Source organism: Pinus tabuliformis, chromosome 8 (assembly GCF_031772625.1).
Source record: "Pinus tabuliformis cultivar Carrire ecotype Pingquan chromosome 8, CPIR1, whole genome shotgun sequence".
Lineage (NCBI taxonomy): Eukaryota > Viridiplantae > Streptophyta > Pinopsida > Pinales > Pinaceae > Pinus > Pinus tabuliformis.
This window is the reverse complement of record NC_142294.1, coordinates 84,574,486-84,718,664: the sequence shown is the minus strand read 5'-3', so window position 1 is coordinate 84,718,664 and position 144,179 is coordinate 84,574,486. Positions and strand designations below refer to the sequence as shown.

The following is a 144,179-nucleotide window of genomic DNA, read 5'->3' as shown; positions in this document are numbered from 1 at the left end:
AATAATACCGAGGAGGCATATCAGAGCACAATAAAGGCTGAGGAGAAAATTAATAGAAGGCAGAATGCCCGGAGAGGACGAGGGGCCAGCAGAGGAAAAGGCCAGTCCTATGGCAGGGGCCGAACTACTAACAGCAACGAGGAAGCTAGCAGTTCGAAAACTTCTGGAACAACAGATAGAGGAGACAGTGCGAGAGGCGGTAGATCGTCCCAACGCGGCAGAGGAAATGGCTGAGGCAGGGGGGCTGGTTATCAGTGCTATAGGTGTCATAAGTGGGGGCACTGCTCGTTTTATGTCCAGAAGCAGAACCAACTGGATAGCGGGGTGCGTATGTGGCACAACCAAAAGAAGCAGCAGCACTCCCTCAGGAGGCGAAGAATGCTCTAGAGATGGGAGAAGCTTTGGTGCTGCATAAGGTGCTACTGAAACCAGTCAAGGAGAATACCGAACATACACAGCGTAAAGCTCTGTTCAGGACGATCTGTAAGTCACGAGGTAAGTGTTGTAAACTAATAATTGACAGCGGAAGTACTGAAAATTTAGTGTCCACAGAAATGGTGGAAAAGTTGGAGTTGAAACGCTCAAAGCATCCCAATCCATATAGAGTTTCATGGCTGCAAAAGGGCCATCAATTGCTGGTGGATGAACAGAGCGAGGTCGAGTTTCAGATAGGCAAATACAAGGACAAAGTTGTCTATGACATCATGCCAATGGATGTCTATCACATATTGTTGGGCAGACCTTGGCAATTCGATAGGAAAGTGACCCATGATGGAGTGACGAACTGTTACAAATTCATGAAGGATGGAATCAAGCATACACTTGTACCTATCAAAGAAGAAGAAGGAGCACCTGAGACAAGTGAAACCAGAGCATTGCTGGTGAGTGGGAAACAGTTTTTAAAACAGGTGGAGGACAGTAAGGTAGGTTATGTGGTGGTAAGGAAAGCCAGGACAATCCTGCTACATACAGAAATATTAGACTTGCCCACAGAGATTCAACAAATGTTGGAGGAGTTTGCAGACATAGTTGTAGACGACTTGCCAGACAAGTTACCCCCCAAGCGAAGCATTAGTCATCACATTGACTTCATAACTGGAGCCAGCTTGCCGAATAAAGTGGCATATCGAATGAGCCCCAAGGATAATGAAGAAATCAAGAAGCAGGTGCAGGAGCTGATGGACAAGGGTTTGATAAGGGAGAGCTTAAGCCCTTGTGCTGTTCCAATGGTTCTCGCTCCCAAGAAGGGAGGAGAGTGGCGGATGTGCACCGATTCAAGGGCCATCAATAAAATCACCATCCGGTACAGATTCCCACTGCCATGGATGGATGATATGATGGATTGTTTAAGTGGGGCAGCTTACTTCTCGAAGATAGATTTAAAAAGCGGGTACCATCAGATTCGGAAATGAGAGGGTGACGAATGGAAGACAACCTTTAAGACGAATGAGGGGCTGTACAAATGGCTGGTCATGCCATTTGGGCTAAGTAATGCGCCCAGTACATTCATGAGGTTAATGAATGAGATGCTGAAGGAGTATATTGGGAAGTTCGTAATCGTTTACTTGGATGACATCCTTATTTTTAGCAGGACAAGAGAAGAACACCTACAGCATGTGCGTAAGGTACTGGAAAAATTACAGCAGAACAAACTGCTGATAAACTTGAAGAAATGTACTTTTCTGCAAAAGGAATTAATCTATTTGGGGTTTGTGGTAGCAGAAAATGAACTGAAGATGGATCCGGAGAAGGTGGCAGCGATAGTAAATTGGCCATCTCCGAAAAATCTGTTTGAGGTACGTAGCTTTCACGGATTGGCAAGTTTTTATAGGAAGTTTATCAAAAATTTCAGCGAAATTTGTGCACCCATGCTAGATACCATCAAAAAGGCCAGCTAGCCTTTTCGGTGGACAGAAGCAGTAGAGCGAAGTTTCCAGTTGTTGAAGAGGAAGATTACTGAGAGGCCAATCCTGCGGCTACCAGATTTCCAGAAGTTGTTTCAAGTTCGCTGTGACGCCAGTGGGACAGCAATCAGGGCTGTGCTTAGTCAAGAGGATAAGCCTATGGCATTCTTCAGCGAGAAGCTGAATGAGAGTAGGCAGAAATACTCTTCGTATGATAAAGAGTTTTATGTTGTTGTACAGGCATTAAAACACTGGAGGCATTATTTATTGGGAAATGAATTCGTGTTGTTCTCGGATAATTCTGCACTACAGTATGTAATGCAGCAGCACAAACTCAACCACAAACATGCCAAATGGGTAGAGTATTTATAGAGTTTCAATTTCATACTGAAGCACATTAGCGGGCAAGCAAATAAGGTCGCAGACGCGTTGAGTAGAAAAGCTCTACTTCTGCAGGAAAGCACTGTACAAGTGCTGGGTTTTGAGCACTTACAGGATCTATACCAGACAGATACAGATTTTAAGGAGGCCTATGAGGCGTGCCAGAACCCTTTAGTGAGAGACAATAGTCCTTGGTTGGACTACAATCTGCAGGAAAAATTGTTGTTTAAGGGAGGACAGCTATGCATACCTCACTGCTCGATGAGAGAGATTATTATTCACGAGAAGCATAGCGGAGGTTTGGCCGGACACTTCGGCATGAATAAGACCCTCGAGCAGCTTAGTCACTTTTATTTTTGGCCAAAGATGCGGCGAGATGTACAACGTTTTGTGGCCAAATGCAAAGTGTGCCAATTAGCAAAGGGGCAGAGCCAAAACACAGGATTGTATGCACCATTACCTGTTCCAAGTAGACCATGGGATTCAGTTAGTTTGGATTTCATTTTAGGTCTGCCAAAGACACAGTGAGGATATGATTCAGTAATGGTAGTGGTGGATAGGTTTTCAAAAATGGCACATTTTATACCTTGTCGAAAAACCAGTGATGCCACCCATGTGGCCCACTTGTTTTTCAATAAAATTGTCATGGCGTACCTTATGGAAGAAAATGGACACACAACTAAACTACAGTTCTGCATATCACCTGCAAACCGACGGGCAGACAGAAGTTGTGAACAGGAGTTTGGGAAACCTGTTACGCAATTTAGTCGGGGAGAATTCACGGATGTGGGACTGGGTGCTAGCACAGGCAGAGTTCGCCTAGAACGACTCGCCTAACCGTAGCACAGGTTTCAGTCCCTTTCAGATCCTGTATGGCATGCATCCACACGGAGTACACGAACTGCGGGACCTTGGATTACAGGAAAGGCAAAGTGCAAACATGGAAGATTTCGCTAACGCGATGAGGGATTTGCATGAACAGGTAAAGATGAAGTTACAGGACAGCAGCATAAAGTACAAATAGCATGCAGACTTAAAGAGAAGGGAAGCACAATTTGACGTGGGGGACGAAGTCCTTGCGCATTTACGCAAAGAGTGTTTCCCCAAAGGTACGTACAATAAATTAAAATATAAAAAGATAGGTCCCTGTAAAATTCTTCGAAAATTTTCAGCGAATGCCTACGAGATACAGCTACTGCCCGGAATAGGCATTTCACCTATCTTCAACGTAGCAGACATGTTCCCGTACACGGCTGACCCAGAGGGAAAGGAAGAAGATGGAACCATGCAACCTACATGGCGTACCCAGGAAGATGAGGAAGATTGGAAGAGATAGATGCCTTACGTTCAAACTCCCGAGATCGAAAGCATTCTCGACACTCAGGTGGTTAAACGAACTTGATGGAAAGAGTATATGCAGTACCTGGTCAAGTGGAAGAACCATCCTATCGAGGACAGTTCGTGGCTTGACGCCAGGTAGATTGAACAGATAGGAACTTCCGTTGAGAAGCTCATGGACCGGAGCCATGATTTCTTTTTGCCCCGGGAGCCTGATGTAGGAGCATCTAGCTCACCATGACCGGGTGAAGTATCGCCAAGTTGGAAGATTGAAAAGTATCTGGAATGTTTTCTTTTATTTTCTAGTTTAAGAAGTCATAAGACAGATAGTCCGTTTATTTTATTTTAATTGCTAAAAGCCAAAGTTAAGTGTCGGTTAGGGTCATTATAAGTTTAATAGAAATAAGTGTCAGTTAGGAATTGATCTGTTAAATTAGGAAAGAAAAAAAAAACAAAATTGTCCACAAGCAGAACTTGTAAATAATAACTAAACAGTTACTTAACAAACTATTTCTGTTCAACTGACAAACAGGGACAGTTCGAATTAACTGTAATCCCAACATATAAAAGAAGAGATGTAATACCAAAGCAGGGTTCTGCAATTTCATGATATCAAATAAGAGAAACAGATCTATTTTTAAAAGTCGTTTATCTGTATACATATATTGTCTGTCTACTGAATGATGAATTTTCTTTTCTGCATAACGAATCAAAACTAACAGTATTGACAACCAGAGGGAAGCCACGGTGAGGTTACAGTGTTTTCTTTTTGTATTCTCGACAAATGAACAGGCTACAAAGAAATTAACTGACTGTAAAATTGCAAGCAGAAGACGACGTGAAGAAACTCAGCTTAACAGTAGTGTCACCACCAAAGGCTCAGGAACGAATAGAACCGCACACCAAATCAGAGAAGCAACCTACAGGAAAAGGTAATGCTCTCAAAACCAATGACTCCTCGTAATTCCTGTGTAATGAAGCAATAGCACAACCAGTTCTCATTTAAATCGACCCACATTTAATTACAATGTATAACTGTTGACAAACCCACAAGTGCCGCGTCCAAGAATTGGACAAACCTTGGCCTAGGGTTTGAGAATAGAAACCCCAACATCCAATCAAAAAACAACTGACAGAACAGGTGACCGAGACCAAGAATATATAGGGAAACAACGCCAGTGCACGGAAATAATAAATGACCAGACAAAAACTACAGAAAGTTCAGGAAACTAGCCGCGTGTTGACAAGCATTAGAGAACTAGAGCCTACCGGAGTTTATGCCATCCTTTTAAGAACTAGAACTCGGAGAACCCACGAGCCCAGGTTGAACTGTGACCTGCAAGAGCAACAGTGCAATATCACTATCTGTGCATTACCAATAAACCATCGAAACAGTTACAAAACGAGAGGGTTTTGGTGCTAGTTACCTGCGCAAGTGGACTGAGTAGCCGAGAAGCAGAGCCAAGTCGAACAACTGAGACAGAGACTAGAGGAGCAACTCTGGTTAATACAAATTTCAACAGGGAAACTTAAATTGAAACAAGGAGGAAGAGAATACCTGTTGGAAGCCGCCGAAACCTGATGATTTGTCACCCGATAGCCGAGAGCGACGAAAAACAAATCAACCGAGCACAGAACAGTTATTACAGGCACCCATTAACCACAGCAGAGTGACCAAACCAAAACAGAAGTAACAGCACGACAACGGTGACAACACAACAAGAGTTGAAGACAGAACCAGGCAGGAACTCAAACTTCTTGACAATATCATAGTAAAGAACAATAGAACGAAACCCGGAGACTTACCATGGGCGTTAACCAGCGAGCGTGCTAGCAGAAACGAGGAGGTATCAATCCTTTGAAGTTTGGCAAACCCACAACCAGGTGCAGAGAACTTACAGTCATAGAACAGGCAAAGAACACACTCAAACCCTCACAGCAGTCGAACAACAGAACCGAACCCTCTCAAACGATCAAAGAATCGAGATATTTTGCCAAAGAACACGCGGAGGAGCCAGGCCCGAGGCACATAGGGTGGAGTTAAATGCGGCAGTAATTGCCCGCAACTACAAACCAATACACATCACCAACTTTGCACGTGATCACCGGGAAATGATCGCCGTGTTGTGAGTCCGGCAATCGTCGATTAAACCCAAGTTACATAGAGTTGTGGGACCATGAGGTTGGGTTACATAAAAAAATATCCCAAAAAATAATAAAACAAAACATTTGGTATATTAAATAGATTACGCTAATTAATTCAGGCATCACATGCTCTCCTTTACTTCTCACGGAGTTTCGCAAGATAGCCTTCCACCCCACTGCCTCCATTATAATATATAATGTCTCCAAAATGAAAGGAACGAAATGGTAGAGGGAAAAAAAGTGTTGAGAGTTAAGCAAATAGATAAAATACATACATGAAACGTTAAAAAGAAAATACTAGGAAAACCTATTGGAGAGTAAATATTTGACTAATAGATGAAGAAAAGAAATCAATGTGAGGTGGGATCAATCATCTCGATATATCATAAGTAGAGGGATTTGTAAAAGGAGGGAAATGCCCTTAAAAGTTTCCATTTTCTCTGTGGCGTTCACCTTCAAAACAAACAATTGGCTATAGAGACAAGTTGTGGCTTCGTGAGCAGCTTCTTGGAAAAACCCACTTATCTAAGAACCTCCTCCCTGTTATCCTGCGGTTCAAAAGAAGCATCAAATTATACAATGAATAACACTGAGATGACATTGTATTCTATTGAAAAAATGCATGCAGAATCAGAGAACGTAGAACTCAGAAATGAACACAAAACATAGAACACTTAATCATTTGATTGCCAGAAAGAGTTTTTATATATAGAGAAGAAGGTTCTGGAGTCGGTAGCTTCTTCAGGAAGCTATCTAGCTCTCGAAACTTCCGCCGACTTCTCCAGAAGAAGCTAGACCCTGCATTCATTGTTGGTGGTTGGAATTATTTATGTTTTCCAACACTCCCCCTTAATTCCAACCATATGACAAATATCCTATAGCATAATGTATAAGACACTGTAAACATACTCTTAATTGACATGCCTACTAGTCTAAGTCTCAACTAGGCTTACAATATAATTTTGATTTTCTACAACACATAACTTACTTCTACAAAACTCAAATTTTGCCTTCCCAAGAGGCTTAGTGAATATGTCAGCTACATTCTCATTTGTATTACAGTATATAAGAGAAATTTCTTTTGATTGGACCTTTTCTCTTACAAAATGATATTGTGTGTCTATATGTTTTGACCTTGCATGACATATAGGATTGTTCCCCAGTTCGATGGTGCTTTTATTATCACATCTGATCACTATAGGTTCTTGTTGTCCTTCACCAACATCTTCAAGTATTCTTCTGAGCCATATAGCTTCACAGGTGCCACTACATAATGCTTTATATTCTGCTTCAGTTGATGACAAGGAAACTGTTGCATGTTTCTTACTGCTCCATGATATAGCTCCCGATCCTATATTGAAGACGTATCCAGTGGTGGATTTCCTGTCATCTAGATTTCCAGCCTAGTCAGAATCAGAATGACCTGTCAATTCAACATTACAAGCATTAGTATATTCAATACCAAAATTGATAGTTCCTTTTAAATATCGAAGGACCCTTTTTGCAGCTATCCAATGGCTTTCACGAGGCTTAGCCATGAATTGACTAAGTATGCTTACTGCATAAGAAATGTCTGGTCTAATGGTAGTGAGATAATTCAGACTTCCCACTAATTGTCGATACAATGTTCCATTCACCTCTTTTGTTCCATCATCACTTTTTAATTTGATATTTTGTTCCAATGGAGTACTCATTGCTTTACATCCATTCATATGAAATCTCTTTAGTACTTCATTTGTATATTTGCTTTGTGTGATTAAGGTTCTTCCATCATCTCTCCATACTTCAAGACCTAGACAATAGTGCATCTCACCAAGATCCTTCATCTCAAATTCCTGTGATAACTTTATTTTTATATCTATAATTAATTTATTAGCACTCCCTGTTATTATTAGATCATCAACATATATAGAGAGTAATACTATATCCCCATTTCTATCTGTCTTGACATACAAATTAGGATCATTTTTACTTTTTTTAAATCTTTGCTGAAAGAAGAATTTGTCGATTTTCTCATACCAATATCTGGGGGCCTGTTTTAGTCCATATAAGGCCTTTTTTAACTTGCATACAAGATGTTCTTGACCCTTCTTTACAAATCCTTCTGGTTGAACAAGATAAATTTCTTCTTTTAAGTCACCATTTAGAAAAGCTGACTTTACATCTAATTGATGTAGCTTCCAATCATATTTAGTTGCCAATGCTATCATTATTCTGATTGTATTCATTTTTGCAACCGGAGCAAATGTATCTTCATAATTTATACCTTCTTTTTGTGAATAACCTTTTGCTACAAATCTTGCCTTATGCTTGTCTATGCTACCATCTACATTAAATTTTTTCTTGTACAACCATTTTGATCCTATAGGGACTTTATTTTCAGGTAATTCTGTTAATTCCCAAGTTTCATTTTTCATTATAGAGTCATATTCTTCTTTCATAGCTTCCATCCATTCTTTATGATTTTTGGCTTGTTCATAATTTAAGGGCTCAAAAACAGTCATTACTTGAGACATTAAAGCATAATCTTTATACCTGATGGGGGCTTGAATCTGTCGTGTTGACCTTCTTAGAGGTTCATTACTTTGTGGAGTACCTTCTCCTTTTCTTCTCTATGGAGTGCCTTCATCACTTCTTTGTGGACTTTGATTCCTTGATGTGTCTTTTGGAATGTCCATGTGTTCTTGTTCTTGAGTTGATTCCACAACTTCTTCTTCTTCCTTAAAGCTTTCATAAGGAGACTGCCATATATTATGTTCATCTTCTTTTATTTGTTTATCTACATGCTCATGAAATATTACATCTCTACTTGCAAAGACCTTGTGAGTACTTGGATCATACATTTTATATGCTTTTTTATCAATGCAATATCCAATAAAAATACATTTGATGGCTTTGGCATCTAACTTTCTCCTATCCTCTTTAGGAATATGAGCAAAGGCCTTGCATCCAAATACCCTTAAATGACTAACTTTAGGTTTAAAACCATAAAATGCTTCAAATAGTGTTTTGTGCTTAAGATACTTAGTAGGGCTTCTATTTTTAAGATATATAGCTGTGTTAATGGCTTCAGCCCAAAAACTATTAGAAAGTCCTTTACTTTTTAACATACTACAAGCACATTCAACTAATTTTCTATTCTTTCTCTCAGCTACTCCATTTTGTTGAGGTGTATGTGGTACTGTAAATTGTTGCATAATTCCATTTTGTTTGCAATATTTGATAAAAGCTCTTGAAGTGTACTCACCACCTTTATCTGATCGAAGAATTTTAATGCTCTTTCCTGTTTTCTTTTCAACCATACTCTTGAATTCTTTAAAGTATTCAAACATGTCACTTTTGTTTCTTATAAAGTACACCCAAGTGTATCTAGTGCTATCATCAATAAATATAAGAAAGTAATATGCTCCACCAAGTGACTTAGTTTGCATTGGACCACATACATCAGTATGCACTAGTTCAAGTATTTCACGTTTTCTTCTATTTTCATGCACAAGAAATTCTTCCCTATGTTGTTTTCCTAGTGCACAACCTTCACATTCAAAGTGTTCACCCTTAATAATTGGAAGACCTTCTACCATCAGTTTCTTTTGTAGTAACATTAGGTCATTATGATTTAAGTGTCCATACCTTTGATGCCAAAGCTCTATAGTTGACATGCCTGTTGATGCCAAAGCTTGATGCCCATTCTTCATTACATCCAACTTGTATAAGCCTCCAACTCTCATTCCTTTTGCAACAACCTTGTAGTTGTCCTGCACATCCTTTACCAAACAATGTGATTTCACAAATTCAACTTTTAAATGTTGATCTGTGATAGTAGAGATTGAAATTAAGTTCTTCTTTAATCCTAGAACATACACCACATTTTGAATTTGTTTTTCTTGTCCATTAGGCATCATAACACTTATATCACCATATCCTTTAATTTCATGTGATCTATTATCTCCTAAATAGATGTGTCCACCATTATTAATCTCATGATAAGTATCAAACCAATCTCTTTTGCATGACATATGGATTGATGCACTAGAATCTATAAACCAAGCATTATCATCATTAGTTTCTGCTGATAAAGCAGCATTGGACACAAACAATTTAAGATTGCTAAAGTCATGACTAATTGCTTCATCTCTATCAACATAATTTCCTGAATGCCTTCTTTGTTTAAATTGATCAGACCTTCTTTTCATGCAATTCTTAGCAAAATGACCAGGTTTTCCACAGTAATAACACACATCATCTCTACTTGATTTGGCATTTTTCCTTGGTAATGATGTACCTTGAAATGATTTTACCTGTGGCTTTTTGCCTTTATTTTTCTCCCACTGTTTGCCTTTGAAGGATTGCTTCCCTTTGGCCATCAATGCCAAATCTGAATTGGGAGATTTCTGTTTAAGGCTTCTTCTCCGCTCTTCTTCCTGCATAAGTATACCTGCCAACTCATCAAAAGTAGGAGCCTTCTCTCTAGCTGAAAGACCAGTGATAAACATTTGATATTCATCAAGCATTCCATTTAATGTCACAGTAACCAAGTCTGTACTAGATATTGATTCACCAATGTCACCTAATTTATCCTTTAGATCTTTAATTCTAGAAATAAAATCACTAACACTTTCATTTTCTTCCATCTTAATTGAAAGAAGCTTACTCTTTAAATACAATATTCGATTTGTAGTCTTCGTCTCATACAAATTTTTGAGAGTGTCCCATGTCTCCTTGGATGTTTTGCACTCTCTAATGTGTGGAATAATGTTGTCCTTAACCGTCATCCACAAAAGCACCTTTGCTTTGTTTTCCTGTCGCTCCCAATCTTGAATTGCCTAACCAAAGCAAAGTTTTATAAGTAAAATAATGGAACTCTGTAGTTATTATTAAATATGAGTGTAATGAATTTCTCTTATTAGACTATTTTGTTAGTCCCTGCGATCTGGCAAGCAATCGCATGTTTAGGCATATGATATTACTTGGTATTCCCTTTTCTTACCTTTTCAGTTTTTAGGCATTTGATATTATTTGGTCTTCTTTTTTCTTCCCTTTTCGAAGTTTTTTGATTTCATATTCGTCATTTACCTTGTCATTCAACTTCATGGTCTTATTTGGCCTCTGGCCTCTCCCCCCTTCATCTTCATGGTCTTATTGGGCCTCTTCCCCTTCATGATATTTTTCTTCCCTTTTCAAAGTTAAAAGTTTTTTGATTTCATATCGTCATTTACCTTGTCATTCAACTTCATGGTCTTGTTTGGCCTCTTCCCGAAGCGGAAGAGGCTGAACTATATGTTATTTTGGGTTTATGTTGTTCATTTTCTTTTAATATTTTGGACTACAGAACTAATGTTAACATTAGTTTGAGTTAGTTTGAGTGGCTTATGTGCTATGTTAACATTAGTTTGAGTTACTTGCTATGGTTGCAGGTAGCTGCATTTTATTTGCCTTTATTTGGCTTATTGGTTGTAGTTAATTACAAGAGTATATAGTTACAAGTGTATACAGATATTACAGAGATTACAAGTGTATACAGAGATTACAGAGATTACAGGTGTATACATAGATTACAAGTGATTACAGAGATTACAAGTGTATGTCTGCATGCAGATTTAGGTGGATGGAAGATCTACACCTCTTCCTGAAACTATCTGAGCACTTATTAGAACTATCTGAGCACTTCTTGGATGCTCTGGTCTTCCTCTCTTCCTCAGGTCTTCATAGCAGTCTAGTTTGACAATATTCCTGTGCCGGATCGTTCCCAATGTCTCAATTTTTGCCTTCAATTCTCGGTTTATCAGGCCTTGTCTGCCATGGTAGCCATTTTTGCAGGTCCAGAGCTTTTTCACAACAACAGACTCACCATTACTTAGCTAAATTCGGTACACTCTATCGGAGCCACCATGACCAATAACGTGCTCCTCATCCATGGATTCTAGCCATTTTTGCAGGTCCAAAGCTTTTTCACAACAACAAACTCACCATTACTCAGTTAAATTCGGTACACTCTATTGGAGACACCATGACCAATAATGTGCTCCTCGTCCATGGATTCCAAAACTTCATGCTCATCAAAGTTGAGCTTGTGGAAGGATTTCATCTCCCTAAAATTTCGATTAGACCTTATTTGGAACAACCTGCATCCTCTGATGAGCATGTCGAGGATCAAGAATGTAAATACAGTCCCACTAACAATCCACCCAGTTATCCATCTCTCGTGATAAACATCCCTTGTATGTAAATCACAGGACTGCAAAGATTCCAGGCCTTGACCACAGAGGCCAGGGTTTCCAGAAAAGCTTCTGTTGTTGGTCTGGCTGATGAGCTCAATTGGCACTGGTCCTGTTAAAGAATTCCTAGAGAAATCTACAGAACTGAGCTTCAGAGCAGCCAAGGTGTTGGGTATTTCTCCAGAAAGCATATTGTTGGAAAGATTCAGAGAATTAAGGACTTCATTATATGCAAGATTAATGGAAGACATAAACTTACAGTGTCCAATCTGAGCTGGTATGGGTTCTGAAATATTATTTTCCTGCAAAGACATACTAATCAACAAGCTTAATTTCCCAATCTCAAAAGGTACAAATCAACTGTGAAACTTGCCCAATTTCTACTGGAAAGTTTCCAGAGAACCCATTTCTCTGCAGATATAGCTCAGACAAACTCCTTGCATTCCCAATCGCTGGAGCAATCTCCCCTTCAAAAGAGTTGAAGCTCAGATCTAGGATCGAAAAGCATACTCTTACAGTTCCCATGCGATTCAGGGATTTGGCCTGTAAATTCGTTATCAAGAACAAGAATATATTGAAGCTTGCCTCCACTGCGCAAATCTGAGGGAAGCGAGCCACTGAGCATGTTCCAATATTATATGCAAGCAATTGGTAAAGAACTTCACTAGAATCTGTTCAATCTTCGCCGACTCTGCACTTTGAACCTTGAGGACTATGGGCCCAGACTATGCACTACTCTCTGCAAAATTTCATGTTTTCTGCCTTCACACTGATTTGGTTGTCACATTATTGGCCTTCATCGAACCTGATAGAGAAGCCTCCCAATCTGGAAATTTGGTATGCATGCACCCCAGATCCGGAATAAGGCATTTAATATGCATGCAGGTTCGCGTTCATGGCATGAGAGATACTTGGCTGTGTCAAGGTTTTCTTATAAAACATGTGTTTTAGTGACCGTTTCATGCCGTTGTTTTACTGGACTAGTGATATTTCTTATCAAGCAGAACTCTAATACGACCATACTTCTATTAATTCATGAAAGCTCTCGTGGGTAATAATTCAAGGTGTATTACGCAGTCGCCTCATATTTTCCCTTGATATAATTTTGGTTAGATATAACATGGCTCAGACTATGTGTAATCCGATACTCTGTAGTTTATTAGAGTGTATAATGAGCCTTAGTACTAACCATATCGAAATCACCTAAGCGGCTTAATTTACATGAATTACCATACTTTTAGTTCATTCTTGAGCTGGACAACACGTGCACAGTGTAAGTCAATGGCAGCTTAAAGAGAAATGCTAGGAATCAACGTCGTGCTTTCTTGGTGTACATGACTAAGCCAAACTAAGTACTCTTGATCATACTTAATGGTTACCAGAAAAATACATGTGATCTCTAGCATGATTAGCAGTTTGCTAACTATTTCGAGCATGTCATACTCAAATACGTAGGTCAATTTATACATATATCTTTCAATCTTGTTTGATAATTTGATATGTAAATGAAACTCTAGATATATTTCTCTTGTAATAAGATTTTGCAACGGGCCATTTGCATGTTCTAATTTTTAGGGACATTTTAAGCAATCTGTGAAATTGCGCTGAATCACAAAATGACATAAATTTTATGATTGTGTGAGAATTTCATGAATGAACTATGGCAAGTCGAGCACCAACAACCTGCAAAAAAAAGTTGTAAAGTTGTGAACGTGCTACTAATCACTTGAATTTATTGCAAAATTTGAAGAGTTTTGGATGGGAACAAAAATTCCATGAAAACACCAGAATTTTGAAACCTCAATAGGCCTGATCTCAGGTTTCTCTACCAACTGATGTGGACCAATGGTGGAGCAACGTGAGAAGAGTTGAACACAATATTCGATGGGAGCTGAATACATCAAAACCTGCTCTTGGGAATAAATTCCAAGACCAACTGAATGAGCTTACATCAAAATTGCAGACTTCTTGTTTATGTCTTGTTCGAATACAATGACTTCAGGAAAAGAGAAAACTCACAACAACACCGGTTTTCTTACAGACTTGAAAGAGGCAGTCGAGGTGTCAAACTATATAGCCAGTCTCAACATCTAGGCTTGAAAGAGGCGGTCGAGGTGTCAGACTGTATAGCCAGTCTCAACATCCAGGCTAAAGAAGGGATTTCTGCTCTCACTTAGTGGAAGAACGATTGTACTGTTCCAAAAGAGGCTGAACGACATTCCATCACAAACCTCAAACTTGATCGTCTACACACCACCTCAAACTTGATGGTCTACAAACCACATCGGGACTTAAAAAGACGCGATGTTCTTGAGCCTTCTCTACAACCAGTAGAGGTTGTTCTAGACTATATTAATCTTGGCCTGCGTACAAACTACGAACTGTTGTAGACAAGCTTGTAGACAGTACGTAAAAATGTCAAATACTCAATCCTGAAGCTGTTAGATAAATATAGTAACGAGCAATCTTATAAAATCAAGCGAGTACGACTCGAATGTACTCATTATAGTTGAAATCTGTAAACCTCTGAATAAGTAGCTAAGTACTAGACAAGTATGACCTTAAGCCATGTACCTTTTTTTCATTAACTAGTCCATATTTGACTCGTTAACTCCATGCAAGACTCATAATCACTAACAGATTGCTGATAGCCTCAATAGAAACTGTCTGATATATGCACAAAATCACTTGCAGCATTAACCAGACCATGCTTCTAGGGTGGGTCTACTGATTCATGCAGTGATTTCCAATGAAAACTTGGCATCCGTATGGAGTGCCTTCTTTAGTGCATCATCCTTAGTGCAATCGGTCGCACCTTGGGGAGTACCTTTGTCAACAACCTCCCCAATTGCTGGTGCAAGCTTCCTCCTTCCCCTAACATCTTGTTTTTGGACACCCAAATTGCGCTGTTGCATTAGACTTCAATCAGAGATTCCTACAACTCAAGAATAAAATTCCAGATGACTGCCAACGTGCAGAGGCAGTATTAGTGGACTTTGCTCTCCCCGAGTTAGTACAAATGTTTGGTGATCTCCATTTCTAGTTAAACATCATATGGAATTCAATGGTACAGTAGGCTATGCAAACTTGCCCAAACCTGCTGTAAAGGCTCACATTGTCTTCCATGACTATTCTTTAGCATCTATCATGCGTAAACATTTGTATGTTTGAAGAATCTAAGTCAGTTTATCCCATATTAAGAAAGTTGGTTGTTGTCGGAGCCTAGTTGGTTTTTTCTACAAAACTTCAAGCCAACATCAAATCACTTGCAACGCTGACCTCTTTCTTGCTACAATCTTGTTATAGGGCAGGGACTAGCTGCCGTGCAACCCCTCTTGTTAATATACTTATTGGAAGTTTTATTTGTAATTAATTTTGAAATTTTTAAATAGATTTTAGAAAATTTATTAAAGTTATAAAAATATATATTAAACTAAATATTTTGAAAATCAAAAATATATTTTAAATTTTTTTAAATTTGAATTTCTATTTTTTGATTAGTTGATTAACATGAAATGAATAATTTTATAGTGTTTAAAATTATATATATATATATATATATATATATATATATATATATATATATATATATATATTCTTGCAACCAAGTGTCAGAACATTTAATAAATAGTACATTTGTCAAATCTAAATATTTATGAAAATAGATTGTCATTGTATGAAGTGTTGGAGTCATCACTTTAATTAGTGTCCAGCAATCTCCCCCTAGTGCGAGCTTGGTGTGATTCGAACTGTAGACATTTGGCTCTAATACCACTTGTTAGAGTCACAATTGCCATTGCAACAAAACTCGCAAGTGTTAGTAAATGGATGCATCACCAAAGTTAACAGATCCATGAGAGGTCGTTAACCACATGTCATGAAACACACTAGGAGTGGTGGTTTATCTCTCCAATATGAAGTACCAAACCAAGTGTCATAACATTTAATAACGAGTATACTTATCAAATCTATTTGAACATTTATTTTTACTATATAATTTTACTAATAAAAATATACCGGATAATGAATAAAGTCATTCATATATTATATTATATTATTTTTAATTTGATAGGTTTAAATATTTTAATTAATAATTGGATAAGTAATTTAATATAAAATAAATAACAACATAATATTTATTTTAATTGATTTGTTTGAATACACCATTTAGATTTATTTATAAATATAATTTATTTGTTTAGATAGTTTTTAATTTATTTAATTTTTATGTTTTTTTATATGAAAAATATTAATGTTAAATTTTAAAATTTATATATTTTTAATTTTTAATACAATTTTTTACAAATAATAATAATAACAATAATTTAATTTTAATAGATATAAATATGATATTATATGTAAGACTATCTTAAATTGGGGTTTATAATTATTATGTAGCATATTTTGTATATACATGGTTTTGGAGGTTTTTAACTCTATAAAAATTTAAATTAATATTAAGTAGTTATTAATTAGTTTTTACATAAAAAGAAGGTATTAAGTAACAACTATGCATATTACACTCGTTTATGTATAGGAAATTAAGATTACATACCAATTATGTTACTCTAACTTTAACTTTATTCATTATTAAATATGAGTGTAATGAATGTCTTTTATTTGGTATTATCCTTTATTATCAATGTATATGTATAGGAAATTGAGGGTATAACACAACCAAATCCAAAACAACTAGAGAACACCCACATGACAAAGGAGGATAATTTTGGTGACATATAAGAGTTAGATATAATGACCATAGAATATGCATGTCGACGCAATGAATTGGACATGATCCCCCCAAGAAGATTAATATCCTAGTTATAGCGATACAAAAAGAAAAAGCCTCACAACAATTAGGTGTTCAGATTGTTATCACAAATAAAGGGAAAAAAAAGTGGCAAAGATCTCAAGATCTACACTACCCTAATAAATATCTCCTCATGAAGGTAATTTCTTCGAACAAAGTGGTTCTGAAAAACCCCTCTAAACAATGTGTTCTTTGTCGAAATATCTAGCAGGATCTTCCAACAATTGTTCTTATTCAAGAAACCAAATGCTCTAGCTTAGTTTTTGAATATATCATGTATCTATTATGGAAAAAAGTTACAACCACAATGGTTTATGTTGAAGGAGTGTCAGGAGGCCTAGGTATTTCCTAAGATCGAGGTCATATCAACATTGAAAGCTTGTCTTAGGAATTATGTTCTTACTGTATCTTTTCACTTGTTGGGCACATATTTGCGTCGTTATCTCTCTAGTGAGTATAGGTCTCAGACCTATGGAAGGAAATAAGAAATCCTCAGGAATCTCCACTCCCTCCAATTATAGGTGTATTATTGGAAATGGATAATTAGGGGAGGCTTTAGTATGATGACTTCTTTGAATGAAAAGAAAGGAGGAAGACATCACTTAGAGCCTAAATCAAAGGATCCATTGAATTTTATTGAGGAGGCAAATATGGTGGACATGAGAACCACCAATAGGCTCTTCACTTGGAACAACATACAAGGTGGGTCAGCGTAGATCTCCTCTAAGATATATCATTTCCTAGTGTCAGATATGTTTCTCACATGTGGCAATGAATTATCAGTAGAGATCCTTCCCTTAGCGAGCCCTAACCACTAGCATATCTACCTCTCATAGATAATATTTGTCAAACCCCTCAAATTTTTGTTTATATTTGAGTAGTTATATCTCACAAATCCAAATCTCATCAGCAAAATTTAGAATTGGTGGCAAAGAAGGAGCCACATAAAAAGATAAAAATCCTCCTGAAACACTAGAACAAGGAGGAATTTTATAATGTCTTCCAAGAGAAACAATTTCTGGAAAAGGAAATGAGCTCTCTCTAACAAGAAATCATAATTAATGGTTGAAAGAAGGCAATCACGTATAGAAAAACTTCTTTCACTGGAAACTGGAGGAGCATTGGAAGCAAGAGGAGATACATTGGAAACAAAAATCAAGAATTAACTGGCTCAAGGAGGGGGAGGGAAACAAAACATTTTTCCACCGCGACACTATACTCCACCACTCTCACAATTGAATAACATCTCTTTAAACTGATAATGGGAAAATACAAGAGAAACATGATGATTTAGAAGCTACCCTAGTTAGATACTTGTTATAGACAATTTTGTGCCTTGCAGCATCAGGCATGAATTTTCAATAATCCAAGGGATCCAAAGTCCCTAAACATGATGTTCCTACCCCTAGAGGAACAAGGTCAGCAAACCAACAGCTCTCAGATCAGTTCTCCACCTGAAAACACTCAAAAACAAGCAATCCTGAAATCAAAGCAGGTGCTCCACTAGGCTTCTGCGCTGAAACTCAACTCCTCCATGGTGTACCTGCGTTGCAAAGCAGGTAGAACAAAGGCCACCTGCGCTGAGCGAGATGGGACAAGTGGCACACTGAGTCATTGCTCTGGAATCTTCCAAAAATGACACTTGGATCAGGGATTTCGCCTTGTGATGAGTCAGAGGCTCTGTTTCTCCAAGTGGAAGCAAAGTTCTCCAAGTGGACTCAAGAACTGAAGATCAACTGAAGAGAGAGAGGACACAAGGCAGCTACACATCAGTTGCAAGCTGACTCATCCTTTCTCAATTCATCTATATATTGAGCTCTCTCCTATGAGCTCAGGAGGCTGGAATTTTGTGTAAAGTAACGATATGCTGTTGGTTTCACTAGAGAACTATTGGGTGATTGCTTGAAGGAGGTGAAGAGGAGAAATTCTTTCTGCTGGGAGGTGTTGCTGGATTGGGGCCTTCAATGGTTGTAACACTCTCAGAACTTTACTTCTTCTATTAATAAAAGCTATTGAGGTTCTTCTATATACATTTGTTTCAATGATGTGTTGTGATAATTGTATATTTGATTTATGCTAATCCTTGAATTAGTTATGATTGCATGCTTCTTGTAGTTTCCTTCTTTGTTATTTTGCAGGATCTCATTGTAGCTGGGCCAGTAAAAGAGCAAGGAGCTGGGAGCAAGCAAGCAAAGAGAAGAGTTTGGATTCGACATTAAGCGCAAGGCAACGGTTAGTGCATTTCTTCATTCTCTCTTGCTTTCATAAAGAAGTAAACCTTAAGTAGTTTTCTTTACAGTTGTTGCTGAGGTACTATCACCCTTAGAGTGAGATAGGGTCATCCGAGTCGGATACTTTTCCCTACAACAAACTGGCGACTCCGCTGGGGATCGTATCTGTTTGATTGTTTGTAGTATTTTGCTATTCATTTCCTGAACAAAAGAGTACCAAATCGAAAATCTTTTGACTATATCAAAAGCGAAGTAGAGGGCAGCTACTCTAGCTCATTTCTGAGCATGTTCATGATTTGAAGAGCTGATCTACAAGGATCCTTGTAAGCTCTTAGTGATAGCTTTTCATCTTCCTTGTCATCCCTTAGTGTGTACTTGACTGATAGCTTCTGATTTGAGCAAAAACTGTGAATTTTTGAGAAAATTGTGACCCGGAAACTGTGAAAACGCAACTTTCGTTTTCCAAAGCAGGTAGTACACAGGCTACCTGCTTTGCAACGCAGGTCCCGAAGGGGCTACCTGCGCTGAGAGCCAGACTGGCTGTGCAGCACCTGCGTTGGCCCAATTTTGCCTTGTGCATTTGGGGTTTCCTCCCTTTTTCTTGCCTGTTTTCACTATAGATTTTGCAGCCAGTTACCAGTCTTGTACCTATTCTGAAACCAACCTTACTTGCCATCATTCCGCCTCTGTTATATAACGAAATTGTACTTGTTCTTTTGTATTTCTTACATCATTTACAATTTCCCATAACGAAAGTGAACTAGTCTTGCTTTGGCCTCTTAGATCTGAACCTGTGTTAGGCATTTTGCTGGTCTAAAGAGTTAGCTTGTTTGCTGTCCATAGCTGATTAGTCTTTTTACTTTCGTCATTATGGTTTGATTTCATGTATTTCCAGTGATTAAACAAGTAAATCTTAAGGTGTCTTTTGATTTTGGACAAGCTTGTCTGTTTTCGCTTTAAATCGAAATCAAAGTTATATAACAACTTTCTTTTTGTAATACATCAACATTAAGAAAGGGAAAAGAAAATACATGCATTGTGCGTTTTGCATTTGACTGTTTGCATGCTGATTTAGGAAATTTTGCATTAGTGTGTGCTCTATGATCTGTGTGAAAAGATTTGCCTTTCTTCTCCTCAGTAGTTAAGATTTTCAAAGTTGAAAGATTGAAAAGTTTGCTTCTCATCTTAGACTGCATTCAGGAATTTGTTACATACATCTCGTGGTGATCCTTAAAGGCAAACTGCTAAGCAAGATCAACATTAAAATAAATTCAATTTACATAACAACGCTTTGAAACATAACGCAAACACATAGAGGTCTAGGTAGAGACGTGTTCCGGCGTCGTTAAACGTAGTGACTGTCGATCTCTACGAAGGTGGGTGATTCCTCCTGAGAGTCGGTGGCACTAATACGGACTTGTGCTCCCACGTACCGTCGCGTATATATTGGGAGACCCCTATAGGAACAAAGCCTTTATCCATAGGAAGCCGTGTCGGCCGCCCTACTGATCGCGATGCAGTGAACACAGCATTCACGAAGATCGACCACCCGTACCGTAAAACGTATTCTGTGGTTTCGCGAAAAGTTTGGCACACCCTCTGCCTAGAACTCCAGAGCAGTTTCTTTTGGCCTTTTTCAAACTCTATAACTGAAAAAGTCCATCCGAGCATTTGTCACTTCGGGCTCGTTAATACATCGAAGGAGACTAGAGTCATCTTTAGCTTTTTCTCGACTCTTAAAACATGAAAAAGCAAAGTTGTGTCTAAAGCGTCGTTAATAAAATTTATTTTAAACGGAACATAATCACCTCTTATTCCCGTGTTGATCTTTCAGTTGAAAAGTATGGAGCCCACCAACCAAGGAAGTCACCTTGGTGGAAGTCCCAGTCCCTTCTCCTCTTGGGGAGATGTTGGTGCGCCCCATGTGGCCACATTGTCACTTCCAGGATTGACAATTGGCCTACCTGTATGGCTCTTTTCAACTAATGTAGTTCAGACCACCACAAATCCTGAGCAGTCGAATCAACAGTCAGACCAGTCTAGAGCTGCCCACCAGCCTTCCACTTCTTACAATTCTTCCTCCGATCCTTCATCTTCACAAGGTAGAGCCGGCAAAAGTCAGCCTCCCATGGAGAAGAAAGAAAAGAAGAAGAGAGAAAAGAAGCAGAAGGGGCCTATGGCGAAGGCGACTGGGGGCAAGCAAAAGACATCTGACAAAAATCCACACACTGCACCGACCGGGCCTAAATCGCCATGTGTCATTTGCAAAGGGACCCACTTCCACCGTGATTGTCCTTGTATTCCCCGGATACTAAGGGACTGGTCCCCCAGGTTGCACAATCCGGTAGCATCAACCTCTGGTAGCCATGTTGATTGCAGTCCGTCAACTAGCGAGAGTGAAGGACGAAAAGGGAGACCAAGATCACCCTGCATGCTGTGTGAAGGCGATCACGCCATCCACCGTTGTCCATTCTTAGATGAGGCAAAGAGAGTTTTGGAAGATCGTCCGGTTTCACCGTTACGACTTCCTCCTGGATACCAAAAACTCGCGCCAAGTCCCTCGATAGTTGAAAATCCAGCTGGCCCGCTCAAGTGGTCAGCTGAAGTGTCGGTCATTGAGAATGAACCTGCTGAATCCAGACCAGACGAAAGTCTAAAGGTCGAAACGGCAGTTGACCCGGTTCTTCCTTCAGAGGTTTCCTCCTCAAATGACACCGTCGTTGAAGATTCATCTTCAAATGACACCCTCACTGAAGAGAATAAGGATGACACCATCCAGATTCTTTTCATCAACACAGACTCTGATGAGCATCAGGGCAATGCACCCATTCCTTTATCGCAGGAAGGAACATCGTCAGGGTCGTATCCGGCCATGTATTCGGTCCCACCACCAAGCAACCTAGTTGTATCCTTTGATTGGAATCAACTAGGCAGACCCCGGTTACCAGCCAGTATACCATTCAGAATCATTGTCCAAATCTATAGAATGGTAATGGCTGGAACCATCATTGATGAAGGGGCATCTGTGAGTATCCTTTCCTCTATTGCTTGGAAAGCACTGGGTTCCCCGGCGCTTTTACCTGAGATGAGAAATCTATCAGGTTTTGATAAAGGAACCAGTCGCCCTTTAGGGATCCTCCCCAATGTTCCGATTACATTGAGGAAGAAGACAGTTCATATGAACGTCATGGTCGTCCAAGGACCCTTGGATTATAACCTACTCCTTGGACGGGACTATATATATTGCATGGGAGCTATAGTCTCCTCACTCTTTAGAGTAATGTGTTTTCCACACGAAGGAAAGATGGTCAAGCTCGTGGACCAACTTTCATTTCCGGGATCTCGCATCGCAAATAGTCAAATACCAACCCTAAACGGCTTATTCACTCAAGAGATGCCTCCACCCTCGGTTCTACTTCCCGATGAATGCGAGTGATTCGGAAAGATATAACTGGGACCCAGGGGGCATGCACCCTGGCCTGCCTTGGGCAGAGGAAACCTTGGGTATAAAGTTAATTTCCGTAGAAGAATGGGACTAGTCCGTACCCCGTCCGAAAGAAGGAAGAGAGGGTTGTTCTAGGAAAGTTCTTTTGTCAAAGTTATGTGAGTGAGATAATCAGCTTCTCGCTCCCCTTGTCTAGGTAAGTAGGATACCGAGGAAGGGGACCATTTGCGGCAGCAAGTAGCCACCATCTTTGAAGGCAAGCCTCACCCATTAAAACATATGTTTTGAAGGATAAGTAGGGGCAGCCTCCAAAGAAAGAGATGAAATTGCTGCAACAAGTGGTCACCATCTTTAGTAACCTAGTAATAGACATCGCCGGAAAAAGAGAGTTTAGTTTGCGGCAGCGAACAAAACCATTTTTCGGATAATAAGTAAGAGGCAAACCTCCCTCCGTAATGCCAATGTTTTATCTGTTGCGATCTTGCAAAAATAAAAAAGTGAACTGATGGGAAGACAAGTACCGTCGGCACCGAAAAATAACGAGAAGACAAGTATCGTTAAAAATATAGCAAGACGACAAGTAGGAAAACGGAGGTGGGACAGAGGAGGGGTAGCCTTGAAATTATATTTTATACCTGGGGGCATGCAAACCTTTTGGAGTGCAAGCAAAGAGCGGTTATTTATCTGTTTTTTGGATTAGTCGTTTCCGAACTTGCATGAAGAAAGGATGTGGGGCAAAAGTCAAAACTTGCCAAATAGGAGCATAGCTTCGTGAGATAAAGCTCCTTAAAAAATAGCTATCTCACCAGAGGCGTTTCTTGTATTATGAATGGTATAATCGAGCAGTTTTAGCACACAGTTCATGCTCGTTAAAAAATAAACGCAAGATCTGAGCAGTTTTAGCACATAGTTCATGCTCGTTAAAAAATAAACATAAGTTGTGAGCAATCTTCCCCTAGAGTTCAAGCTCACCCAGAAAAAATGAACCGGTAAATAACCTTGGTAAATGTAACCTTTGACAGCCATATTAAAGCCCTTGGTCGTGTTCTTGCAGTCTCACCTCCATCCGTTCATTTGGCCAATCGTTCGTCTCCATATGTTTGTTTACCCATTTTGAGGAACAGCTGCGAAGAGTGATTTCACTTAGCCATCCTTGTGACACTGCCGTGATTGGAAAATTCCAACCTGCACCTGGAATCTGTTGCTGCCCTGTTCATCACTCGTTCCTCAAAAGACGAGTCTTCTTTGAGCTCTTTTCACTGACTCGTAAAATATGAAAAGTTTGCCGAGTTTTGGCCTTCCAGCTCATTAAAGCGACCGGAAAGCTATCCCTCCTCTAGATTTTAATCTTTTTTGGACCTGAGGGATTATTGCACAAAAAGATCGAGCGCTTGTTTTGTTCGGCTTGTTAAAGCAATCAAAAATTCATCCCTTCTGTATTGTTTTATACTTTTTCGGACTTAAGGGATTAGATGACGAAAAAGGAATTTTGGAGTTGACTTTACGTACCTTTTCAGACTCTCTAAAAATGAAAAGGACCGAGTTATCCTTGTCGTTAGACTCGTTAAATTCATTAAATAGCGACAAACTTGTCTTTAGACGAGAACGAGTTTCCCTATCGCTAGGCTCGTTAAAACATAGTGATGGGCTTGCCCGAAGGGCAGGTTATAGAACAAGCATATGTTATCCTCCTCAAGCTTGACAAAAATAAAGAGGTACTGGTCAGCAATGACTGGGGAAAAATTGGGAGAACCTCACAGCTTTAATGGTAGCAAGTCGCTCTTGAACATGACACTTTGTCCTCCGTATCACATCGGGTTGGGTTTTTTCATTCACCGGTCTCATCACCATGGTCCTCGCCACACCATCCACATTTGGGGTAATGCTACCGATCCATCACATCAGTGTCGTTATATGTTCAAGAGATGTTGTTCTGCAAAGAGTCAACCGTGTCCCATCCACTGCCATACATTGTCCTTCATCCATTTCATGACCGCCACCCTGAATCATACATCACAGTTTGTTTTCACCTCATCACAATCACTAGCTCCGTTCCGTGTCAATGATGTGGGATTCATTAAGGCCCTCCTTTGACGGATCGCTCCTTGTCAACGTCAGCTCATTATCCAAGGAGTTGATCTAGGAACAACCCCTTCAGTACTTTGAAGCTTGCATGCCTCAATGACAAGTTTCTCACTTCCGGCGACAGGTATACATCAATGACCTTCGACCAGAAGATTTTGCATGGTGGTCGACACCAAGTCCTTTATTCCCACCATGTGAATTGTACTGATGTACCTTGAGGGTCATCATCCTTATCGGTGATTCCTCTCGCGCTTGTTAACGGTTTACATCATTGACCGGTAATCAAGCGATGTCTTTCCATGTTTGACTTCAAGAAATTCTCACATGGATTGACTTGTACATCGAGTGAAGATCGGAAGAGATTGAAGACCCCGGATCTAGTTTCATCCATCCGGGCTGCGATATATATTCAGGATATAAAGACATTTGATGTGTACATCATTGCAGCAGATGATCATCCTTCTCAAAGGATGATAATTTCAGCAGAGAATTATCAGTCTACCATCAGACGATCGTCTGTTCTATGTACCAAAATGAATTTATAAAGCTGAGCATGGGAATGCCCGCCTCAGCTAGATCATGAAAAAGTATGAAAAATAATGTATTGTATTGTATCTTATTACAGGACACTTCTCAGCAGGTTGAATGAACTTCGGATCCTCCTAATAAAGCATTTCACCCAATAAACGACCTCATACTTTAGGGGGCATCTGTTATAGACAATTTTGTGCCTTGCAGCATCAGGCATGAATTGTCAATAATCCAAGGGATCCAAAGTCCCTAAACATGATGTTCCTACCCCTAGAGGAACAAGGTCAGCAAACCAATAGCTCTCAGATCAGTTCTCCACCTGAAAACACTCAAAAACAAGCAATCCTGAAATCAAAGCAGGTGCTCCACTAGGCTTCTGCGCTGAAACTCAACTCCTCCATGGTGTACCTGCGTTGCAAAGCAGGTAGAACAAAGGCCACCTGCGCTGAGCGAGATGGGACAAGTGGCACACTGAGTCATTGCTCTGGAATCTTCCAAAAATGACACTTGGATCAGGGATTTCGCCTTGTGATGAGTCAGAGGCTCTGTTTCTCCAAGTGGAAGCAAAGTTCTCCAAGTGGACTCAAGAACTGAAGATCAACTGAAGAGAGAGAGGACACAAGGCAGCTACACATCAGTTGCAAGCTGACTCATCCTTTCTCAATTCATCTATATATTGAGCTCTCTCCTATGAGCTCAGGAGGCTGGAATTTTGTGTAAAGTAACGATATGCTGTTGGTTTCACTAGAGAACTATTGGGTGATTGCTTGAAGGAGGTGAAGAGGAGAAATTCTTTCTGCTGGGAGGTGTTGCTGGATTGGGGCCTTCAATGGTTGTAACACTCTCAGAACTTTACTTCTTCTATTAATAAAAGCTATTGAGGTTCTTCTATATACATTTGTTTCAATGATGTGTTGTGATAATTGTATATTTGATTTATGCTAATCCTTGAATCAGTTATGATTGCATGCTTCTTGTAGTTTCCTTCTTTGTTATTTTGCAGGATCTCATTGTAGCTGGGCCAGTAAAAGAGCAAGGAGCTGGGAGCAAGCAAGCAAAGAGAAGAGTTGGGATTCGACATTAAGCGCAAGGCAACGGTTAGTGCATTTCTTCATTCTCTCTTGCTTTCATAAAGAAGTAAACCTTAAGTAGTTTTCTTTACAGTTGTTGCTGAGGTACTATCACCCTTAGAGTGGGATAGGGTCATCCGAGTCGGATACTTTTCCCTACAACAATACTAATTGGATTTACTCTTCTCCCTTAGCCTCACCATTGGGAATCCATCAATAAGATCACAATTCACATTCTCAAGCTGGTCATTGAAAGTCACAACTTGACTCTTATCAGTCCCATCATTGTTAATGAGGCCAATGAATCAATTCATCAAATGGATGATGGAAAATCCCCTAGAGCTAATGGCTTCACAATCTCCTTCGTCAAGCATTGTTGGCACTTTCTCCACACTAAAATCCTTGAAATAATGGAAGACTCAAGAGCACATAGATGCATCCTCCCAACTTTCAATTCCACTTTTATTGATCCATTCCCAAAGGAGGAAAATGTGGCTTCCCTGGTAAGTTCTGGCTTATTGCACTTTGCATGTTCACTTATAAACATATTTCCAAAGTGATTTCCAATCAAATTAAAGGCATCCTCTCCTATGCTCTTCTCCTTTAATAAAACTAGTTATGTGGATGGAAGGAAAATACTTGATGGTATCATCCTAGCTAATGAATACATTCACTCCCTCAAAACCCTAAAGAGGCTTAGCATGCAAATCAAGTTGGACCTCTCCAAAGCATTTAACAAAATAAATTGGGACTAAATGGAAATCATTCTCTTAGAATTTGGCTTTAATGCCAACTAGACTCAATGGGTAATGTCTCTTATATCTAAAACATTATTATCTATTATTCTCAATGGATCCCCTTCTGCCAATTTCAAATCCTCTTAAGGAATTAGGCAAGGTGATCCCCTATTTCCTTTTCCTTTCTTCATCGTGGCAGAAAGATTGGGAAAATCCATTGAGGAATCTCTTCAGTAGGGTACTTTATAACTCCTCACTCTCCATGATGATATCAGACTCTCGCACCAACAATTTTTATATGACAACCTTCTCTTGAACCATCCATTAGTAAAAGAAGCCAAAAAAGTCAAGGAAATCCTAGACATTTTCTTGGAAGCTTTTACAACCTCCATCAACTTGGGAAATTCTAGAATATTCCTCTTCAAAACCCCTCTTAGCACCCAAAGAAACATTATCATAATGCTTGGCTACTCCCCTACCCACCTTCCATCCAGATATTTGGGATCCCCCCTAACTGACTCTACCATCAAGAATTCATAATGGAGAGATATCATGCATAAAATATAAATAAAACATGGCAATTCGACCTTATACTCATTGAACATAGTCATTCACCTTATTCTCCTAAAGTGTTTCCTCCAATCAATTCCCACCTATCTCTTCTATGTTTTAGCTACCCCTAACTGGTTCCTAAAAAATATAAGGAATCTCCAAATAACTTTTCTATGGTAGGAGCTTATCTCAAGAAAAAATGGCCTCTCGTCAAATAGGACATTGTTATGAAACCAGTGCACAAAAAGATAGAAAAGATAAATGAACACCTTAGAAATAAGCCTCTTCGAGGGGGCAACCTCCTTGACATTACACAAATGAACAATTCTTAGATGATTCAAAAGACAAAACCTCTTTTCTATATATATGAGTCTAAGGGGTCACAAAATAACCAAGCCGACCTAACAATAATAATATAAAGGCACAAAAATAACAATAGAGGTATTCTATGGGTCACAATAATAACAATATGGGGACAATAGGGGCACAACAATAATAATAAGGGATACAACGACAATAGTAATGGGGGAATCACTAATATTATAAGGACCTAATATGCCCCTCTCCTTCAAAAAAGTGTTGTCCTCAACGCTTAAGTAGTTTTGGATGCTTTTGTATAAAATTTTCATCCTCCCATGTGGAATCTTCGACGGATAAGTTCTTCCACTTAATGAGATATTCCGAAATTGATCGATTTCGTAGCTGTTGAGTTCTTGTTTCTGTGACTGCTTCTGGTTCCAATATAAGTTTTCCTTCCTCATCAAGTTCTGGTAATATTGTTTAAACTGGGAGCTTGTCGCCTATAACCTTCTTTAAACATGAAACATGGAAAACTAGGTGCACTCGAGAAGCTGCAGGAAGCTCCAATTTGTATGCCATAGTACCAATATTTTGCAACACCTTGTACGGACCATAATACTTTGGTGATAATTTATTATCCTTCTTAGCTTGCTTGAGGGACATTTTTTTATATGGTTGTAGCCATAGGAATACCTAGTCACCTACATCAAAACTTCTTTCACTGCAATGTTGATTTGCCTGTTGTTTCATTCTATTCTGCGCCAACGTGAGGTTATCCTTTAAGAGTTGGAGAACTTGTTGTTGATGCTTGATGTGATGTTCCACTGCTTGAACCTTAGAATTTTCTCTTAAATATGATGTGATGGATGGTGGATGATATCCATAAAGTGCCATAAATGGGGTCATTTTTGTTGCAGTATGGAAGGAAGTGTTATACCACCATTCAGCTAGAGGCAACCATTTGACCCATTCTATCCGTTTATCAAATAAAAAGCAGCAAAGATATCCTTCCAAACATTTGTTTACTATCTCAGTTTGCCCATCAGATTAAGGATGACAAGATGAGCTACTCTTTCTGTAGCTTCTTACGAAATTTCAATTTGATGCTCAAAACAAAAATTATGGCGATTTTCCCCAGGTCACCTATTCAGAATGTAATTCGGGAGTCTGCAAAAAACCTAACTTCCTTAGATCATATCTCTGCAAATATAGCAAGACAAGCTCTGAAATTCAGACCCGAAGTTTCGAAAGATTTCGACTCAAACAGGTTTTTTTTGTAGCTTCTGAAACGTCGCAGAAAAAAAGTTATAGCGAAAATGCCATGATGACCTGTTTGGAGCAGTGAAACCCTAGAATCCAAAGCTCTGATACCAAATGTTATGAAACTAGCTCACAAAAAGATAGAGAAGATAGATCAACGCCCTAGAAATAAGCCTCTTCGAGGGCGAAACCTCCTTTGCATTACACTATAATTCTTAGATGATTCAAATTACAAAACCTCCTTTCTATATATAGGAGTCTAAGGGCTCACAATATAACAAATCCGACCTAACAATAATAATATAAAGGCACAAAAATAACAATAGAGATATTCTATGGGGCACAATAATAACAATATCAAGACAATATGGGCACAACAATAATAATAAGGGATACAACGACAATAGTAATGGGGGAATCACTAATATTATAAGGACCTAACAGACATTCTTTATCTCTCAAGAGAAACTGGAGGATTAGGTCCACATGATTTAGAAAAGGATAACAAGTTGTTGGAAGCAAAAATCTGGTCGATACGGATCAAACATAAAATAGAGCCATGGGCGCGACTTTGGCATAAAATATATTCCAAGGAAACCAACAAGAAGGACATAATATGCTTATCATTGCAGGCTCAAGGCTCCCGCATCTGGAACCTAAAAAGCCTCAAGAAATCCCTGGTTTTGATGCATAACTTATGGGAAGTCATGGATAGTGTTGTCTCTTTTTCTAACACCTGTAGCATAAGTGCTTCAGGAGATATAGAAATATTCCTAGTGACAACCTCTGGGTTGATTGTAGACCAGTGCGTAGGACATACTAAGAGAGGAGTTCTTTGGATATTATGAGTAAGGCTTTCTACTGCACTCCAATTGTCACGTAATTGGAAAAGAGAATAAAGGGGCCTTGATTCAATAGTCTTTCATTATAGTAGACACAAACACATACAGGGATCTAAATGCACAGGGGGTAGATTTAGTTCATCTAAAAGAGAAATGAATAATTATGGTGGTCGACTCACAACAACAAGCAGCCTTAATATTGGTGTTGTAGTAACATGGAGAGGAAGAAAGAAAGGAGGGAATTCGATGTATAGGGCTATAAACAAAACATAATCCGAAGCAAAAATTTTCTGGCAAAAGTATAGAAGATTGAAGAGGTGGAATGGCAAAAAAAGTGGAGCGCTAATCATGGATAGTTTTATCACCAAATAATATTAAGTAAATATGTGCACATTATAGGTACATAAGTAAATATGTAGCTAACATAGGTATTGTTACTACTTAGCAACAAATATACAACCCTGAACAAGGGTGAAACCTACAGCTTCATTACACTATTTTAGAGGGAGACAAACATACATGAAGTGATAAACAAACGAGAAAACATACTACACATTGCTTTGAAAGGAATCAACATATAGTTTCATTAGTCCTCAAGTCCAAAGCACCAGTCCATTACATTTAGAAAGATGTCGCTCAAATCCCTCATGAACAAGCAAGTAGAACCAAAAGTAGAATCACATAATTTGAACCTCTCTGGTGCCGAATTCCAAAGCCTCTATTAAGTGTTTACTACCCCTATTTATAAGGAGAGGGGGAACTTTGAATCATTTGAAAAATATCTTAGCCAAGGGCCAGTTGTCCGATAGACTAGTTTTCTTAGCGTGTAATATCCTTTTGCCCAAAATGAGTATAAAGGTTTTGATTCCTTTCTTGAAAATACACAGAAATTATAGAATAATAGGAAAAGGAAAATTGAATTATGATTGAGAAAAATATCTCCCTTCCCTTCCTATGATCGCACTTGATCAAGCCACATCTCTGCCATGATGTGCCTATCCTACTGCTCAGCCAGTTCACCTGTTGCTTTCGCCTTAACTTCCTGACTTCACCACTCTCTAGAGTTGGTAGTGATCAACTGTGGTTGCTTGTCATGGAGCAAAAGAGGAGATCGACCTGGAATTATTTCATTGTATGACTGAGTGGAGATCCATGTTGAGCCATTAAGTCTTTCTGAGTCCCATATCTCCATTTACTCTTCGAAGTCATGCAAGTGAAGAAGTCAAATTCATTCCTATGCCTATCGTTGTCTTGGGTTTCTTGTTACAGAGGCTTCTAAAGGATTAGCCCATATCGATTTCCCACCGCTCCATGCCTTCATTCAATGCCTTAGCTACCAACCCATTTGCCTTGAAATATTCGTACCATACTATCGAAACATCACTGCATCGAGACTTTTAGTCTTAAAAAATTACAAAACAGTGAGCTCCGATGTCCCTTGGCCCCCTTTGGTTTAGCACCTTATTGCAGTTCTCATCATATGACTGGGGGCCATGACCAAGAGCTTAGCCTTAAGGTGCTAAGGCCTTTAGACTCCTGCCAGGGCTATCGTTCCTTTGTAAACTATTCTCCACCCCTGGTTCGTGAAGTCCTTCTTGACCATGCACTAGCCCACATATTAGAGCTCCTTAGTCGGCGTTTTCAAATCAAGGATTTAACTTGGAGTGATGCGATATCAGGTTTCGCTGATCGTCGATCACCTTTCGTGCTTAGCCCTTAGCTCTTTGGTTCTTTATGTGACCGTGGGCCAGCGCCTGTATCATAGCCCCTCGGTGGATCTCAATTGGAGGTTTTACTATGGAGTTGCGATAATACTCATCCTCTGATCGTTGATCGCCAATGTGATGTCATCCTCAACCACGTATCACCTTGTGAGTGGTGACACATGTCACCCTATTTTGTCCCCTTATGACCCTCAAAATGTTGAATCTGCATGCCATGTGTCCATTGTACTGCCACATCATGCTAACGTCAGCTGCCCCATGTCCCTTATCGAAACCAATCATGTGCCGGCATGTGTCATGTATCAGAGCCAATCTTACGTTGCCATGCATCCCGTTGGAGGAGAGAGAAAAGGCTCGATCCTGCTCTGGTTTTGTGAGGAAATCCTTTGTTAATTTGCATTAGACACTCCTCAGCGATTTAACACTAAAGGCACAAACCTCAGCAATTTTAATCGCAATTGAAACTTTATGCAATATCACAACTTTAAAAGGTTGTCACTTGTTCGATTGTCGATTGAAATGCGCTGATCTATTGATGTTTTGATGCCTTGGACCTTGAATATGCGGGATCGTCGATATGTCAGGACTTCCAATATGCTGGGATCAACGATTTGTGGGATTGTCAATATGTTGGGACTTGAGGTTTTAACCTTAGGCATTTTCTCCTAGTCTTCTGGTTTTTCAAGGGTAAATTCAATCTGTTCTAACATTTGATTCTGAAGTCCATTTGAAGAGTTCCATATACTGTTGGAAAGCTAATTCTAAGCACTATCCATTGGAGGGGGTATGATTTAGCTTCACGTTCTTCTGTAATTTGGAATATGGCTGCAAAATCTTCTGTTATTTTGTACTTTGGTTAGGTGAAAACAAATTTTGCAGTAAGTGACAAAAGATGGGAAATTAGTAGGACTATATGATGACTCCTGGTAAAAATTTGTGCTAGCATGACCAACACCTTTCAATTTCCTCAAATTCAAGAGCTTCCTTAGAGATCACTGCAAATTCGTGGATACATTCGCTAAAGCATGAAAACCCATACATCCATAAATGGAAGCCACCAATGCTTGGTTTGGAAGAAGAATCTGACGTAAACATGCTAGCCTTGTAGAAGGAACTCAATAAATGTATTATAAGGAAGAAAAATGACCCTCAAATCCTTCATTATAGCTACAAAAATGTTGGAACCTTCACAATAAAAGAAGTGTACTATCTATCAACTCTAGTCCCATCAACAACCCCAAATTCATTTTAGAAATGGCTCTGAACTTATAATCTCTGGACAAAAGTATCCATGTGTACATGGCTTCTTACTAAATGTCATTTCCTCACATGGGAAAACCTACACAAAAGGGGCTTCTATAGACCCTCTTGGTGTTGCATCTATAAAAATCAACAAAACCATAGATCACCTGCTAGATTCTTGCAATGAAGTAAATAGTATCTAGAACAGTTCGCTCAAGGCTTCTAATGCATAGACAGGGTAAAAGGAAATGTTTTTCAAACAATCAAGAACTGGGAAAAATATCCCTTCCAAATTTTGATCCTCGATCAACTCTGTACTATGGCCCCAAGTTTCCTATCGCGAGAAATTTGGAAGGAATGAAATAAAAGGCTATTCAATAATAACTAAAAAACCCAAGATGGCATTTGGTTTCTCCTTCACAAACATCTAAAGGATAGCCTGTTCCTCTCTAGCTGGGAGGATAAATACTTTTAGGGCCCCCTAATGAGATGTCGACCCTAGCTTGGTGGAAACTTAATTTCGACCACCCCCAAGGGAACATCACTCATCCTCAAGCCAAATCACTAAGTCTAGACACTTGGACTCCTTTGTCAGCGACTAAATCTCAATGGAGCCTACAAAGAAATCCAAGAGATGCTAGAATTGGGGGAGTCGTTAGAAATCACAGAGGGAAAATCATCAGAATTTAAAGGGGATATATCATATAGAAAAGAAACAATGTAGCTGAGCTTAAATCCATAATTCAAGGTCTCCTGATTATTAAAAAGAATGCACTCCACTCAATCATAGTTATGGGTGATTCCTAGCTCATAATCTAAGCTACTCAAAAAATTCACAATGGATCACCACCATCTAAATTCTCCACAAGTTGAAGATGAGATCGAAGCATACAACACTTAGCTCACATTCTCAAGCAACAATAAGCAATTATTCTCTCCCATGTCTGAAGTAAGGGTAATTCTCGAGTGGATTTCCTGGACAAAAATGGAGTGAAAGAGAGAGCTCAATGTGAGGAGATGACCTTTTCAACTCCAAAAATTAAGGCTTGGCCTTCCCACTACCAAGACATTCCAATGCAAGACCTCGACTCCTCAGATTTGGGTGATCACATTACAATTGAGGTGAGGCAGTTGTCCTATGCCAACACTACATTAGGACTTAATGGGAATTGATGGTTGGTGGTCATTACATGAACTTACCACAAGCCACATTCATTACATCCAGATGGCAGAGGTTCAAGCGACGATACAAAATTTATGCATCGAGAAAGACATGAATTCAATAATTACTCTATAGATAGGCATTCATTCCCTCAACTTCTCTAGTCTGCGAGTGGATGGTCACTATGGGTCTGGAGAGGCAATGAGACTTAGGTGGTTTTAGGTCAGAGGTAAAGATTATACAGGTCTATTCATCATGGTTAGGGAAAGGGGTCAAGCTAGAAGACGTGACAGAGGTCATGGTAACTAACCTCTCCATCCTTGGAATGGTCAAGGAGAAGAATAATCCAATGACGACATGCTAATACATATCCACTGCCTCATCGCTACCATGGAGTCACAAGGGAGAAGGAACATAGGAAATGGCTAGTAGGACATCTGAAATTTGCTTGCCATACAACTCTGGGAGTAGGAAGAATCTAGTGAAGGAGTTGAAGCTAGAATAACTGAAATAAACACCTACCTGGTTCACACACACATGACTCCTTCCTCTACTTGGAGCAACAAGAACAAGATAGGAAGGAGAAGGCTCAACAAGGCAAGGTTCCAAGGGTCAAACACATCTCACCTAGACCAAGACCAAAGGGGACAAGGATCAACCCAAACATACATGCTAAATTCCCTAGATATACCTTCTTAGAGTCTAATTTTTCCATGTTACTTTGTTTCTCTTGTCTACCTAGTTTCAATTATGTTTACTTTGTTTTGGTGCCATATTGTCAACATTATCATTCAGAACTCTTTGGGAGACCATCTGGTTTCCCTCTCATGGTCAAATGGTCTCTCCAATTCTCTCCTCAAGGCACACAAATTTTTCTTTATGCTAATAACTTCTTAATACAAACTACTCCATACCTCCATGACTGTAGTTTTTGTAATTTTTTTAAAATATAAAGATTTTTGCTCGCTTACCCAAAAAAAATATTAACATATTATACAATGTGGTTCATAAATTAAATATTTCACTACCAAATTAAAAAATAATTCTTATGATTAAAACATTTCAAATTATTTCACTATTTTAGATTTTAACCCCTTTTCATGTATATTTTTTTGGCCAATTTTATTGAAAATCTAACAACGATTTATTGGAATTGCAAATTTAAGTTGTGTAGATTATACAATTCAAAGAAATTTTCAAAATATTAAATCTATTTATACATTTGAAAACACAACTTAAACAATGATAAACATATATATGAACAAGTTTTATATCATAATAATGATTTTCACCTCAAAAATTTAATCTCTTTTAATACTTATTAAATTTATATATAACAAAAATGGATCTCTATTTACCCATAAAACTCACATATTGATCATGTTTAAGATAGATCACAGCCCCACTTTTGCGGCTTGAAAATTGCTAAATTATCAATTTGACATTGTCTACTAAGTAGGCTTTTGTTTACCTCATGATTTGTTGTAGGTGTGGTGGTCCTAAATTATCAATTTGACATTGTCTACTAAGTAAGCTTTTGTTTACCTCATGATTTGTTGTAGGTGTGGTCCTAAATTACCTCATGATTTGAAGAATATAGACCTATTCGAAGTTGCGTGTTGTAGGTGTTGTGGTCCTAAATTATCAATCTGACATTGTTTACCTCATGATTTGTTGTAGGTGTGGTCCTAAATTACCTCATGATTTGATGTAGGTGTGGTCCTAAATTATCCATGTGACATTGTTTATTTTAATGAATTAATTAGTGCTTAATTTCTGAGTGAAAACATTATTCGAATAATAAATTCGTTCTTGATGGGGCAGATTTTAAATGTGCGGTGTTTGTTAAATGAAATTATAATTTTAAGATATAAATATTTGTGCTTTATTTTCCCTTTAAATTTATTACTTTTGAATCATCTTTTGTTAGTATAAGTTGAGGATTATATACAAAAGGTTGTACTTCAAAAGGTAACCACTTGTTATTAGAGTATTACGAAGGTAATCACTTAAAGTTATTAGAGTATTTGAAATTACGAAGAAAGAATGTATAGTATTTCAAAACATAAGAAATGTGAAATATGTATTAGAAAAAAAAATGAGTTTGAAATTTGGTAAAGTAAAAGTATATAAAATTAGGTTAGGAATGTTTTTATATTTAATGTTAAAATAATTAATCGAGTTGTAATTTAAAAATGATAATGTTGGTTAGTGTACATTATATTAGTTCATCGAGATTTGACAAGGACTTACATTATGGTTATTATTTAACTTTATTTTATATATTATTTGGAATACATTTGTATGGTTAACTTAAATCTGATCCTAAGTTATTTATGAATATAAGCCCATGTCTTTGTATAGTTTCTTCCTTCTGTGATCTTGCAGGTACTTGGTGAAGCTGGGCAAGCAAGGGAGCAGGTAGCTGGAAGCTGTCAAAGAGGAGAGAGATTGGATCAAAGGACTAGCGCAAGACACAGGTTGGTTCATCCTATTCCTCTTTGTTTATAGTTCATAAAGAAGAATACAAAAGTAGTTTTCTCTGTTTGTTTCTAAGGTTGCTGTCACACCTTAGTGGGATAGAGCAGATCTAGATAGACACTTTTCCCGATAACATTGAGGGACATTTTTTTATATGGTTGTAGCCATAGGAATACCTAGTCACCTACATCAAAACTTCTTTCGCTGCAATGTTGATCTGCCTTTTGTTTCATTCTATTCTGTGCCAACGTGAGGTTATCCTTTAAGAGTTGGAGAACTTGTTGTTGATGCTTGATGTGATGTTCCACTGTTTGAACCTTAGAATTTTCTCTTAAATATGATGTGATGGATGGTGGATGATATCCATAAAGTGCCATAAATGGGGTCATTTTTGTTGCAGTATGGAAGGAAGTGTTATACCACCATTCAGCTAGAGGCAACCATTTGACCCATTCTGTCTGTTTATCAGATACAAAGCAGCAAAGATATCCTTCCAAACATTTTTTTACTATCTCAGTTTGTCCATCAGATTAATGATGACAAGCTGAGCTACTCTTTCTGTAGCTTCTTACGAAATTTCAATCTGATGCTCAAAACAAAAATTATGGCGATTTTCCCCAGGTCACCTATTCAGAATGTAATTCGGGAGTCTGCAAAAACTCTAACTTCCTCAGATCATATCTCCGCAAATATAGCAAGACAAGCTCTGAAATTCAGACCCGAAGTTTCGAAAGATTTCGACTCAAACGGGTTTTTTTTGTAGCTTCTGAAACGTCGCAGAAAAAAAGTTATAGCGAAAATGCCATGATGACCTATTTGGAGCAGTGAAACCCTGGAATCTAAAGCTCTGATACCAAATGTTATGAAACTAGCTCACAAAAAGACAGAGAAGATAGATCAACGCCCTAGAAATAAGCCTCTTCGAGGGAGAAACCTCCTTTGCATTACACTATAATTCTTAGATGATTCAAATTACAAAACCTCCTTTCTATATATAGGAGTCTAAGGGCTCACAATATAACAAATCCGACCTAACAATAATAATATAAAGGCACAAAAATAACAATAGAGGTATTCTATGGGGCACAATAATAACAATATGGGGACAATAGGGGCACAACAATAATAATAAGGGATACAACGACAATAGTAATGGGGGAATCACTAATATTATAAGGACCTAACAGACATTCTTTATCTCTTAAGAGAAACTAGAGGATTAGGTCCACATGATTTAGAAAAGGATAACAACTTGTTGGAAGCAAAAATCTGGTCGATACAGATCAAACATAAAATAGAGCCATGGGCGCGACTTTGGCATAAAATATATTCCAAGGAAACCAACAAGAAGGACATAATATGCTTATCATTGTAGGCTCAAGGCACCCGCATATGGAACCTAAAAAGCCTTAAGAAATCCCTGGTTCTGATGCATAACTTATGGGAATTCATGGATAGTGTTGTCGCTTTTTCTAACATCTGTAGCATAAGTGCTTCAGGAGATATAGAAATATTCCTAGAGACAACCTCTGGGTTGATTGTAGACCAGTGCGTAGGACATACTAAGAGAGGAGTGCTTTGGATATTATGAGTAAGGCTTTCTACTGCACTCCAATTGTCACGTAGTTGGAAAAGAGAATAAAGGGGCCTTGTTTCAATAGTCTTTCATTACAGTAGACACAAACACATACAGGGATCTAAATGCACAGGGGGTAGATTTAGTTCATCTGAAAGAGAAATGAATAATTATGGTGGTCGACTCACAACAACAAGCAGCCTTAATATTGGTGTTGTAGTAACATGGAGAGGACTAAAGAAAGGAGGGAATTCGATGTATAAGGCTATAAACAAAACATAATCCGAAGCAAAAATTTTCTGGTAGAAGTATAGAAGATTGAAGAGGTGGAATGGCAAAAAAAGTGGAGCGCTAATCATGGATAGTTTTATCACCAAATAATATTAAGTAAATATGTGCACATTACAGGTACATAAGTAAATGTGTAGCTATCATAGGTATTGTTACTACTTAGCAACAAATAGCATATAGCCTATAGAGATATAGGGATATAGGGGGTCGGCGCGAGCCCTCCTCGTCCTGCCCCATGAACAAGGGTGAAACCTACAGCTTCATTACACTATTTTAGAGGGAGACAAACATACATGAAGTGATAAACAAACGAGAAAACATACTACACATTGCTTTGAAAGGAATCAACATATAGTTTCATTAATCCTCAAGTCCAAATCACCAGTCCATTACATTTAGAAAGATGTCGTTCAAATCCCTCATGAACAAGCAAGTAGAACCAAAAGTAGAATCACATAATTTGAACCTCTCTGGTGCCAAATTCCAAAGCCTCTATTAAGTGTTTACTACCCCTATTTATAAGGAGAGGGGGAGCTTTGAATCATTTGAAAAATATCTTAGCCAAGGGCCAGTTGTCCGATAGACTAGTTGTCTTAGCGTGCAATATCCTTTTGCCAAAAATGAGTACAAAGGATTTGATTCCTTTCTTGAAAATACACAGAAATTATAGAATAATAGGAAAAGGAAAATTGAATGATGACTGAGAAAAATATCTCCCTTCCCTTCCTATGATCGCACTTGATCAAGCCACATCTCTGCCATGATGTGCCTATCCTACTGCTCAGCCAGTTCACCTGTTGCTTTCACCTTAACTTCCTAACTTCACCACTCTCTAGAGTTGGTAGTGATCAAATGTGGTTGCTTGTCATGGAGCAAAAGAGGAGATTGACCTGGAATTATTTCATTGTATGACTGAGTGGAGATCCATGCTGAGCCATTAAGTCTTTCTGAGTCCCATATCTCCATTTACTCTTCGAAGTCATGCAAGTGAAGAAGTCAAATTCATTCCTGTGCCTATCGTTGTCTTGGGTTTCTTGTTACAGAGGCTTCTAAAGGATTAGCCCATACCGATTTCCCACCACTCCATGCCTTCATTCAATGCCTTAGCTACCAACCCATATGCCTTGAAATATTCGTACCATACTATCGGAACATCACTGCATCGAGACTTTTAGTCTTAAAAAATTACAAAACAGTGAGCTCTGATGTCCCTTGGCCCGCTTTGCTTTAGCACCTTATTGCAGTTCTCATCATATGACTGGGGGACATTGTTGGATAGGTAAATCCCCTCTGCGGACAGAGGCGATCCCACTAGCTTAAAACAGAACTAGCCACAATCGATTCACGCTGCTACGCAAGTTCCTAATTGTACGCTAAAAGTGAATTAAGAAGACCAACCTGGAATCCAACGCTATAGTCGAAGCAAAGTTGGTATTCCCGCTCCCTCGCTCTGGCAGGTCACAATCCTTGCGATCCTTGCAAACGGACACCTGCACATGCAAAGGAAGAAACAAATACAAGCATAAAATCCACCAAGGCACAACTATATTTCAGTCAGAAAGGAAATAAATCAAACATCACTATAATAGACAATGAGATTGGAACTATAATAACAGTCGTTCATTAATGAATAATAGACAGGAAAAGTTACAACCAAGGTTCTGACGTTGAACCTCTCCTCTGGCTGGGTGAGCAACTATATGTGTCTTGCAATGTACCTCCTCTCTGGCAGCATAACCTTTCTATGCTTCACTATCACTCACGATAATCACAACTAGCATTCCTCCCCAAAAACTCCCCCCTTGTCTAATGCATGAGGACAGATATTTATAGATGGAGAAGGGAGAAAGATTCGATGAACCAGGACACCCATTGTGGATTGGCATTATCTCTGAAAAGCCACTGTGGATAGATGTCAAGGATAGATGATGACTCTCGACCTCTATCAGATGGATTTTTCCCTCAAAAAACTTCGTGATCTGAAGGGAAAAAACAGATGGGCGTGCGTTTGTCAAAAATCATTACCAAACTGGGCTGGCGCGGGTGTTGTTCTGTGACAGAGCGCCAATGGTCGCGCCCTCTTTTGAGGATCTCATTAATTGGCGCGGGTAAGATACTGTGGACCTGCGCCAATGGAAAAAGAGTACTTTTCAGGGATAATTTGCAGAAGGTGTCTTCAGGGAACATGAAGTACATACTCAGGGGAACATAATGCAAGTGTTTTTGGGTTATGTCACTGCTCATAGGTCCCGGAATGCGTCCTCCAATGTATGGAAACGGGGCGATAGGGACGGTGACCAACGGTGACAAATTACTGTGTAACAGATGCCCCCTAAAGCATGAAGTCCGAGAGGGGGAGAGAGGGGTGAAATGCTTTACAAGAATACACAAGAACACACATAGCTGCCGCCGAGGATCTGAATTGAGAGACACGACTGATAGTTCAATTACATGATGTTCGTGGTAAGGTCGCAGCCATCCATAAGAGAGTACATAAATAATCTAGATCCATAGTATGGACGCAGCCATCTGGTTAGGATCAATGAGTAGACTCAGGTATGGTCGCAGCCATCCAGTGAATGAGTCATATATCAAGAATCACGCCTGGATTACAACAGACATAATCCAGGGTCTTGCGCTCCATCTCGACCCGAACAGAAGTACAAGTTCAAGCATGTGAACATGTAAGCTGAAGTCGAACATGCATGAACATCGTCTGATTACCAGTCAATATTGTAAACTGTTAACAGACGCGAGAGGTACCATCAATAATGACAATGGCCCTCAAGGTACTATAGGTACAATCTACGGTGTGTGAATTAGTGATTTGAAGTCGAACACCCGTAGAATCATTCGATCGGAGGCCAATGATGAAAACCTCACGTCGAACACGAAGAACCTACCATTAAGGCATGCAGGCTCCAAGGCACCGGAAGGGAGTCTCTAGATCAACTTCCTGGATAATGAGCTGAAGTCGACAGGAAGTGACCTTGATCGAAGGTGGGCCATAATGTTTCCCACATCATCGACACGAGACAGAGAGATAATGTTGTGAATCAAGATCATGTGAACTATCAGATGGAGGTTGTTTCTTTTCAGAGGTCAACTTCTCTTGAACATATCGGCGGCACATTAATGGAATTGGCAGTAGTTGACATCAATGTATCAAAGGTCATGATGACGAGGCAATGAGTAGATGAGAGGTCAAATAGGGTACCCAAGTCCATGGAAGCAAGTGAAAAATATGAGATGAGATATCCCCACCCTGGACACGAAAGCAGAAAAATGCCATGTTCAAGAGCGACATACTGCCGACACGATAATAATTATGGTTCCAAAATTTTCTTTTCCCCCACCATTTTTGGCGAGTACCCCAGTTATTTTTAACAAGCTTGATGGGGATAGCATACGCTTGTGGTGTGTCATTTCGACAAAATCCGATGTCATCAGGTTTTAACGAGTCTGACAAAGGAAGAACTCGGCGTCTTTTCATGTTTAGAGAGTTTGAAAAGACAGCAGAAAAGGAAAATCCAGGGGTGTCCTTTTTCGTAAAGTTGTGTCTCTCGGGCCCGAAAAAGTATAAAATAATGCCCGAAAGAACCGCCCGACCATTACGATCGAGGAGTACTTTTCATAAATAGTGATTTCGACCTGAAAAAGTAAAAAAGCGATCAAAATCACGTCGTTTTGTAACCATTAACGAGTTTGAAACGACAAAAACCCGGTAATCTTTTTATGTTTTAACGGTCGACAAAAAGAACTTAAAACGACTGCCCCTTATTAACGTTTAACGAGTCAAGAGGAGCGACTCGGAAATCTTTTCCTATTTTACGAGTCAGAAAAAAGCTTAAAGGAGACTCGTCCTAGAGGAACGAGTGGTATAAAGGGTAGCAACTGGTTCCGGTAATGGTGGAACTGCTCAAAACATGTAATGGTCAAGAGGTTGGCTAATAAAACCACTCATCGCTGCGGTTCCTCAGGAAAGGAAAAACAACCAAGTGAAAGCGTATGATCGGCCAAAGAGATGGTGGCGATGGAATGAAACAACCAAGGCTCATCTAGCAAAATTTAGCAGATAAAAGGCAATCACGGGATGTAAATCAGGTATGGGTTCATTTTTACATAAGCTTGAACCATGGAGAACTTTGCTTGGATTCGGTTTCATGTTTACACAAGCTTGAAACGAAAAACTATGCTTGCTATAAATTTGCATGCCCCCAGCATGATAATGCAAATCGAGGTATATGCTTGCTATAAATTTGCATGCCCCCAGCATGATAATGCAAATCGAGGTACATGCCCCCCAAGCTTCATGGCATTCACGGAGTGGATGGAATGAAGGTTCACTTGGAAAGACTCGATTTTGAAAAGGAGGATGCATGCCCCCCGGCTTCAGTCACGCGCCCGGGTCAGCTGCCGTCATCAGAATGACGGGCTGGATGTTGAGGCATTTCCTGTGGAAATAAGACCATTTAGGAATGGTAGATGACTATATGTGAAGTGTGAACCGGGGAACGAAAGTTGGTCTTGAGGGGTTTGTCTTGGAGATTGCGCAGATGAAACTTGACCACCATGAAAAGTGGTGGAGGTCCAATCAATTGACAATGGGACTGATACCTCAACAACCGTTTGAGACGACAAATGCGATCCCACAAGCTTAAAACAGAAGGATAAAGGCAAAACCAGTCAAACAGAGGTTCAACACACTTCCAGAGGCTGTAAAAAAGATAAAAATCTGAGTTGAAAGAGCTTCCAACCAACACACAGGCAAAATTCACAGGGCTGGCGCGATTGTCAGCCTGCAACTTGCGCTACCAAAAGATTGGCGCGGGTTGCTGTTGGGCAACATGCGCCAACTAGCGCGACTGTCAGAATAAAAACCGCGCCAATAAAGGTTGCCGGCTTAAAAAATAAATAACACGACCCCAGGTCGGGCTGACAGTGTTCAGATGGATCAAACAGGAAAGAATAATCTCAAAACTGACCCAGAAAGCTCATTCACTCAAGCAAGCAAGAGAAAATTAACATGCAAGACAAACTCCAAATAGCTTCTCCCCAGTGGAGTCGCCAAATTGTTGGATAGGTAAATCCCCTCTGCGGACAGAGGCGATCCCACTAGCTTAAAACAGAACTAGCCACAATCGATTCACGCTGCTACGCAAGTTCCTAATTGTACGCTAAAAGTGAATTAAGAAGACCAACCTGGAATCCAACGCTATAGTCGAAGCAGAGTTGGTATTCCCGCTCCCTCGCTCTGGCAGGTCACAATCCTTGCGATCCTTGCAAACGGACACCTGCACATGCAAAGGAAGAAACAAATACAAGCATAAAATCCACCAAGGCACAACTATATTTCAGTCAGAAAGGAAATAAATCAAACATCACTATAATAGACAATGAGATTGGAACTATAATAGCAGTCGTTCATTAATGAATAATAGACAGGAAAAGTTACAACCAAGGTTCTGACGTTGAACCTCTCCTCTGGCTGGGTGAGCAACTATATGTGTCTTGCAATTTACCTCCTCTCCGGCAGCATAACCTTTCTATGCTTCACTATCACTCACGATAATCACAACTAGCATTCCTCCCCAAAAACTCCCCCCTTGTCTAATGCATGAGGACAGATATTTATAGATGGAGAAGGGAGAAAGATTCGATGAACCAGGACACCCATTGTGGATTGGCATTATCTCTGAAAAGCCACTGTGGATAGATGTCAAGGATAGATGATGACTCTCGACCTCTATCAGATGGATTTTTCCCTCAAAAAACTTCGTGATCTGAAGGGAAAAAATAGATGGGCGTGCGTTTGTCAAAAATCATTACCAAACTAGGCTGGCACGGGTGTTGTTCTGTGACAGAGCGCCAATGGTCGCGCCCTCTTTTGAGGATCTCATTAATTGGCGCGGGTAAGATACTGTGGACCTGCGCCAATGGAAAAAGAGCACTTTTCAGGGATAATTTGCAGAAGGTGTCTTCAGGGAACATGAAGTACATACTCAGGGGAACATAATGCAAGTGTTTTTGGGTTATGTCACTGCTCACAGGTCCCAGAATGCGTCCTCCAATGTATGGAAATGGGGCGATAGGGACAGTGACCAACGGTGACAAATTACTGTGTAACAGACATGACCAAGAGTTTAGCCTTAAGGTGCTAAGGGCTTTAGACTCCCGCCAGGGTTATCGTTCCTTTGTAAACTATTATCCACCCCTGGTTCATGAAGTCCTTCTTGACCATGCACTAGCCCACATATTAGAGATCCTTAGTCGGCCTTTTCAAATCAAGGATTTAACTTGGAGTGATACGATATCAGGTTTCGCTGATCATCGATCACCTTTCGTGCTTAGCCCTTAGTTCTTTGGCTCTTTATGTGATCGGGGCCAGCGCCTGTATCGTAGCCCCTTTATCGGTGGATCTCAATTGGAGGTTTTACTATGGAGTTGCGACAATACTCATCCTCCGATCGTTGATCGCCAATGTGATGTCATCCTCAACCACGTATCACCTTGTGAGTGGTGACGCATGTCACCCTGTTTTGTCCCCTTATGACCCTCAAAATGTTGAATCTGCATGCCATGTGTCCATTGTACTGCCACATCATGCTAACATCAGCTGCCCCAAGTCCCTTATCAAAACCAATCATGTGCCGGTATGTGTCATGTATCAGAGCCAATCTTACGTTGCCATGCGTCCCGTTGGAGGAGAGAGAAAGGCCCTATCTCGCTTTGGTTTTGTGAGGAAATCCTTTGTTAATTTGTGTTAGACACTCCTCAGCGATTTAACACTAAAGGCACAAACCTCGACAATTTTAATCGTAATTGAAACTTTATGCAATATCACAACTTTAAAAGGTTGTCACTTGTTCGATCGTCGATTGAAATGCACTGATCTATTGATGTTTTGATGCCTTGGACCTTGAATATGCGGGATCGTCGATATGTCAGGACTTCCAATATGCTGGGATCACCGATTTGTGGGATTGTCGATATGTTGGGACTTGAGATTTTAACCTTAGGCATTTTCTCCTAGTCTTCTGGTTTTTCAAGGGTAACTTCAATCTGTTCTAACGTTTGATTCCGGAGTCCATTTGAAGAGTTCCACATACTGTTGGAAAGCTAATTCTAAGCACTATCCATTGGAGGGGGTATGATTTAGCTTCGCGTGCTTCTGTAATTTGGAATATGGCTGCAAAATCTTATGTTATTTTGTACTTTGGTTAGGTGAAAACAAATTTTGCAGTAAGTGACAAAAGATGGGAAATTAGTAGGACTATTTGATGACTCCTGGTAAAAATTTATGCTAGCATGAACAACACCTTTCAATTTCCTCAAATTCAAGAGCTTCCTCGGAGATCACTGCAAATTCGTGGATACATTCGCTAAAGCATGAAAACCCATACATCCTTAAATGGAAGCCACCAATGCTTGGTTTGGAAGAAGAATTTGACGTAAACATGCTAGCCTTGTAGAAGGAACTCAATAAATGTATTATAAGGAAGAAAAATGACCCTCAAATCCTTCACTATAGCTACAAAAATGTTGGAACCTTCACAATAAAAGAAGTGTACTATCTATCAACTCTAGTCCCATCAACAACCCCAAATTCATTTTAGAAATAGCTCTGAACTTATAATCTTTGGACAAAAGTATCCATGTGTACATGGCTTCTTACTAAATGTCATTTCCTCACATGGGAAAACCTACACAAAAGGGGCTTCTATAGACCCTCTTGGTGTTGCATCTATAAAAATCAACAAAACCATAGATCACCTGCTAGATTCTTGCAATGAAGTAAATAGTATCTAGAACAGTTGGCTCAAGGCTTCTAATGCATAGACAGGGTAAAAGGAAATGTTTTTCAAACAATCAAGAGCTGGGAAAAATATCCCTTCCAAATTTTGATCCTAAATCAACTCTGTACTATGGCCCCAAGTTTCCTATCGCGAGAAATTTGGAAGGAATGAAATAAAAGGCTATTCAATAATAACTAAAAAACCCAAGATGGCATTTGGTTTCTCCTTCACAAACATCTAAAGGATAGCCTGTTCCTCTCTAGCTAGGAGGATAAATACTTTTAGGGCCCCCTAATGAGATGTCGACCCTAGCTTGGTGGAAACTTAATTTCGACCACCCCCAAGGGAACATCACTCATCCTCAAGCCAAATCACTAAGTCCAGACACTTGGACTCCTTTTTCGACGACTAAATCTCAATGGAGCCTACAAAGAAATCCGAGAGATGCTAGAATTGGGGGAGTCGTTAGAAATCACAGAGGGAAAATCATTAGAATTTAAAGGGGATATATCATATAGAAAAGAAACAATGTAGCTGAGCTTAAATCCATAATTCAAGGTCTCCTGATTATTAAAAAGAATGCACTCCACTCAATCATAGTTATGGGTGATTCCTAGCTCATAATATAAGCTACTCAAAAAATTCACAATGGATCACCACCATCTAAATTCTCCACAAGTTGGAGATGAGATCGAAGCATACAACACTTAGCTCACATTCTCAAGCAACAATAAGCAATTATTCTCTCCCATGTCTGAAGTAAGGGTAATTCTCGAGTGGATTTCCTAGCCAAAAATGGAGTGGAAGAGAGAGCTCAATGTGAGGAGATGACCTTTTCAACTCCAAAAATTGAGGCTTGGCCTTTCCACTACCAAGACATTCCAATGCAAGACCTCAACTCTTCAGATTTGGGTGATCACATTACAATTGAGGTGAGGCAGTTGTCTTATGCCAACACTACATGAGGACTTAATGGGAATTGATGGTTGGTGGTCATTACATGAACTTACCACAAGCCACATTCATTACATCCAGATGGTAGAGGTTCAAGCGACGATAAAAAATTTATGCATCGAGAAAGACATGAATTCAATAATTACTCTATAGATCGGCATTCATTCCCTCAACTTCTCTACTCTGCGAGTGGATGGTCACTATGGGTCTGGAGAGGCAATGAGACTTAGGTGGTTTTAGGTCAGAGGTAAAGATTATACAGGTCTATTCATCGTGGTGAGGGAAAGGGGTTGAGCTAGAAGAGGTGACAGAGGTCGTGTTAACTAACCTCTCCATCCTTGTAATGGTCAAGGAGAAGAATAATTCAATGACGACATGCTAATACATATCCACTGCCTCATCGCTACCATGCAGTCACAAGGGAGAAGGAACATAGGAAATGGCTAGTATGACATCTAAAATTTGCTTGCCATACAACTCTAGGAGTAGGAAGAATCTAGGGAAAGAGTTGAAGCTAGAATAACTAAAATAAACACCTACCTGGTTCACACACACATGACTCCTTCCTCTACTTGAAGCAACAAGAACAAGATGGGAAGTAGAAGGCTCAACAAGGCAAGGTTCCAAGGGTCAAACACATCTCACCTAGACCAAGACCAACGGGGACAAGGATCAACCCAAACATACTTGCTAAATTCCCTAGATATACCTTCTTAGAGTCTACTTTTTCCATGTTACTTTGTTTCTCTTGTCTACCTAGTTTCAATTATGTCTACTTTGTTTTGGTGCCATATTGTCAACATTATCATTCAGAACTCTTTGGGAGACCATCTAGTTTCCCTCTCATGGTCAAATGGTCTCTCCAATTCTCTCCTCAAGGCACACAAATTTTTATTTATGCTAATAACTTCTTAGTACAAACTAATCCATACCTCCATGACTGTAGTTTTTGTAATTTTTTTAAAATATAAAGATTTTCGCTCGCTTACCCAAAAAAAATATTAACATATTATACAATGTGGTTCATAAATTAAATATTTCACTACCAAATTAAAAAATAATTCTTATGATTAAAACATTTCAAATTATTTCACTATTTTAGATTTTAACCCATTTTCATGTATATTTTTTTGGCCAATTTTATTGAAAATCTAACAACGATTTATTGGAATTGCAAGTTTAAGTTTTGTAGATTATACAATCCAAAGAAATTTTCAAAGCATTAAATCTATTAATACATTTGAAAACACAACTTAAACAATGATAAACATATATGAACAAGTTTTATATCATAATAATGATTTTCACCTCAAAAATTTAATCCCTTTTAATACTTATTAAATTTATATATAACAAAAATGGATCTATATTTACCCATAAAACTCACATATTGATCATGTTTAAGATAGATCACAGCCCCACTTTTGCGGCTTGAAAATTGCTATCTACACTTTCATAATTTTATATATTGATCATGTTTAAGATAGATCACAGCCCCACTTTTGCGGCTTGAAAATTGCTATCTACACTTTCATAATTTTATAAATACTACAACAATGAAGAATATCGACCTATTCGAAGTTGCATGTTGTAGGTGTGGTGGTCCTAGATTATCAATTTGACATTGTCTACTAAGTAGGCTTTTGTTTAGCTCATGATTTGTTGTAGGTGTGGTCCTAAATTACCTCATGATTTGAAGAATATCGACCTATTCGAAGTTGCGTGTTGTAGGTGTTGTGGTCCTAAATTATCAATTTGACATTGTTTACCTCATGATTTGTTGTAGGTGTGGTCCTAAATTACCTCATGATTTGATGTAGGTGTGGTCCTAAATTATCCATGTGACACTGTTTATTTTAATGAATTAATTAGTGCTTAATTTCTGAGTGAAAACATTATTCGAATAATAAATTCGTTCTTGATGGGGCAGATTTTAAATGTGCGGTGTTTGGTTGTTAAATGAAATTATAATTTTATTATTAGAGTATTACGAAGGTAATCACTTAAAGTTATTAGAGTATTTGAAATTACGAAGAAAGAAAGTATAGTATTTCAAAACATAAGAAATGTGAAATATGTATTAGAAAAAAAAATGAGTTTGAAATTTGGTAAAGTAAAAGTATATAAAATTAGGTTAGGAATGTTTTTATATTTAATGTTAAAATAATTAATCGAGTTGTAATTTTAAAATGATAATGTTGGTTAGTGTACATTATATTAGTTCATCGAGATTTGACAAGGACTTACATTATGGTTATTATTTAACTTTATTTTATATATTATTTGGAATACATATGATTATTTTTCTTTTACTATTATACACTATATATTATTTGGAATACATATGATTATTTTTCTTTTACTATTATACACTTTATACTAGTTGGAATCATCTTATATTTTTGATATTTTTTTGTTTTAATAAAATACTATTTTAGCATGGGGTGCCATTTATGATGGCAAGTGGTACTAACTAGACTTTGATGGCAAGTGGTACTAACAAGAATTTGACTTGATGACAATATGGTCGTTTACATTCCACTAATTCATAACTCTACCTCATGCATAAACTTTCCTAGAATGAGTATGCATTTCCTTTCTTAAATTTAGTAGCTACTAGCTAACTCCATTCACCTACCACCTATTAGTTGGCTTTTATTTTTATTTTTGGTGTTTTACTGGGTACTTTTTACAAGTGAGAGTTATTACATTTGTTCTAAATAATTTCTAACCCAATTTGCAAATTTATGGTTACCTGGTCTATTTTTTACTCACTAGCTAAGTAGGGAAAGCGCTTTTCTAGTTAACTAAGTGAACACATTAGGAATGTTAACCTAATTTGAATTGGTTCCTCTTCCTAGAGAGTCTATATATTGTATTCATGTTTAGCAAATAATTATACATTAGCTTTTCATATCATGTCTATTATGTAATTCAAATTGCTTCTTTGGTAACTTAGTCAATTTTCTTAGCAATTTTTCTCTTTCTTCTCTCTTGTTTTGCATTAACTATTCTAGTATTTTTTTACACATTAACCTTGAGCTTTTGATTAAAATCATATATAGTATAAGGGATAATGTGTGTTTTTTAAGAATACATATATTTTATTGTATATTTGACAAGTTAGAATAGCCTATAGAGAGAATGGACTAAAATTTTGTATTTCTCACTCCTTTCAACTACGTTGACTAGAATCCTAATATTATGGGATTCTTACAAAGCAAGGGACTCTAAAGGATGACACTAGAGGCAAAAATTCAGCCTACATTAATAATTGAAAAATCAAAATATTTCAATAGAGTGGATGAAGCTTATGGGATTCTATATTTATCAATTTCCACTAATTAGTTGTTTCATATAGATGAGTGTAAAATTCCTAATGAAGTTTGGACTAGATTGGAGGAACTATTTGGAAAGCAAGATGGCTTAAGGGGTCATTAGTGTGAGAATTATTTGATCGAAATGGATCCATCCAACCCCAAGGCCCCATAGGAATACTTCTAAAGATTCAAGACATTGATGACTCGACTAAAAGCTTGTGGCATAGAGAGGAAAGATAACAACTCATTCTTTTGGTACTTTCTAAATTGGGACCAGAGTACTCTATTATGTTTCTTCCTTCCATAGATAAAAGCTTTCTATTGGTAAGAATTGAAATATTCCATATTTGGATGATTTTATTAAGTCCTTAATACAAGAGAAGGTCAAACTCATACTTATGGGGACTTAATTTTTCAAAAACCCATCCACCTACTACACATGAATCAATCTAGAATACTAAGTAGAAGAACAAGAATGAGAAGGAACCATATAACAAGAAGGAAGAAAAACAAAATCCTACTTGGGAGAGTTGAAATTCCAAGGGATGAAAGGCCAAGAAGGAGAAGAAAAAGTGCACATATTGCAATAGGGGGTTCCATCATGAAAGATCTTGCGTGAAGAAAACCATTGATAATCTAGAATAGATACTCTATAATCATAACTTAGATGATTACATATTATATAATAACAATAATAAGATTCAACAGATACTAACCACCACGTGAAAAAGGTAAGGATGATGCATTACTAGCTATTGCTTCATCTCATACTACTTGTGTGCTTGATTCATAAGCCACATGCCACATGGCTTCTTTAGCATAATGTTTTTCTCACTTGAAGGCTTACACGACCACCCATGTTTTTGGGAGATGACTCACTTGTGGAGGTTTGTGGAGAAGGGAGATTTAACATGGAGCATGACATCTTTAACAAGGTAATTCATGTTGCTCAACTTCTAGTTAACCTCCTTTCCATTTATTAGATCACACATACAGGGCCAGGAAAGAAAATATAATTCACTCTAGATACGTTGGTGATTTCCAACACGTCAAATGGTTATATATTTATTATTCAATATGTGAATCATTATTCCATGCTATACAACTTCTCTCTGTTTACTCCTAAACCTATTTTTTCTCTTCTAACATGTCCTAATGTGGAGAGAAGTTTATGGCATGAGATATTTGGTCAAATTAACTATAAGTATTTGGATCAATTATCCAAACTAATAATGGTTGAATATCTACCACATATCCAATACACAAATGGAGTTTGTTAGGGATGCATACTTCGCCATCATCCTAAAGAGAAGTTTGAGACAATAAAAGCTAGGAGTTCCTTCTTGCCACTTGATCTATTGCACATGATATTATTGGATCTTTTCCTCACCCATCAATAAGTAATGAAAGGTACATGTTAAAACTCATTAATCATTTTTCAAGGAATATATAGGTTTATTTTCTTAATTTGAAATCAAAATTCTCTATCAATCTCAAAAATTTCAAGTAGCTTTTAGAAAATCAAATAGGGTAGAGGAATAAATGCCTTAGAACTAAAAATGGGGGGAATATGTAATTACAAATGTTCAATATATTATTTTAGTGTCAAGAATAGAGCTAAAAAATATAATTCCTTACACATGAGAACAAAATGGAGTTGTTGAAAGGGTAAATATATCATTAGAAGAGATGGAAAATTGTACACTTCATGTTAGATATTTACTTCTTAGGTTATGGGTTGAAGCTATTAACTATTTATCTTAAATTCATTATATAATTCCACATAAATTAGTAAAGGAAAACACTTATTTTGATCCCTTAACAATGAAGAAACTTGAAGGTGCTCACATCATAGATTTTTCTTCTTGGGCACATTGGGTTATGATTCCCTTTATAGGAGAAAGGCTATGGAGCCTCAACGTTGGGAGTGCATTTATTTGGGATATAAAATGTATTTAAGTGAGATAGGTTATTATACGCTTCATCAAATGAATTGTCATATTTGAGGAAGCTCCCTTTTATCCACTTATGAAGCACCCTACTTCATCTTCTCCACCTCTACTTCTGCTAGATCCCAGTGATACTTATTTAGATTACAATTTTAATAAAAAATTAGATTATAATATTTTAGAGCAACATGAAGAAATTTTAATTCCAGAGTAGATGTAATGATGGGTACAATAAACACTTCAAATAGCTAGTGATCTAGTGGGTCATCCTACCATTTGAAGGAGAACCAGGTTGTGAATTGTGGAGTGTCCACAAACTCTAATTGTCATGGAGACTTCATATAATATCAATTTTTATTTTATGATTGGATTAGACACTAAAACATATGTCTAGGTTGAAAAGAACCCATCTTAGGAAGAAACTATGAGAGAGGAGTACAATTACCTGATGGAGAATGACACTTGGGAATTGGTACCTCTTCCATCCAATAGGTTTTCCATTATTGATATGGGATTTTTGCTATACTTTATTGGTCTTTAAATAAACTAGGATGGTAATGGAACCAAATTCCCTTGGTCCAAATATGCTAGTGACATTTTTAACACATTTGATATGACCAATTTCAAGGTAGTTCGTAATCCTTTTCTTTAAGAGCTAAGCTATAGGATGGTGGTGCCACAAAAATGGAGGATTCTACTAGATATTTATAGTTTATTGGGGGTGTTTTATACCTTACACATTCTATACATAACATATCCTATGTAGTTGGAGTAGTTTCTATGTACATGTGGGAGCCATATGAGCTACTTTGGAAAGTGACTAAGAGGATTATTAGATATGTTAGGGAACTACAAGCTATTGATTTCACTATGTAACATGATCTTCTTTGGTTAATGTTACTTATAAAGACTCAAATTAGGATGGTGATAGCATATATCTCAAGTCTACACCAGGAATTTTCTCTACCTTAATCCTAGTCCCATATGTTGGTTGAGAAAGAAGTAGAAAAGTATGGCTCGTTCATTAGTAGAGGTAGAATATAGGGATGTAATGAAATTTATTACTTGGGCCAATTAGTTGAAGCACTTTTTAGCAAATCTAAGTGTACATATTCAACTTCATAAACTGATATGATGTGATAACGAGAGTACACTCATTTTTTATAGATGCCCAATTCAAAGGCAATGGACCAAGCACATTGAGGTTCACATGCACTACATCATAGAGAAAATTCGTCAAAGATTCACTAATATGCAATATTTTTCATTTTTTATTTTCAATGGCCAAGTGCCAGCAAGTTGGTTTTCACCTGTTAATTGTTCCAATTGCAGTCGTAGGAGTTTTCATGGTTGGAATTTATTATTATTATTAATATTATTTTTATTAGAAAATAATGGAAATGAAGATTATAGTGGGGATGTAAGTGTGGATATGGGGGATGTGGGAGACTAGTTTGGTGGGGGTGGGAATGTAGAAGTGTGGGAGTACTTTCCTTTGTGGAAAATTTCTAGCTAAATACTAGCAGCAACTTGTTTAAGGAATGAATCTCTTTGGGTTGGGTGATGGTATACATGGATTTGATGTTCAGTAAAAACTAAAGGGGTATGTTTTGCATCAGTAGGTGCTAGCTTTACTTTCCTATTGTCAAAGGTTGTATCTATTTCATATGTGCCCAACCATCTAGTACATAATTTCTCCTTAAAATATTTGAATTGGGAATCATATAAAAGTGCCCAAATCCTGGGTTGGAACAACTTCTTTTTAATTAGTTGATCATGCCATTTAGATCTTTGTTGTTGAAAAAGGTTTGTATGGTTTAATGCAGCTAAATGGATTTCGTACAATTAATGAAGTTATTCCAATTGATGCTATTGTGTTGTTGATAAATCCAATCCAAGTTCCACTATAGTCCTATGTGTGCAAATTTAAAACTCGATAAAAAATATGGGACACTTCCCATACACCAACTGAAATGGGGAGAACCACACATTGTGTTTATCCATGTTGTTCTATAAGGCCATAGGGATCTAGGCAGTCAATCAGCCCAATAATGAAGATGACTAGCTAGTGTCTTAGTGGGAATATTTTCCATAATTTTTTTGGTACTCTCGATCTTACTCTTTTCTTGTGGGTGATAGGGATAGGTGACACAATTCAAAACCTTCTACTTCTCAATAATTGTATTTATCCTATTACTTATAAAATGAGCTCCACCAGTTGCGACTATTTCGCTTGGTATTCCATATCGGATGAAAATCTCCTCATATAAAAAATCAATGATGCCTTGCTCTATGGCACATGACAAAGCTATTGCTTCGACCCATTTGGTCATATAGTTAGTACAAACCAGGATGTAATATTTATGATGTGATGGAGGATTTATTGCGCCCATGAGATCAAGGGCCCATCTCTTAAATGGCTTGATCACTAATTATGTTTGCAATGACATATCATTAGACTGGATGGGTTGGCCCATCATCTGGAATCTATTTTATCCTCTAACATATTTCTTAGTATCTTGGAATATAGTGGGCCAATAGTATCCCATACGCAAAACCTTATGGTCATTCTTCCTATCTACAAAATGACCACCATAGGGACCATCATTATAGGCTTTAAGAATGTCCTAAATTTCATATTCCTCGATGCATCTTCACATTATTTTATTAACTCTAGTGTGGAAAAGGTATCCATCTATCCATGAAAACATGGTGCTCTGTTGAATGATCTTCCTTCTTTCTCTCGGAGACACATGGCTTGGAAATCTTCCCATACCAAGATAGTTTGCGATATCCACATACCAAGTGTATGAATGGACACTGCAAACAATTTTCATTGGGAAAATTGTCTTCTACAAGAGTATTTTTAGTATTTATATTGAGCATAGATAAAATATCTACAACTACATTATCTTTTCCAAGTTTATCAATAATTGTAATATCAAATTGTTTCATAAGTAACAACCACCTGATAAATAATGCACTAGTAACATATTTATTAGTTATGTACCTAATGGATAAATTAACCATGTACACAAAAGAGGGGTAATCAGTTATATAATGCATAAATTTGTTAATTGAAAATATGATAAGGAGAAATTATTTTTCCATTACCGTGTAATTCAGTTTCATTGGTGACAGGTTTTTGCTACCATAATAGATCGTGTATGGCTTCTTATTTTCTTGTTTTCCAAGTAAAACTCCCACAACATTGTTAGAAGTGTCTGAGGCCATATGGAATGGAAATTTCCAATTAGGTCCACACCACAGGACCTATAAACATAAGTCTCTTTAATTTTTCAAAAGCAACTTAATAGTCATTGGTCCACACAAATGATATGTCTTTCATCAACAGTGCATACAAAGGGGACTCAATTTTAGAGTAATTTTCAATGAAATGACGATAGTACCTAATTTAACCCAAAAATATGTGTACCTATTTTTGTGTATTTGGAGGTAGTAGGCTCAATACTACCTGAATTTTAGTTGGATCAACCTGAATGTGGAAAATTGAAAGAAGGTCTATTAACACTACACCTTTCATCATCTTCATATGACATCTTTCTATACTTAATGAAAGATCAGCCATTATGCCTCATTGGAGTTTTTTTTTATAAATTAAATAGTGCTTGACCAAAACATATGGTGTGAAATAATCCATGTATATGTCAAGGATATCATTAATCAAATCATAAAATATGCCTAATATGGATCATTGAAAGGTGGTGGGTACTTTGCAAATACCAAAGGGAAGAAAACGATATGCAAAGGTGCCCCATGGGTAGGTGAAAGTAATATTGTCCTAGTCTTTTGCAAAGATCTAAATCTAATTTTAGCAGCTAAAACCATTGAGGAAAGAGAAAAAATCCTTCCTTGATAGTGTATCTTGAACCTGATCAATAAATGGTAGAGTAAAATGATATTTTTGTGTTTCTTTATTCAAGTCATGATTTTTATGTGGAAAATTCTCTTCTGTGGACAAAAATGAACTCCCAAGATCTAGTGGCTTGATCTAGAAGGAATAGGGGAAATAAGATATATGTTTTCCTTAGAGAGATTAGAATACAGAATAAAGACCTACCTGGAATCTGTAGTAAGCGCTCCTCTTCTCCTTGCTTGTAAGCTCCAACTCTAGCTCCAAGTGCTATAAATGGAACCTGCAAAATGAGCAAACAAGAAAGAGAACTAAAATATCCACATAACATAAAATAAGGTATCTAATCAATGATTCAAAATGCATTGAAATACATGAGAATCAACATGACACAAGTATAGGAAAACAATGTGCTTTTTGTATCAATAAATGAAGGAGAGAGTTACAACCATTTATAGATTCTTGACTTTGTTTACGTCTCCCCAATTGTCTTTTCCTTCCTTGACACAAATAAAACCTTCAACTTCAACCCTAATTCATTAATGGATGATGATTCCTTAAGCTCAAAGTAGTAGCATCAGGGCACTAGTAATCTCCAAAACCCAACCCCGACTCCATGGGAGGTAGTGAATTTATAGGGTAAAAGTGGTAGTTTAGGATTTACCAATCTACACTTGAGATCCACATAAGAAGGATAAAATATAAGGCCTTTAGAGTAGGAATTCAAGATCTCTATCAATGGTAAATGGTTAAAACCACATTAGAAACTTCTGGAGGGAGAAGTTTCGTAAATATTCCTTTTATTTTTCCCAAAATTCTAGAACTATCTCACTTGTAAAGGAGAGAAACCTACGTTGGTAAGTGCAGGTGATCAACTATACAACTTGAAAACATTTCAGATGGAATGAAGTGGAGGGTGCTTTGGGTCCAAAAACATAGATTTTGAGCTAATATACCTAGAAACTCAGACTTTTTGGAGAGGTTATGCTTAGGCCTTTGCAAAGGGATAATGACAAAGTGTTAAGGATGTTGATTGAACCAGTTTTTCAAGCCAATCCACAGAGATTCAATACCATTATTATTTGGGATAATCACAAGAGTGGAAACCCACTCAATGTTAGATATTGAATAGATAAAATTAATGCCAAATAACTTTTTGAGTTTTTATTTAATGAATCCCTCAAAGAGAGATTCATTATTCTTTGTGGTCACTAAATGGGAGTAAAATCCTTATTAATATAAATATGATGTCTACAAAGATCAGGGTGTATGACCTTCATATCTCTACAGTCCCAAGTGAAAACTTCCTTCTACCTTTTCAGAACTTGTAACAACTTCTGATCCTACATAGGGGTCAAATTTGGATGCATATTCATTGTTTTCCCTGGCTTAAGTTCAACGGGGACACTATTATGGATGATTTTAGTTGGTATCTCCTCTTCTAACTTTTCTAAATCAAAATCATATGTAGTATTATCTTCCATTGTCGTTTGTATTAGATGATGAATAGGTCGTGAAATAGAGGAAGGAATATTGATGAAACTATTGATAATATCGTCCTCTATTTTAGTTTTTAATATTAAGGATTTCTCAATAGTCATTTCCAGCCGAGCAATTTTAGTTTCAACTTTTAGATCGATCCACATAGGATATTCATAGCTTGGAGTAGGATATTCTAGGGGATAAAGAGTTAGGTTGTTCATAAAATCCTCATGGGATACTACCATATTCCCTATTCTACACCCAATATAGACGTCAGTTGTAGTGAACCACCAAAGGATCAAAGGGTGACCACTAATTATAGATTTCATTTGGACAACAATGAAATATGTTGGGGAGGCCCAAGAATCTATAGAGATGACCACATCTTATAGAGCCCCTACATCTTAATGAAATATGTGGTCCTCAAAGATGTAGCTCCTAGAATTTCCCAAGATTCATTCTTCATAATGTTAATGGTTACACCTAAGTCCACTAATGCATTTGGAAAAATTATCTTTCGAATTTGAACCATAACAACTGGATTTCTATGATCATCATATTAAACAGGCGTATTCCCTCCCAAAATCAAACTAGAAAATTTCCCCAAAACATGAACAAGGGTGGAGCCTTAGGTTTTCTCCCAAATTTATTTAGGCATAAGTCTCCAACAATCTTAGTGTAAATCGTCACGTCTCTTAATGCTTGAAGCAATGGAATCTTAATGTACAAATTGTGTAGTTCTCCCAATAGATCAAACTCAGGTTGCAGGTTTATGTTGACTATTATCACTCTTGTATGATATGGAAGAGTAACAAATACAATATTAGTTCGATTAGAAACACCACTTGTGTTGTTGTATATGTTGTTACTCTCGGGTCTTCAGTTTATTGGGATTTTTCCATTTTGTCATGGCCATTTCTTGCTCCCTTATGTGAAATTTCATCCTCCACTCATTCTATAATAAGTGGATTTTTTAGTGAAGCATCTTCCTAGACCTAAATTTTATTTCATTACATGCAAAAGGGCTAGTACTATAGGCTGGGAAGTTGGTTTTTTCAACTTGTTGCACCATTTTATTATTTGGATTTGGTGCAGCTTGAATAAGTAATTGAGCTCGAACAATAGAGTTGTTTGTTGAATCACTGAATGAGGGATTCATAAGAAACTATAATTGAGGTTGTCGGGGTAGAAATGAGGGTATCTGTGGTTGGGATGCTTATACATGTTGTCCAGGAAAAGGATAATTTCACCAAATCAACAACCAAAATTGATTTTGTGCTAGTTGGACTAGTCATTGCATCGAGGGTGAGGGGTATTGGAATTTTAAAGGATTCTGCCATCGGGAAGCCAACATTTGTGTCTAGGCAATATTATATTTATTATCCCAAAAATTGAGAAATGTAGGAGGATCAAGATTCATACATGTGGGTCATAGTTGCCATGGATTGCTTTAACCCAAGAGGTAGGAGGGTTTGACTTCCTTGTTATCACCTTCATAAACTACTTTAAATCCTAGTAGGTACAAACATGATTTTGTAGAGTTCTCTTCATCACATATCCCACATATTTCAAAACAATTCACTAGGCATTCTCTAGAATGAGGTTTCTTTCTGCACTTTGGAAAAAAAATAACAAGTTCCTTCTCAACTTCCAATTGCTATTTTTTTCATTGGAACACATCTCACTAAGATGTTAAAGTCCCGAGGATATCAATTTTAGTTTCTTCCAATAAATATATGATATCTACATGATTTACTCCACCACTGGCTAATTTTTGCAACCTTAGGAAGGTCTCTAATCCCTACTCTTCCCCTATTTGATCCTAATGAATAATGTCTGCATAAATTATGGATATTGTCATACATTTCTTTGTAAATGTCTCCCTTTAACATTAAGTTCAGTAGATCCAGCCATTCATCCTATATTCCTTTAATCAAGATTGTCTTCAAAATATCTCCTCCCAATGAAGCATATGGGGACCTTTGCACATTGTACTAAAACTGATCCTCAAATCCTCCAAATTTTCTTCTTCCTTTTGTGTTATTTTAAAGAAATCCTCCTTAAGTTCTGGATTTCAGAAATATCCCTGATACTTCTCAAGGGATTCATTCTTCATCTCATCCCATGTATTTATAGTATTTCCAACTCGACACATATACTAGCTTAAGGATGCTCCCTTTAAGGTTGTTGGGAACAATTTCAACTTTTGCAAATCATCAGTACAGTCATAGCTTCGACACAACACATCAAAATCGATCAAGAGGGCATTTGGGTCTTCAATGTTAACTCCATGAAAATTGGGAATAACTACCAAAGAAATTGGTTTCATAGGTGCATTCCCATAAGTATTAGCAATAGGGAACATGATTGTGGAAGTAGTGTTGGCCATATCTTCCCAAATCCTCCAATATCCTTCTGTGATTACAAAATCAAGAGGAGCTCACTGAAACGAAATGGGGTATCATTAGGGGACTTTTGAGGTCTAAAATGGGCTCCCTAGCGAAAATGTACAAACCAATAGGATTCCATATGATTATGTCAACCATGGGGGATGATTCACCATGTTTGGAGTAAAAAAGTAAAAACAATAAAATAATAAAACTATTATTCCAACTCATATTTTCAGCTTACCTCCCTAAGGTTTTACTCAAATTTTGAGCGTGAGTACTTATTCGATGCAAAATTTAATTCCTCATCCAAAGAGTGCCCATGTTGCATACTTTCGATGGACCCTGCTACATGAAAAATGAGAAATACATGAAACAACGTGATTGCAATCGCATTTTTCATGTATTTCTCTTTTTTCGTATAGTAGGGTCCATCAAAAGTATGAAACATGGGTACTCCTTGGATGGGGAATCAAATTTTTCATCTGATGAGTGTTGCCACTCAAAATTTGAGTAATCCCATAGGGAGATAAGTTGAAAATACAAGTTGAAAAATTAGTTTTTCCTTTTTTCCCTCTAAAATTTGATGATGTAATTTAATCATATTTTATTATTTCCACTATTATTTTATAATTTCCTTAGGAGGCCCATTTTAGACCTCAAAATTCCCCTAATGTTACCTCTAGTTCCATAGTCTTAACAACACTGTCTTGTTTCAGATGAAGGGTCTCAGGGGATGTTCCTCGGACCAAAATACAATATTTTGACACAAAATTCCTTGCTTCTCCCTTTCCTTCAACTAGGTGTTGATGCTCAAGTCCAGATATATATTCCCTAACTTCCTCCCATCTTTCAACAGGTTGTTAAGATTCTTCCACCTTAGAAAATGTTTTCTAATATCTTAATTTCATTTTATGTTTGGCATCGACTATTTAAATAGAATGACCACATAATATGGTCATATGATTGGTTCTTGCAGTGTAATGAGACCCAAATTCCACATCCACACATGTAATCTAATTATTATAGTACTAACAGGATGAGAGGATACCACGTTTTGTCCTCACAGGGAGATAGATGGTCAATTTTGTAGGTTTATTCCCCTCCTATCTTTAAAACTGAAGGCCTAGTTATACCAAAAATTATGCTACTATAGAATACGAAATCACTTCTTTACACCCTTGTAACCTCCTTGACAATGGTGCCAAAAATGTTGATTGCTACAATTGTTTGTCTAAGACAACTATAACATCTTGCATTTACTTGTCAAACCAGGGATTGTTTTTGCTATTTCAGGGTTGTGTACAAAATATATGCAGGTGTGGGAAGTATTTCTAGTGTTAGTTGTCCAATGGTCCTGTAATTGAGAAATTAACGCTTATAGATCCATTCACACTTCAACAAACAAATATAGTAACTTTAAATGATTCAATACAAATCAATCACAAGTGTGTTCTTATAAAGGAATCAAAAAAATCTTCACACTATAATTAGAGCCCTATCTTATTGAATTAATCTCCTGGGAGTAACAAATCAATTGTAAACAATCACCAAATCATTCTATAAGCACCAAGAGTGAACAATCAACACTAACTTAATTGCATTACTGAGAGAGATCATCAATGTATCATAAACTAGATCGTGCTACAAGCAATGAGAACAAATGTTATGATAAATAGGAAATGAATGAAAAAGTAATCAACGTACTTCAATTACCTAGTGAATATCAGCTCTAAATCATACTATCATTAATAATACACAGTCACCTTCAAGCAACAAGAATATATTCCAAATATTGTTAAATGGAAACTATCCATACAGTCAAAACATAAACAAGGCTATGATACACTTCAACTAATCTAACAAATAGCAAAGTTATAGCACTTGATCATTGAAGGAGGGCCTTCCTTCACCAATTAGGGAAGTGGAAAGTTATTCATAATTACAACTTCAAGAAAGAGTTGCATAATATATATTATATCAAAACATGGTACAATAGTTTTGTGATACACTCTCCTATCACTGGAAATATTCAACAACCAACAACCTCGAAGGCTCCTACGTTTATATAAGTCATATGAGTAGCAACCTAATCGAATTTCAAAACTAATCACTACATATTAAGAAAAAAGTCTATTACATATTTATGTTATTACATTTATGATTCAAAAGAATGTAACTTGTTACAATCTGCTCCTAATTATTATGGTAGCTTCAAATCCCATTTATTGTTGGACTGCCCTTTTGTCACTTTTTGTTATGAAACCAGCTCACAAAAAGATAGAAAAGACAGATCAACACCTTAGAATTTAGCCTCTTCGAGGGGGCAACCTCCTTTAGATTACACAAATGAATGATTCTTTGATGATACAAATGAAAAGACCTCCTTTCTATATATAGGAGTCTAAGGGGTCATAATATAATCAGAGCCGATATAACAATAACAATGTATGGGCACAATAATAACAATAATGGGCTTCTATGGGGCACAATAGTAACAATATCGACACTACATGGGTACATCAATATAATAAGAGGGTTGTACCAATATAAATAAGGGGTTACACTAGTAGTATAGGGGCCTAACATGCCCCTCTCCTTCAAAAAGTGTTGTCCTCAACGCTTCAGTACTTGATGCTTCTATATAAAATTCTTGTCCTCCCATGTGGAATCTTCAGTGGGTAACTTCTTCCACTTGATGAGATACTTTGAAATTGATCGATTTCGTAGCTGTCGGGTTATGATTTTTCCTTCCTTTTCAATTTCTGACAATATTGTTTGAATTGGGATCTTTTGTAACTTTTGAATAAGTGGTCGTACTTCTTCGTCCTTCTTCCATTCATCCCTTGCTTCGTTTATCCAATCTGGTTGGATAATAGAATTAGCACAAAACAATGCTTCCACATCCTCATCCTTTCTTGAGAGTGCATCTGCAACAAAATTTTAATTCCATTTTCTATAGATGATGTCAAAGTCATAACCCAACATATTTGTGACACATTTTTTTCGTTCTTCTAAAGATAATAGTTGTTCTAAAAAGTATTTAAGACTATCATGATCCATTTTTACCTTGAAGTGTCTTCCCATTCGGTAAGGTCGCCATTTCATAAGTGCATGTAGTATTGCCAACATTTCCTTCTCATAAATAACTTTCTTAAGATGTAGCAATAAAAGTACCCAATCACCTACATCAAAACATTTTTCACTACGATGTTGATCTACCTCTTGTTTCATTCGATTTTGCACCAAAGTGGCGTTATCCCTTAAAAATTGGAGAACTTGTTGTTGATGCTCGATGTGATCTTCCACTGCTTGAACCTTTTTCTTCTTGATATGTCCTTCTATCTTTAGAGTTTAAGGAGTGGTAATTTCTTCCAATCCTTTACAAGATATGTTCGGATTCATTTCGTGATGCTTGATGTGATCTTTCACTTCTTGAACATTTTTCTTCTTGATATGCCCTTCTATCTTGATAGTTTGAGGAGTGGTAATTCCGACCAATGAATTACAAGATATGGTTGGATTCATTTCTTCTTTCTCGATGGTTGGGTCCTGGCATATATCCTCTTCTTTTGATGTTTCTTGATCCTTTTCTTCCTCCTCTTCATACTCTATGTAAAATAATTTCTTCTCAACACACTTATGACCTTTAGTGCATTTGCTATCACAGTTGTAACAAAGCCATTTTTCTCTTTTTTCTTCCAATTGTTGTGGTGTAACCCTTGTAGGTTGTGGAAGGCTAGGAGAAACAACACTTCCATCTTTATAGTTGTGACGGGTAGACTTCCTTGTTGCCATAATTTTACTTTCCACTATGTAACAAAACCCTTTTACTCTTTCCAATTGTTGTGGTGTTGCTCTAAAGAAGGTTTTGCTCTTTGTATCCTCATAATGTGCTATCATTTCCTCCGTGAAAATTGACCATGTAACAAGTTGTTTACGAGAAAAAAGCCCTTTATACCATAAAAATTGATCCGGTTCTAAATATGAAGATGCAATACATACCTTTTGTAACAATGGTACACCATGTAGATAAAAATATTTCTCCATATGAAGTATCCAATTTATCGGATCCTTGCCATCAAACTTCCTCATCTTGCTTTTTCTTGATTTTAGGATCTCGATCTTGAAACGACTGTAACTCTGTACTTTCAGATCTTTAAGTTCTAAAATTGCGAGCTGCAGTAGCCCTATGTGTCCTCTTTCGAATGTCACTAGTCTGATCCAAATTGGATTCTCCAAGGAAGAGTTATGCCAAATCTCCCACAGTGACCTGATTATAGACTAGTTCAGTAGAGCGAACTTGTACGACATGCCACGTGTCACTATTTCGACCTTTGGCTCTAAAAAATATATACAAGAAACTACAGTCCGTCCTCTTTTTGTACCTTCTTATGAAATTTCAATCCGATGCTTAGAGAGAAAGTTATGACGATTTTCCTCAAGTCACCTGTTTGGAATGTAATTTAGGAGTCTGCAAAAAGACCAACTTCCTTAGACCATATCTCCGCAAATATAGCACGAAAAGCTCTGAAATTCAGACTTAAGGTTCAGTTCGATTTCGTCTCAAATGGGTTTTTTTTTTTTCGCTTCTGAAATGTCGCATAAAAAAAGTTATAGCGAAAATTCCATGATGACCTATTTGGAGCAGCGAAACCCTAGAATCCAAAGCTCCGATACCAAATGTTATGAAACCAGCTCACAAAAAGATAGAAAAGATAGATCAACGCCTTAGAATTCAGCCTCTTCAAGGGGGCAACCTCCTTTACGTTACACAAATGAATGATTCTTTGATGATACAAATGAAAAGACCTCCTTTTTATGTATAGGAGTCTAAGGGGTCATAATATAATCAGAGCCGACATAACAATAATAATATATGGGCACAAGAATAACAATAGTGGGCTTCTATGGGGCACAATAGTAACAATATGGGCACTACATGGGTACATAAATATAATAAGAGGGTTGTACTAATAACAATAAGGGGTTACACTAGTAGTATAGAGGCCTAACACTTTTCCACTTTAGATGGTCAAAGACTAGATTCTCAAGCTCCAATAACATAATAGAACCGATATTTCATGGACTTGTAAGCAACGACACCAAGAGTAACAACATATCAAAAAGTCATGTAATCATTTGCATCCTTCAAGTATCTGCAACCAATGAAACATACATTCTCCAAACCAACACATGAGAAACCCAAAACTATGTAAAGACTACATAAAAATCTATATTATAACTTGAATAACATGGTTTATAATCGCTAGCATTCCTTAATCAAAACATGATAATAAATAGGGTGTTATCATAAAAATGGGGTAACATAGAGGAGCAAAGGTAGTCCCAAGTCAGGAAAAGGAATAACAAAAGGGACAATTCGAGGGCTCAACGTATACCTAATTAAAATACAATATATCAAGCACATCGGGTTTAACATGCACTACATCATATGGAATATCCATCAAGGATTCACTAATATGCAATATTTTCATTTCTCTAAGTAGAATTCACACATCTTCACCAAGATTTTCATCAACATATATTCATAACTTTGCAAGCGCTCTCATAGGTGAAGGACAAAACTTCTTAGTAGTTGAAATTTCTTACATAAGGAGTTTTATTTTAAGGGTAGTTTTCATCCCACTAGGTTTTTCCTCTTTCCCTCACTTTATTTTTTATATATGTTTTACATGAGTATTTAACATGGTTGAAAATTGACCAGAATCATTCACTAGGATATTCCCTGATTGTGCATCAATAGGGGTGTTGGAGTACATTTCATTCAACAACTCATTGAGATATTATTAAGACCTAAATTATGGCCATCATTTGACCCTTTCCCATACATTATTAGGGCAATGTAGGACCACTTTTCATTCACTACTAGACATTTCCTACCATTTGGGGTCGTCTCCTTTTTTGAAACTTTCTGTTACTAGTAAGTCTATTTTTAATAAGGGATTCCACCAAGGATGACATGTGTTATCGATTAAACTCAGATTAGATGATGACGTGGCTAATTACACTCCATTAATTCATGCTACATTATTAATAAGAATTAATAGAGTGAGCATGTGCTTCCTTTTTAACTACCACCTAACTCCACTCACCTACCACTTATTAGTTGAATTTTATTTCTAGTTATGGAGCCTTTTTGCATAATTATTGCATATACGAGTTATTACATCAATTTTGAGTAATTTATAACTCCACGTAATTCTACTTAACTCAATTATTAAATACTTTTCTAATTTAGGGTCTCCTAGTCTATTTTTGAATAACTAGTTAGGTAGGGAAAGTCATTTTCTTGTTATTTAAGTGCATGCAATAGGAACCTTAGCCTAATTCAAATTGATTCTTCCTCCTAGAATATATATATATATATTGTATCCATGCTAAAAAATAATTATACATAAAATTTTCATATCATGTATCTTGTGTGATTTGAACTTCACTTTTGGTTACTTAATTTTCTGAGCATTTTTTTCTCTGTCTTCTTTCTTGTTTTTCCATAGTTAAAAAACTATTTTTTCACACATATATCTTGAGCTTGTGTTTATAATCCTACATTTTCAAGCAATCTCATGCAGTGAGAAAATTTTAAAATGTTTGACATTTAAACTACTTCAATGACTATGAGGGTGCACCCTAGTGTCAATTTAACATAAGAATGGTTCACAATGTGACAAGAAATTGTTAAAGAAAGATTTATTAAGAAATTACCTAACAAAAAATATGAATTAGAAATCAATTAAATTCTCACAAATTGCCTAGTGCAGTTCGTAATTGGTTGGAAGATTAGTAGGATAGAGTTACTTTCACATCCCTTCCATGGTGGGGGGGTTGTGTTGATATAATGAGAATCCATACACATTATTTTAACACATAATCACAATAATATTCAAAAATATCACATTTGATTAATTTATAGTGATAAAAAACAAATCAACACTTTTCATTAGTACAATAAATAAAGCCTCATATTATAGCATGCCCATAACAAAATTTTCAATATTGTTAATTGGCTCAACCATCTCCATAACAATATCTACAATATCTCCATGAATATACCCATAAATACCTCAACTAATTTTATCTTATCTCCATTCCTAAATTCTCTCATTGTCCTAGTCCTTAGTCATATGTAGACTTCTAGAATAACTCTACTTTCATTATTAATAATTATATAAAAGGTATGAATTATTCCTTCATGCTCCCCTTAATGGATACTTATGATTCAATATAAATGTTGTAAGTTGTCCTCATCTTTAGTTTTACGTACTTGCATCATCTTCAGTGTTCTTCATAGGCATATCTATCTTTAGTTATTTTTATCTTTCTGCATCAATATGCATTGCATCCTTCTTTGATTATTATGGATCCTCATTCAATCATATAGACTACATCATCTTCATACATGTATTTTTTTATCTTACCCTTGACATTCCCAAGGGCCTTATATGGATTACCCTTGAATCATTACATCATACTTAGTGTTTTCCTGGCTCAGTCTTAACCACAAAGTGGTTCCATCTTACCATGAACCATTCATTACGTCAAGTGGTTTTGGCTGAAAATAAACTTCCATCTATCATTACAAAGTAGCTTTTGGTTTACCATGAACCATTCCAAAAATACTCATGATTCATTTAACTCAAGAAAAAACTTAATAAAAAGACAAATATTTCATAAACATGTTTGAATTTTGAGGATCCACTATCATGAACTTTATATGGGAGATATTGTTGTACATTTGAAGACTTGACTCTATAAAATATTTTCAACACAAAAATAATTTTCTGCCATCCAAGCACATATATCCTAAGAAATTGTGCTTATATATAAGGATTTGATATTTCTATATTCCAACACTTTGTGATGATCATGATTTATAAGAACACAAACATGACAAGGATGTAGGTTCCAACATATAGCTCATACATGTCCTTTTCTACCTCAATGAATGCACAGTTGTTCTAGGATTTGCATTTGATTTGTTGTACTACTAGTTTTAGATGGCTAATGTGTTGTTAATGTTTCTTCTTTCACAAATTTTGTTGATATATTGATTATTTGACCTTCATAACCCATTCCTTCATTTTTTAACCTTACGCATATTTGTATGGGCTTCCGACTACCCTAACCTTTTTTAATTAAACCAGTTCTAACATAACCCATTTTACTTAAAAAATTTAGCACCAAATCCTTTTCTATGCTTCTCAAAATAATCTAGTTTATCATTTTCATCTTTAGAAGTAACCAAGATCATTATTCGATGCCCCATCACAAGAGAGAGACATATGCACATGCATATTATTATCATTAATCAAATCAATGAGGTCACTAGTATCATAGTCAACAACATACTTTTCTTTCTCTTGATTTAATTGTTTTACTTCACCTACGAGTGCTAAAGAGACATTTTTTTGCTCTGCTAACTTTTGTTACAATGATTATATCTATTTGTACTTTTGATCTTAATTTTTTAAGAGATCATATGATCTAATGATTTCCTTTTCTTTGAATCTCATTATACATTATGTAGCAAAACTAACAAATTCAATGATAAAGCTCATTATCCCTTGACCTCAATTCTACAACTTTCCCTATCATGCAACTATTTTTCTTCTATAATCTATCTCTTCTCTTTCTTGCAAAGCATCATCTAGATCTTATTGCATAAGTTAAATTTCATGACTATAAGTTTGCAGACCTTTTCTTCCTTTTCCTATTTCAAAATTGCTAATGATTCATGCTCAGTTGTTGAAGACTGAGCAAAATAAACACAAGTTGTCAAGTACAACCAATCATACAACCTACTTTCAAAAACCAATAATTATATTTAAATGTTGAGTAAGATGCACCTTTAATTTTGATGTTCAATAGTTTGACTTTAACACTTTGAATTTGATTTTAACCTTGACTCCTATCTTTACTTTGACATTCATTTATACTTTCACTTTTATTTTTTCCCATTAAAATTCAACTCAATATTTACAATTTAGGTTAAAATTTATATTATAAACTTCACTTGACTTTTTAAACATGGAATACATCCCTTTAAAATAAAACTTTCATTTAACTTTTTTCTAAACTAATATATAACCATTAATAATCAGCAGCATCTCAACCTCTTGTCTACTTTCCTTTTGCTCTCCATGCACCACTTTTCAATATATATTTCTTTGTTTTCATAAACTTAAAAAACCTTGTCCCACAATCATTATACTTTCAAGTTATCACAACTTCAATTGCTTTAATTGCAAGGTTCACAATACTTTTGAAAACATTCCCCTTTTCAACTAGAATCTTGAAATGTGAGTCTCTCCCTTTAACTGACATATGGCTCCACACAATTCACGTGCTTCACACATAATGTGCACGTGAACTCTATATCATTCCCCATATGTCGACCATGGTCAAACACTAAAGAAACTACTGTTTCATTTGACCTCACCAACCATATTTCCTATGAGGGATCATTTCTCACGACCAGGTCTTCTAGATTGTATCACTGTAGGTCTCCCGACCATAAGGAATCAAGAGATGTGCTAAACAATTAAAAGACACAACATTACGGAGAAGAATTGTCTACGTTCTAGAGTAGTAGGAATTTATGCACAACACTGGTAAGACTCTTTATACTAAATGGTTTCATCTCTATTATGGAGCCATCAAAATCTGCAACAAAAGATCTTGTCCTCCATTCAATGATGAAAGGCTCACGAAGACATGGGTTACCAAATTAGAATCTAAGGACATGGCCAAAAACGATGTTTGAAGATCGTAAGATCGTAGATAATAAGAATATGTAGGAATTTGATGGACCTTTCTCTTCATTATCAGATTTCCAGATATTTCTGAAATCTACAATTAATATATTAATGTTTTGTCATATCGGAGGCCAAAGATATTCGAATCAAGATTGATACAAACATGAAAATTGAAGTTGTACATTATCTAAACATGAAACCCTCAACAACATGATAGAATGATGATGATATTATTGGAGAATCTAATTTCAACCATTTTTTAGGTTTCATAACTATCCATTCAAGTGTCATAATTAATTAGAGTTCAGTGCAATTCGATTGAGTTCTAGTTCAATCTCACTCTATTTATTTATTACTCATGTCTCCTACGTAATCTTATTTAACTATTTGAGAATATTAAGAAAAAAACCTATACTCCACATTATTCACTCCTTAACATACTATCAAAACCCGAAACTCGATAGGCATAAGAATCCTTGAGAGCAGCATAGAGTATGAGTGAGTGTAAAATTGTCGTGAAAAACCTCCACTATTGAAAAATATCTTTTTATTTTTTCGACCTCCACTATTGAAAAAATATCTTTTTATTTTTTCGGGAAATGACAACCTTGGTAAGAGAGGAAGATTTTTATTTTATTTTTTCCCCAAGAAACCATCACACCTCACAGAGAGCAAGTGCATTGAAACCAGAAAACCTACGAAAATGCGATGCGATGCAAAACTCCTTTGTAGAAGGTGCGATGGTAGCTTTACAATAATATTTGAGAAGAAAAGGGCACAAATAATTTATCGTGTCAAAGGCTTTCACCAAGAACAAGGTAATTTGAATGGGTGGCACCACGCACCAAAAAAAGTGTGTTGCGTGGTTAATGCTCTTCATAAAATATCTTCTATAATATATTACTCATAAAAAGGATTTCTCATTCATTTAAAAAGTGGAGTTTTGTTATTTAAAAAGAAAAGGAGTTGTTTGATTTTTGAAAAAGTTTTACTTTAAAAAAGGGCATTATTTATATTTGAAGGGTCTTTTCAAAAATATAATGATATTTTTAAAAGATGGCATTATTCCGATTATTTGTGAGCATTGTAATATTAAAAAAAAGATTGTAAAAGATTTGGTGAAAAGCGTTGCGATTGTAAAGAATTGGTAGATTTCTTTTTTATAAAAGCAGAAAAGTCATCGCAGAGGTATTTTCATTGTAGTTGATCACTATGTCTACGAGTTGATTTGCTTGTTGAGCCACAACAAATGGGAAAATCCAAGAGGCTAAGAAAGTTGAAGCAACAGTAAGAGATGTATGAATATTTTTGGAAATATTTGGAAGTGAAAAGTCAAAAGAATGCCTTCTCATTGAAATGCATAAAATAATCCATAGATGACAACATTCTTCCCCTCATTGCAAATGCAAAGATAGCCAAGGAGGCCTGGGATACCCTTGAGAGACATTTTGGTGTAAGCGGAGCATTCAAGTTGAAGATGAAGGTGTATCTATAACAACAAATCTACAGAGAGATGAAGAGTTTGGTGAATCCCACTATCCACAGCCACAAGTGGATGATAATTTGGTGACTCCAGCAACAAAGCTTGCAAATGACAATGAAGTTGTCATTGAAGCAACCAGTGTTATGGTGAATCTAGCAATTAAATTTGTTGATGTCAAGTTTAATGAAGACTTGTTGGCTAATGATGAATGGTTGCATATGATGCAACACAAACATCATATTGACATGATGTTATTTGATAAGAGAAGCCTGCTTGAGTATGAAAACCAAGTGGAAGGCAACCTATTTGCAACAACATTGGGTAGTAAAGAAGTGGAAGAGAAAGAGAGAGAGGTAGAGGCAAAGAAGGAACCCCACGAAGAGAAAACTCATTGCACAACAGAAAGAATATGATCCTAAAAATGTTTTTAATCTTAATTTTGATTTTAAGTGTGCAGATGTAAGCAACAATCAAGAAGAAACAACAAATTTTGAAGAATAATTAAAGTTCCTTGAAGCCTGGCTTGCAACACCATGTTTTGATAAAGTATGCATAGAAGTTGCAAAAATGAATTTGGAAGATAGCATAGATGATGAAAACATTAATGAAATTTTCATTTATTGGTGTCTTGAAGAGATAAAATTTTATTCTCACCTTATGTTGGAGCATATTGATGTAAAAAAGAGATGATGAAGATCACACTACAAAACATGACATGTGGTAGCAGTCCACATAAATTCAAATTTTTGAAGTGATATATGATATGCATGGACAACCTATAACAATGGAAGACCTGCACCAACAAATGAAGAAACTAATGTTTGAAACCTATAGTGAAAAGAGAAAGGTGAAACAATTTAGAGGATACAATATATGAAAGACAAGAAAAAGGAAAAGAAATCCAATTATGTCAATTTTTTAAAATGTAAGCCTAGCTTACACCTAGACCAACAAACATCTTAGTTTAAATTGTTGTGGTTGTAATTAAGGGGGAGTGTTGGAGAATCTAATTCCAACCACCTATTAGGTGTCATAACTATCCATCCAAGTGTCACAGTCAATTAGGGTTTAGTCCAATTCGGTTGAGTTCTAGTTTAGTCTCACTCCAGTAATTTATTATTGATGTCTCTTATGTAATCTTATTTAACTGTTTGAGAATATTGAGAAGAGAACCTCTGCTCCAACTTTTTCATTCTTTAATAAATATTAGAAGACGAAATTGATAGTCATATATAGTAGCTTAAGGAGAAAGACTTCGAACCATGCATTCAAAACTTCAAACCACCATCCTTGGTATTTCAAATATATGTTTGAAGGTACATGAATAATGCAAATTGACTCTTTATAATGGTCTTTCAAATATATGTTTAAAGGTCCATGAATAACACAACTTGACTCCTACCTGACATGGATTCTACAAGAAATTGGTATAAACCTGCAACATCGACTAAAACTAAGACCATGCATTATCATTTGGAGGCCATAGGTTTTCAAATAACTCCTGAACTTGAGCATGTGAAAGACAATTATATTTTTTCAAAGGAATGCTATCAAGGATGGTAACAGGGATGAATCTCTTAAATTTAACCTCAATTTTACGTTATCCTAACAGGTTGCAACTCGACTAGACTGATTGAAACCCCCATCGATCTTTCCTAAGATGTCTATGATTACCAAACATACCGATCTCAATCCTTTAACTACACCTATTCTACTTCTAGGTAGTGGTTGATAGTAGCTCTCCTCATTTTAACATAATGACTAAATTTATGCAAAACAACAACTTCCCTTTGAAAATTTCTTTCTGATTACTCCTTTCAAACTAATCAACCAATACATATATTTAGTAGGGAACGACAGGCCTGATACCAATTATTGATATAATGAACAACCATAAAGAACCACTAAATACATAATAACAATAATATTCCAAATATCACATCGTATTAATTTACAGTGATAATACACAAATACAATACAAGACGTATCATCATATAGTAACATCGTATAGCATTGAGGTGTCTATAAAAAAAAATTCCAATTTGGTTAATTGGTTCAACCATCTCTATAACAATCTCCTCAACATCTCCTTGAATATTTGTAGAAATCTATAAGCCAATGTTATGTGATCTCCATTCCTTATTTATATTATTTTCCTCATCCTTGGTCATATATATATTTCTAAAATAAATCTACTCTTATTATTAATAACTATATCATAAGTATGAATTATTCCTTTAATTTAAAATTTAGTAAAGCACTGGATCAAGAAGCTCAATTATTGAAAATGAGAGAGACAAAAAATGTAAAACAATATACCTCAAACATTCATCTCCTCAATGACCAAACTCTTATTTCACTATATTGATCCGAGGAGAAGAAGTGTCTCGGAAGAAGTGTGATTTTTTTTTATTGTACTCCAAATACTTGCACATAGGAACATGCAACATACCTTATGAATCTCTTAGAAAATTAGTGGATATCTTCCGCAAACAACAAAACTATATGATTTTGACTCTATAATTTTCCATAAACCACACTAAATGAAGCAAATAAGCAAGACATAGAGTTAGAATTCATGGAAGGGTGATGCAATGAGAAAAAGAAAGATTATGTTTAATGAAGAAGGTATTTATAGTGGCGAAATGAATATTAGTGAGTAGATGGTCCTTCTTGCTTTTGTAAATTTAAAGGTTTGTTTTCTTTACACCTAATCTCTTATTTTTTAAACATTTTTTGTGATCTTAGTGCATCCATATCCTCCTTATAAGCAAGTGTAGCAAGGGAAGCATTGTCTCTCTTTGTAACACCACAAGTTATCAATTCAAATTATGAGACCATTCCACTATATAAGTTGCTTCCCAACTAATATCATTAGAGAAACCATCATTATGGTTACACTAATCCTAGTATCATCTCTTGTACTAATTTTATTCAAACCTTTCTAAGCCTATTTATGGACCTTTATGCAAGTGCATATGCTATTTCAAAATTTACTGAGTCACTTTCAAAACATGTTCTAGATTATAATCAATGCCGTATCAATATAGTTCTCAAAGTAACAATAACAACAAATGGAAAAACATGCAAAATTTAATAATTAATTTTTTTTAATTATTACTAAGTTTGATTATTTCATATTTTTAACATTTCTGTGAACTAATAGGGAAAATTTGTATGTAAATATTAAGGTAAGTGATTGATTAAATATTTTATTATTTTACAATAAATATTTTTATTATTTAACATTTTTCTTAAAAAAATTAATATCTTAAATGTATTTTGGTTGTTTTTATATTGTTATAAACTTGACTGAATTGAGAGGGAGTGTGAATCAATATAGTGCATTCATGGACATCAAAATTTTGTTTTCACTTTTCCTATTAATGATTATATGAACTATTAAATGAGCGACATTACATCATATGAAAAATGGATTTAACATGTACCCAACATTCAATCATAGAATAAGAGGCACACATTAAAACAACATATGTTGACACCAGATATAAGTGGAAACTCATAAAGGGAAAAAAGAAGAATTTTTTGTTGTTGTCATGTAAAGGCAAGCTCCTACTTGCTCTATTACATAACTTTTGGAGGCTCCAACCTGTCTATTTTTTTGCAAGATACAACTTGTTGGGAAGCTCCTAGTCCCTCTTTTACATTAATTTTCTATAGACAGAAACCTATAATAGGCTCCCGCCTCAATTTTATTTTGCAAGGTACAGCTTGTTGGGAAGCTCCTACTTCCACTTACGGGCTCCAACTTGCTATTTTTTGGGTTACTACTTGAAACGAGAGAACAATTCCATGATATGTAGAAATTTTAACATGTTGGGTTACCTAATCTTTAACTCTACATACCTCCATCCCTTTGTCTCAACTTTCTCTTTTTCAATTCCAATTCACATCTATATTCCTCTTATTATTTCTCTTTTTTTTTTAGGTTACTAACGAACTAGGTCTCACAACAACTCTTTCAACACACAAGCTAACCAATCAACTCTTCTTTCCAAAGTTTCATCTTTTTATAAACATAGTTTTCTCATTGTTTGTATTCCATGCAAAAATTTGAAATGAAAGGTTGTCTCTTGGTATTCCAAGGCTATCTCTTTATGGTCCACCTATTTGTCTTCAAATTCTTTTAATTTTTGCAAATGAAAAAAAAAAAATCATCCTCAACTAATATTAAAAGATTAACATCATCCACTTTAATGATTACATAAACCAAGGATAAAATAATGTCAAGTAATATAACTGCAACGCACCTCCATCACAACATCTTCATCACCTATAAGGCATTTACATCAAAATATTTTCATCCACCTCTACAACTCTTACCTCTACAACATATCTTGTTGCTCAGCAACACTATTTCAACATCATTAGCTGACGCAGGAGGTCAATTGAACAACAACTGATCCCACATTGACTTTCCCCTTTTGCATAGGTGCTTCACTCGATGTTGTTGATCAAAGCGTGCTGGATCCAATGGTTCACAACACTATCGGCAAGGGAACTTGTGCGACAATTAACCGCCCTTACAGAGCCAATATGGTTTATAAACTCTTGGTCTATAAGAGTTCGGGTCCGGATTTGAGATTATCGTCCGATCATCTTGAAACCTGATATCCATTGGATAACGAAGTCCATCAAATCCTATGACTAGAGGTTCTTCAACTAGCACACAGTTAAAAACATGCCTAACCCTGTTGTTGACTGTGACCCAAAAGTTTGAATTTGCGATTGACGGCTATGATCGATTGTGGGTCTTCACGCACGATCAAGCCTTTCTGTGCTCTTCTACCCCTGCCATTAATACTAATGACCGCGATTAACACATAGACACTGAGATTTACAATTAAAGTGTGAAAACAGGGAAAATACCCAATTTAGTTTCAAAATGAAAATACACAGAGGTAAACGAAATTTTTCACCAGGATTTACACATAGATGCACACTAAATCAAATTTCTTCAATATAATAATAGTTACAGAGTCTTGGCCCTCTCAGTTCAACTATAGCAATTTAACAGACCTCTGTTTCAATCTCAAAATCCTCTCTATCACTCAACCCTTGCCTCTCACTCAAATCTCAATCAACTCAACTAATCCCTCTTCATTACATTTTCTTCTCTTTATGAGTAGAATCCTATTCTAACTGTACTAACAAATCGATCTCTATTTTAATCAATCTAACAATCAAATCTCTATTTTTTAGCTCTATTACACACCTATGCTAACAACTTATCCCTTAGTCTAAAATAAGACAATTTCCTAACTATTACAATAATGAAGTACAGATCATTTTCGAGAGATCCAACCCTCTCGACTAAAACTGACTTTTGACCACTCAGGTCAATGAAATTCAACTCATTTAGCCACAACATGTGAACAAACCATCACATTGTTGGCTAAGTCCAGATGCTCCTGCATCAGACTCCTGGGGAAGAAAAGAATCATCCCTTAGACTTTCAGGGTTTACTCCATACTTTTGCAACTCTACTGTTGTCAACCAACTAGCATCCTCCACTGGTTGTCCTTTCCATTTGACTAGATATTGAAAATAAACATGTCCTCTGGTTCTTTTGGATACTCTTTTCTCTAAAACAGCTTCCACCTCTCTCTTAATTGTCTTTGCATGTGTTCTTCCCAATTCAAAGTTTGAACTTCATCTTCTATAGTTTCCTCCTGTAGCTCTATCTCTGTCTCTTTGTATGGATACAAATCTGCAACATTGAAGATAGGTGATATTGCAATCACTTCTGGCAATTCAATTTCATAAGCATTAGTTGAAAACTTTCTTACAATTCTACATGGTCCTATCTTTTTCATTTTTAGTTTATTGTAAGTCTTAGCACGAAATATTTTTTTTCTCAAATATACCATCACTAGATCTCCCACTTGGAATTCTTTCTTTCTTCTTTTCATATCTACTCTTTGTTTGTATTTTCCACTGCTTTCCTGCAATCTACCTTTGACATCTTCTTGTAGTCTCCACATCTGCTCTACAAACTCTTCAGCTTTTGCACTTCTTGTCTCTTGTTTACCCAAATTTCTGAGCTCATACACACCTCTTGGATTCATCCCAAAAGCAATTTGAAATGGAATCATTCCAGTACTTCGGTTTGGAGTTTCATTATAAGCAAACTCAGCCTGAGCTAGTGCTAAAACCCATTGCTTAGGATTTTGATACACTAAACTTCTCAATATGTTTCCCAAGCTTATGTTTACTACTTCAGTCTGTCCATCTGTTTGAGGATGGCATGCTGAACTGAAACTGAGTTGAGCTCCTAGTTTATTCCAAAGAGTTCTCCAGAAATTCCCTACAAACTTTGTATCTCTATCAGACACAATACTTACAGGCAATCCATGTAATCTTACAATTTTTTAAAAAAATAGATTAGAAATATGTGTTGCATCACTAGTCTTTTTACATGCAATGAAATGTGCCATCTTGGAAAATCTATCTACCACAACATAAACAAAATCATTCCCCCTTTGAGTTTTAGGTAACCCCAAAACAAAATCCATGCTAACTGCATCCCATGGTCGGTCTGGTATTGGAAATGGCTGGTACAATCCTATATTCTGGCTTCTCCCTTTAGCATGTTGACATATCCTGCACTTCTCAACAAATCTCTTAACATTAGTCTGCATCTTTGGCCAATAATAAAAAGTATTTACTTGAGCAAAGGTTTTGTCTTGTCCAAAGTGACCAGAAAATCCTCCTCTATGTTTCTCCTTTATTATATTTTCCCTCATAGAACATTTGGGAATGCACAACTTGTTGCCTTTAAACAATAAAACTCCTTGGATAAGATAATTGAACCATTGACTTTGGTTATGAACTATTGGATTTTGTATTGCTGTATAAATATCTTTGAAATCTGCATTGTCTTTATACATTTCAACCATTTCTTCAAATCCTACAACACCAACTTTTAATTCTTGCACAATGAAATTTACCTGGCTTAAAGCATCAACAACTTTGTTCAACTTACCACTTGTGTGCTTTATCACAAAATTAAACCTCTACAAAAACTCTACCCACTTGGCATGTTTTTGGTTCAATTTTGGCTAGTTGTTTATGAACTACAATGCATGATTGTTAGAATAGAATATAAATTCCTTTGGTAGCAAATAATGTCTCCATTTTTTTAAGGCTTGTATAATAGCATAAAATTCTTTATCATAAGAAGAATACTTCTTCTTCGCTTCATTTAATTTCTCACTGAAGTATGCTATTGGTCTCTATTCCTGACTCAAAACTGCTCCAATTGCAACTCCACTAGCATCAGTTTCAACTTGGAATACTTTTTCAAAATCGGGTAAAGCTAAAACTGGTTTCTCTGTGATTTTCCTCTTTAGCAACTTAAAATTCCTGTCTGCTGCTTCTGTCCACTTGAACGGCTGATTAGTCTCCTTGATTGTTTCAAGAATTGGTGCACAAATCTAACTAAAACCTCTGATAAATTTCCTATAAAAACTTGTAAGACCATGAAAACTTCTTACCTCAAATATTCCTTGGAATAGGCCAGTTCCAAATTGCTTGGAATTTCTTTGGATCCATTTTCAACCCTTCTTTAGAAACCACAAATCCCAAGAAAATTAATTCTTCTTTCATGAAACTACATTTCTTCAGATTTATCAGTAGTTTCTCTTCCTGCAGAGTTCTTAAAACCAATTTAAGATGCTCTAGATGTTCTTCTTTACTTCTACTAAAATCTAGAATATCATCAAGACAAACAATAACAAACTTGACTGCATATTCCTTCAAGACTTCATTCATCAATCTCATGAATGTGCTAGGTGCATTAGTGAGTCCAAAAGGCATCACTAACCACTCATATAACACACTGTTTGTTTTAAATGCAGTCTTCCATTCATCTCCTTCTCTAATTCTTATTTGATAATATCCACTCTTCAGATCTATTTTAGTAGAATACTTTGACCCACTCAAACAATCCATCAAATCATCCATGTGTGGTAAATGAAATCTATACCTGATAGTGATCTTGTTTATGGCTTTGGAATCTGTACACATAAGCCATTCACCTACTTTCTTTGGACTGAGTATTGTTGGTACAACACATGGACTAAGACTCTCTCTAATTAGTCCCTTATCCATCAGTTCTTACACTTGTTTTCCAACTTCTGCGTTCTCTTGAGGAGTTAATCTGTATGCTGCTTTGTTTGTCAAAATTGCTCTTGGTATTAGATCAATATGATGACTAATACTCCTGATTGGTGGCAATGCATTTGGCAACTCATCCACAATAATATCAACAAAATCATTCAACAAAGTTTTGATTTCTTCGGGTAAATCATCTAAGTTTATGGAAGTCAAAATTACCTTAGGTCTCCCTATGAAAGAAAAATGCATTTCTTCACCTTTTCCTACCTCTTGCAATAGCTCCTTTCCACTCATTAGTATAAAATTGTTTCCAGGTGCTCCTTTGTCAGCGTCATCCTTCAATGGCAGCAGTGTATGTTTATTTCCATCCATCTCCAGAGGATAAGTATTTTTCCTCCCATCATGAATAACTTTCCGATCAAACTGCCACGTTCTTCCCAACAATACATGGCATCCATCCATTGGCATTACATCACACAATATCACATCCTTATACGTACCAATATGTATCTCTACCTTGCATTATTCTGTCACAATAATCTGATGTCCTTTTTGCAACCATGGCACTTTGTAAGGAGTAGGGCGTACCATCTTCACTAATCCTGGCTTGTCCACCATCTCTGTAGAAACAAGGTTATCAGTGCTTCCACTGTCAATTATCACTTTACAACATTTACCTTTGGATCTGCATGTAGTTCTGAATAAAATGTTCCTATGAGTTGGTTCTTTAGTCTCTTTCTCTGCCTTAAGCAACGCCCTTTTTCAACAACAGGGATTCTCCTGCTTCAGGGGATTCTTCCTTTTCTATAATTTGAGGTGTTTCTTGCTTTGCCTCAGCCACATTCACATTCCTATGACTTGTTGTTCTATTATGAGGACAGTCCCACGATCCATGTCCCCATTCTCCACATGTGTAACACCGAATATCTCTTCCTCGGCCTTTTGCTTTGGGTGCAAATCTTTTTCTATTAAAATCTCCCCTCTATGGTGGTCTACTACTTGAACTTCCTACTTCGTTATGATGTTGCTAAAACCTTGGTCTGGTAGTTCCTCTACCTCTTACTGAATTTTTCCCTCTTTTCCTTTGATTTTGCTTTCTCAACATCTTCTCTTTTGCCTTCAAACCTACTTGATAGGTATCTTCAATGGTGTTTAGACTCAGCAAGCTGATCTCATCCTGTATGTCATATCTTAATCCATTGATATATCTGGCTACCTTATCCATGTCATCCTCCACATGTCCTGCTTTAAGACTCAATCTATAAAACTCTTCTATGTATTCTTTAACAGACATTCCTTTTTGCCTTAATTTCTGTAACTGTTTGAAAATATTTAACCGATAATATTTTGGCATAAACTTAGCTTTCATTTTACTCACCATGCTTGATCTTGGGCTTTCCTTTTCTTGTTCTAGATGTTTGTAGTTCATCCCACCAAATAGCTGCATGACCCTTCAATCTAGTAACTGCAAATTTCACCTTCTTTTTGTCATCAACCTCTTCATAGTCAAAATATTTGTCCAGTGAACTGATCCAATCCATTAGATCTTCTGCATTAAGACTCCCTTCATACACAGGAATTTCCACCTTTGGTTTTCCACCTACTTTAGCCAACATCTTGATAACTTTGGTAGTTTCATTTTCCTCCTCTTCTTCTTCCTCAAAAGATTCTTTTGCAGCATTGGAAACTCCTTCATCAGGTGTTCTTCTCTGAGAAGTCTCCATTGTGTCCATCCTTGTACGCAGACTCCGGATCTCCTCAAGCAGAACTGCATTTGCTTCAGGTCTTCCTCGACCTATGTCATCTCCTCTCCTTGGTGGCATGTTTACTGCAATCAAACTCAATCTCTGTGCTCTGATGCCAAAAATGAAGTAGGAGGTCAATTAAACAACGATTGAAAAACAATTGGTCCCACGTTGACTTCCCACATTGACTTTTCCTTTTTGCACATGCGCTTCACTCTATTCCATTGATCAAAGCATGCTAGATCCAATGGTTCACAACGATAATGGTCAGAGAACTTGTGCGACACTTAACGGCCCTTACAGAGCCGATATGTTTTATAAACTCTTGGTCTGTAAGGGTTCGGGTCCAGATTTTAGATTATCATCTAATCATCTTAAAACCCAATATCCATTGGATAACGGAGTCCATCAAATCCTACGACTAGTTGTTCTTCAACTAGCACACAGTTAAAAACAGGCCTAATCGCGTTGTTGACTGTGACCCAAAAGTTTGAATTTGTAATCGACAACAAAGATTGATTGCAGGTCTTCAACCAGGATCAAGCCTTTCTGTGCTCTTCTACCCCCGCCATTAATACTAATGACTGCGATTAACACATAAACACTGAGATTTACAATTAAAGTGTGAAAACAGGGAAAATACCTGATTTAGTTTCAGAATGCAAATACACAGAGGTAAATGAGAGTTTTCACCAGGATTAACACACAGATGCACACTAAATCAAATTTCTTCAATATAATAATAGTTATAGAGTCTTGGCCCTCTCGGCTCAATTACAGTAATTTAACAGACCTCTGTTTCAATCTCAAAACCCTCTCTATCACTCAACTCTTGCCTCTCACTCAAATCTCAATCATCTCAGCTAATCCCTCTTCATTACATTTTCTTCTCTTTATGAGTCGAATCCTATTTTAACTGTACTAACAACTCGATCTCTATTTTAATCAATCTAACAATCAAATTTCTATTTTTTAGCTCTATTACACACCTATGCTAACAATTTATCCCTTAGTCTAAAATAAGACAATTTCCTAACTATTACAATAATGAAGTACAGATCATTTTCGAGAGATCCAGCCCTCTCGACTAAAATTGACTTTTGACCACTCAGGTCAATGAAATTCAACTCATTTAGCCACAACATGTGAGCAAACCATCACATTGCTGGCTAAGTCCAGATGCTCCTACATCATTAGTTCAACAACTTCAAGCATTTACATCATAACATATGTAATCATTTACAACACAAAAAATTTAACTATTTACATCTGCCTCATATTCAATCACAACTTTAAATGATTAACATGTAGGTTTTAACCCCATACAAAAATTAAATGCATATGAATTCTAAAAAGAAGAAAATAAGCAATGACAAGAGAATAAAACATAAAACAAATATAGACAGATATTTTTCCTTGGATCCCAAAACCGGGACTACTAGATTGATTTTTCATTATATTCCTTTCAATGTTACAATATATATATATATATATATATATATATATATATATATATATATATATATATATATATATATATATGTCGAAGAATCCATAAACCCCAATCCATTAACCTTGGATTAGAACATAACCGTAGATCCCTTGACTGGATCTACAAAATACCATATATATATATATATATATATATATATATATATATATATATATATATATATATATGTCAAAGAATCCATAAACCCCAATCCATTAACCTTGGATTAGAACATAACCGTAGTTGCCTTGACTGGATCTACAAAATACCATGGACAAAAAACCATCATTCCCAAAACCATGTGCGAAATCCATGCACAAAACCATAGTAAGGTCTTCCCACCTAATATAGGGTCCAAAAAAAAATTCATGGGGCACTATATTGGACCCCATGCAAGGGGGATACCGCCCCCCTGCATACCCCTTGATAGGGGGGAAGCCTCTCCCCATGTGACCCCCTTGCTGCGCCCGACGCAACGTACATGCGGGCTTCCACCCCCTTGTGATTGCCCGAGCGTGGGGTAGTCGTGAAAAGAATATAACACGTACCCAACATTCTCCCACTTGTTGTTTTTCTTTCCATAGGGGGCCACATGAGAGCTTATTCATTGATCTAGCCCTGCAATGTCCATTGTTTCTCTACACCAAGAAAACATCTCATTGCTCACAGACTTTGTCAATGCATTTGCAATATTTTTCAAAGTGCCCACCTTTACCAGCAACACCTTTTTGTCCTCAACCATATCCCTCCCAAAGTGATACTGAACATCAATGTGCTTTTTCTTTGAATGAGAAGCAAGGCTCTTTTCTAAGAAAATTTCACTTTGGCTGTCATAGTCTGTCCTTATAGTTCATTGTACTAACCCCATACTTGAACACAATCTCTGCAACCAAACTGCTTCCTTTCTTGCATGAGTGGCTGTCATGTATTCCACCTTTGTAGTTGAAAGTGCCACTACAGACTACCTCTTACTCATCCAACTGACTACACCTCCAAATAGGTTAAACATATACCCACTTGTAGATCTTCTCTAAACCAGATCTCTAGCCTAGTCTGCATCAACAAAGCCACGAATATCCAAAACTATGTTCAATCCTGGTCTTCCTTGGTAGCACAAACCATAATCACTAGTGCCACGCAAATAATTAAAAACTTTCTTCACTATTGTCCAATGTTCCTTCCCTGGTTTTGACATAAACCTGCTCAATACTCCCACTACATGTGCAATGTCTGGTATAGTACAAACCATTGCATACATCAGGCTACCGACTGCACTTGCATATGGAACATAGGACATGCCTTCTTCCTCTTCTTGTGTCTTGGGAAACTATTCAACAAATAACTTTACACCTACAAGAATATGAACCTTCATCAATTTACTATCTTTCATATTAAACCTCTACAATATTGTCTCGACATACTTTCTCTGGTTTAACAAGAGCTTCCTCTTTTCTCGATCTCATTTAATTTCCATACCCATAATATAGTTTGTAGCAAAAATATCTTTCACATTGAATTTGGAGGAAAATTGGGTCTTCAAATCTTGGATAATTCCTTTGTCATCTCCAACCAGCAACATATCATCCACATACAAGACCAGATAAATAGCATAGTAACCAATTAATTTAAAATACACACAGTGATATGCTTTTCTTCTGATGAAGCCAAGTCCCCGTACAAATGTATCAAATTTCTAATACCACATCCTCAATGACTGTTTTAACCCATACAAAGACTTTTTTAACTTGCATACCAGTTCTTTCTTACCCTTCACTGAAAAGCCTTCATGTTGCTTCATGTAGATCTCTTCTTCCAGATCCCTGTGAAGAAATGTTGTCTTCACATGCATCTGGTCTACCTCAAAATCAAAAGCAGCAACAACATATAAAATTAATCTAATAGAAGCTACCTTGGGAACAAGAGAAAAATATCACCAAAATCAATTCCCGACACCTAGGAATAAACTTTTTTTACCAACCTAGATTTGTATTTCTCCACCTTGCCTTCTACATTCATCTTCTTCTTAAACACCCATTTTTTGCTAATGGGTTTCCTTCTAGCTGAAAACTCCACCAGATCCCAAGCCTCAATTTTGTGCAAAGATGCCATTTCATCAACCATGGCCTCTTTTCATAGTTTTCCATCCTCTGTATCTACTACTTCCCTCACCGTTATGGGATCATCATCAGTGATATATAAAGAAAAATTTGAACAGAAAGTAGATGGACTATACCTTTTTGGCTTCCTTCTTTCTCGAACTAATCTTCTCACAGCTGGAGTTTGTGGCTCTTCATCTTCTGATTCCTCTTATGTTGTAGAGTTTTATTCTTTCTCCTTTAGCTTAAACTCTATCTTCTCAGAATCCTTGACTTCATGTTTAATAACATCTTTCACCTCTCTAAACACCACATCTCGATTGTACAAAACCTTCCTTGTTTCTAGGTTCCAAAGCTTATAACATTTTAAACCATACTTATACCCAATAAAGATGTAGCTTTCATATTTACTATCCAACTTTGTTCTTTTCTCCTTTGGAACATGTACATATGCTTCACATCCAAATACCCTCAAACGTGAAAGAGATGATTTCTTACCAGTTGATACCTCTTATGGAGTCTTATCCTCCAATGCTGATCAAGGTGATCTGTTGACTAGGTAACATGTAGTCTCCAGTGTCACTGCCCAGAATTACTATCCTAACCCAACACCACTCAGTATGCTTCTTGCATTTTCCATCAACGTCCTATTCATTCTTTCTACAACTCCATTTTGTTGAGGTGTGTATGAAGTAGTATTTTGTCGTGCTATACCACACTTCTTACAGAACTCTTAAAATTCCTTCTTTCAAAACTCTCCACTGTTATCTGTCCTCAACACCTCTATCTTCTTCTCTGTCTGGTTTTCCACCATAACCTTAAATTCTTTAAACCGATCAAAGACTTTATATTTCTTCCTGAGGAAATATATCCATGTATTCCTTGAGAAGTCATCTATAAATGATAGATAGTACACATACTTACCCAGTGATGGAACTGACACATGTCCAAACACATCACTGTGCACAAGCTCTAATATTTGTTTCGCCCTCTTAGCACCAGAGGAGAAACTCACCCTATTCTGCTTCCCATATACAAAATTTTCATAGAAATCAAAATCTAGAGAGAAATTAAAATCTAGAGAGAAATTAAACATACCTTCTACCATACCATTACCATGAAGTATTCAAAGGCCCTTATCTCTAATATGTCCAAGCCTTTGATGCCATAGCATGGTCTTTTCTCTAAAAATCACTAGATTTTCTGCTCCACTTTCAGGAACCACAAAACTGTTGCACCCATCAATAACAATGCTACCCTGAATCTTGTACAGAGTTCTAATCTGAACTCCCTGCATCAATATCAGTGCTCCCTGAACCATCTTGCAAGTATCTTTCTCAAACACTATTTCTACACCCGCATCATCCATCTTGCTTACGGAATTCATATTTGTAGCCAATCTAGGAATATGCAAAACACCTAGAAGTTCTCTAATCCTTCCACCTTGCAACTTCAATTTGACTTTTCCGTGACCAATGATTCTAGCCTTCCTGTCATCCCCTAATAATACATCACCACCATCATATTTCTAATACTTGAGGAACCACTCTCTATGGGGAGTGAAGTGAAAGGGGGCGCCTGTGTCAATCAACCATGCCTCATGATCTAAATGTGTACTTGAAGAAGAAGCCAAGTACACATTCCCACCTTCATCTGAGGTGGTTTTGGCCTCTGCAAAAGCAGCATCATCAAATACCTTTTTTTTCTCAAGAGCTTTAGATTTACATTCCATTTTGAAGTGCCCTTCCTTTCCACATTTCCAGCACACCTTTACAAGTTATCCTGGAGATTTAGATCTCCCTCTAGATTTAGATCTCCCACTCGAGGACTTATTTTTGTTTTTATTCTAGGACCGTCCTCATACAGAAAATGCATCACCATTATGGCCCTCCATAATTTTCCATCTCATCTCCTCTGTCAGCAAGGATGAGACTATTTCATCAAAATGCAAGGCAGTTGCATTGCTACTTATTGCAACAACCAGATGACCCCATGATTCTAGTAGAGAACACAAAAAACTGATGCACTTATCTTCATCTGAGATTTTAATATCAATAGATAATGACTGGCTTACCACAATATTAAAGGTGTTCAGATGCTTTGTCATCGAGTCTCCATCTTTCATCCTCATGTTATACAACTGTATCCATAGGAAGAGTTTATTCACCAGAGACTTAGATTGGTACAATGTCCTTAAATTGTCCCACAAAGCCTTCGTCAAAGCTTCCTCTGATACATTTAGAAATATTGAATCTAAGATACACAATCGTATTGTGCTATTTTCCTTCAGATCCAACTTCTCCCAGTCTTTGGCTGACATTGTTGTTCGTTTAGTACCCGGATCTACCACAATCCACAGATGTTTATCCACTAGCAGATCCTCCATCTTGAATTTCCACAACTCAAAAATCTAGCCATTAAATTTCTTGATCTTATCTTTCCACAACTCACCATATTCTTTCACCATAAGAATCGATCCCATAGATCTCCCACTAAACAGGGTCTACCATAGGCCCGAGAAAAACCCCTCAGCAGCAAAGGCATCCCCTTGAATCCAAAACAACTCCAATACCAAATGTAGGTTTTAACCCCGTACATAAATTAATTGCATACAAATTCTAAAAAACAGAAAATAAACAATGGCGAGAGCATAAAACATAAAACATATATACACATATATTTTCCCTTGGATCCCAAAACTGGGACTACCAGATTGATTTTTCATTTTATTCCTTTCAATGTTACAATACATATATATACATGTCGAAGAATCCATAAACCCTAATCCATTAACTCTGGATTAGAACATAACCATAGTTCCCTTGACTGGATCTATAAAATACCATGGACAAAAAACCATCATGTACAAAACCATGTGCGAAATCCATGTACAAATCCATAGGTACATTCACCCACTTAATATAGGGTCCAAAAAAAAAAATTCCTAGAGTGCCGCCCCCTAGCCCACGCAAGGGGGCTAACGCCCCCCTTGATACCCCCCGCGCATGGGGTAGTCATGGAAAGAATATAACACACACCCAACATAGAAATATCAAACTCCACCATAACACTCTAACAGTTGTACATGACATCAACAAACTCATACCATGTTGAAAATTGTAGCAAGAAGGTCTCAATTTGATTTTTCCTTTGTCAAATTGAGAAAATTTGAATTTCCACATCCACAAACAACTTAGATGCAGTTGACTTGTGTGACATGGCTTGTGTCACCCATTTTACTCAGTAAATTTGAGTTAGAGGAGTTGAAGTTCAGTTAAGCATGTGTGATTGCTAATTTTTTGAAATCAAGGCCAGTGATATTAAGTTGTTTTTAGTTAAACTAGTTCTAACTATTGGAGGAACTAATGGAAGGTTATTCATGTGGTGATAGTTCAGTCTAAATCAATGATCATCTAGTGAACTGATCAATCAACCCAAAATATCTAGTGCATGCAAATAATTTGAGTTCCCCAGTTGTGGTGGAGATTCTAAGGCAATGTAACATTAGTTGTGGACTAATATTGAGTGTACAGGTGTTGCATGTTGTCAAATGATCAACCTTGGGAATTGTGAAATCATTTTGGAGGAAATTCCTAAATGATAGGGTCCTAATTTCCTTAGGAATTGCGCAAGGAAATGGGGGCTCAAGAAGAGGCATAAATTGACTAAGTTTGGGTCATAGCTTCTTAGTGAGTAGAGAGATAGGTTATTCACTTGCAGGTTGAGCTCAATTCAACAAGGAAATTTTAATAATATATATTCATCATATTAATGCAAGAAAGCATTGGAGTTTTTAGCAGATTGTTTTCCCTTGGAAAAATACTAAGTGCATGTGTGTTATTTTGCATTACATGCTTGTTATTGATATTCTAAATTGTGAATTGAATTCCTTAGGCAGTAGAGTAGGTTTATGTCTTGTGATTTTGATTAAAATTTCATGAGCATTTGCAAATATACACCATAATTTCTACATGGTGTTGGAGCAGGATTCATGGTAGAACAAGAATTTCAAAGTTGTTTCTTAGGAGGTTCAAATTTGTAGTTCAGTGTAGGAGGATCTCTTTAGAGTTTGGACGATGACCTTCTCCTAGATGAGGCTAGAGTATGGATTGAAAGGTAGCTCTAATTTCATTGCATGGAAGGATCCCAGGGAGATGGTATTAGATGACAATGGAGTGCTAGAATATGTCGAGATAGATATTTCAAAACCACAGGCAGTTGATGCACAAAACCTAGACCAATAGAAGAAATACGTAGCCAAGACAAGGAGAATAATCTTGGAGAGAGTGCGAGACCACATTGTCTCAAACCTCCATGGGAAAGAAACTCCTTACACAATGTGGAAGGAAATGACACATCTATTCCAGAATAGCAGCGACCACAGGAAATTAGCACTCAAGGATAAACTTTGAAATATCAAGATGTAGAAGAATGATACTATTCTACAATATCTAAGTAGGTTCACACAAGTTTGTGATGAACTTAGTGAGGTTGGTTTTAATGTTGAAAAATATGACTTGGTAAGCCTATCCCTTCTAGGCCTTCCCAAGAGTTGGCATAGCTACCAAGATTTGGTGAACGGGATGGAGAAAATACTGAAATGGGAACACTTATGGCCTGATTTGGTACAAGAGGAAAAAAGGCGAAATACCAGAGCTGGGACTTCACCCAAGGGTGAGGATGAAGAAAACTTTGCATTAGTTGTAAAGGGAAAGAAGGGAAAAGATAAGAAATATTAAACCAAACCAGAATCCAGCCAAGGGGATTTGAAGAAAGATTTCTCCAAAATTAAATGCTTCAATTTTCATGAATTTGGGAAATATGCCACGAAGTCTCCACACAACAAGTCGAGAAATAAGACCTTAGGAGGAGTAGTAGGTGAAGCCTTAGTTTCACAGTTCAAGATTGACTTCACCCTTATTGCATGCATGGCTAGCACAATGATAGGGAGTGTGTGGAACTTTGAATCAGGTGCATCGTTTCACATGATAGGGTGTAGAGATTTTTTTAGTGACCTGGAGGAGAAAAATATCCATATGCATATTGAGTTGGGCGATGATGGTAGGTACAACATGACCGAGATTGGTACAGTCACCTTTTAGAGGGAGTGAAGATCCCCTCTTAGACTCAAGGATTTCATGTTTGTTCCAAGCCTAAAGAAGAATATCATCTCTGTAAAAGTTTTGGAATACCGTGATTATGATGTGATATTCAACAAAGGGAAAGAATTCCTGAGACACGTAGTCACTAGAAAGGTGAAGTATATCGGGGTTTGGGTGAAGAACCTGTACAAGTTGGATGTGGAAGATTATGCCGCATTAAGCAGTATGGTAGAGAAAGTGCAGAAACCGTTGGCTTCCCAAAAGGAGCACTTGAGAAGCAGGATGTTTGCAATGGTTGTACCTTGGGGAAGTATGTGAAATCCACATTCCATGATTGAGACAACAAAGAACATGTAGTCTTGGAAAAACCCCACTATGATGTTTGTGGAGCTTTCTCGACATCCTCCATTGCCAAACACAAACATTTTGTTATTTTTATTGATGATTTCTCAAGGAAGTGTTGGATCTTCTTCATGCAGAATAAGGATGAGGCATTCTCAAAGTTTGTAGAATTCAAGGCACTAGTTGAGAAAGAGATTGACAAGAAGGTGAAGGCTCTCAGGAGTGACAATGGAGGTGATTATGTTTCAAATGAATTCAATTATTTATGTGCCAAATAAGGCATTAAAAGAGAGTGACAACACCCCACAAACTACAACAGAATGGTGTAGCTAAGAGAAATAACCATAGCATTATCTGAGACGCGAGATCTATGCTACACGATCAATTCCTGCCACTGCATTTGTGAGCAAAGAAATGTAACAAAATGGCCTACTTGCATAACTAGAGTCCTCATTGGATTCTTGGTATGATTACACCGGAGGAGGATTTCTTGGGGAGGAAGCCAGAAGTGTCTCACATTAGGATTTTTAAAACCTTTGTTTACTTCCATGTCTCCAAAGATTCAAGAAAGAAGCTTGAACCAACAACATAGTTGGGAGTTTATGTGGGTTAAACAGAAACTCCTCACAAGTATCATGTGTACTTACCTTCCCTCAAAATGATATTTGTATGAAGGGATGTAAATTTTGATGAGGAGAAAGTGATGTGGTGCTCTCTTGAGAGGGAGCTTCAGATCCCACCAAAAGAGGAGCTTTTACCTCCAAAGGAGGAGGCTTAGGAAGTTGTGGAGTAGCCATAAATTGAGGAATAGAGAGTGGAGGCATACACTCAAGTAGAACCATCCAGAGAAGGTATAAATGGAACCATGAAAGCTAATAGAATTGTGTAGGATGCAAGGGAGAATGTGGGAGCTCCTTCAAATTTTCATAGGCAGAGAAGTTCACCTAAGAGGTACACTAGCTACATGGCTCTAATGACTAAGCTTGTACAAACTGATCCATCCTCTTTCAAGCAAGCAGTAGAGAAAATTGTATGGGATGATGCAATGGTGGAGGAATGTGAATCCATTGTAAAGAAAAATGTTTGGGAAGTGGTCCTAAGACCAAAAGATAAATCAGTGGTGAATTTGAGATGGTTCTTCAAGGTAAAGAATGCAACAAACGAAAGCATAGAGAAGTGTAAGGCAAAATTTATGGTCAAGGGATACTCTCAAGTTGAGGGAATTGACTATGAGGATACCTTTGCTCCTGTATCAAGGTAGTCATCCATGAGATCAATTCTTGCACTAGCTGCACAGATGGGGTGGAAGATCCACCAGATGGAGGTAAAAATAACATTTCTCAATGGGATTTTTGAGGAGGAGGTGTACATCAATCATCCAGAAGGTTTTGATACATTTGATCGAGAGCCTCATGTGTGTATACTTAAGTGAGAATTGTATGGTCTCAAATAAGCACCCTGTGCTTGGTACACCAGGATCAATAGTTATCTCACTAGTTTGTGCTTCACTAAAAGTGAAGAGGATGCAAACCTCTATCACATCTTGGTAGTAGGTAAATTTATTTTTATTGTCTTATATGTTGATGATTTAATTTTAACTGGTAATGAGTAGCTGATTAGATCTTGCAAGGGGGACCTTCTAAGGGAATTTCAAATGAAGGACATGGGTCTCATGCACTACTTCCTTGGTTTGGAAGTATGACAAGGCAATGGGGAGCTATTTATGTCTCAAGGAAAGTATGCAAATGAGATACTATAGAGATTATGCATGGAGAGTTGTAAACCCATGTAGACACTGCTAGGGACAAACTAGAGGAAGGAGACTACCACTTTAGGTGAAGAGGTGGATGCTACCATTTATCGACAGCTAGTGGGTTCACTGATGTATCTTGTGAACACACGACCATATATGTGCTATGCAGTCAACCAAATGAGCAAAGCTATGGTTAAGCCAATCAAATTATATTGGAAGGAAACTAAGAATGTATTACATTACCTTAGAGGCACTACCCAGTTTGGACTATGGTACAAATAGGCAGAGGGAGTGAAGTTGTTTGGATTCATAAATGTAGATTGGGTAGGGAGTCCATCTGATTGAAAGAGTACATTAGGTGGAATTTTCATTGGTGGGTCCACGACGGTTTCTTGTGATCCAAATGTAAATAGGAACACAACAAATTACAAATATAACCATAAATATAGAGATGCAGGAGAAATAACACTTCATTTCATTAATACAAAAATAATGAACTATGCTTACAAATAGAAAGGAAATAAACTAGCTCGGGCAATGGTAGCTTATCTATGAGAAGAGATGTGGCAACTACATGCCTATGAAATGTGTTACAATGAGGCTCAAGGGCCTATTTATTATTGAGAAACAAGATAAAACCCTAAACAACCAAAACTCTAACTTGAGGAGATGTAACACCAAGCGTTTGTGGGCCCCGTTGGGTTTAGTTGGGCACCCAACTTCCCGGGGTCGTAATTTGGTCATATTATCTCTGTTTGGCATGTACGATACATTGTTGGAAAGGTCTCTCCAAGTACTATAGTATGTGCCACAAATATTTCAATGAACCTAAAAAACAACGTCATTTAGGGGGTCAAAGTTGCTTTAGAAATTTAGGACCCAAAAACCGGCCAAAAATAGTAAATGTTGAAATATGTAAGGAAACAAATGAAATGGACTGGAGGTCTAGGTGGAATAGGAAGGTTGCCACCAATATCCACCTAGATCATTCATCCCCCATTAGGAAGCAATGGCCCCATTGCGTGCAGAGCCTCCATGAGGTGAGGAAATTTATGTTGAACCTAGTGCTTGGTGAACCACTTTCCTTGGTGAAGGAGTTGGCCTTCTTTCACAAATCAATATAGATGGATCCTCTGTTGGTGAGTATTATTGACCTGCATGTCCGTGAGATGATTAGTTGTGGCCTGTTCCATGTAGTCCAGGTTGAGATCAGTTGGTGTGAGTTGTTATGCAATGTCGAACATGTCCAACAATGGTGGAAAATATGGTTGAAGGTGGTCTACCTTGAACACTGGGTGTAGACCAAGGAATGGTGGAATGCTGAGCTTGAAGGCATTGCCATCGAAAACCTTAGTGATGATGTACGACCCATATCAAAGCAGGTGAAGCTTGCGGTGGGGTCCATCGAGGCGCTCCTTCTTTAAATGTATCCAAAATTTGTCACCCACACCTTGTGCAACACTTGATGCTGATCATGGCGCTACTTGTATTTAGCATTGAATTTGTCCAATATATCATGAACCTACAGGCGAATGTGTTGAATGCACTCAATGAAGTTGTTAGCCCTGGGAACTTTAGACTGGACATGAGCTGAATATGCTTGAGTGGTTGCAAATGGTATGGCCACATCAATGGGAAATAATGGTTGAAATACCAGCCCTACCTGAAAGGGGTCGTGGCCCATTGAGCTATGGAGAGCTCTGTTGCAGCTGTGCCAAACATAGGGGAGACTTTCATCCCATGTGCGTGGATTATTCTAGTTGTACATGCACAAAATATGTATGATAATCCTATTGACAACCTCTATTTGGCCATCAATTTGGGAATGGAAAGTCGTGGACTTCATAAGTTTTGTATCTAGCATTGACTAGATACTTGACCAAAATGCCCTCAGGAATCTGATGTCCTGATCTGGGACAATGGACTATGGGATCCCAAAGTGTACCCACACTCGCTCAAACAATAGCTTAACAGTGGCCTTTGTTGTGATACTCTTCTTGTAGGCTGCCATGATGGCCATCTTAGAAAATCTGTCGATGACCACGAAAAAACATTCCTTTTGTGCTTAGTAGAAGGAAGGCTCGACATGTAATCCATGGAGATAGATTCGCAAGGTCAACTAGGAGTAGGTAGAGGAGTATATCAGCCTTTCTTCTTAATGGTTGGTTTGGAAATGACATAGGTGGTGCAAGATCTAATGTACTTCCCAACATATTGATGAATTTTCGGCTAATAAAAATACTTCTGCAATATCACCATTGTTTTCTCAGCTTCAAAATGTCCAGCGACCCGACTATAGTGCGCCTCCCAAATCATCATGGCACACTCGCTTGAATGAAAAATGATGTGTCCCAGGTGGCATAACAGTGCATCCAGAAGGTGAAAATTTTGAACTAGCTTCCCTTCCAAGAGTGTCTGGTATGTGCTACTAGATTCTGGATCGTTAGGATTAAAATGCGGCCACCTCGAAGTCTCATGACCACAGGAGTCAATCACAATGAGCAACGCCATAGTTTTGGTCAGCTGAGGTAGTTTTCAATATTATTGGTTCTTCCCTTCTTGTACTTAATGTTCAAATGGAACTTTTATAGGTAGACAGATCATTTCGGATGGCGATCATTTTACAACTTCCCTTGTGTCTGTATGAACTACAGGGGTTAGTGGTTTTTGTGGATGACAGTTTCCTTGCCCAAAATGTAACTCTTCCATTAACGTCAGTCTTGCACAATGGAATAAATTTCTTTGTCATAAGTTGGATACTTTTGGACTGTGTCTAAATGTGTCTCACTGTGGTAAACCATTGAATGCCCCTACTGAGTAAGAATTGTAGCAATAGCACAGTCGAATGTGTATGTCTCAATCTCAAATGGTTGTTGCAAGTTTGGTAATGTGAGCATTGGTGCAGAGAAGAGGTGATTCTTCAACTCAGAAATAGCATACTGTAGGGTTTTGGACAGAAAAAGCTTTTCTTTCACTCTGCCCTTAGTGACTAGACTTAAAGGCCAAGTGATATGAGAGAACCCCACCAGGAACCTGTCGTGGAAATTGGAAAGACCCAGAAAGTTGCAGAGCTCTATTAGAGTGGTTAAGGTTGGCCAATCCCAAATGATTTGTATCTTGGCTGGGTCCACATGCACACCCTTCTCATCAATGATGTACCCTAGATATTAAACCTCAGTCATTTCAAAAGTGCATTTATCTAAGTTAACACACAAATTATGTTGTTGCAGGGTTTGAAGGACCCACCGAATATGGTGGAGGTTCTCTTCCCAACTATGGCTGAAAATCAAGATTTCATCTAAATACATCATAACGAATGCATTGGTGAAGGGTCGCAAGATGTCATCCATCAATCTCATGAAGGTTACAAGGAATTTATCAACCTAAAAGGCATGACCAACCATTCGAAAAGGCCCTCCTTGGATTTGAAGGTAGTCTTCCACGCATTAGAGGGTTCGATAGGCACTTGGTGATAATCTGACTTCAAGTCAATCATGTTGAAATATTTTCCCCCCTTGAACTGGTCCAGAAGGTCATCAATCTGCAGGATTGGGTACCTATTCCGGACAATGATATTGTTCAATGCTCAAACATCAATACAGATTCTTGAGGTCCCATCCTTCTTCTGTACCAATATAATCAAGCTCACATAGGGTGATGAGCTTGGCCTAATCTGCCGCTTCTGCAACATTTCCTGAATCTGCCTCTTGATCACATTGTTCTCCAGAATAGAGCGTCGATAGATCGGTCCTTTGGGCAGCAACACGCTCGGGGTGAGATCGATGGAGTGCTTGACCTAATAGTGCAGAGGTACCCCTGGAGGTGAGGCAAAAATGTCCCTATACTCCTCCACGACCTTGTCCATCTGCTGCTATTGTGGCGCTCAACTCGGAAGAAGCAGAATACATGGCTACAAGTCAAGTAGCATGTCAGGTGATGTAGATGAGAAAGATACTTGTGGGATTGTTTGGTTAGATGATGGATCCAATTGTGATATATTGTGATAATTGGAGATGCACCAAGATCTTTGAGAATATTGTATTTCACGCTTTGATCCAAGCATATAAATATCTAGTATCACCATTTGCGGGATTGTGCGTAGAGGCGAATAATGTTGGTACAATACATTCCGATAGAGGAACAAGATGCTTATATTTTGACAAAGGATTTTTCAAGATGCAAGTTCGAGTTCCATAGGTATAGGATAGGGGTGGTTGATAATCCCTTTCTTGTTGTGAGGGAATGTTGAAAAATGTAGCAAGAAAGTGTTAATTTGATTTTTCCTTGGTAAAATTGAGAAAATTTGAATTTCCACATCAGCAGACAACTTGGATGCAGTTAACTAGTGTAACATGGCATGTGTCACCCAGTTTACTCAGTAAATTTGAGTTAGAAGAGTTGGAGTTCATTTAAGCATGTGTGATTGCTAATTTGCACAATTAAGGTCAGTTATTTCAAGTTGTTTTTAGTTTAAACCATTTCTAACCGTTGGGGGAACTAGTGGAAGGTCAGTTGTGCAATGAGACTTCAGTGTAACTCAGTGATCATCTATTTAACTGATCAATCAGCCCAACATATCTAGTGCATGCATAGAATTCGATTTCTCCAGCTGTGGTAGAGATTCCAAGGAAGTGTAACATCAGTTGTAGACTAGTCTTGAATGTACGTGTTATATGTAGTCAAATGATAAACCTTAGGAATTGCACAATCATTTTGGAGGAAATTCCTAAATAATAGGGGCCTAATTTCCTCAGGAATTGCACAAGGAAATAGGGCTCAAGCAGAGGCGGAAATTGCTTAAGTCTCGGTTACAACTTCTTAGTGAGAAAAGAGATAGGTTATTCACTGGCAGGTTCTGCTCAGTTGAGCAAAGCAATTAGATACATCTCTATTCATTAGATTAATGTAAGATTATGAGGATTTGAATACCGCACAAAATAAATCTTCATTTAACAGCAAAGCAGATCTCCTAGACCAAACTTGTTCTCCGACTACCTTCAAAAGGATGAACACAATAGATCGCGAAGCTAAGATACCAATGTCCCAAGAACTAGAAGAGATGAAGGAGATGCAAGATAAAGGAAGTTGGAAGACCATAGAGAAAAAAAAGAAAGCTATAGCACCGATCTCACCAAGAAAGATGAGGAGCCAGATAATTAAAAACTAAGAAAATTATAGGTCCGATAGACCAATTTTGTCTTAGTGGACATTAACCACCACCACCACCACCACCACCACCATCATCATCATCATCATCAAGAAAACATAGGGGTTTTTAGCAGATTACTTTCCCTTGGAAAAATATTGTGTGCATGTGTGTTATTTCTCATTGAATGTTTGTGATTGATGTTCTAAATTGTGAATTGAATTCCGCAGAGCAGTAGAGTATGTTCGTGTCTTGTGATTTTTATTAAATTTGATGAGTAGTTGCAAATCTACACCATAATTTCTACATTCTAGCCATTGGAAAATATCAACTATAATTTAGATTAACACTAAAAAGCTTTAACAAGCATACCTTCAACACCCTTTGTCATAAAAAAAATCTTTACCAACACACACACACACACACACACACACATATAATTAGATAACTAGTTTCCTCGATATTGGTTGTCCTCGATGCTTTGAATTTAAAATTGGCCTCTCACATGTACATCCTAACCTCCTTGTGGACTTGACACTTTATAAATTATAATGAATGAATACAATTATTAAATCGTATGGTGGCAAGAAAATTTGAACAAAATTTAATAGTAAATATGAAAACAATAATAAATAAAATTGTAAAAAGAGTGAAGAGGCTTATCAAAGCCTATGGTCCTCTTACAAGTAAATGCTAGGGAAAGTTATAACATTGGTGCATGGTGCACCCATTAGTTACTCCTCACTTGTGCTTGGCACAAAACAACCATAAAAGCCTATGGGTAGCAGCACAATTGGAAAAAAAGCATGTTGTAATCCCTTGTGTATCTAGTGATTGGAGGTTCAATCCCCAAACATGTCTCACCAACATAAAAAAAAAGGGGAACTTATAACACTAAATGAACGGATGATTTGAATAATATTAAAAAATAGGCATGAATGTAAGTATGGACATGATATTCATAACAATGATTAAGTAATAAGTTCGTGAGAATGAAGTGTTTCATTTTTTAAAGTATTATTATTATTAATATAGTTATATAAATTAAATATTTGGTAAATACTAGATCCATCTTAACCACAAATATAGCAAGAGCTGAGAGGGATCAAATTTCTTGAGGTGAAAACTTCTTTTAGAGTGCAAAATTTGAATAAAATGTTTACACCTCAACATATTTAATTATATATATATATATATATATATATATATATATATATATATATATATATATATATATGTAAAGAGAGACCACTTGTAATTTTTCACTATTTATATTGCATTTTTTAATGTATAAAATGGATCAAAATTTACTTGAGCATAAAATAATGAGAGTGCTTAAAATGTTTTAACTATAAAAATAATTTAGTTATTTTTATTTTATTTTATTATTATTTATTTATTTTATTTTATTTTATTTTATTTTTATTTTTATTTTTATTTTATTTTATTTTTATTTTATTTTATTTTATTTTTTTTTTTATTTTATTTTTATTTTTTTATTTTTATTTTTATTTTATTTTATTTTTGCAGTTGCTTTATATAATGTATATGTAGTTCTTTTTAAACTTTTACCTACTTTATTTCTCTATAAAGTTGATTTAAGATTACGTTGTTGATGTTTTATTATACTTTTAATTAAACAAACCAAATGTGAATATTCATTTTTATTTTTTTATAATATCTGTCATGAAATATTTTATTTATGGTTGAGAGTGAGTGAAATATTTTTACTACTTCTCCTTAGTATGGCCACTAAGAGTGAGATTATTGATGTTTTATAATACTTTTAATTAAACAAACCAAGCATGTATATTCTTTTTTGTTTTTATTATAGACGTAGTCTTTAACGCGACTTTTTGAAAGCCTTTCCGGCGATTTTTTCCGGTGAAAATCCGGCAGTGATTTATTGGAATCCAAGTTTGATAGCTAATTTCTGCACAATGAAACCGTCCCAGGGGTTTTTCAGGGTGCTGAATCCGAATATGCAGTTAAAAAACCATTTTAACTGCAACAAATCATGATTTCATCTCAATTTCTTCCGCCGGATTCCGTCACCGGAATCTCAAAAAGTCGCATTATAGACAACTCCTTTATTATATCTAACTTTTTTTTATATATATATATATATATATATATATATATATATATATATATATATATATATATATATATTAAGGGACCCCTGTCACTTACACATCTCTCTCACATTAGGTTATAGAATGAGCCTCTCTACTCAATTAATAGGCATCAATCCATCATAAGCATAAAATATTTACTTTATTATACTTCTATATTGTTAAGCTTAAAAAAATCATAAAAATTAAGTAAATTATAAATTAATTATTAATTATTATTATTATTATTAATTATAAAAACAATTAATATATAATTTTAACATATATACATTAAAAAATATGTAGCAAGATTCTTAATCATGAAGATGTATTATCACTTTATCATAGATATTCTTAACATGTAAATATATTTTGTTAAAATATCAACAGCCAATACCATGGCTTATCAATATCATGTATCCAAAAAACCATAACTCAATTTATATAGCACTTTTCATATGACATTTTTTTTAATTAATGAATTTAAATAAAAAGGCAAAAAACCATAACTCATTTCATAATTTTTATTTTTTATTTTTTTAAACTAAAAAATATACTTGGTATATTCTATTCACATACCTAAATACACAATTTACAATTTAGAAAATGAGAGCAATGATAATAGATATGCAATAAGCCTATGTAACATGTCGAAAATAAAAAATGATGAAAGCCTACTTGAAGGGAAACTAGTCTAAAATAAAGATTAAGTGCCTAGACGAACATTTAGGACAATGTGAGACCACATGGTTAGTTTACCATTCAAGAAATGAAACTTGCACTGCATAGAATCATCTAGCTGAATTTGAGAGAAGGCATGTAGCTATAGTGGGTGACAAGAAAGTTGTTTTGTTTCTCTACTTCATCCATTCACTACTTGAGCTCGAGACTTTGCTTTGGCTGAGGGGCTATGCTATTTGGAGAAAACAAAAGGAAGAAGAGGAAAACAACATAGAAGCTCATTGCAGAAACGAAAATGGGTGGAGCAAGGCATTAGGTTAGGGGGAAGGGGCTTACAAGCGATGAAATATTGATGAATAAAGGAGTAGGACATTCCCATGAACTTCAAATTAATGACCCTACCATATGTGATGATTATTGAAGTTTCTAGACTATAGATGCACTTCAAATAATTTGACAATGTCCAAAGAGATCACCATGTTATTCATGGAGTATGTAGGGAATGTTGACATATAAATGCAAATGAGATAAAATGTGATCTTGATGACATATGATCTCCTGTCCAGGTGCCTAAGCTCCCAAGCAAGTCAATTACATTAATGCTTCAACCACCCAATACTAAGGAAATTTTGTAGATAACTTTTAAGATAAGTGATTTGCTAAATATTTTACTAATGATATAGATTAATATCAATTTACACTAAGTACTTTGGTTCCTTACCACTTTGTTAATTTATTTTATCACCCTGACATATTAAAAAACAAATTAATATCTTAACTTTATTCTATTTATTTCACTGGTTTAAAAATTAATTTAAAAAATAATATTATATTTATATTTCCGAGAAGAAGTTTTCCCATATGGGTTGTCTCTTCAACTCGTTGCGCTTTTAACCATCGACGTACATTGTAGCCTCCTTCTGGCAATCAACGCTTTATAAATTATAAAGAAGGAATACAACTATGAAATAATATGGTCACACGTAAACGTGAGCAAAATTTAAAGGTAAATATGAAAAGCCTTTAATTTTAATAAATAAAAACGGAGAGAGAATAGACTTGTCCAATCATATGGTCCTCTTACATGTAATTGCTGGGAAAATTATAACACAAAATAAACGGATGATTTGAATAATATTATTTAATTTTTTATTTTTTATTTTTTAATAATAATAATAATAATTATATATCTTTAGTATTATTTTATATAGTATTTTTTTATATTATATAATTAATATTATTATTAATGAATGAATTAATATTAATTAATTTATTAATTAATTAGTAATAATAATACTAATTAATAATTGAAACCTAATGTTTAGTGAGAAGAGTGGGACAAAAGGCGAGATGGAGGTGAACAGGGCATGCATGAGGGAAAAGTTTGTGACAATGAATGTTTCGTTTTGTCAGCCTCTCTTAGGATAGGAGATCAAAGAGGTATATTTCGCCAACTGGAAGAGGGAGACATCAACGACTAGTAATTGGGTTCTATTGCTCACTGTAATCAAGCAGAGCATCGACAATGGGGAGATGCCTACCGATCAGGGTTATCTTGGGTAGATCCAGAGTCATTGCCCTATGCTGAAAGGATTAGGGCACAAAGGGACCTTCATCTGAACACTTTTGATCGTCAGATCTAAACCCCCATTTATATGCGGAAGAGACGATGATGAATTACCCATCATCAACGTAATATCTAGGGCCAGATCTGCACTTGCAACATTGCGACAAGGACCCTCCTTCATCATTTCTTATGGGAGTATTAACGCATCTATCATCATACCTGTTGGGAGTCTTCCCCACAATATTGGAGATGATCAACTCTTCGTTGTCGACGCTTGATCTGACCCGATCTTTGATCCGGATTTAAACAAGAACGCAACAAATTATAGATATAACCATAAATACAAAGATGCAGTAGAAATAAAACTTCATTTCATTAATATCAAATACTGAAATATGCTTACAAACAGAATGGAAATAAGACTAGCTCAGGCGATGGTAGCTTATCTCTATGAAGAGATGTGGTGGCTACATGCCTCTGAACTGAGTTACAATGATGCTCAAGGGTATTTTTATTATCGAACAATAAGAGGAAACCCTAAAGAACCAAAACCCTAACCTTAGGAGATGTAACACCAAGAGTTTATGGGCCCCGCTGGGGTTAGTTGGGCAGCGAACTTCCTGGGGTCATAACTTGGTCATATTATCTCCATTTGACGCTTATGATACCTTGTTGGAAATATCTCTCCGAGGACTATAGCTCTTGACGCAATTTTTAATGAAATCACTAGTTGCATTTTGCCAAAAAAACATCATTTAGGGCCTCAAAATGGCTCCGGACGTTGAGGACTCGGAAAAATACCAAAAGTAGTAAATTGTGCTATAATTAAGGAAATTGAAAAAAAAAAAATCTGATAGAACAATGGTGAGGGTCCAAGTGGAATAGGCAGGTGGCCACCAATATCCACCCGGATCAGTCCTCCCCTAATCAAGTGCTCAGTATTTAGCTCTTCAAATCAAAGTTTTCATATTGGTGCAAAACTTGAACGAACGCGTCCGTCTCACAAAAACGATCCTAACGGAACTCATTTCATCAAAAACCGAGTTCGTATGACAAAGTTATTGTGTTCTGATTGCTTTTCTAAACAGGGAAAATTAAAAAAAAAAAAATACCGAGTCACTGCACAGTCAACAGTCCATACTGCTGACCTCGTAGGTGACTAGGCATGGTCAAATATTAGTCAATAACGAATCAGGATCGGACAAGTGTCACCATATGGTTGGGTTGTACAGAGGTGATTTGGTGCATTCTTATTGGTTTGATTTTAGACAAATGGAAGAATGCCATGTGGCAAGCCCAGAGGTTGCCACATGGCACCTCCTAAGGGTCGTATTGGTGTCTAACTATGGAGAAAAATTTATTGGTGGTGGTCGGGGTCGAATCCACGACCTACCGCATACCAGCTATAAGCGTTAATCGTCCGCTCTACACGATGTCACTTAACCATAGATTTTGTGGTTTTTATTTAAAGTGTATTGATTTGAAGGCTGGCGGTTAGGGGAGGGCCAGCCTGCAGGCCAACTCTCTTCCCATGTGAACACAACTCCACAAACCACAATATTTAATGTTTACCATGATGGTTTGCCAAACCACTGCTCTAAAGGTTTCATGTGAATGCAAGTGGGGTAACGCCTAACGGTTATTAGTCCCGATGGTTCCGACGGACATAACCGTAACATTTAATGCGACTAACCATTCACATGTGACCAGGTCCACCTTTGCCGCTGAATGTCACACTTATGCTTAGTGCTAGTCCCGTTGTTAATTAAGCGCAATTTTATATTAATTAACTGTAGTTAAACTTGCGGTAATTTTGGCGGTGCCCACAAATTCGGGCCCGCCACCAAATTTAGTGAGACTAATAGGAGATGTTCCAGATTTAGAGGAGAAAACGTAGGAAAAGATTGACTCAGCCTTAGAGAAGTCAATTTTTGACCAAATTGAGCTCAGAAAGAGGTGTTCCTGGCTAATTTGGACATTCTTAACACATTGGTGCAGGTATTAGGAGCCATATAGCTTTGCAAACAACATTTTTTTCCACATTGAGCTAATAGAGAGGCCTAAGCCATGGAAGATGGATCAAGGAGATGTAGCCCAGGAGGGGTGAACTCCTTCATCAAAACACTATGTTAATGTGTCTTTTTGATGGTTTTTTTCACTGTACATGTTTTATGTTCAGTATTTGTTTCTGAAACTATTTTTCTCATGAATGTCTTTTTAAACTTAAGGAAATTTACATGATTGTATGCACAAACAACTAAGGAAACCTTAGCACAAGAAGAAAATAGCAAGAACATGTTTAAAAATCTGTAATTGTTATTATCACAACAAAACTAATTATACAGAAACAATTCAAGTTGGTATTAGAGAAAAGGTTGAATTTCTTTATTGCTTGAGTTTGTGCAATTAGGGTTTTAAAGGTTGAAAAATTGTGATTCTTACAAGGTTAAAGTTACATAAAGGAGAAGGGAAGCTATTGGTTGCAACTCTTGAGGTAATTCCCAGAAGAAGGAGAGCCACAAGGCCACATTCTTCACCACCCAAAGTTCCAATTCCAGCTGCACTTGAAACTCCTCAAGTTTTGCCTTCAACTGAGATTGAAGAGGTACAAGCGGTACCAATTTCTAAGCCTGAATCCATAGCCATTATGTTTGGAGAAAGAGAGCCTGAAGGTCCCTCTTCAGAAGAGGAAGAATTCAAGAAAGCTTTATATACTTTGACTGAGATGGTTAAAGTCCTCTATGAAGAGAGGAACACTAGAATGGTTGGAGAGAGTTCTAAACCTCCACATGGAGAAGGAAGCTCAAAGGACAAAAAAAATGAGAAGAAGGATTCCAAAAGGAATGGTGGAAAGCCACCTCCATCTCCATCATCCTCATCATCTTCACCATCTCACCCAGCATCATCTTCCACTACCACCATTGAAACTTCCCATACTCATTCCAAAACCCCAAAAGGAAAGACTCCATTACTAAAATTGGAAATAAAATTTGAACTTACCATGTACAATGGAGAGGTGAATGCATACAAGTTGGACAACTGGATTCAATAGTTGGATTTATACTGCAGAATTTAGAACCTTCAAGAAAATGAAATAAAGATCCAATTGGCTTCTCGGAGGCCAGAAGGAGTTGCACTAGTTTTGTGGGAAGAAAAGACTCAAGAAGAAATGAGAATCCATGGTAAGATATCCATCACTTGGGTTGAATTTGTTTTTGTAGTTAAAAGACAGTTTTATCCTTTAGCCTATATGCAAAAAGACATTATGAGTTGGTAGAATTTTAGGCAACTTAAAGGCCAAACAGTCCAAGATTATACAAAGGAGTTTAGGAAAAGGGCTTTGTTATTAGGAGTGAATTTGAATTCCCAAGGTACACTGCTGAAATATATTGGGGGTTTACATTCCTATATGAAACATACTATCCTTATGTTTAATCCAAACAATTTAGATGAGGTATGTGTGCAAGCCACGCACCTTGAATCTAGAGGAAAGAACATTCAGGAAGAGGGTAGTAAGAGGAAGCCATTCAAGGGTAAGGAGAAAGAAAAGGGTGGAAAAGGGAAGGGAAAAAATAATGCAAGTGTGAATAAAGAAGGGGAACATGTCAACATTGTTCCAAAGAGTGGCATGATGAAGCCCACTGCTAGAAATTGCATCCCAAATTAAGGCCTAAGAAGCAAAACAATAAGGGAAAACATAAGACAACTGCTACCACACAACATTACCTTGGTTCAAATTATGGTGATGAGACCAAGATTTCAGCCATGGTTACAAAAGGAAAAGAAACCATTGCAAGCACTAGTTCATCACATAGTCAAAACAACACTCCAAATGAAGAGTCAAGAATATAGTTGTTTCATGTTAGAGTGATTTCAAATCATACAAATATTGATGCATTGTTTGATAGTGGGTCACAATCAAACTTGATTTCAGAAGACTTGGTTAAAAAACTAAACCTTGAAACTGTACCTCATCATAAGCCATATCCATTGGGTTGGATAGTAAACAATGCAAACTTACATGTTACAAGGAAGAGTTTTTTCAAGTTCGCCATTACTGAGAAGTTCATTGATGAAGTTGAGTTAGATGTAGTTCCACTTCACATCTCAGGAATCATTTTGGGTAGTTATTATTTGTATGATAGGAAAGTAGTATTTTATCTCCATGACAACAAATACATATTGCTCAAGAATAGGGTGGAGTACATAGTGAGAGCCCATCGCAAAAATCTGAACATTTCTTTGGATAATGTAGGGCAGATGAAGAGACTAGTAAATGTAAGTAAAAATTTTTGCTTCTCATGATCAAGAAAAAGAATGATATTGATTATCAATCTTTTGAAGGTTGTGATGATAAATTGAAATCTGATTTGTTTTATGTGGTAAGCAATCATGGCAAGATGTTTTAGGAACCAAAGGGGTTGCCTCCCAAGAGGGGAATTCAACATGAGATTCGGTTGCAATAGGATGTTCCACTTTCGAACATTGGCATGTATCGCATGTCCACTATGGTGAGTTTGGAAATCAAAAAGAAAATTCAAGAATTGTTGAGCAAAGGTATCATATGCACTCTACCTCGCCATGTGGTTTGCCCATTGTCTTGGCACCAAAGAAGGATGGAACTTGGTGCATGTGTGTCGATTTCCGTGCATTGAATAAAATCACGGTAAAAAATCGTTATCCACTCCCTAGAATTGATGATTTGCTTGATCAGTTGAGGTATGAAAAGTATTTCACTAAGTTATACTTACGAAGTGGTTATCATCAAGTTAGGATAACTGAAGAAGACATTTGGAAAAATGCATTTAAAACCAAACAAGGATTGTTTGAGTGGCTTGTTATGCCTTTCGATCTTACAAATGCTCTAGATACTTTCATGAGGGTAATTAATGATGTGTTGAGACCATTTCTAGATGATTTTGTTTGTCTACTTAGATGATATCCCCATATTCAACAAGTCAAGAGATGAACATGTCATGCATGTAAACAAAGTACTTGATATATTGAGAAAAGAATAGATGTTTTTAAAGATGTCGAAGTGTAAATTTGGTAAGACTTCTTTGGTGTATTTGGGACACATTGTTGGAGGAGGTGAACTAAAGATATACCCCTCTAAGGTTGAGGTCATTTTGAATTGGGCCAAGCCCAATACAGTTACAGAGGTAAGAAGCGTTTTAGGGGCATCAAAATATTGGAGAAAGTTTATTGCTAATTTTTCTTCCATTGCAGCTCCATTACATGCATTGACAAGTGTGAAGAAATTCTTCCATTGGGGAGATGTACAACAAAAATAATTTGATGCTTTGAAGCAAAAGACAATTTCAGCACTAGTATTGGCACTTCCGGATCTTAGACAACAATTTAAGATTCAAACAAATGCAAGCGATTATTCCATGGGAGAAGTTCTATTGCAGCATGGTAAGCCCATTTCATTTCATTCTGAAATATTGAATGGAGTTGTAAATAACTATCCCACATATGACAAATAAATTTATGCATTGGTACAAAGTGTTAAGAAATGGAAGCACTATTTGATGGGGAAGGAGACCATCATTCATACTGACCATCAACCATTGCAGTATTTACAATCACAGTCAAAGTTGCAGTAGTCACGACATTTCAAATGGATGGGTTTTCTACAACAATTTCATTTGGTTATCAGGTATAAAAATGGAATCTACAATAAGGTAGCTGATATGCTTTCAAGGCCTATTATAAATCTAGCTGTTATACTCAAGCATAATTCTATTTTACATGAAAGTTACATAGAACAATACACAAATGATAGTGACTTTCAAGAATTATTTGCAAGCTTGAGTCAAGGAAATCAAATTGAAGAGTTGGATTATCATGTGCATAACAGTTTGTTGTATCACTTGGTCAAGTTGTGTATTCCATAGGGAGAAAGAAACAATATCATAAGGGAGGCACACACTTCATTGATTGCTAGACACTTTGGTGTAGGCAAGACAATAGTGAATCTTCAAAGGTATTATTATTGGCCATGAATGTTGGATAATGTTTCTCGTTTCATAAGAGGATGTTCTTTATGTGCTACAAGTAATCCTAGCAATAGGAAACTTGGTTTATACACTCCACTTCCGTTACCTTCACATCCATGGGAGAGTATCTCAATGGATTTCGTAGGAGGTCTTCCATTGTCAAGGAAAGGTCATGATTACTTGTATGTAGTTGTAGACACGTTCAACAAAATGTGCATAATAATACCATGTAAAAAGAAAATTACAACTAAACAAACTCATCTTTTCTTCCAAAACATTTGGGTTCATTTTGGTCTTCCTACTTCTATTGTAAGTGATCGAGATTCTCAATTTGTTGGGAATTTTTTGCCAAATTTGTTGGACATGATGGACAAAATGTTGAAGAAGAGCACAATCTTTCATCCACAAAAAGATGGAAAAACCGAGGTGGCCAATAGAACAGTTATTTCATCTTCTTAGAGGATATTGCAACAAACATCCCAAGTTGTGGGATGAACAGTTGCATTACATACAACATGCATACAACAGGGCAAAGCATTCTTCCACAAACACATTGCCATTTGAGGCATGTTATGGGTACTTGAAAAGATCACCATTGGACTTCATATTTGAAAAAGATCTCACCATCAATGGTCATAGTGACATCGATAAGGCAAGGAAGTTCATAGATCAAATTCAGTTGATACATCATACAGTGCAAGAATAGCTTGAGAAAAGTCAAACCAGCTACAAGGCAAGGCATGACAAACACCGGCTTAATCACAAATTTCAAGTTGGCGACGAAGTTTGGTTATATATTAGAAAAGAGAGACTTCAAGGGGAAGCTAAAAAGCTTAGACCAATCTGTTATGATCCTTTTAAAATTCTGGAAAAGATTGGTAACAATGCATTTAAGCTTGATTTGTCTCCTTATATGCAAATATACTATGTTATTAATGTTGAGAATTTGATATTGTTTGAGCCTCCTTTGATTGATGATCAAGGAGAGCATGTTCAACTTCCATCAATACATGATTTTTCGCCAGAATATCTAGATGAGCTTAAGCAAGATCTCATACTTGACAAGAGAACCAAAACTTCAAAGAGAGGGGATGTTGAATACCTTATAGTGGGGCTCAAGGGACAAAAGCCTTCTCAATCAAAATGGTTGCAGACTGAGAAGGTGAGGGAGATGTACCCTCACCTACTGATAAATTAATAGTATCTTTTGGGGTCCAAAAGGCTTCTAGTGGGGAGGAATGATCAAGTGCTTAGTATTTAGCTCAAAAATCAAAGTTATCAAATTGGCTCAAAACCTGAATGACTGCATCTGTCTCGGAAAAATGATCCTAACGCAAATCGTTTCATCAAAAACCGAGTTCATATGAGAAAGTTATTATGTTTTGATCGCTTTGCTAAATAAGTGAAATTAAAAAAAAATGCCTAGTCACTGCACAGTCAACAGTCTATACTGCTGACATGGTAGCTGACTAGGCATGGTCAAAGATTAGTCAACAAAAAATCAGCATCGGAAAAGTGTCACCATATGCTTAGGTTGTACAAAGGTGATTTGGCATGTTCTTATTGGTTTGATTTTAGGCCAATGGAAGAATGCCATGTGGCAAGCCCGGAGGCTGCAACGTGGCACCTCCCAAGGGTTAGATTGGTGTCTAACTATGGAGCAAAATTTATTGGCGGTAGTTGGGGTTGAATCCATGACCTACCGCATACCAACCTTAAGCCTTAATCTTCCGCTCTACATGATGTCACTTAACCATAGAGTATGTGGTTTTTATTTAAAGTGTATTGATTTGAAGGCTGGCGGTTAGGGAGGGCCAGCCGGCAGGCTAGCCCTTCGCCCATGTGAACACAACTCCACAAAATGCAACAGTTAATGTTTACCATGATGGTTTGCCAAACCAGTAATCCGATAGTTTCATGTGAATGCAAGTGGGGTAATTCCTAATTGTTAGTAGTCCTGACTGTTCCGACGAACATAACCGTAATGTTTAATACGACTAACCATTCGCATGTGACTAGGTCCACCTTTGTTGTCGAATGTCACGGTTATGCTTAGCACTAATCCCGTATTAAAGTTAATTAAGCTCAGTTTTATATTAATTGACTACAGTTAAAATGGTAGTGATTTTGGCGATGCCCCCAAATTCAGGCTCGACACCATATTTAGCGGGACTAACTAGAGATGTTCAAGATTTAGAGGAGAAAATGTAGGAAAACTCTGATTGAGCTGTAGAAAAGTCAATTTTCGACCAAATTGAGCTCAAAAAGAGGTGTTCTTGGCTAATTTGGATATTTTGAACACATTGGTGTAGGTATCAAGAGCCATAGAGCTTTGTAAACAACATTTTTGCCCCATTGAGCCAATAGAGAGGCCCAAACCATGGAAGCTAGACCAAGGAGATGTAGCCCAGGAGGGGTGAACTCCTTCATCAAAACATTGTGTTAATGTGTCTTTTTGATGGCTTGCTACATTGTACATGTTTGTTTTTCAATATTTGTTTATGACGCTGTTTTTATCATAAATGTATTTTTAAACTTAAGGAAATTTACCTGATTATATGCACAAACAACTAAGGAAACCTCAGCACAAGAAGCAAATAGCAAGAACATGTTTATAAATCTGTAATTGTTATTAGCACAACAAAAAATAATTATACAAAAATAGATCATCTCTGTAGAATTTCCTGCAAATTCTCTACAAATCTACCTCTGAGATCTATGTAGAAAATCTGACTGTAGATTAACCCGATAATGCAATATACCAAAGAAAAATACTATAATCTACTTCTACTATCAAACTTGCGGAAGCTTAAAACATTTGAGCAAGATCAAGTAGAACACATATAACAAGAGAAGAATCAATGCACATGAAACACAGAAGAATACTCAAGGGAAAGCCTTAGCCAAAAACCCCACTATCTGTATTATCATACAAGGTGCAAATACATCAGAATTATACGAAGCCTTAGTTCTCACAGCTAGCCAGCTCTCAGTACAATCCTCTTGGATGCTCATAGGAAAACAAGGATTCTCACAAACCTTCTCCTCTACCCTCCAAACCTCCTATTTACTTGTGCAGTTTCTCCTAGGTGATCCTCCTATTACCAAGTGTAACACTGATCACTCACACTGATCTCACACCCTGTAAAACTGCACAATCCTCAAGGAACCTTGTTCCTTCTGCATGCATGAGTTTCCTTTATAGGAGAAAACATGAAATTGATAGTACACTTTCCCTGACTTTAATCTCAACTGGTTCTTTCTCAGAATAGACATGCATGAATTACTGATGAGAGAATATTTAGTTATCTGGAGTACACTAGTTGGATGCATGCATGCATTAACTGACTGAACTCATAATTAGTTCCTCAAACAATTTGGAACTAATTTAACTAGACTTAACTCAATAAACTGAGCTAACTAATTACAACTCAAATATAACTCAATCTTATCTCCTTAATTAAGGTATAATCTCCTTAATCTAATGGATAATTGTTGCATGACTTCAGAAAGACTTCTAACTTGAATTTCTCCAACTAATTAACTCAAGATGAATTAATTAATTATTTTTCAAGCAGCTGGTGAGACTAAATTCGAATTTAATTCACAATTTTAATTCAAGGACAAATTAAAATTGGAATATTATGGATTCTATTTTTATCATTTCCTGTTGCTATTTTCAACACTCCCTCTAAAAAAGAAAGGAATTCAACTTGATCCTGATCCTGAACCTTTGGAATGTTTTGCATGCAACACTTCTCTCATGTGTTGTTGCTCCAGCAACTCCAGAAACAAAAAAAAAAAACATCCAAACTGAATCAGTATGATGCATCTGTCATCAAATTTTTTGACTGCTATTGCCTCTGTCACTTTGATCTCTAACTGCATCAATCCCACTGATTCCTCCACTACTTTGTACTTTGGGCTCCTATAGTAAGGTACGATCCATGAGATAAAGCCTCTCAATGGACCCTTCCCAATTTCAGCCTTCTTGGGACTATCACTTCACATCGCCCCACCTCACACCTGGAGGTATGGCTGCATGTGATCCCTCTGCTGACTTCTCCAATTGTGGCTCCTCCACAATTGTTTGAGACTTCTTTTGGCATTGCATGTTGAGAGGTAATTTACTCTCCCTCTCAACCACCAAGTCTCTAACATTTTCCTTGCTCCTCAAGGCTGTGCATGCATCTTGAACCTCAAGAGCATATAGGTTCTTGACTCATGAACCGATCTGCTTCACCTATGTCGTGGTGATGTGTCTAAGAAAAAACCTTTCCCTTACTAAAGACAACATCGCGACCAATACCAAGTTCTTCTTCAATCCAGGCACATACTTCACATCGATCAGGGTGATAGAAGCTCCATGCTCCCTCTAAAAAGAAACCATGTCCACTCCTGAAACACTAAACCTTTCGTCGTCACCCATCTCTATTCGAATCTTGAGGTCTTTCTCCTCCAAGGTACTAAATAAAATTTTATCACCGGTCATGTGGAATGAGGCTCCACTGTCAAGATACCAACCACAACCCATCATCGATGACACCATGCATGCGAAGAGGGTAAAGTCCATTTCAAACTGAGATGCCAATGCCTCACCTTCTGATCCATTTGAGGATCCCTTCTTGGACTTCTTCGATGGGCAATTAGTCACATAATGACCCATCTCATGACAATTAAAGCATCTCACTTTAGACTTGTCACCCTTCTTCCCTCCATGAGAAGAATTCGATTCAGAATGGGACGCCTTCCCCTTCCCTTTCCTTGCCTTATTTTCTAAGGCCAAATTTTATTCATCATCATCTTTGGATGAAGAACCATCTCGTGTGCTCCTTTTGATCTCCTCCTGCATGAGATCCAACCACAGTCGTTTCTCCCTTCCATTCACAGAGTCTAGGTAGCTATGCCAGCTCTTTGGAAGGCCAAGGAGAGTGAGGCTCACCATATCATCATCGACAGTAGTTATTCCCACACTTCCAAGCTCATCTCTACAGGTGGTGAGCTTGTTCAGATATGTCGAAATAGTATCGAAGTTCTCCATCTTGATTCTTCGAAGCTTATCCTTAAGCGCCAATTTCCTCTAGTTGGTACTGTTCTGGTAGAGGTACTTCAATGTCTTCCACATTGAATATGGAGCATCCTTCCCATGGAGACTCGAGACAATATGGTCTCGAACTCCCTCAAGAATGATCCATCTCGCCCTTGCCACACACTTCTTCTACTCAACCAACTCTTGTGCATTAGTTGAACCTGGCTTTGGGATTTCTTGATAAATGAAATCCTTCAAGCTGTTATCTTCTAATACAACCTCCATGTGATCTTTCCATGCTATGTAATTTGAGCTGCCTTCCAAGGCATACTCAATTCTCAAGCCATAGAACACCATTGACCAACTTGAAGTATGATATGAATTCGATTTGCACCCGCAACCCCGAACTTCAAACTTTGAATTCTCTTCTCAGTATACTATTCATAGCTCCGATACCATGTAGAATTTCCTACAAATTCTCTACAAATCTACCTCTGAGATCTATGTATAAAATCAAACTGTAGATTAACCCAATAATGCAATATACCAAAGCAAAATACTATAATCTACTTCTACTATCAAACTTGCGGAAGCTTAAAATATTTGAGCAAGATCAAGCGGAATACATATAACAAGAGAAGAATCAATGCACATGAAACACAAAAGAATACTTAGGGGAAAGCCTGAGTTAAAAACCCCACTATCTGTATTATCATACAAGGTGGAAATACATCAGAATTATACAAAGCCTTAGCTCTCACAGCTAGCCAGCTCTCAGTACAATCCTCCTGGATGCTCACAAGCAAACAAGGCTTCTCACAAAACTTCTCCTCTACCCTCCAAGCCTCCTATTTCCTTGTGTAGTTTCTCCTGGGTGATCCTCCTGTTACCAAGTGTAACACTGATCACTCACACTGATCTCACACCCTGTAAAACTGCAAAATCCTCAAGGAACCTTGTTCCTTATGCATGCATGAGTTTCCTTTATAGGAGAAAATATGCAGCCGATAGTACAATGCCCTTGTCTTTAATCTCAAATGGGTCTTTCTCAGAATAGACATGGATGAGTTACTGATGAGAGAATCTTCAGTTATTTGGAGTACACTAGTTAGATGCATGCATGCATTAACTGACTGAACTCACAATTAGTTCCTCAAACAGTTTGGAACTAATTTAACTGGACTTAACTCAGTAAACTAAGCTAACTAATTACAACTCAAATATAACTCAATCTTATCTCCTTAATTAAGGGATAATCTCCTTAATTTAAGGGATAACTGTTGCATGACTTCAGAAAGACTTCTAACTTGAATTTCTCCAACTAATTAACTAAAGATGAATTAATTAATTCCGGTGAGACTAAATTCGAATTTAATTCAAAATTTTAATTCAAGGACAAATTAAAATTGGAATATTCTGGAATCTATTTTTAACATTTCTTATTGCTATTTTCAACAATCCCCCCTTAGGAAGCAATGGTCTCCATTGCATTGAGTTCCTCCATGAGATGAGGAAACTTCTGCTAAACTTGTTCCCTGGTGAGCCATTTGCCTTAGTGTAGGAGTTGGCCAGCTTTGACAACTCGATACAACTAGATCTTTAGCTGGCGAGTGTTCTTGATGTGTGTGTCCATGATCCGATCAGTTGTAGCGTGTTCCATGCAGTCTGGATTAACTCTGTTGGTGTGAGTTGTTATGCAATGTCAGATGTGTCCAGTAATGGTGGAAAGTATGGTTGAAGGTGATCCACATTGAACACTGGATGTAGGCAAAGAAATGGGGGAATGCTGAGCTCAAAAGCATTATCTCCCACAGCCTTGGTGATGGTGTATGGCCCATATCGAAGCGGGAAAATCTTGCGGTGGGGCCTAGCGAGACGCTCCTTTTGCAAATGTAGCCAAACTTTGTCGCCCACCTAGAACTTGTGTGGCACTCGATGTTGATCATGTCGCTGCTTGTACTTAGCATTGGCTTTGTCCAATATGTCATGGACTTGTTGGTGGATGTGTTGAATGTGCTAAATGAAGCTATTTTCCTTGTCAGCTTCGGATTGGACATGAGCCAAATTTTCGTGAGTCAGTCTAAATGGTATGGCCACATTAATGGGACATAGTGGCTGGAATCCCAAGCTCACCTAAAAAGGGTTGTGGCTAGTCGAGCTATGGAGAGCCCAGTTATAGCTGTGCTAGACATAGGGGAGGCTCTCATCCCATGTGTGTGGATGCTTTGAGTTGTACATGTGCAGAATGTGTATGATCATCCTGTTGATGACCTCTGTCTGGCCATCGGTTTGGGGATGGAAAGTTGTGGACTTATTGAGCTTGTTGTCCAGCGTCAACTAGAGATTGGACCAAAATGCACTAAGGAACCTGTTGTCCCGATCTGAGATGATAGATTGTGGGATCCCAAAGTGTACCCACACTCATTCAAAGAAGAGTTTAGCATTGGCTTTTGCTATGATATTCTTGTTGTAGGCCACCATAATGGCCATCTTCGAGAATCTGTCAACGACCACAAAAACATAGTCGTTGCCATGCTTAGTAGAAGGAAGGCCCGACATATAATCTATGTAGATGGATTCCCAAGGTCGACTAGGTGTAGGCAACGGAGTATAGAGGCCTTGCTTCTTGATGGTTGGTTTGTCAACGACGTAGGCAGTGTAGGATTTGATTTACTTCCTGAAATCATGTCGAAGATTCGTCCAATAGAAATACTTCTAGGGTACTACCAATGTTTTCTTAACCTTGAAATGCCCAGCAGCCCGAATGTAGTGTGCTTCCAAAATCATCTTAGTAAACTCACTTGAAGGAACACAAAGGTGTCCCAGGTGGCATAACAGAGCATCCTGGAGGTGAAAATATGGAACTTGCTGACCCTCCAAGAGCCTATGGCATGTGTGGACGAATTCTAGGTCACTTTTGTAGAGGAGTAGCCAATCAGAAGTCTCATCCCCACAAGAGTTAAGCATGGTGGTTGACGCCATGATCGATGGTTGGCTGAGGCAGTTTGCAACATTATTGGTGCTTCCCGTCTTGTACTTGATATTCAAATGGAACTATCACAGGTATGTGGAACACTTCTGATGGAGATCATTCAACAACTTCCCTTTCATCTATATGAACAGCAGGGGTCGGTGGTCTGTGTGGATGACCGTTTCCTTCCCCAAAATGTAATGCCTCCATTGTTAGTAAGTCGGCATAATGGAATATATCTCTTTGTCGTAAGTGGGATACTTCTGGACTGTGCCTGGAAGTTTCTTACTGTGATATTCCACTGATGCCCTTGTTGAGTAAGGATTGCCCCAATAACATAGTTAGAGGCATCTATCATGATCTCAAGTGGTTGTTGCAAGTCTGGTAATGTGAGCACTCATGTAGAGTAGACGCGATGTTTCAACTCTGTGAATGCCTTTTGTTAAGATTCAAACCAAAATAATTTTTCTTTGGCTCCTCCCTTGGTGACTTGACTCAAGGGCCGAGTGATATGAGAGAACCCCAACACAAACCTACGGTAGGAATTGGAAACTCCCAAAAAGTTGAGGAGCTCTATCAAAGTGATTGGGGCTTGCCAATCCCGAATGACTTGGATATTGGATAGATCCACATGCACCGCCTGTTAATCAATAATGTATCCTAGATACTGAACTTGTGTTGCCGCAGTGTTTGGAGAACCTGTCGGATGGAGGCCTGCATAATGGAATACATCTCTTTGTCATAAGTGAGATACTTCTGGAATTTGTTTGAAAGTGTCTCACTATGATATGCCACTAGATGCCCCTGTTGAGTAAGGAATTCCCCAATATCATAGTCAGAGACATCTGTCTCGATCTCAAATGGTTGTTGCAAGTCTGGTAATGTGAGCACTGGTGCAAAGCAAAGGCGATTTTTCAACTCTACGAATGCCTTTTGTTGAGATTTAGACCAAAATAAATTTTCTTTCGCTCCTCCCTTGGTGACTTGACTCAAGGGCCAAGTGATATGAGAGAACCCCAACACAAACCTGCGGTAAAAATTGGCAAGACCCAGAAAGTTGCAGAGCTCTGTTAGAGTGGTTGGGGCTGGCCAATCCCGAATGACTTGGATCTTGGCTGGATCCACATGCACCCCCTGTTCATCAATAATGTATCCTAGATACTGACCCTGTGTTGCCTCATTGTTTCGAGAACCTGCCGAATGTGGTGGAGGTGCTCTTCCAAAATCTGGCTGAAGATCAAGATGTCATGCAAGTATACCACTACAAATGAGTTGTTGAATGGGCGCAAGATATCGTCCATTAGCCTCATGAAGGTTGTAGGAGCATTCGTCAACCGAAAGGCATAACAAACCATTTGAAAAGGCATTCCTTGGATTTGAAGGAAGTCTTCCACACATCGGAGGGTTCGATTGGTACCTAGTGATATCTAGACTTCAAGTCAATCTTGCTGAAATATTTCCCCCCTTGAGTTGGTCCAGAAGGTCATCAATCTGTGGGATCGGGTACCTATTCCGGACAGTAATATTTTTTGGTGCCCGATAGTCAATACAGAGTCTCCAAGTCCCATTCTTCTTCTGTACCAACACGATCAGGCTCTCATAGGGCAATGAACTCGGCCAGATGTGACCTTTCTATAGCAGCTCCTGAATCTGCCTCTTGATTTCATCATTCTCCATAACAGAGCACCAATAGATTGGTCCATTGGGAAAAGACGCACTTGGGGTTAGATTGATGGAGTGCTTGACCTGAGAGTGCAAATGAACCCCTGTGGGGGAGGTGAAGATGTCCTTGTACTCCTCTACGACCTTATCCATATGTTGTTGTCATGTGGAGGGGCCTTGTCTGGAGGTCGTGGCCACCGTCTTCTTCTTTCCCTGAGGGTGTATCATTAGGAAATCAAATTTCCCAGTTTTGGAAATGAGCTTACTGCATTTTTTTGCAGTAACTAGAGAGAAGGCTATAGGTGGTGCTACCTATGGTATCTTGTACAACCTATTTTCCAAGATAACAATAATAGCGCAAGGCCTTGACTCATACACATCATGTTTCTTCCATAAGTATGGTTGGCCTAATAATACATAAAAAACATCAAGGGGAGAAACGTCACATAATGCCTCATCCATGAAGGGATTGATGCTGTATGGAAGGCGGAACTGTGGGCTCACATGAAGATCCCATCCTTGGTGAAGCCACTTGATGGTGTATGGTTGTGAGTGTGTTGTAGTTGGTAAGGCGAACCACTTCATGACCTCTATTGCAATGAGGTCATTTGGGCTCCCACTGTCGACAATGAACTGTAGCGGGGAACCCTTTACCCATATATGGGAGTATAAGAGAAGTTCCTCCTCCTCTCGATCTACGGGTTCCTCCTTCTGGAACTTCCTGGTGGAAACAATGGTGTTGGGCTCTGCATCGATAATCTGCTTCCCTTTGTCATTCCCCTTGTCAGGTTATAAACTAGAGTTAGAACATGCATTTGATTTCGAAGCCTTCAGCTTATCCACCAGTGACTCCTTGGCACGACACCCACATGTGTTGTGAGTGGAGCTCTTATGGAACTCAAACCAATTTTCCCATGTCCTTCTTCAGCTTCCAGTGTTGTCCTTTGCTTGTGGCTTTGGCGGGTTGTCCTGGGACATCCCGCCTTGGCTTTGTCCTTTGTTCTACAGTTTGGGGGGAACTTTCCCTTGCTTCAGATTCACAGATCCAAAGTATTTCTTCTTCTGTTTAGACTTATGCTTGATCTTGACAGTTCATCGGTATATCATGTCGAGTGAGTAGATGTCTAGGAACTCCATCCCGTCGTGTATGTATTTGTGTAGGAAGCCATGTATTTGAGTACAAAATGTTTCTTAGAATCATTGATACCCAACTTTGTGCGAATGGTATGAAAAAAATTGGTAAAATCTGACACAACCTTGTTCCTTCCTTGTCGCAACGTGGTCCACTTTATGTATTTATCCTCATAGCTCCCAACAAGGTAGTACTAGTCCTTGATGGCTTTCCAAAATGAATTCCAAGTGGGAGCGGCTGAAAACAATATGGTCATACATTCATCCTTCTGCTCATAGTAGGTTTCCCACCAGTCCTTGATGTGGGGGGTGGCTTTGAGAAGAGAAAAAGTAATCTTTTCATGACTAGAAAAATCATGAAGAGAAAAATATCCTTCTAGCAGATTTAACCATTTATCTATGACGTTTGCATCTATTTGGCCCTCAAATATGGGAATGTCAAAGTTCACTTGTACCTTAAAAGGTGTGGAGCCTCTAGAGTGGCTGCTGGATGTGCATTAGCCACCAGTGGGCAATAGTTGAAGGATCTGGGCAAGGTTATCCATGATCGCGTTCCTTTGTTTCTCGAGGGCCTCCTCGAGCAATATTTTGATAGGATCTCCTACTCCCTCGTCTTTCTTTTCTTCCCCCATGGGTGGCCGTCAGGGTTTGCAAGGCTGATATTGCAAAGGTTCAACCAGATTGATCCCTAACTCCTTATATCCCCACCTCGTTGGGGACATGCAAAGAAAAACAGAGAAAGAGAAGACCACTCTGATACCACTGATCTAGATTTAACAAGAATGCAACAAATTATAGATATATACATAAATACAGAGATGCGGTAGAAATAACACTTCATTTCATTAAAATCAAATACTGAAATTTTTGACAATGCAACAAGATGATGGATCTTAGTGGAAAGGAGTCGCCTTCACTAAGTGGGCCCGCAGACTATTTTTGGCGCAAAGTCTATTTTTAGACATATGGATCATGGTCTATGAGTTGCAGGATGCTGTTTATGGATGATTGGTCATGTTGGGAAAAATAGATGGACTTCTATTTTTGGTTCACAACAGAGTGATCAGAGTCTATTTTTAGACTGCTAGGCTAAAAATAGAAACAGTCAAATATTATTAGCCCTTAGTAATATTTGGACTCTAAACATTATCTTATTCTCTTGGAGCACTTCAGTTCGAGCTACGGATGTGGCACATGCAGCTGACAGAAGGAATCACGTGGTTTCTTATATGTTAGTTGAGCTATTGCATGTAGGACATCAGTTAGAACTCATGTGGTTGAGTTCTGTGGAGTTGGATGTGGAGTTGATGGAGTTGTGTTCAGTTTGACTTAGTTGAACTAGTTGTAATTAGTCTAACTGCAAATAGACTAGTGATGAGTGATGTGAATTAATTGATTAAATTAATTCACTAATTATTAACTCATAATGCAACTGAAGAATACATCATTTAACTCAGTGCATGTACATTTCAGTGGAGACAGGTGTTAGAGGTTGAGATTGCTATCAGTTGTGACTATAGTTGTGCATGAGATCTTGCACAAGCTATGGATTAAGTATGCCCATGAGAATTGCCTAGTATATGCCCAGTATTATAGCCTGTGCTCACGTGATTTTCAGTGTGAGTGATTTTCACAAGGTAAATAGGAGTCTGGATCAGCCATTCATCATTCATTCTCTTGCAGGGTTGTGCAGTGGAGGCAGGCAAAGCAACGGAGGAGATTTGAACCTATGACTTGTTCAGATCTGAGCTAGTTTTGTGTGTAACAGGTGGAGATAGTACTGAGTACTTGTGAGGAGTATTGTACTATGTATTGTTACATGTTCTCAATCATTAACATACAGATAGTGTGGGGTTTTCAGCTGTAAGCTTTCCCGGGTTACATACTATGTTAATGTGTGCATGCTATTGATGTTTCATTGTTTTTTGATGCTGTTAAATTGATGATCAACATAGAGGAGGTTATGTATTATGCATGTATTCCTCAATAGTGTATAATCGGGATAATCTCTATGAATAAGTGTCATATTATTCAAAATTTCTACATGGTATCAGAGTTGTTGATCATCAGATCTATTATTCAGAAAGTGTTTACATCTTATTTCTTCAAGTAGAGTCTGTAATCGAGCCAAGTAGCCTCTGGATTCATCCTTCTTTTGGAAGGCGAGATATCCGGTGAATGCCCATACAGTCGATCTCTGTACAAGAAATACTTTGTTCTCACGAATTTTAGATCAGAAGCGGTTGAGTTTTGAGCTGGTGGAATGGCGCTCAAGGATAAACTCAGACACATCAAAGTTGAGAATGGAGATGCCACAGATTGTCCTCAGAAGAAGAAAAATAAGCACGCTGTTGGATCTGCAGTGGGAGAGGCCTTAGCCTTGTAGTTTGAACTTGATTTTTCATTGATGGCATGCTTGGTTTCAAGTGTGATGGGATCGGTATGGTTCTTGGACAGTGGTGCGTCTTCTCACATGAAAGGAGATCGAGATTTGTTTTCTGATCTGGATGAGAAAGATCTTGGAGTGCACATTGAGATGAGTGATGATGGTAGATACAGTGTGACCGGTATCGGTACCATTTCCTTTGAGAGGGAGTCTGGTAAATCCTTCAGATTGAAGGAAGTGATGCATGTTCCAGGATTGAAGAAGAATCTTATCTCTGTGGCGATGTTAGAATACAAGGGATATGATGTTGTCTTCAGCGAGGGAAAGGCTCTCCTGCATAGCAAGACAACTGGAGAAACCCGGAAGATAGGGGTTCGAGTCAGGAACCTTTATCAGTTGCATGCAGATGCATGCAAAGCCTTGAGCAGTGAGGCAACTGATGGAGACTTGGTGGTTGAGCGGGAGTGTACATTATCTCTCAACATGTAGAGCCAGAAGAAGTCTCAGACGATTGTGGAGGAGCCACGATTGGTGCAGCAGCTTCAGGAGGTTGTGGAGCAGCCATAACAAGGGAAGTTGAGAGGAGATTGAGTAGAGACATCTACTCATGTAGAGACCTCCAGTAGGGAGAAACTTCGAGCCAGGTGGGCTAAGGGATCGCATGCAGCCATACCTCTGGGTAGGAGGTGGGGTGATGTGGATTGATTATCCCAAGGAGGAGGGGCAAGATCCTTGAGGTACCCAACCTCTTGGATGAGACCTTGCTACGAGAGCCCCGATGTGGAGTAGTAGGAATTGACTGATTGGGTAGAGACAGATGTAGATGGAGTGGCAGAGAGAGCGACAGTGTAGGGAATCCCAAGACAGTGCATAGCTACCAGGATGCAGCAATGCGAGAGCCACAAGTGTTTTGCACAGTGCTAGGTGGCACAGAGAGGTGTGCAATGGTGCGAGATGCATGGAGATGTTGCAGTAGTGCAAATGTCAGAGAGGGAGCACTTGTTAGCAGCAGGTAGAGCTTCAGCATCAGAGTATGTTCCTAGCCCAACAGAGTGGTCAGTTGGGAGTGTTTTTTTTCCAAGTGTTGTTGGAGCAAGTGGACCGGGCAAATGTGTTGCATGCAGAACATTCCAGAGTTGCAGGATAGGGGTTGCAGATAATCCATATCTTGTTGAGAGGGAGTGTTGAAAATGCAACAAGATGATGGATCTTAGTGGAAAGGAGTCACCTTCACTAAGTGGGCCCGCAGGCTATTTTTGGCACAAAGTCTATTTTTAGACATATGGATCATGGTCTATGAGTTGCAGGATGTTGTTTATGGATGATTGGTCATGTTGGGAAAAATAGATGGACTTCTATTTTTGGTTCACAACGGAGTGATCAGAGTCTATTTTTAGACTGCTAGGCTAAAAATAGAAATAGTCAAATATTATTAGCCCTTAGTAATATTTGGACTCTAAACATTATCTTATTCTCTTGGAGAACTTCAGTTTGAGCTACAGATGTGGCACATGCAGCTGACAGAAGGAATCACGTGGTTTCTTATGTGTTAGTTGAGCTATTGCATGTAGGACATCAGTTAGAACTCATGTGGTTGAGTTCTATGGAGTTGGATGTGGAGTTGATGGAGTTGTGTTCAGTTTGACTTAGTTGAACTAGTTGTAATTAGTCTAACTGCAAATAGACTAGTGATGAGTGATGTGAATTAATTGATTAAATTAATTCACTAATTATTAACTCATAATGCAATTGAAGAATACATCATTTAACTCAGTGCATGTACAGTTCAGTGGAGACAGGTGTTAGAGGTTGAGATTTCTATCAGTTGTGACTATAGTTGTGCATGAGATCTTGCACAAGCAATGGATTGAGTATGCCCATGAGAATTGCCCAGTATATGCCCAGTATTATAGCCTGTGCTCACGTGATTTTTAGTGTGAGTGATTTTCACAAGGTAAATAAGAGTTTGGATCATCCATTCATCATTCATTCTCTTGCAGGGTTGTGCAGTGGAGGGAAGCAAAGCAGCAGAGGAGATTTGAACCTGTGACTTGTTTGAATCTAAGCTAGTTTTGTGTGTAACAAGTGGAGATAGTACCGAGTACTTGTGAGGAGTATTGTACTATGTATTGTTACATGTTATCAATCATTAATATACAGATAGTGTGGGGTTTTCATCTGTAAGCTTTCCCCGGGTTACAAATTGTGTTAATGTGTGCATGCTATTGATGTTTCATTGTTTTTTGATGCTGCTAAATTGATGATCAATGTAGAGGAGGTTATGTATTATGCATGTATTCTGCAATAGTGTATAATCAGGATAATCTCTGTGAATAAGTGTCATATTATTCAATATTGCAAAGGTTCAACTAGATTGATCCCTAACTCCTTATATCTCCACCTCGTTGGGGACATGTAAAGAAAAACAGAGAAAGAGAAGACCAATCTGATACCACTGATCTAGATTTAAACAAGAATGCAACAAATTATAGATATATACATAAATATAGAGATGCGGCAGAAATAACACCATTTCATTAAAATCAAATACTGAAATATGCTAACAAACAGAATGGAAATAAGACTAGCTCGAGCGACGATAGCTTATCTCTGAGAAGAGATGTGGCAACTACATGCCTCTGAACTAAGTTACAATGAGGCTCAAGGGCCCTTTTATTATTGAACAATAAGAGAAAACCCTAAAAAAACAAAACCCTAACCTGAAGAGATGTAACACCAAGAGTTTATGGGCCCTATTGGGGTTAGTTGGGAAGCCAACTTCCCGATGTCATAACTTGGTCATATCATCTATGTTTAACACTTATGATACCTAGTTGGAAATATCTCTTCGAGGATTGCAGTTGCTGATGTGATTTCCTTTGAAATCACTAGTTTCATTTTTCCTAAAAAATGTCGTTTAGGGCGTCAAAACGGCTCCGAAAGTTCAAGACCCAAAAAATTTCCAAAAATGGTAAACTGTGCTACAATTAAGGAAACTGAAAAAAAAATTGACAAAACAATGGTGAGGGTCCAAGTGGAATAGGCAGGTGGCCACAAATATCCATCTGGATCAGTCTTGCCCCCTTAAGAAGCAATGGTCTCCATTGCATTGAGTTCCTCCATGAGATGAGGAAACTTTTGCTGAACTTGGTCCCTAGTGAGCCATTTTCCTTGGTGCAAGAGTTCGTTGGATTTGAGAACTTGATACAGCTAGATCTTCTACTGGTGAGTGTTTTGGATCTACATGTCCATGATCTGATCAGTTGCAGCTTGTTCCATGCAGTCTATATTTTACTCTGTTGGTGTAGTTGTTCTACAATGTCGGATGTGTCGAGTAATGGTGGAACATATGGCCAAAGGTGATCCACATTGAACACTAGTTTTAGGCCAAGGAATGGGGGAATGTTGAGCTCAAAATCATTATCTCCCATAGCCTTGGTGATGGTGTATGGCCCATATCAAAGCGGGTGAATCTTCTCATGGGGCCCAGTGAGGCGTTGCTTCTGCAAATGTAGCCAAACTTTGTCACCCACCTGGAACTTGTGTGGCACTTGATGTTGAGAATGTAGCTGCTTGTACTTAGCATTGATTTGTCTAATATGTCATGGACCTGTTGGCGAATGTGCTGAATGTGCTCAAGAAAGTTATTTGCCTTGTCAGCTTCAGACTGGACATGAGCAAAATCTGCCTGAGTCATTGCAAATGGTATGGCCACATCAATGGGACATAGTGGCTAGAATCCCAAGCCCACCATAATAGGGTTGTGGCCATTTGAGTTGTGGAGAGCTTGGTTATAGCTGTGTTGGACATAGGGGAGGCTCTCATCCCATGTGCGTGGATTCTTTCAGTTGTACATGCGGAGAATGTGTACGATCATCCTGTTGATGCCCACTGCCTGGCCATCAGTTTGGAGATGGAAAGCTATGGACTTAGTGAGCTTGGTGTCCAACATCAACCAAAGACTAGACCAAAATGTACTGAGGAACCTGTTATCCCAATTTGAGATGATAGACTGTGGGATCCCAAAGTGTACCAACACTCGTTCAAAGAATATTTTAGCAGTGGCTTCTACTGTGATATTCTTCTTGCAAGCTGCCATAATGCCCATCTTTGAGAATCTATCGATGACAAGAAAAACATAGTCATTTCCATGCTTAGTAGAAGGAAGGCTCAACATGTAATCCATGGAGAAGGATTCCCAAGGTCAACTAGGGGTAGGCAGCAGAGTATATAGGCCTTGATTCTTGATGTTCAGTTTGGAAATGGCAAAGAAGTACAGGATTTGATGTACTTCCTGACATCTTGTCGAAGATTCGGCGAATAGAAATACTTCTGTAGTACTACCACCGTTTTCTCGACCTGGAAATGCACAGTGGCCCGACCATAGTGCGATTCCCAAATCATCTTAGCACACTCGCTTGAAGGAACACAAAGGTGTCACAGGTGCCATACCAGAGCATCCTGGAGGTGAAAATCTGGAACTTATTGACCCTCCAAGAGCATATGGTATGTGTGGCCAATATCTGGGTCGCTTTTGTAGAGAAGTGGCTAGTCAAAAGCCTTGTGCCCACAAGAGTTGAGCACAGTGATTAACACCTTGATCGATGGTCGGTTGAGGCAGTCTACAACATTATTGGTGCTGCCCTTCTTTTACTTGATATTCAAATGGAACTGTCACAGGTATGTGGAACACTTCTGATGGCGATCATTCTTCAACTTCCCTTGCATCTGTATGAAGTGTAGGGGTCAATGTTGTGTGGATGACTGTTTCCTTCACCAAAATGTAATTCTTCCATTGTCGATAGGCTTGCACAATGAAATACATCTATTAGTCACAAGTGGGATACTTCCGAACTATGTCAGAAAGTGTCTCATTGTGATATGCCACTGGATTCCCCTATTGAGTAAGGACTACCCCAATAGCATATTCAAGGGCATCTATCTCGATCTCAAATGGTTGTTGCAAGTCTGGTAATGTGAGCATTGGTGCAGAGCAGAGGCGATGTTTCAAATTTGTGAATTCCTTTTGTTGAGATTTAGACCAAAATATTTTTTCATTCGCTCCTCCCTTGGTGACTTGAGTCAAGGGACAAGTGATATGAGAGAACCCCACCATGAACCTGCGGTAGAAATTGGCAAGACCCAGAAAGCTTCGAAGCTCTGTCAGAGTGGTTGGGGCTAGCCAATCTCGATTGAATTGGATATTTGATGGATCCACATGCACCCCCCATTCATCAATAATTTATTCTATATATTGAACATGGGGCATGCCAAAAGTGCATTTCTACAAATTGGCACACAACTTGTGTTACTGGAGCATTTGGAGAACTTGTTGGATGTGGCGGAGGTTCTCGTCCCAACTCTAGTTGAAGATCAAGATGTCATCCAAGTATGCCACTACAAATGAGTTGGTGAATTGTCACAAGATGTTATCCATCAGCCTCATGAAGGTTGTAGGAGCATTCGTCAACTCGAAAGGCATAACCAACCATTCAAAAAGGCCCTCCATGGAATTGAAGGCAGTCTTCCACACATTAGAGGGTTCAATTGGTACCTGGTGATATCCGAACGTGAGGTCGATCCTGATGAAATATTTTTCCCCTTTGAGTTGGTCCAAAAGTTCATCAATTCATGGGATCAGGTACCTATTCTGGACAATGATCTTGTTCAGCACCTAATAGTCAATACAAAGTCTCCTAGTCCCATCTTTCTTCTGCACTAACATGACCAAGCTTTCACAGGGCGATGAACTTGGCTGGATGTGACCTTTCTGTTGTAGCTCCTGAATCTGCCTCTTGATTTCATTGTTCTCCAGAATGGAGCGCCGATAGATTGGTCCATTGGGAAATGGCACACTTGGGGTTAGATCAATGGAGTGCTTGACTTGACAGTACATAAGAACCCCTGCAGGGGAGGTGAATATGTCCTCAGACTCCTCCACTACCTTGTCCATTTGTTTTTGTTGTTCGGTGGGGCTCTCTCTAGAGATCACAGTCACCGTCTTCTTCTTTCCCTGAGGGAATATCTTCAGGAAATTTTGTTTCCCGATTTTGGAAATGGCCTTACTACATTGTTTTGCAGTAATTACACAGATGACAGTAGGCAGTGCTACCTCTGCTATCTTGTACTACTTATTTCCCATGGTAACAATAACAATGCGAGGCCTTGAATCATACACAACATGTCGCTTCCATAAGTACGGTTGGCCTAATAATATATAACAAACATCAAGGGGAGCAACGTCACATAATACCTCATCCATGAAGGGCTTGATGCTGTATGGAAGGCATAATTTTTGGCTCACACAAAGATCTTGTACTTGGTGTACGGTTGTGGGTGTGATGTGGTTGGTATGCCCAGCTGCTTCATGACCTTTGCTGCAATGAGGTTCTTTTGGCTCCCACTGTCGATGATGAAATGTAGTAGGGAAACCTTTACCCACATCTGGGAGTGGAAAAGATGCTCCTTCTCCTCTGGATCTTCGGGTTCATCCTTCCAAATCCTCATTGTGGCAATGATGGCGTTGGGCTCTCCATTGATAATATGCTTCCCTTTATCATTCCCCTTGTCGAGTTCTGACTTAGAGTCGGAACTGTTGGAAGAATCACCGCACCTCTATAGAATCCGTAATTTCCACCCTGGGGATCCTAGTTACTGGCTTGTAATGTTTACCAACACCTGCGGGTTTTGGTGTAACGGCAAACCTCCACATGGTATCAGAGCTATTTGAGGGCCGCGTCCGTTGGTGATCCAAATCTGAAGCCGGTAGAACTGCATGCGGCTGTCGTTTCCTAGATCTGCTGTTTCTGACTGCTTTCGGGCCGAGAGGACTGCTCTGTTGCGTTCGAAGCATCTGTTCCAGTGAGGAACCCCTTTCGTTTCATGCGAAAAGGTTTCCGGTAGCCCTAGCTGCGTCATTTTTCAGATCGGGAGGTATACAGTGTTTTTTTGCAGTTTACTGTTATTTTCTCTCTGCTTATTTCGGTCTCAGTTTATTTAGCCTTTTTTTTACCGGATCTATACCTTTCATTTCTGCGTATGCTCTTTGCCCTGCGACTCTGTGCAATCTGGGCAAATCAGAAACATAAAGGAAGGATTTTTCTCATGCGTATGCTATTTTCCCTGCACCTTAGTGTGATCTCGGAAAATCAGAAACATTGAGAAAAATATTTAGTTTTTCGGCTAAAGCTAACTTTGAGATTTTTTTTAAATTTCTAGTTTTTTGGCTAAAGCTAACTTCGAGCCGCAAGGTTCGTTTTTCTTTGCATATTCGTGTTGGGTTTTGTGTTTTGTGTTTTGTAGGGAAAAAGAGCTTTCTCAAGGCAAGCACGCAAACCAAGGCCCCCCCCCCTCTCTCTCTCTCTCTCTCTCTCTCTCTCTCTCAAATTTTTTGTATAGATCAATTGGTTCAAAGCTATTTTAAGAGAGTAGAGGTCTTGGGTTCAAGTCTCCATTTTGTGGGGGCGGATTTTTTTTCATTCCCGCACATTCGCGCACTTTGCTGGCAACGTCAACAATTTTTTTTCAAAAAGCCATAACTTCTTCATCCGGAAGCCTTTTTCAGAGCCGTTTTTTTTAAAACCGCCTATTTTTTCGAGATCTATCCATTGGAACACTTACTTTCAGCATCTTCAGCTTTAGTTTTTTTTTTTTTAAATGGAAAGTCCATGCCAAGTCATTCTTGACAGCACTAACTACTTCCAATGGGTAGCCTACATGGAAGATTTACTTAGAAGTAAAGGTCTCTTCAGAATAGCCACAGACCAAGAGAAGAAACCAAAAGATGAAGACAAGGCAGCAAAATGGGAAAATAAACAAGATCAAGCACGTGGTTTGATAGGGATGTCTATTTCTCCTGATCTTAGATTCCACATTGCAGAACTTGAGACTCCTCATGAAGCATTAGGAAAACTTGCTAAAGTTTTTGGGATTAAAAATGAAATTAGAGCTCATCAACTTGAAAATGAGCTGCTTACTTTGGATCCTAATAATTTTTCTTGCATTGAAGATTTCTTGTCCAAATTCAAGACCCTTAGATATCTCTTGGAAGGTGTTAAAGTTAAGAAAGAAGATGGTAACCTTATTTATTCCATCCTTACTAAGTTGGGACCAGCCTACTCTGTATTTGTTTCCACTTTCCATTCTACAAGGGAAACTTTCATTTGTCAAGGACAAGACTACAAGGCCCCTTCCTTTGACTCCTTTTGTGATTCCTTAATAAGAGAACAAGAAAAACTCTTACACCTTGGTCTTCTTAATCTTGGAAACTCTTCCACGAAAGCGTTAGCCGCCCAGCAGCAACCAAATTCAAAGAATCCTAAGAAGTCATATCCTCAAAAGAATGGTCCTAAACCATCTCAGCCTCAAAATGAAAGATCATTTCAGCAAAATGATAAGACCAATAAAAACAAATGGAAGAAGACTGATATACATTGTAACTTTTGTAATCGAGATGGCCACTTAGAATCTAAATGCTTTAAGAAGATGGAAGCCTTGGAAGCCGCAATGAAGAAACATAACATCCATGTGGAGCCTACTTCAACTTCAACTTCTGGAATGGCACTTTCTGCATGTCATTGTCAGTCATCTCAGTCTGGTTATGCATTAAATGTATCTTCTTCTTCTTCTCATTCTCATGAGTGGCTCATTGATTCTGGAGCCTCTTGTCACATGGCCAAAAACCAAGCCATGTTTTCTTCTTTAAATGATTGTAACACCAAAAATATATATATTGGTGATGATAGATCTCTTAATGTTGTAGGGACTGGAACTGTTCATCTAGACAATGGTCAGTTTAATGATGTATTATGTGTTCCAACCTTATCCTGCAACCTTCTATCTGTCTATCAGATAACTCATTCAGGTGAAGGTAAAATTGTTGAATTTTCACCTCATGATGTTGTAATCAAGGATCTAAAAGATCCTAAACAGATTCTAGCTACTGGTCTTGCTGATGATTCCAAAAGGTTGTATAAGTTTCACAACTTTGGGTCATCAAATCTTCCCTCAGTATTTGTTGCTCATAATGATGAAGTGAGCAAACTTTGGCATGAGCGATTTGGTCACCTAAACTATCGCTCCCTTCAGCATCTATGTAAAGAAAATATGGTGACAGGTCTTCCCATGGTATCAGAGCTTGGACCCAGGTTCGATTCCCCCAAGTTGCGTTTGAGGGGGGGTGTTGGAAGAATCACCGCACCTCTATAGAATCCGTAATTTCCACCCTGGGGATCCTAGTTACTGGCTTGTAATGTTTACCAACACCTGCGGGTTTTGGTGTAACGGCAAACCTCCACAGGAACATGCATCTGATTTCGAAGCCTTTAGCTAAGACACCGGTGACTACTTGGTTCGACACTCACTTGTGTTGTGAGTGGAGCTCTTATGGAACTCAAACCAATTTACCATGTCCTTATTTGGCTTCGCAATGTTTTCCTTTGCTTGTGGCTTTGGTGGGTTGTCCTGGGCCGTCCCGCCTTGGATTTTTCCTTTTCTCTGCGGTTTGGGGGCACTTTTCCCTTGCTTCGGATTCGTAGATCCAAAGTCTCACTTCTTCTATTTAAAATTCTGCTCAATCTTGACGGCGTAAGGGTATGTCGTGCCAAGCGAGGAAATATCCATGAACTCCATCTCGTCCTGGATGTATCTGTGTAGGTAGTCGTGGTACTTGAGTACCAAATGTTTATGAGAATCCTTGATACCCAACTTTGTGTGTAGGGTATGAAAAACATTGGTAAACTCCGACACATCTTTGTCCCTTCCCTACCGCAACGTGGTCCACTTTATGTATTTGTCCTCATAGCTCCCGAAAAGGTGGTACTGCTCATTGATAGTGTCCCCAAATGAATTCCAAGTGGGATCTACTGAAAACAGTGAGGTCGTACTTTCATCCTTTTGCTCATAGTAGGTTTCCCACCAGTCTTTGATGTGGGGGGTGGCTTTGAGAAGAGAAAAATTAATCTTTTCTCGGCTGGAAAAATCACGAACAAAAAAATATCCTTCTAGTAGATTTAACCATTTATCTACGACGCCTGCATCTATTTGGCACTCAAATATGGGAATGTCAAAGTTTACTTGTACCTTAAAAGGTGTAGAGCCTCCAAAGTGGATGTTGGATGTGGATGCGTTTCCGGTGGGCAACCATTGAAGGATTTAGGAAAAGATATCCATCATCGCATTCCTTTGTTTCTAGAGGGCTTCCTTGAGCAATATTTTGATAAGATCTCCTGCTCCCTTATCTTTCTTTTCTTCCCCCATGGGAGGTCGTCTGGGTTTGTGAGGCCAATCTTGCAAAGGTTCAACCAGATTGAGTGCTAACTCCTTATATCCTAACATTGTTGGGGATATGCAAAGAAAAACAGATAAAGAGTAGACTGCTCTAATACCACTAATCCGAATTTAAACAGGAACGGAACAAATTACATATATAACCATAAATACATAGATGCAACAGAAATAACACTTCATTTCATTAATATCAAATACTGAAATATTCTTACAAACATAATGGAGATAAGACTAGCTCGGGTGATGGTAGCTATTGACGGTGCTATACCCACCAACATCTAAGGGGATCTCCCTGTTAAGAAGTCCCAATTAGACCTCAGACCGTTTTGGTGTAGGATTCCCACAGTGGGTCGTATGGTAATTCCTTGACCACTATTTCACACAGAGGCAAGTAAGATAACTCTATTGGTAGAAAGGGTGTGATAGCTGCAATAAGACAAGGAAGGTGCATGAGAGGTTCGAACACAGTGAGAGTGAGGTGAGTGCGCCCCTTGGAAACCTGTGATAGAAATCGGCTTGGAAGGGAACACACAAGCAAAGATACATCACAACATGGAAGGAAAGTTAGTGAGAAATCCAAAGTGATGGTTAAACCAACAACACATTTTAGAAAGATTCATATATACTTATTGGTGGGCTCCAATATTGCAGCAATAATGTTGCAACTCCTGGGACTCCCGTCTTTACTTTTATCAACCCGGTAGTTCGTAACAAACTTGGAAGCAACGGTGCTGTATGCACAAGTACTAGCTCTTGCCGCAGCTGTCACTTGGTCAGCTGGCACAAGTCTGCTAGGAGCTTAAGCCAACTTCTATGAGCTCTTAGAAGAAGCTTTTTAATCGATGGATGAAAGCTAACTCGAAGGAAGCTAATCTATTTGCGAAAAGAGATTGAAAAACTGAAGGGAAATGCAAACCCTAGCAAACCCTAATTCTACCAGCTAGTCCTACTGATGCAAAGGGAAGAATGCAACCTACTAAAAGAGATGCCATTACTTCTATGAAGGTAAAATACATGTGTCTAGACTACCTCTACCTGAAGAAAACATCTTTTTGTATTTTTGAATAAGTTATTAGAATTATCATGCATGTGCTTTTAACTGGCTTTTTACTGTGCAGGGGCGGATCAAGGAGGAGAAATGCTTGGAAAGAGTTGGGAAGGTTCAGAGAGGGTCTAAGGAGTCCCTAACATCCTTCCGGAGAGTTCCACAAAGGTTGGCTATCAAGAAACCTCGTTTGGGAGTTTCTACAGGAAGTCTGCAGGGGTTCTACAGGATGTTCAGAGGTTTCTACAGGATGTTCAGAAATTTCTACAGGATGTTTAAAAAGTGGATTTTAGAGGATGGGTGAGTGAGGGAAGATGCATGAATGGATAGGGAGGTAGGATGGGGACCTGGAATGACCCAGGGACTGATGGATGGAGTGGTGAGAAGGTGTAGAAGGCTGCCTTGGCTTCAAGACGGCTGAGACAATGGAGGAGCAAGAAGGTAGGGTTACGTGGGCAAAAGGGCAGGTGTGAGATGAGGAACCTAACTAGGAGATGGAGCAGCTGGCTTGGATGAAGCTTAGGCAGATGAGAGAGTGGTAGAGATGCCCTGCATGGTGTACATTTAACCGAATCAACAAAGTCCTGCACATAATCAAAGTCCTAGCTAATCTACTCTAACTGTCAATGAAACAAATGAACAACAGCTTTATTTGTAAAGAGAACCATGTACATCACTCAAGCAAAGAAACATTTCAGAGATCTGAACTCATAACTAACTTCTACAAATGAAGACAGTACACTAAGGATTGCATGGTCAAGCAAACTAGTGTTTTTGTTGGGGCAACACTGTTTCTTCAATTCCAGACCCTGATCCAATAAGGATGAGGTGAAACTGAGAGTGTTGTTGACCCTTTTCTTGGAGCTTTATCTGTTATTATCCTACCAATCTATTGTAAATATCTGAAGCAATTCTATTCATAACCAGTGATCTATTTAACCAACACAACTAAATCTGTTCAACAGAAACATGTTTCAAATGCATAAAAGGAAAATAATGATGCATAAAGAAAAGGTAACAGTACAAAGAAGGAAGCCCTAGGCTCTCAAGTTGGGCCCAACCCCGAGAGCTATGGCTCCTATAGAAAACTCAGAGTTGGTATAAAATCGGACTGCTTCTCATTATCAAAACATGATCATAAGTCAAGAGTTATGCCAAAAATGGCTAGAAGAGAACAAAATGAAGCTAGTAGCACTGTAGTGCAAAGTATGCAAGAGTTTCCAAAAGTCCCTCATGAAGGCTGAGGCCTTAACATTTATACACCACGAGGCCCCAGCTAGCCTGCTAAATCTATGGGACTTGGCTGCCCAAACTGTGAGTGGACAGCTCCTTCCAAAATCTGCTTGGCTGCCTTCTAGATCCAGTTTTGGTGGCCTTTGGAGCTCGGAGTTGGGGGTGAAGATCCCGAGGAAGGCTATTTAATGCCATAGACAACCCCCCTACGAATCCTCAACCCAAGCTTGGCTGTCTTCTAGCCCATGACTGCTCGGGTTTGCTCCAACATGTGTCAAAAAAAACCTGAAATGAGCACGTGTTAGCCACCTAGGAAGAGTGACTACCCTTATTTGTACAAATGACATAAACATACTGAAAAATAATGCATAAGTTATGAAAAATGAAGGATTGAACAAGGATAATTAGGCCAAATGAGCCCAACAAGTTACCAAATTTGGGGCTCATCACTTATATAGACTAGTCCATACATGCATGCATAGGCAAACCAATATATATATATCATTTAGAGTAAACCAAATAGCATAGAATACAATACAACATATGAATGAAATGTGCTGGCTCTTGTTATATTAAGAAGTGTAAGTTACATTCATACAATACATCCATGTCCAACCACTAGTTTTGATAGCGGAACGTTACAGCCACAACCACCCGCTCCTCCAAAGAGATGTACTAGCTCTGCATAGTGGAGAAGCCAAGGCTCATTACAATACTATCTAAGATTTCTCTAAGATACTCCTATCGAATCTTGGCTGACCAAAATCCCATACAATGAGTTATGAGGGACTATTTCTAGCAAAGGGTGGGGTGACCCTTGACATTCCCCTTTGTGATAGTTCATCTACCCTCATGACTCTTCATCTACTCTATGACTGTTACATCCAACTATCGACACTTGAACTTCCACTTGACAAGACATTACATTACAATGCACATGTGCTGATGTGAGACAAAATGGCTTGAGCAAGTCATGCAAGACATCACTGACACTCGGTCCTGTTGTGGTGGGACCAACTCTTTGACATTCTTGTGATGGTGAAGGTGGTGAGCTGATGCCAAGTGTTGGCTTAGTTGGGCCTGACCCAGGTTCAAAGTTGATTTAGCCAAACAAATCCCAGTACTACTGGCCCTTTTGGCAATAGTCTGTGAAGTGCGGACTGAAGTCTCACCTGAAGTAGTATGGGAGGGTGCTAGAACCAAGTTTTTGCACCCTAGGGATGTTTGATGAGTTCAAATGGTTCACGGTTTGACCCTGCGTGCAGGTTGCTCCGCGCACTTTCCTACACCTCACAACTTGATATACTACCTACGTGCAGGGTCAAACTCTGGACCACTTGAACTCATCAGACATCTCCAGGGTGTGGAAACTTGGTTCTAGCACCCTCCTATAGTACTTCGGGTGAGACCTCAGTCCGCGCTACATGGACTGTTACCGAAAGGGCCAGTAGTACTGGGATTTGTTTGGCTAAATCAACTCTGAACCTGGGTCAGGCCCAACTAAGCCAACAAATAGTTCCTTTGTCGGGACTGGGATCTGCATAAGAGATGTTTGATGTCGTATCGCTGGAATCTGACAAAGAAAGGAATTGAAGAGTGGTTGGACAGGAATATTCACGAGTTCGCGGTAGAGAAAAATAGGAATCCACGACTATCGAAGGAGGAGTGGTTAGATTGCTACTTATATACGGAAATCCATGAAATTTTCTTTGCATCCTTCCCCTTTGAGTTGTATGAGTGGATTGCAAAGCTAGCAAACAGTCAGGGAAGGTGTAGGCTCGACAAACCAATTGTGTGGACTTCGGAGTTGGCGCGTAGACTGGAAGCATCGGAAGATAAGATCGTGCATGTTGTGGACCATTGGCTCGATCGAATTATAGGAGGGTTTATCACCGAGTTCGCGGTAGATACTTCAGTCAGCTATAGCGAGGTGGGACGACGCTTCCTCAAGGGATCGCGAGGTAAGTGCATTAAATCTTTGAACACTTGGATTAAAATGCTACCAATGTGTGAAAAGAGGGTTATGCGAATAAATTGATGTTTGGGGCTACGCGAAGTGGGAGGATATACAGAAACGAAGGTAGCATAGAGATAGAAACTAGCCCCTTGATTTCACCTCCACGAGAAAGTGAGGAAGAGCTCGCGAAGGTTTCACCAAGAAGTGCGATCAGTTTCAGAAGGCAACGAATTTCGCGCATACCACTCCCACCTACACCACCACCAGTTTCACCATCTTCACCCCCGTCTTCACCCACACCACCTCTGCCACCACCACAGTTCAATATGATGAGCGCGATAAAGTTTCCGGTGTTCAAAGGAGTAGGGAATGGAGACTCGGACCAGTTTTGGTTCATGGTAAAGGATGTATGGGAAGTGCAGGGAGTCACGGATGATAATATAAAGAAAGCAATGTTAGTCAACACTTTGCAAGATCGTGCACTAACGTGGTACATTAAGCATTCCAATGACAATCCAAACACAGGGATCATGGATATCCAAGCCGCGCTAAACAGGGAATTTAGCAGGCCAAAGTCAAAGACATAGTCAATTATTGGATTTAAGGATATCGCGATGCTTCTAGAAGAGACCCCCTGGGAGATGGATCAAAGACTGAAGGGTATGATTCATGAAGCTAACATGACCTTGACGGATGGACAACACTGCACATGGTTTGTAGCATCTCTAACATCGCATCTAAGAATTGCGTTGTCACAATAGAAGCTATCCACTCAGGCCGAGGCCTTGGAGATCACAATGAGAGTAAACGAGACCCCTATACAAAATCCTAACCTAGGAGTTCAACAGATCCACGCATAGTTGAAAAACTTGTGCCTCAAGATGCATAGTTTGAAACAGGATAGGACAGCTCACCTCGAAGTGCACGAGGAGATATGGTGCGTAAAGTGCAAAGGCTAGGGACATGACAAGGACCATTGTCTAGTATTCACGAACTACCTAGCGGCAGGAGGACTAATGCCATTGAGACTAGAGGCACGAGTAGGATCGAGTGCAGTGCTTGCGTTATGGTGTGTGATTTGTTAGATAGGAGGGAAGCATGCTACAGATAACTTCCATCTATTACAGAAGTATACACAAATTTCCCAACAGTTGTTCTGTAATTTCTGCAGATCAGTAGGCCACGATGAGTGAACCTGTAGAAGTTATGAACTGATGATGGATCAGACTCCTACCTACAGAGTTCAGATCAAAACGCGAGCCCTTGATCAAAATGCAGGGATGGCGCACTAGATTTTAGGGGCATGGATGAGGTCGAGGTGGAATGGGGCCAGGAAGGGGTCGCAGATAGCTGATTTGTTACAATTGTGGAGGGCCAGGGAATTATGCCCGTGATTGTACAAATCCAATGAGAGCATCATGTTTATATTGTACCTAGTTTGATCATGAGACAAAGGACTGTCCCACACTGATACGAGGTTGCGCGACAAAGGAACACTCCAACCTTCCCCGACTCAGAGCCTGCAAATGATGAGGTCTGAGCCGCACGAGGAAGACCCGAATGTAAGCATCGTGCTCCGAAGTGGTGTCATGACACGAGATGACAAATGAAAGCAGCCCAAAGAGAGTGCCTGGATTCATAAGGCTCCAACAAAGGAACCAGAATTTGATTTGGAGAGCACTAAGGAGACATTCATGGAAGCTAAGAAGAGCTCCACGGAGGTCTCCACTTCAAGTAGTAAAGACAAACTGTAATCAGAGATGGACCCATCAATGCTCACTAACTTTCTGGAGACATGAATGAAGTTGTTGCGTGACAACAAAGCTGTGAAAGGATTGCAATAACTCATCACTAGATGTGTTGGGACCATGCAAAGAGAACTGCACATAGTCTTGAAGCTCGGGAAGCACACAACACGAACAAGAAGAGAGATGAGGTTGACTGCGTAGATCGGGGAATATGAAATGGATCAAGTGATTCTGGATCTAGGATTGGATGCAAACATCCTTCCAAAGAAGACATGGGAGCACATGGGTAGGTCTACACTGTAATGGTCACTAATCCAGCTGCGAATGGCAAAGTAGCAAAAGATCCTACCCATGGGAAGATTGCATGGAATAACGGTGGATATTGAAGGTGTGAGCGTGCTTGCAAATTTCGAAGTGATAGAGATTGTTGATGAAAGCAATCCCTATCTCGTGCTACTAGGAATAGGCTGGGCCACTAACATGAGAGGAGTGATAAATCTAAAGAAGCGCAAAATGATTTTTGAGAAAAAGTCACTGCGTGTAGTGGTACCTTTAGAACCTGCGGAAGGATCGCGCTACACAGAGCCAATGCGTGATTATGATAGTGACGACGATTTATACTGTATTTACTAGATAACTAGATGGGAGCAGGACTGGGTAAATCCAACCGTGGATGGCAAGATCTCGTGGGAGTGCGAAAGCTCCTGCACTTTAGATTCGAACAAAGAGATAGAATGATGGCAGAACCAGTTACATGAGCTAACCACACTTAATTGCAACATGATGATAAGGTCACTACGCTATGTGGCAATAGAGGTAAGAGATCTACCTATGTATGACGGATTGAATGAGGTGGATGATTTCCTGGAAAAATTTGAAAGAGAAGTATCAGAACAACAACGTTTCGACGCTCTGAAATGGGCACTGCGTGCTACACCCACAAGGTGGTGGGGTACACATCAAAGAAGTTTTGAGGACTTGCGCAAATGCAGAAGGATGATGCAGATGTGATTTGGAAAGCCTTAGATGTGGATGAAAGCCGGGTATGATGGATGAAACAGCCTACGCACCCATCTCTCTAGATGGGTATAGGCGTATGGTGCGCAACCTACAAAATCACACACCGTTCTTGCGATAGGAAACATGACCAACAAGCGGGAGTGGGCAAGATGATGGCGTGAACGACAAAGTATGGTAAGACCAAGCGCACCGAAGATTATCCATGTGGAAGCCTTTGACAAAGTACGCAGAGCACTGAACGCAGTCCACCATGAGAAGTGAAATGACTGGGACCTGCATGTACTAGCGGTTTTATGGGCTTATAGGACCATGTGCAAAACCCTAACCGCGCAGGCACTTCCAGAGCTGAAGTATGAAGCAGATGTTGTAATCCCTATGGGGCATGCAAAGCCTAGTCTGTGCATAACAACACTGATAGATACGATGGTTTGCGAAGCTCGGAATGAAGGGATCACACAGTTGCAAGAAACATAACACATGGGACTTGAGGAAGAAATCCAATAGGGAAACCTTAGACTCCAAGAAATTGAAGAAGACAGGGTATGGTTAAGAAAGAAAAGTGCGCTGGTGGCTGCGGAAGTCAAGAAGATGGAGGACGAGATAAAGGAAGAGTTTCTCACTGAAAAAACTAGGATGGTAAGGCAAGGTACGTACGATCATACTGACAAGCTTGAGAACTACCGCCGCAAATTGATTAGTCTGATGCCTTGGCTTGGACCGCATGTTGCTAACATGGTGACCAGGGTAGCATGTTGCAAATAGTGAAATGTGTAAGGCCGACTGTAACAATAAAAGGTGGGGATTCTTCAGGAACCATGACAGAGGACCAGATGGAACTCTATATGGGTGGTACAACCACCTTACTAGCCAATGGAAGGAAAGTCTTTGCGCTCCAAGCAATTGGAAGGGAGCGCAGGACTATAAACTATCCTACTCGGGAGCTGTACGATGGTGCATATGCGTGCAGAAGCAGAGAGTCACAAGATCCACGACCGTGCACAGGGGGCTACGCTGTCATGCGGGTTGGCTAGAAAGTGACTATTGAAGTCAATATTCATGATGGGATGATTGACTTGAGGCCAAATGGAGTGGGCGACGGACATTTAAGACGTGATTTATGGGCAATATTTGGGAAAATCTGCCGCCGAGAAAGCATTAATGAACTAGAATTGGGGGGAGCAGTCGAATTTGAATTCAAAAGGTGCTATAAAATGCAAAGGGCTACCCAACAAACAACACTTGGTCATTTGCGAATTGAGCAGTTGAGTAGAGCCCTGAGTGTTGTGAACCGAGCGTTGATTAAGCCTCTGAATTCGCAAGTGATCGATTTCAGCACAGATACAATGACATCAACTAAGGATGGTCTAGGGATAGAAGAGGTGACCACCAGCGAGGCCACGCAAACCCCAACTATGGAGAATGTTCTAGAAGGTGCCGGGATTGTGGCAGAAATCCCGAAATCACCACGTATGCCAAGACCCAAGAAGGATAAACAAGCCATGGCTCACGTACGTGTGTCCCCATGGAACCCACTGCACAACAAACTATCTATGGAAGAGAATGGGGAAAGTTGTCACGATAGAAGCACATGAGGAAGAAGAATATTTGCAGACCCTCATCATCATAGAGGAAGAAGATGAAGGCATGGAGGTGGATATTCCACCTATGCACTCTGCGACAAAACTACCCGCCTATGTCCCCTTGCAAAAAGGGAAGGCCAAAGTGCCCAAGGACCTGGACGAAGCCAAGAGTTTGCTCCAGACCCCACTCCTCCCAGATGACATTATGTTTCAAGGAACGCACCTGGGCTACGTGTCAACCATGAAATTTGAAGAATGGGACCTCGCTGACCGCAAGAAGTTCCCTCACCTTGAGACCGAGAACCTCATGAAGCCGAACACCACGGGGGTGGTGACAACATTAGAGCCGCGGAAGTGGTTGTGCAGAGTGCAAAAGGCCGGGCTACTGAAACTACTATAGGTGCCACATTTCTAGCACGCTCCAATAGCCATTCTCGTCGTCAGGCCATTGCTCTACCTGGTGCATGATGGGTATCTATGGCTGGAGGAGCCCATCCCCATCATGGCAGACCTGATTCATCACATTTCCTGGCTTCCATACAAAGGAAAGGACCCCGTGACCATTTCGGAAGGAAAGGGTAGTGATCTAGCCCTCGCGGAGGCCATGAAGACAAAGTACAAGCTGGAAAAGAAAAGAGGGGCTATGCCATCTCCACCATCAAGGATAAAACAGTACGCATAGCAAATCAAATCTTGGTAGGAAAATTTATGCGGAAGTGCCGTGCAGATGAGGTACCTGCGCAAGTGATCGCACTAGCTGAGTAGTGTGTGGAGGGGGTCTAGTTTAAATGGTCTGAATTCCTCTGCATGGATTTTTTAGAGAATTTTTGTGAAGCCCAGGAGCAGGGTAAAACCTTTCACTACGTGTGGCTGTTGCTGTCCATAGTGCTCGTAGTAGGGGAATTGCTGGAGGACAATCAATTCCCCATCATTGACATAGAATTACTGGAGGCTGTGAAGTACGCTTCGCTTTGGGCCACGAAGGATGCGAAAAGGATACGTGACATCAAGATCTTCTGGGTGCTCGTGGAGATGAACATCCGGATATGGATCAATCAGAAGCCACATTTTTTTCCCACAACGTACAACAATCTGCAAAGTTTTGTAGAATTTAAGGCAAATATGCATAATATATACATCAGGGCGCGAAAGGATCCAATGAAGCAGTGGACAAAGCTACCCTTTATAGCCACTGACGATGCCATTCTTAATGTCTTGGAGGCATGGCCACCAGAATGGCATGCCCCATACATTATGGAACTTGAGAGGTCGACAACATAGAAGAAGAAAGGCGATGCAAAGCTGTGTGTCACACAGTTAGCCGAAAACGACGAAAGGAAACAGCAACAACCGAAGCACGGGAAGCAGCACAGAAAGCAGCTGAGCAGGAAAAGGTCACAGTAGTAGCAAAAGCACAGGAAGAAGCTACGAAGGAGGACGAGGGGAAAGCAACACCTTCACAAGAGCAGGAAGTAGAGGAAGCTGAAATAGAAGAAGGAGGCACGGACCCACAGATCGCGTCCGCATAGTTGAAGCGCCAACACCCAGCAGAGCGAGCAGGACCAAGGAAGAAGGTCAAGGCCTCGTAATTGGCCATTGACATGATCACTCTAACCGAGGGTGATCTACATGACATCGGCGAGATGGTGCACGATGTCACAAATGAGGCTCTTTAGGATTTCATGCTGGAGAACCAAACTATGTTGAGGGCCCTTAGAGCGCAGTTGCAGGAATTACAGGTGCACCCCCCTCAGGTTAGTACCCTTTCAACCAACCTCTGTTATGAAACCAACTCAAGAAAAGATAGAAAAGATATATCAATGCCTTAGAATTCAGCCTCTTTGAGGAGGCAACCTCTTTTACATTACATAAATGAACAATTCTTGGATGATACAAATGAAAATACCTCCTTTCTATATATAGGAGTCTAAGGGGTCATAATATAATCAGAGCCGACATAACAATAATAATGTAAGGGCATAATAATAACAATAGTGGGCTTCTATGGGGCACAGTAGTAACAATACGAGCACTACATGGGTACATCAATATAATAATGGGGTTGTACTAATAACAATAAGGGGTTACACTAGTAGTATAGGGACTTAACATGCCCCTCTCCTTCAAAAATTGTTGTCCTCAACGCTTGAGTAGTTCTTGATGCTTTTGTATAAAATTCTTGTCCTCCCATGTGGAATCTCTAGCGGGTAAGTTCTTTGACTTGATGAGGTACTCTGAAATTGATAGATTTCATAGCTGTCAGGTTCTCGTTTCTGTGACTGCTCCAGTTTCCAATATGATTTTTCCTTCCTCTTCAATTTCTAGCAATATTGTTTGAATTAGGATCTTTCGCAACTTTTGAATAAGTGACCATACTTCTTCGTCCTTCTTCCATTCATCCTTTGCTTCGTTTATCCAATCTGGTTGGATAATAGAAATAGCACAAAACAATGCTTCCACATCCTCATCCTTTCTTGAGAGTGCATCTGCAACAAAATTTTGCTTCCCTTTTCTATAGATGATGTCAAAGTCATAACCCATCATATTTGTGACCCATTTTTTTTTTTCTTCTAAAAATAATAGTTGTTCTAAAAAGTATTTAAGACTATCATGATCCATTTTTAACTTGAAGTGTCTTCCCATTCGGTAAGGTCGCCATTTCTTAAGTGCATATAGTATTGCCAACATTTCGTTCTCATAAATAGCTTGCTTGATATGTAGTAGTAAAAATACCCAATCACCTACATCAAAACATTTTTCACTACGACGTTGATCTACCTGTTGTTTCATTCGATTTTGCACCAAAATGGCATTATCGTTTAAAAGTTGGAGAACTTGTTGTTGATGCTCGATGTGATCTTTCACTGCTTGAACCTTTTTCTTCTTGATATGTCCTTCTATCTTTAGAGTTTGAGGAGTGGTAATTTATTCCAATCCTTTCCAAGATATGGTCAAATTCATTTCTTGATGCTAGATGTTATCTTTCACTTCTTGAACATTTTTCTTCTTGATTTGCCCTTCTATCTTGATAGTTTGAGGAGTGGTAATTCCGACCAATGAATTACAAGATATGGTTGGATTCATTTTATCTTTCTCGATGTGATCTTTCACTTCTTGCACCTTTTTATTCTTGATATGTCCTTCTATCTTAAGAGATTGAGGAGTGGTAATTCTTGCCAATGCTTTACAAGATATGGTCTGATTCATTTCTTCTTTCTCTGGGGTTGGGTCCTAGCATATACCATCTTATTTTGATGTTTCTTGATCCTTTTCATCCTCCTCTTCATACTCTATGTAAAATAATTTCTTCTCAGCACACTTATGACCTTTAGTGCATTTGCTATCACAATTGTAACAAATCCCTTTTTCTCTTTTTTCTTCCAATTGTTGTGGTGTAACCCTTGTAGGTTGTGGAAGGGTAGAAGAAATAACACTTCCATCTTTATAGTTGTGAGGGGTAGTCTTCCTTACTGCCATAATTTTACTTTCCACTATGTAACAAAGCCCTTTTACTCTTTCCAATTGTTGTGGTGTTGCTCTAAAGAAGGTGTTGCTCTTTGTATCCTCATAATGTGCTATCATTTCCTTCATGAAAATTGACCACGTAATAAGTTGTTTACGAGAACAAAGTCCTGTATACCATAAAAATTGATCCGGTTCTAAATATGAAGATGCAATACATACATTTTGTAACAGTGGTACACCATTTATATCAAAATATTGCTCCATCTAAAGTATCCAATTTACCGGATCCTTGCCATCAAACTTCCTCATCTTGCTTCTTCTTGATTTTAGGAGCTCGATCTTGAAACGACTGTAACTCTGTACTTTCAGATCTTTAAGTTCTGAAATTGCGATCTCCAGTATCCCTCTACGTCCTCTTTCTAATGCCACTAGTCTGATCCAAATTGGATTCTCCAAGGAAGAGTTATGCCAAATCTCCCATAGTGACCTGATTATAGACCAGTTCAGTACATCGAACTTGTACGACATGCCACGTGTCCCTGTTTTGACCTTTGGCTCTGAAAAATATATACAAGAAACTACAGTTCGTCCTCTTTCTTTACCTTCTTACAAAATTTCAATCCGATGCTTAGAGAGAAAGTTATGACAATTTTCCCCAGGTCACCTGTTTGGAATGTAATTCAGGAGTTTGCAAAAAACACCAACTTCCTCAGATCATATCTCTGCAAATATGGTGTGAAAAGCTCTGAAATTTGGACCCGAAGTTCAGTGCTATTTCTTCTCAAATGTGCTTTTTTTTAGCTTCTGAAACGTCGCAGAAAAAATGTTATAGCGAAAATGCCATGATGACCTATTTGGAGCAGCGAAACCCTAGAATCCAAAGTTCTGATACCAAATGTTATGAAACCAGCTCAAGAAAAGATAGAAAAGTTAGATCAACGCCTTAGAATTCAGCCTCTTCGAGAGGGAAACCTCCTTTACATTACATAAATGAACAATTCTTGGATGATACAAATGAAAATACCTCTTTTCTATATATAGGAGTCTAAGGGGTCATAATATAATCAGAGCCGACATAACAATAATAATGTAAGGGCATAATAATAACAATAGTGGGCTTCTATGGGGCACAATAGTAAC

General features: G+C 38.1%; 1 protein-coding gene across 1 annotated transcript; it reads left to right on the top strand.

The window, feature by feature from the left end:
• Window positions 1–389: 389 nt before the first annotated feature.
• LOC149234252 (uncharacterized) lies at window positions 390–2,813 on the top strand. Its single transcript, XM_089368199.1, has 3 exons — window positions 390–1,188; window positions 1,915–2,215; window positions 2,306–2,813. The coding sequence occupies exons 1-3, from the start codon at window positions 390–392 to the stop codon at window positions 2,811–2,813; spliced, it is 1,608 nt and encodes a 535-aa protein (XP_089224325.1).
• The last annotated feature ends 141,366 nt before the right edge of the window (window positions 2,814–144,179 follow it).

Bases quoted from the DNA above. Each gene is read 5' to 3' on its own strand.
- LOC149234252 (XM_089368199.1), top strand. From the start codon at position 390: ATGGGAGAAGCTTTGGTGCTGCATAAGGTGCTACTGAAACCAGTCAAG. The intron at 1,189-1,914 runs GTTTGATAAGGG...TTCGGTGGACAG, and splicing joins GCAGGAGCTGATGGACAAGG to AAGCAGTAGAGCGAAGTTTC. The intron at 2,216-2,305 runs GTATGTAATGCA...GAAGCACATTAG, and splicing joins TCGGATAATTCTGCACTACA to CGGGCAAGCAAATAAGGTCG.